The sequence below is a fragment of the Platalea leucorodia genome (assembly GCF_965183815.1).
Source record: "Platalea leucorodia genome assembly, chromosome: 5".
Lineage (NCBI taxonomy): Eukaryota > Metazoa > Chordata > Aves > Pelecaniformes > Threskiornithidae > Platalea > Platalea leucorodia.
In genome coordinates, this window is record NC_138827.1 from 94939848 (window position 1) to 95050978 (window position 111131).

At 39.6% G+C, this 111131-nt stretch overlaps 3 protein-coding genes across 17 annotated transcripts; 2 read left to right on the plus strand and 1 right to left on the minus strand.

Moving 5' to 3' along the window:
• The first annotated feature begins 8495 nt into the window (after positions 1-8495).
• R3HDM1 (R3H domain containing 1) lies at positions 8496-63074 on the plus strand. 15 transcript variants are annotated; one of them, XM_082313083.1, is made up of 27 exons: positions 8496-8613; positions 9507-9717; positions 17835-17876; positions 18326-18415; positions 23977-24091; positions 26671-26749; positions 28313-28372; positions 28454-28594; positions 31159-31267; positions 31365-31460; positions 32905-32942; positions 33025-33075; positions 33223-33449; positions 36204-36458; positions 39895-40049; positions 41447-41548; positions 45233-45493; positions 46005-46125; positions 51105-51259; positions 51839-51987; positions 54018-54121; positions 54736-54903; positions 57764-57933; positions 58139-58289; positions 59672-59754; positions 60583-60667; positions 61663-63074. In XM_082313083.1, exons 2-27 carry the CDS (start codon positions 9547-9549, stop codon positions 62028-62030), a joined length of 3546 nt encoding a protein of 1181 aa, XP_082169209.1. In that variant the 5' UTR covers positions 8496-8613; positions 9507-9546; the 3' UTR covers positions 62031-63074. The 15 variants fall into 15 exon arrangements, with proteins under 15 accessions (XP_082169209.1, XP_082169216.1, XP_082169223.1 ...); XM_082313090.1 differs by having other exon boundaries at positions 59675-59754; XM_082313097.1 differs by lacking the exon at positions 54736-54903.
• A 7049-nt stretch (positions 63075-70123) lies between these two features.
• On the plus strand, positions 70124-87077 carry UBXN4 (UBX domain protein 4). Its single transcript, XM_082314627.1, has 13 exons — positions 70124-70255; positions 77101-77203; positions 78077-78105; positions 78963-79081; positions 79677-79845; positions 80298-80400; positions 81874-81928; positions 82084-82248; positions 83040-83167; positions 84198-84300; positions 85022-85153; positions 85495-85703; positions 86446-87077. Exons 1-13 carry the CDS (start codon positions 70174-70176, stop codon positions 86582-86584), a joined length of 1536 nt encoding a protein of 511 aa, XP_082170753.1. The 5' UTR covers positions 70124-70173; the 3' UTR covers positions 86585-87077.
• Positions 87078-88650: 1573 nt separating this feature from the next.
• On the minus strand, positions 88651-108698 carry LCT (lactase; the record flags this gene model as incomplete). The annotated part of the gene is made up of 17 exons (XM_082311837.1): positions 88651-88832; positions 89590-89826; positions 90699-90922; positions 91993-92127; positions 93462-93571; positions 93964-94166; positions 94838-95036; positions 96172-96462; positions 96918-97186; positions 97524-99083; positions 100504-101149; positions 101535-102222; positions 102995-103073; positions 103723-103825; positions 104794-104877; positions 106146-106225; positions 108038-108698. 17 exons carry the CDS (start codon positions 108696-108698, stop codon positions 88651-88653), a joined length of 5751 nt encoding a protein of 1916 aa, XP_082167963.1.
• Positions 108699-111131: the final 2433 nt, after the last annotated feature.

Sequence of the window (111131 nt, forward strand, 5' to 3'; positions counted from 1 at the left end):
GCAAAGCCCCCTATCTCAGTGTGCGTAGTCGGTGACGGTCTGTGTGAGCTTAGACACCAGGCCAAGCTGGAGTGATTGGGCTGTAAGCACATTCTCTCTGCCAACTTCTCCTGTTGTAGTAGTACCTCTGATAGAGCGACAGGACAGATAAATAAGAGAGCAGATTACTTTGCGTAACGAGTGCAGCAAGATTAACTAGAGCATACCTATGAGAGCCTTTTATCGGGTTCACAATTGTGGGATTTTCCTTCTGTCTTCTGAATTTCCTTTGGAAGCAGTTTTCTCAAGAAAGTCTGCAAATGTCTTCTGGCAAGTTTGGTGCTGTTTCTGTCCAGTTAATTTTTTTAATGATTTCTACACTTGGTACGTAGTAGGACATAACTTGCATAGACAGTGGGATGCATCCAGTCCTTAATTAATTTTAGGAGAGGCAGAGTAACTGCACATTATGCTTTGGTATTCTGATTTATCTTCATACTGTTTCCTTGAAAATCTGATTACTAAATAGCTTGTTAAATTGGATCAAATAAAAAGTATCTTCTGATGCTAATGCAGTAAATAGCATTCAGTTGTTAACTGATTGATATATAACTTTAAAACCTGTGTTGATCGTATCATTGGGAAAAGTGTAGATCTTTAAGTGTATTTAAGTCAACGCAGCATGGATTCATTTGTACAGCATTTTCCAGTACATAAATGTAAACAAGATTAGGAAATTTTTTTTATTCATGCTTCAAAAATGGGCAAATTATTTCAATGCTATGTTATTAATAAGATCAGACCTGCACAATATTGTAGTTCAGTAGGGAGGCCGGGATTCTTTGCTCCATAGTTAACTGTTTAATGGGTCTCAAACTTTAGACATAAGATAACATGTAGAAAGCATGTGCACAGGGTTATGTGTGTGTTGGCTTTTTTGGAAAAAGGGAACAGCTGCCTCTGCGTAATTCCAGTTTCTATGTCTCATAATTATACAGAGCTGCTTTGAGTTTTCTGTTAAATGAATGGTAATCTTAAGATGAGCTGCTACGTTTGTATAAAAGCTGTGTGGTAGATTTTTAAAGTCTTTGAATCCCTGGGTCACAAAGGTAAGCAAAGCACTAATTGAGAGAGGGAGAGCAAAACTTTGGTTGCAGACCCTGGCTTATGGCTCTCGGAGCATCTGTGAGCGTAGCTTGGTCCTTTCACGGGCAGGAGAATTGTTGCTTCCTCTGGAATCCTCCCTTGCTCTCCAAGTCAGGATTCTTCAGGTTGTGTGGGGTTTTTGTTTTTCATTCTCCCTTCCTTCTCCCTTTATCACCTGAGGCAGTTTCTTCCAGTCCTTTTCCCATCCCTCCCCTAAGGAAAGTTTCCCAGAAGGGACTAATCTGTTCCAAATACAGGTGCCTATCAGCTTCTTTATCTTCTGTCTCAGGATTCATCTACAGGCTCTCAGTTAATAGATACTTATTTTATTTTTTCCCCCAAAAAAGTATTAATCTGTACCTCCTCATAGCTTTATTTTAATTAGGCTGATGCTGTCGAAGAGTGTCCTTAATTGATTACTGGAGAAGAGCTGGTTATAAAAGTCATCACTGCAAAAAGAGGGAGGTACAGCTGTTTCTCTGTCCCTCTTGTCGCTTACTTCACGCTGGCTAGCGCTCGTATAAGCTTCCTGTGCACCACCATAGCTCAGCAGCCCGGCAAAGACTGCCCTAGCGAAAGAGCTTTATGGTTCTCAGTCACTGACTGAATCACGCCATGGAAAAGGTCAGCAAAGACCAGAGCTGATGCAAAGGCGGAGGTGGGACCACACGTGAAGAGCGTGGGGCAGAGGCTACAGAGAGAAGCAGCAGCAGCAAGACCTCTGCTTTTTGACAACAGTGTATTCTCTGTTGATTTAGCTGCCTGAGGCATTGGTCTAACTTGCCAAAATTAATTGTGTCTGAGAACTGTGTGCAGATAGTGGTCCTCAAGAACTAAGCAGTGGCTGGATGCAGTAATTCTCTTTCAGTTATACCCATAGTTTTTGTTAATGTAAGAATGAGATAATTTTGATCGGTATCTTTCTGCTTAAGGCATAAACATATTCTCCTTTCATCCTATCAAAGAAACACATGTAACTTTTTGTGAGTGTTTTTGGTTGGTTGGGAGGGTTGCTGTTTGTTCTAATCACAGGAACCCTGAGGTTATGATGCTAATATAAATATGTTTATATTGTGTTTAAATGTTTCCTAAAATAATTGAGGTGAAAAACAGCTGGAAAAGTTCTTGTTGTGGCCAGTCTTTTATATGAGTCTTCAAAGATCTTTTATTTCAGGGAAGGTCCTGACCTTTCTCAAAAAAAAAAAAAGGTGCTTCCACATCAAAGGAAGGCTTGTATCACCAATATGCTAGGGGTAAGGCAAGAGTCTGTTCCCAGAGACTTTGCTGTACTCATCAATCAGTTCTTCCACTTAAGCTGTGGAGGGAGTTGCTCCACGAAGCTGCTATGTAAGTTATGGTATGAGGCCAGTGTTTGTTGTGTCGGTTTTTTGGTTTGTTTGTTTGGTTTGGTTTTTTTTCCTCCTCATGCAGCTACTTCTACGACAGAGTTTTTGAAATAACATGGATCCTGTGCAAAAGCTCAGGTCTCCCGGAGGAGAAACGGGTGAATTTGTAGATTCCCCTTAAGTAGACAGTACAGCTTCTGGTGTGGACAATACTAGTCTGATCTTTTTGTAGTAAAGGTAATGGTTGTTTAGTGCAGAGCATCTTTTATGCATTTTTCCCCTTCCTGATACTTCCTCTCTAGGGAAGGTTATCCTTATAATCCTGCTTCAGAGAGAATAGAAGTAAGTAAACCCAACATTGATTCTTCTCAGTTTAATGGAATACAGCACAAATAGTATAGAAAATAACCTACTGTTGTCGTTCCTCTGGGCATGTGTACGTGCATAAAGGGGTCTTTCTTTTAAGCAGAGGAATGTCACCTCTGCGACTCCGAGCTAGGAGAATTAAGAAATGTAGTGAAAGCAAACCAAGAGCACAAATGTGTAATTGCAGATATCTTTTATTAGATTAATAGGCTCTGTTTTCAGCTTTGTCCCCACTGGTTTGAGCACATTCCCAGCCTCTTCACTTAATTTGATTGCGAAGATGGTTCTCATTGTTGTGAACGGAGGATTCCTGATTGCTGGTCAGAAATCTTCTGTATTACATCCTATGTTCATCTTCCCTAGGATTGCTTTTCTGAAAGACACAAAAGACTTTGGAAGTATGAAGTGTTTTAGAAATGCTTACAGAAAATCTAGAGGTATCAGAAAGAATTTGTTTCTGTCTGTGTCTCTTCTCACACATAGCGTATGGGAAGGATATAACAAATATAACAAAGCTATACCAACTTTTCACATGTATGTAAAAAGCTGGGGCAAATACCAGACTCTCTTACTGCCTGTCTCTGTGCCTTAATATTTACTCCCCCCCCCAGCTGCTTCTTGGTCCTCTCTCTCACCTGTCTTTCCTGTGGTCGCTGGCCTTCTGGTGCTGGGATAGACAAACAGCTCAGCTGCTGCTGCTTTCTGCTTGAAATTTTAATACATTGATTGGTTTTGCTTGCTTTCTTTAAACTCTAACACAGATATACAGTACAGCAAGTATGGCTTTCACTTACTGTTTCGAATAAACTTGGTCTGGTTTCAGGGAGAGTACAGCTGGATAAAGTTCCAGTCTTTAGTACTCGGATAATAAAGTTAAAGCAACTTCTGAAGAGTAGTACAGCTTTACATGTAACTAGAACAAACGTTGAGAGCTAAGACAAGGGGCTGCATACAGTCTGGAGATTTCTGAATGACTTGCAACAAGCCTCGCTGGGAATTTAGCACTGACTGATTTTGACTGTTAGGTTAGGGGGTAAACTGCTTATAATCATAGTAAAAATGAGGTACATGGGTATTGTCCACAATACGGGATACTCTTTAGACATGTGTAAGAATTCTGTGGAAGTATCTGGTAAACAGAAGCCTGCTTAAGAAATAAATCTTCCTTTTACCTTTCCACTGACAGTGTGTCCACTTTGTGTGTTGAATGTAGATTTTTTTCACCTCCACCCTTCTAATCCAATTTCCTGCCCTGAATTTGATTGATACCACTTATTTTGACAGCTGTTCCCGGGGTCTTTTTGACAGCAATGATATCAATAATAGCTTTAATAACAAAAAAAAAAAAAAAAATCACCTTCTGTCTTTTACCTTCTTTTTAAAAGAAAAAGAATCAATTTCTTCCGTAATGGGCCAAGCAAAGCTTCCTATCTACATTGCCAACAAGAAGGAGATGGAAGCCTTGATGCCTGTTAGAGAAATTGGATTAAGTTGAGTAGATCCTGTTCCCAGAAATATCCTCGCTCATTACAAGTCAATTTAGGTGGTTTGCATATGGTGATTTTCAAGTCAGAACCTGAAACGAAGGACCTAGTGGTTTTCCATGTATCATGATTCAGGAGGCTTGTGTTATAAAACTCAGCAATGGCTTTGCTTGATGTCTTCTTTTTTATTACTTGTCCTCTGGGTTGTGCAAAAGAAAGCAATGAGAGCACAGCATTGACAGTTTTTGTGATCTTCTGACTGAAAAGCGTATGCCTACATTAGTACTAGACTTACATCTCACAGCTGATAACAGTTTTCCCTCTGAAAAGGGGCGCATTTGGAATAGTTGCCTAGACAAAGTGGTTACCACTTTTCAGAAAGAGAATTAATTGAATTTAGGATGAATGGTGGTGGTATAGTATTACTAATATGATGAAGAAAGGGAAGAGCATACATTTCAACAGTAAGTGTTTAGATAGGGACAGCAATCCCAAAGGTTACAGATGATAAATATGACATGTTATCCTCCCCTCTTACATACAAGTCCTTGTAATTCCTGTCTATTAAAGTAGGTGCCTATTGTTGTCGCCTATAAAAGATAGTGAAATTGGAAGGCTTTTTTCATGAGACCTGTTCTAGCTATTTGAATTTTTAAGTGCAAAACCAGGTAATGTTCTACCCCTAATATCCAAACAGTTGAAAGGCCTGAATAATCTTAGGGCACAGGTATCATGTCCCTCTTACAAAATCTGCTAACCTATATTGGTCTATATTGCCATCCAGTCTATGGCCAATGTTGGGATTTGGTGTAAATCAACTTAATCAGTTTGCTTACTAGAACCTATTTTCTCTACAAACAGTAAAGCGGGTCCTAAGGTCTGCCTTTTTGCTTTCTTCTCCTTTTTCCTGTCTTGCATGGGACACAAGAAATTAATGTCCAAATATATGGGGAGGTAAAAGAGGTGGGATTCATAAAGATGGATTGTGGTCTGACCCGTCCCTTGCCCCCCTCCCCCCCTTCAGTCTGCAGCACATAAAATTCCTTAAATCTTTTTTTTAATCCAATCTGTGCAAGTTTAGAAACTAGAACCAAATTATTTCAACTATGAAAATTGTCTAAATTAGAGGAAACTTCAGGGATGGAGTGTTATCCAAGTACTAGTACCTCACTATTGTGGGTCACAAACACAAGGTTGCATTACCAATTTCAATGAATCTATGGCTGTTATTACTAAAAAAAAAAAAAAAAAAAAAAAAAAAAGTCAGGTAAATAAAGATTCTTTTTTCTATTATGTGTGTTTTGCTGTTAATCTGAAGCACAGGGTTTGTTGTTTCCTCGTGGGTGTGCATATAGTGAATGCAGTTGACTCAGAATAGGTACCTTCTAGAAAACAAAAAAAATATATTGTTTCATGTGAATTGAAACCACACAGATTTTCCTCAATTCTGTCCCTTTTACTGTAGGTTACATAGCACAGAATCTGCAGGCTTTAAATCTATCTGCAAGTGAAAAAAAAGTTCATAACACATTATAAGCTGATTTGCAGTTAGGTTGTTGTAGAAAATATAAGGACTTTTTTCTTGTGCATCAGTTTTCTGGACTGGCATAGGCAAGCAAATATGTTTGCAGCATGAGTTTCACTAACTGAGTATGCCTTTTTTTTTTTATGGTGTTGCAAAGTGACAGGAGCTCTTAGTGAATTTGATAGAATTTAAAAAAACTTCAATATGTTGGTTACAGTTACTACATTTGTGATTTGTGTAGGTAGTAGCAGTTAAATTACACTTAATTTCCAAGATTATATTTGCAACTGGACACAAGTGGGTTTTTTTCTGTCTTCAGCCTGTAGTCTTTCTTAACATTTGTCTAAATACAATACAAATCATATGTCAATAAAATCAAGCAGCATCTCTGTTCAAGTCTGTCTTACAGTAAAAGTTGTTAACGTGAGCATCTTCAAAGTCTTAAATCACCATCTGGATTGTCTGGAAAAACTAACTCAACAACCCAACTACTGCATATCCTTTGTTGCATTTCTGCACCTTTTTATTTCCAATTTGTTCTTTCATCTGTAATCCTTTCCCCTCCATTAGATTCAGTGAATTGGGTCTTTTACAGGCCTGAATCACAGCCCATCTTTTATCTTTCTTTTCCACACTTCTTTGCAGCAAGATTTATTAAGTCAAAATGTCTATAGTATATCATATTTCTTATCAAACTATATGTTTCTTCATATCTAGAAAAGTAATCGTAGCTAGGCTTTAATCTCGCCTGCAAGGAAACCTGGAAGCCTGTGGGCCATTGTGCTGCTGTTTCCTGCCATCGCAGTCTTCTCAGTCGTACCGAGGGAGTAGTTCAGCACGACGAAGTGTTCTCCTCAGAGTTGTAATTATTTGTGATGAATTAAGATATATTAGCACTTAAGGAAGAAGTGTTAAATGCTACACGCTGTTTAAATGATAATTTAAAAATCATCTTACCCACATCTTTGGGGGCAAGGGAGACGTACATTATTCTTCATTCTTTATGGGCATGTATCTTCTGAAGTGTTGCCTTCTGCTGTTTTTACAGTTGTCGTTTTCCGGGAAGGGATCAAGAGATTGCAGTATCTTTATGTGGATACAAAACAATTTGAATACAAGCTGGTGATATTGTTGTGGAATGTAGAGAATATAAAGTATTCGCTTTCCTTTGTTTCATTGTAAATACTACTTCCCATCTTCAGTTCTGCAGGTTTTTCTTGAGACAGGATATGGCTTTTCTCTCATGTAAAGTTGGTGTTATATTTAGCTAGCTTTCTGTTACATTATTTTATATTAAACTCTTTGTTGAATTATTACATTGACAAAACATTAAAACTGATAAAAGGCTGGGCACTGTCACAGCCTGACCTTGTAATTTTGATATTAATTGCTTTCTGGTGACCTCATACTGCAGAATGCTTAAATGCTTTCTAATTCTTTCAGCTAAGATGCAACTTGCTGGAGACATTAAGATCTTGTATGACTTGTCTTTCCATCTGTTCTTCCTACATGTAGTGCAACTCTTCATTTTGAAAGAGAACAGTTTAGAGCAGGTTATTCACCTACATTGATTAAAATTGTATTTATAATGGAGTAAATGTCTCACTTGTTTCTTCATTTCACTTCAGACAATTCTGATGTTTTTCACTTGTTTGTTTTCCTGAAACAATTCTATTTATCGTGTTACTCACATGGAAATTAAGTAGCTCAACTGAGGTGACAGAAGGTATTCTTGATGTTTATTATCATTTATACTGGTTTTAATAAGCCTGTGACTAGTCATGAGAAAAGTGTTTGGGGAATGCAATACAGAGATCCTTTTCAGCTATTTTATTTCAGCGTGTCTTTCACAGTTTGAAAGATAGTTATTTGTGTTCGTTGCTTTAGGATATTTTTGCTGTGTTCATAGGTTACATTTTGTTTGCTATTAGATGTCTGTTGTTACCTACCGCTTCTAATGCATGCTTCCTTGTGGGTGGTGATGCTACTTACTTCTCAGAAAAGCAAGTCTGAAAAAGAGGGAAGATTGAACACTGTCAGTTTTGTAGAAATTTGTAAATCCTCATTCATGGGCAATTACTTTGTTGAATACAATAAAATTGTCTTCTGTAATTGAAGTTGCCTAGAATACAGATTATGTATTGTGCTTGTAGATTATTAACTGTGACAAAGAGAAAAATGCTGTTACGCTAGCAGGGATTTGTGAGCTTTCGTGGCCTATTACTCCTCCACACCTGCTGGGCTGCTTATTTCAAATTGTCTTTTCAGACTCTTCTGGAAGATACTTGCTTGTTTATAGAAACAGAGTTTCACTAGGAATGCCAACAAAAAGTTTATTATGGCTACTTGTTAACTCTGTAATACAGAAATATCTTGGAAGTCTAATGAAAAATGTTATCACTGCTAGGTAAAGCAAGTAGAATGAATAGATATGGCAAATGCTGATTTCTTCTGTGCTTTTTTTTCTTGAAATGACTATTTAAGTTTTTGGGTGTCATCATGTTCCCTCTCCCCTTCCACCCCAAATCAAAGTATCACGTATTTCCTTTGATTTCTAGGCATTCGAAAGGGATGTTCTTGCTGATTCAAGACAACTTAGTTCTGTCCAGGACTCTACACTGGGGATAAGGACATGGGACTCCTCCTGCCGTATTCCAGATGGTTCATTACAACTGACATCTTGGTTGACAACTGTGAAAAGGAACTTTGGATTATTTTATTTTATTTTTGTGGGAGACCACAATCCCCAAACTGTAGGACATATCAGGTACTAAATCAGATACTTACTTAGACTTTTCCATAAAGTTATTTGATTGTTATTTGTTCTCTATGAAGGACTTTAAGCATTCAGATCGTGTTCTGTTTCTTTTAAGCAACATAAAATTCTTGCGCTGTAGCTGAGTAATGACAAGAAATTGTATTTTTTATTTCTTAGGGAAAATTGGGGTGGATCTGTTATAGCTTAAATCATTAGAGTTATCTTTATATAGTATTTAAAATTATTATTATTATTATTATAAATTATAATTACTGATGATGGGTATTATTATCCTAATCACCAAAGCTGTCTCTTTCTTTCTTCTTTGTTGCTTTTGAGAGAGTGCCTAATTTTATTAAGACTAGTTTTGCTACATTTAGTAGGCAAGATAGTTCCTGCATTCAGAACTTGTCCAGTTGTTACCTGGCAACTAGGAAACTTAACAGTTTTAATGAAATTTATGAATCTTTACACACTTGGTGCATTATGATTCATCTGTTTACTTTCAACCCTTTTAAAATAAATCTATATGTAATTCTCTTTTCCTTTCAAATGAGGAAAAACTTCCCTTGTTTCTGTTGGAATCTAGTTTGATTTGGAGAATCTGAATGTTCAGGTGTTTATTTTAAAATACAGAAGGGGAAATCTGCAAGAGTTATCCTATATTGTAGCTCTTGGTTCTTGTTTATATAGATGTCTGTTATTATAAGCCTCTTGATAAAAGTGGTTAAAAAGAAAACGATCACTCTCTGCCTCTGATACAGACAGGAAAAAATATCATAACAGGAGGGGGAATCTTTTTTTGCCGCAAAATAATGCTTATTTTGGGTAGCTGTTTAGGTAGGTAATTTCTTTAATTAATTTTAAATTACTCAGTAATTCACTTTTTCTTTGTCCTACAGGTTCCATATTTCTTGTAGAATTTTAAAATAACCTTTTCTAATGAGGATGTCTGATATTCTTACTGTAAAAGATGAAACTGATGCAATGAAGGGTTCAGAAGCTGAATTTAAAGATACAGACCCAGTTGAAAACCTTATAAAATCAGGAAGTCAGGAGCAGATTCAAGCGGAAAAGGATGAAAATTGTCCTGATAGCAAAAACAATATGCTGGTAAGAAGCTTTCTACTTTATTTTTCACTAGTATATCATGTTAAATAAGTCTGCGTCTTGTTCTTCTCCCTTTCTCATGATCCTCTTACATGTTTCGTTGGTACAGATCAGGAAAAATTGATCAGTGTTAGGGAAGCAAGTAGAATGACTATTGCTTCCTCTCTCCTCCCTTTGCCCCACTTCTCTGTTTATATTCATGTAAATAGGCGAGTCAGTCATTTTTAATTGTTTGAAGTAGATGAGCGGCTTGCATGAGAACCAGGCAATTTGTCCATATTTGCGTTTTCCTGAGTGCACATGTGAAGTTGAGTCTTTTCGTTGTAGCAGAACAAGGGAAAAACTTGGCACGAAAGCTGTCTTTGCTATTGCTGAATCCTGACTATGTTTCAGAGACTGGGCTGTGTTAAGAATACACTATATAGTAATAGTGTGGTTTGATCAAAACACTAATATGTTGAGTGTTGCTTGTATAAACAAAGCACTATGGCACACAGCTCAACATGTCTGCCCTGGGTAGAGGTGACGATCTAGGGCTCCTGAGTGATGTGCAGCTTACAGGTGGCTCAGGTGTAACTTTTACAGCACAGCTGAACAGCATAAGGCTAAAGTAATCAGATGTAGGTAATCCAAATCCCCAGGTGTCAGAGGAATCAAGTCAGCAGAGCTCCTGAGGCCACTAGGTCTGGGTCCTGCCTTAGCCGCCAGCAGAAGGTCCGGCTTCCTTCTGCCTACATCAATGGCGGAGTGAGCTGCTGAGCTGTCATCCTGTCACCCCATCTTGGCTGCCAGCCAGTACTCCCCGTACCTTCCCCTTTCCTCTGCTTGACAATTTCAGTACGTGATTTATTAGGTAGGAAAGCTTAGGCAGTCCTCATGCACACACTGAAGAGCTGACACGTATAAATGAATGGCCTTTGCAAGGTGGGAGATGTACCTACAAAGAAATTGTGCCATCAAATTTCAAGTGAGAAGGAGAGAGGGGAAATAGTATAAAAATATCTTGTGTTAAAGGAGAACACATCAATAAGGATGGGTTAAGAGTTTATGGCAGCAGATTTAATACCCTCTGAGGTTTAGTTGTGCAGTTAGTGCTTATGCTCAAGAGTCCTGAAAGATGGGTCTCTTTCATGTGGGACAAACTAGCTAACTCATGGCTGAGGCTGCCCACTTGGTCATTGCAGACTGTAAGTGTCTTAGATGAGGTGAGGAGTTAAGGAAAGCAACTGATATTTTCTGGCACAACCTGGAATACGGGGCAGATTAAGAGAAAACACAGAAGCTTGTGTTAGACAAAAACTAGTTTTCTATAGGAATTTTGTGTCTGTGGCTTGATAATAAACAATTTTCTGATAAAAATCCTGATTGGGTTATGGGGTATGGCGGTATTCTCTTGTGGGTTGCAGAAACAGGACTGTAGCTTATTAGATTCTTGTTATTGAGAGTTGAGTAAAAGGTTCTTTTGGGAGTAGTTTTGTTCAAGACTAACAATTCAGTATTCCACTGAGTGAAGTAAGCTGTATCTGCTATGTTAAATTGCTTCCAAATAAATCTTGTAGACCACTGTGATAACAGTACAGTTTTACGCTTATATCTGCTGGCTTTATTAAGGCTGGCATCAGTGTAAACAGATAATTTTATGGAAAAAATAAATCCTTAAAATGAAATACTTCTCTGTAACATATGAGAAATAACTGCTACTGAAAAGCTGGTAGTTGTTATAGCTGAGCTGCTATTTTCTTTAATCAACGGAATATCCCAGTAGTGAGCCTTAAAAGTTAATTTAAGGTTTATTTATTATCATACAGTTCAGTAACTTGGAAAAATCTCATTCACATTTTCTCATTCAACAAATCTCATTCAACAGATTTTAGTGTGGACACTTCTATGAGACTCAAGTGGCAAATCTGCCTTCCTGCAGCCAAGTGTTGCTGTACAGTCAGGCTGAGCCTAGAGTAATGAATCTGTTGGTGCTGTCAATGGCTGTGGGGTTTGGCGAGGGGGTTGGTTGCTCGGTTTTGTTCTTGTACAGGAGTAATAGCTGGTGGCTGAAATAATTATCTAGCACACGCACGATGAACTGAACAACTGTGTAGCGAAGGCTGTTTGATGGAGACAGCTTTACCGTCATCTTCATGTAGTGCTGATGTGAGGGTTGTGTTCAGGAGCCTCCATCAGAATCAGAACATTGCTGTTACACGAGTAGTGTCATTAAAACCTGAGTTTGTAGGCCGAGGATGTTGGTTTCTGGAGTGGTAGGAAGACAGTCCATTACGAAGTGGAACCTTGCTAATGTAAGCCCTTTGCAACAACTGAAGTCAGTAGCAGTTAATGTCACGTGTACTGTGGTAGCTGCTCGTGCAAATATGTATGTCATATTTGAGGCTTTTTCGTTGAAAGCATGTCTCATGCTAAAATACAAAACAAAAATTTGGGCTTGCCTATAGTAAACAAAACTTCTGGGAACAGTAGAGGAGTCAGCGAGATTTTGACTAATGGATGATTAAATAGTTTGACTAGTGAAATTTCACTGGATGTACTACTTTTCATTAAGTGCAGGTTAAATATTACTGTAGTGGGAAAAAGAGCAAAGGAGTTCCTGAGAAATGTTAGAGAAGATTATCAGAAGCTAATTGGAATTTGTTGTGTTCTTTTGTTTACTGAGTGTATCAGAGGATGGGTTTGGGGGGGTGGAAGTTTTATGGGGTTTAGTTTTGGCTTTCCTAGCTAGTAGCTAATTGCTTAATAGGTTTCATAGCTATTGGCAAACTACAATAATATTCCTGAGTATAGTTATCGCTTGATTTCTAAGTTGCTATTTAACTTCTTTACAGCCAAGTAAGAAACAGGCTATGATCTTTCCTCTGTCTAAACCTATCATGGTTTGAATTCAGGTATGTCTCTGGATCCTCACAGTTCCAGAAACCGGTGATTATATTTTGAAATGTAGCTTTGGCTCTGAATTCCAGATTATTTTGAGATGATGTGCATTAGTAACCTATTTGCTGTTGCATACACTGTTGGAGATACAATGTGAATGAGAAAAATATCTTATTAGAGTACATGGCTAGCACTCCCAATTTCTTTAAGCAATGAAAGAGTAGTATAATTGATACAGAGATTATTAGGGAAGATTTTTGAATAGTCATATTTTGAAGTGACCATCAAGTAACATTTAAATAGGACTGGAAAGAAGAGGCACTCATATGAAGAGTATTTTTACAGAAGTCATGTGTGTGTCAGCACTATGATAGTTTTTGTGATCAAAAAGGTTTTGGTTCACCAGTCACTGTTGTCTCCCACCTGTTAATCTTATCCAGGTCAGGTGACAACATGCTAATTCTGAATTAGGTAGAATACAGGGTCTGAAGTTTTTTGCCTTTGTCACTGGGTGGTGGGACAGGCAATACTTCATCCACTATAAGGACTGCCGTTACAAAGTTTAACGTGTCAGGAAATATTGACAAAAACTTAAACAAACAGCCTGGATTTATCTTACGGGATAGTGCTTTTTATTCACTATTAGGAATTTTTTTTAAACCAAAAAATATTTAAAATCTCCATAACAATTCAAGTTGGCTTATGTATAATTCAGAAAAGGAGGTTTGTTCTTACTCTGCAATCCATGCGTTATGGGGGCTAGGAGGAAGAAGAATGTTAGTCTTAAATACTGTCATCTCTGCACTGAAAAATAACCATTAATAAGTAGATATAAGATCCTTAATGGGATGATGATTGCCAAGGCAGTTAAAAACTGAGAGAAAGAAAGCTTCATATCATTCTGTATCAGGAAAAGCACTTGCAAGCTGTGGAGAGTAAAACCAAAATACCACTAATAAAAAAAGCCTCATGGAAGGGTGGAGGCTGGTGCATGAATGCAGGAGTTGTATGCATCCACTGTATGATATGGGCAAGGCAAATGTTGTATTAAGGGAGTATAATTCTGTTTTGGATTTATGCTAATTAAGCAGCTACAAGTTTCTTCCCTCCATACTGGCACAAACCTTTGTTTTCTCTCTCTGTTCCACAGCTTGAGATCTCTGAAGCCTTTCTTTGCCTCTTCCCCAGCTGTTTTGGTCTTGTCAGGATTTACCTGTCTTTGTCTCCAAAATATGTGACTTAATACTTTTTAATAGATAAATGATCGGGCAGATTCTGTTTAGCTACTTTTTGAACTGTTGAAAATCCCTCTGTGTCCAATGGTGAAACTATTTTTCCATCAGTCATCCTGTACTGTGTCATGGAAAATTGCTGTCACTACTCACTAATACAGGACACCAAGTAACCATAGACCACGCTGTTCTTTCCTTCAGTATTACAAAGCTATCTGTGGTCGTTAGGACTGTAGCCCTTAACTGGATTTAAAATTGAGACCTAATTTAGAAGAAAGGTGAAAAACTGAATGTCCTTAGAACACTTATTGTTCAGGTCTGTCATGTAATTCCTGTCCTCTGAGATGTCCAAACGGTACTTCAGAAATGACCTGTTTTTATCCAACTTGTTTAGACAGCATAGTGATGATAGCGGAAGGCATGTAACAGCTCCAGATTGTTACTTTGTATTTAATATAGGTGATCTGTGGAGGTAATTAGGAAAAAATAAAATAGGCAAATACTCCTACTGAAAGCCTAGATATCTGTGATGATATGTGTTTGGTGAACTCTGTCTAAATTCTTCTTTTTATTTTGTAGTTGGAAATGAAGCATAGTAGTTGGTCCTAAAAGTTGTTGTGTGGGGTTTTTTTAAGACAAAAAAATAATAATTATTTTCATTATGCAATTATTTGGAATACTTGCTTTTAAACACTGTCTTAAAGTCATGCCCATAATGACTTTAAATGGGGCATAAATTTATTTTTAATCTTGCTTTCATTAACACAGTGTTTTCTCGAGTCACTAAGTCTTTAAGAGCTGCAAATATAAAGAAGTTGCTTAATTTGCACTCACTAAGAATGACGTATTCTAAAGTAGCTATAAATTGTTTTTCACAAATGGGGAACATAAAGATGTTCTGTAGGCGCAAATGCAGAGAAATTAGGACAGAACTAAAATTCATGGACCTGAACAGAGAGAAAATGTGCATTAACAGCTACAACATGCGTTGACTACCTATTGTCCTGGAATTCCAGTGGAAATGTAGTTATCTTCCATCGGCATGGTTTTGCCCGAGAAAGGAACTGTGCATAATCATCTTCGAGTTTTGTGAATGCCGTTACTGTTGCTATCGCAGGACTCTGGGTGGGTTTTGTATTTCCAGGTGCAGACCTTATATCATAGGCCTTTTCTCACATTAGCTGTCCCTGCAGTCCAGCCATACCAGATTTATTCCAGTGCTTCTTACCTGTCAAGTGTGTACTGCTTATTCCTCACGGTTACAGCTGGATATGGGGGCTTGTATTTCAGGTTTCGACATCCTTAAAGTCATGCAGGAAAGCGAGGAATCCATGCCTGTCAAAGGATTGTTTTACAAGGCAGTTGTTTCTAGATAACAAATCTTAATATGATGGGTGGGATGATACTTATCTCATGTGTAACTTTGAGGTTTGAGTCATTTCAGTCAAGGGAGAACCTCCCTCCGATAGTGGGCCCCAGCTCTCCCCAATGTTATTGGTGTTGGTTTTGTCCCAGAAAATTGTTAGGCGCTCATGAGATTGAGTGGCATGGTATTCAAATACCTTAGTTTACTACCCTGAATACTCTATATTGCTTTGATTAACTTATTCCCCGTAGGCTGCAAACACCTATCTTTAAAAAAAAAAAATCTTTAAATGCAGCATAATTGACAGTGTCAGTTGGGTTGGCTTTCCAACCTGGAAATAGAACTGTAATTCTGCAAACAAAATGGAAGATGCGATACAACGCATGTAAAACACTTAGAGGAATGTACCGTCAAACTTGTCCTATTGTGACTGAAATCCAAAAACCACATTAATTGTAAACAAGAATTCAGATTTGAAACTAGATCATTTCAATATCTCAATTAAATTTTGAGGCATTTGCTTCACTTTGGCATAAACAAACATACATAAGTTTTGGCTGCAATGGATTCCTGAGACTTTACTGAGGTAAGGTGAGGAGGAGATATGTGCTTTGTACAGATCTTCATTAAATTTAGTTATGATATGGGTCCTGGTTCCCAGCAACAATCTCTTCACTTTTTTTTTTTTTTTAAATATGTATGTCTTATCTAATTAGTGAGCAGTAACTTATGTGTAAAGTTTTGGTTAACTGTATTAGAAATTCTCTTTGGCTAGTTTAAAATGTCTTTTACGTCCTGTTATAACGAAGTTGATATCCCACCCCCCCGCCCCTTCCTTCTCTTCCCTCCTCCCCTGCTCCCCCCTCAACCCCCACCCCCAAATGGTGGCTCTGCGGTGTTTGCTTCCATATACACTTTTCAGTTATATACTGGCTTCAAAGCTTCCAACATTTTGCAAAAGCTAAACAATTGCCCAAGTGTAGGTTCTTTAGCATGTTGTTTTGACAGTGCACTGAGGACTCCACTAGCAGTACTGATTTGATTTTAAGTTTACACTACTTGATTTGAACCCACCTGAGATAATCGGTGATTGATGCTGGAGTAATTGATATGAGGCTGGGAAATCATTCAGTTCTTGAAAGTTTAGTAGCTTGGTATAATAAAAACTCTGCAAGGGATATGCAAAGCGCTAGCTTTCAATATGCAGTGTATGCTTTCAGCATAGCTGATTGAAAGAAAAAAAATATTTTGCAGGTTAACAGGAAAAGATAGTGTCTCTGTATTGTTCCAGGTATGAGAACATTTGAAATGTCTTTGCTGCTCAAAGTTTCAGCAAGCTTCCTTTAAAAAAATGATGATGAGTTCAGTTAGGTTTCAGTGCTGCTATTTAAAATCCTGTTATATAGTGAAATGAGCTTAAATGAGCTCCCCTTCTGCTGCTCTTCAGCTAAGCTGGCACAACATCCAAAAAAGACATTTGGGACTTGAGGAAAATTAGAAAAATAGCTGTTCTTCTGCCTCTACATGGTAGAACCCTTTACTATAGGTTAGGTGTTCTTTTTAGCAACATGTATGTCCTGCTAAGAAATTAAGGCACTTGATAGACATCTGCTCCTATGCGCCTAGGGCAAGGAGGGCTGTCTTCATGTAGTTTTCAAACGGAGTTTTTATTTAGTTTCATTCTGAAAGGATACCCCTTTCATAAAGGAGGAAATATTGCCTATTAAACAGCATTTGAAATTATATTACCAGTGTTACTTTTTCCTTACAAATATTAGGCCTGTGCTCAGTAAAACCAGTTCTGTTAAAGGCTTGTCTGTTAAACAGTTTTAGTTCTACAGTGAAACCAATACTTAAATTGTGTTATGTCACCGTAAGTGCTTTTACTCCTGTGTAACTGTCACAAAGAGTTGAGTTAGTTTTAACTATGCAGTTAACAAATTGTGAAACACTTTTGTTGATTCAAATGTACCTTCAATCATGCATACTCTAGCAAAACTCTGGTAATGCTTTTTTTTAAAAGAAGCAATAGTAATAGAAGAAGGGATCCGGGAGGAGAAAGAGCATATAAATACATAGTAAGTTACAAAATTTAAGAGAGAAGAAGATTGACCAGTAGCCCATTTTAAAGTTCATTTTCATAGCTCCTAAGGTAAAAGAAAAAAAAAAAAAGTATGTTTTAACCTGCTTATGGTAGGTCATAATATGTTCCCTTGGTAGAGGCAATGCCTTTTTTTTTTTTTTTTCTTTTTTTATATCCTTTTTCCAGGTAGGTTTCAGGAATAGGAAGAAAATTAGAAAAACCATGTCATGTTGCCAAGGAAATTAGGACATGAGAATTTAAAATGTGGGAGCTGGCTGAGAGAGTAAAGTGCTTGGATCTTACTGAACAAGAATAATGCTTGCTTCCTGTTAAATTCCAATATCCATTGTTGATAAATGAAGATGAGAAATCAAGGACAAGCACAATGAAAATGGGAGAGCATGTAATCTTTCAGCCAAAAGCACCTGCTGTTCCTTTCACAGATTTGACCATAATGTCAGTAATAACTGTTGAAGCTTTCTCTTATACTGACTTTTGCATTAATAAAATTGTACTATTAAGTTTAATATAAACCTTTTCTGTTGTGCCTATCATTCAGCGGCCAGTGCAGTCTTTTGGACAGACAGCAAAAAGGTCGAAGGTACAGTAGACTTGTGTGCTGGCATGCTAAGGAAGCCCTTCATGCTTGATGAAGCTTTGTTACTTTGTGAAAAGTGCCTTTAGTTTTATTTTTTGGTATTGAAGCTTTGTTTTATTCTGTTGGATTTTTGTCTTGCCTAGTTGTCTGCTTTTGTGGTTTGCCTTTATATTTTTGGTGGCTTTTTATTGTTATGGAGAGAAACACTTTCCCAAAGATATTATTTACTTTTCATTAGATGTGCTCTATTGTGCTGACAGTGCCTTCAAAAGCTGCAATTGCTTGGGTATTTTCTTCCTAAAGGAAATTATTTATTCTCTTGAAAATATTAAAAATGCAGTTTTCAGCCATTTTGTTTTACATAAAATGAATGGGAAAATAACGGCTTATGGTATATTTATATAATTTTTTTTTATAAGCCATAGTTTTTAATTTTACATACTTTCCTTTAGTCAAACACAAAGTTAAAGTTAGTTCGGAGCCTTGCTGTATGTGAAGAATATCCACCACCTCCCACAGCTGAAATATCACAGGACCTCCAGGTAAAAATCATGTTACTGAAGTTTCTGAAACAATTTGAAGTAACTTGTTGTTCAAAAGAAAATCTTTTGGGTACTCTTTAAATATGCAGACACCATATGATTTTAACTTCTTCTTTAATACAGCTTTAATAGAGGTGGTAATATCAGATGAAGAATTTGCTGCTTTGTTTTTCTGAACTATAATGGTTGATATCTGGGGAACACGAAGAGGGGTTTTATTAGTTGTTTTAACTTTCTAGTGTTACAGTGCACTTGAGGCAGTCTTAAACTGCGTAAGTGCTGTCTACCATCAGTAAGACAGAAAAATGGTGATTAATATGCAGCATAACTTATCAGCTTTTTATATTTAGAAGATTTAAACAGTTGTAAGTTCTGCTGTTTTAACTGAATTCCTGCATATTGGTCATAATTGCTGGTAGTTTTATTAACACATACCTGAGGTCTGTCTGAAGACTAATTTATTAAGATGGTATAACACATTTAAAGAAGTTCCTAAATGCTGGGCAAAATATGTAAAAATACTTAAGAGACTTTAAACCAAAATCTAGCTTTCCTGACATTACCTTCATACCAGTCTGTATTTTTAGAGCAAAATACTATTACTGGTTTTAGTTCTATGTATGAATGAGGGGCATCAAAATGCTTTTCTTGCTGCTCTTTTTTTCACTCCTAACAAAACTGAAATGATCTTCAGTGGCTTACTCATAAAGCATGTTGACTTACTTTGCTGTTACTTGAAAAGCTTCTAAACGGTCTTGTTGTGAAAAGTCTCAGTTTTCTTAAGAAGCGGAAGGAACCAGTAGAAGAGCAGGCTGTGAGGGGGTTTTGCTGGGGGAGTGGTAGTTCAGTTTTGGGGAGGGAGGGTGCTTGAGAACTCATAGGTATTTGTCGAGCTAATTAAAATTTTGTAAGATTGATCTAAGATTCCGCCCCCTGCCTTGGGAAAAAATCAGAAAATAGTATTTTTCCTAGTCCTTCACTAATATACCAGTATTTGAAGAGTTGACTAGAGAAATTTTGAAACTGGGCCTGCTATTTTGATGAAAATCTAAGTCTTAGATTGGTATAGGCTGCAGAGTAAGAGATTAAAAGACAACAGAAAAGTTAATGCTGTTTACAATGATTTACAACCCTGTTGTAATGTTTTGCATAAGATTAACAAAACTGACTGTGAGATCTAGTTCAGGCTTCATTGTTTAGTCTGAAGCAGTAGGGTTTAACTTTTTCAGTCACTGTATCTAATTACAGGAAGAAAGAATCCTAATTTGATGGGTTGTTCATCCACAGTGTACTTCAAACATAAGAGACCTCAGGACTTTAAAAACCTCCAGCACTATACAACACCATGTATTTAATGGTTCAAAATCAGACATTTATAATAAGCATTCTCTGCAGGTGGCATTTGTTAATGTGCCCTCTGGGAATCTGTCCTTAGCTCCGTACTGCAAGGTTCTTCTTGAAAGGAATTGTTGCAGTAGCAGAAGAGATGTAAAGGCCAGTTCTATGGAATTCATTGAATTGTGTGGTAATCCAAGTTTGTACGAAAGGAATACCATAAACCAGACTGTATATTAAGAAACAAAATTAGATCTAGGTGTGAGTTTTCTTTAGAAAGAGTAATCTAGAAAAAAATGGCTTATGAATCCCAATAACTATGCAAATGATTGAGAGAACAAATTTAATTCTTCCCTGTAGAGTGGAGAAATGCATATTGAAGAGAAGAGTTGGATGTAGGAATTTGTTACAAGTTCTGATGCTGGAATGCACATCCTATGGCGCACAGGTCTTCTAGGACCCTCTGTAACAACTAATACAGGCAATTTCTTCACACATTTTGCTTTCTTTCCCAAAGGATCTTTGGGAATGGCATGGAAAAGTTCTTCTGTAAGCACCAAGTGGCTGCTGACTGCCTCAAGCTCCACACTTTGAGGCAGGCTGTGTATGCATTAATCGTGCTTGGGACGTGTGGGAGGTCCAGTGGCTAGGTGAAGTGAGAGACTGTCTTGCACAACCGTCTCTGGCAGCACGAGAATAACCTCTGTGATTGCTTCCCCTTGCTGGAAAAGTCACTGCTCTGCTGTATCAGTGGTTACAACTGAAAAATGGCTTCCAGTTTTGTGTTCATACTTAAAACGGATTTTAAGAGTTAAGAATAAAATTCAGGATAAAGTTGCTCATAGTACTTGAAGAATCTCAACTTTTAATGGTTAGAAAGTGTTAGCCTTGATAGGATGAAAAATATACTTACTCAACTAGGAACTGGTGTGAGTTTGGGGATAACTCTGTAGTTTTGCCTGTTACTGTTTCAGTCACCTTCCGCGCTAGTGTGTCCAGCAGCTCTTAGCAAGGTAAAACTCCTAAGCACATGCAGGTGGAGAAGTCACTTAAGTTGCTGCTGCCACTGTTGGCTGCTTCTCCTCAGAAGGCTATAATGAAAGAAGTTGACAGAGCAGACAAATTGTCTCAAGCAGATCAATTTATTTTCTGATATACTTGTTTCTTTTTTCTTGAGCAATTGCAACACGCAAAAAGATACTGTTCTTTACTGAGAAACCTAGGTAAGAGATCACAAATTTTTAAGCCTTATTTGTTAAAAAGCAGGGGCAACCCTTTACTAAAAGGTGCTATGGAAGTACAAGCTTGTCAGTTTATTGCAGGAGGAAGAATGTCATTGATTTATTTGATCTTTTATCTTTGTAAATACACTAGCTCTTTATTCTCTTGCTGCCCTTTGTCTAAATATTAGGGATTAGGGTTCTGATTCTGTATGCTCTAATATAAAGCACAAACACTGGCAAAGGATGATCCATTTCAGCTTTTTAAGGAAGAGATGTTTTCATATGAATGACAGTTATTATGTGTAACAAGGAAATAAACCTTCAAAAGATTTAACTTTTTCTCCTTTAGCAAAATAAAACAACCCAAAGGAGGTGGGGGTAGGAGGAGAAGACCAGGATCTGTAATGTTAGTTTATAGTGACTTGTGTAAATTCAGGTGGTTGTTGGTTTTGGGGATTGCTGGTAAAAAGCCAGGTAAAGGCCCCAGGATGTAGGGCCTTTGAGTAATATTCTGTAATGTTTCCTGACTCTTACCTCTTTCTCAAGTGTTTTAAGCTGGAGAAATTTATCAGGTTTTGATGGTTTGGGCGGTTTTGCTTTTGTCTGGCTTTTTCTTGTTTGTTGAGGATTTGGTGACAATTTCTTCTGCTACAATGAGGACTTCAGATAGGTGATCTGAGTTACAGCGAAGAGTCTGTTAAATCAGTATGCCGGCAGAGACCCACTACAAACAGGGTGGGATTGAAAAAATTTTAGGGAATAGAGTTAAAAGATTTTTCGGCAGCTTTCCAGTCAAGTAGGTCATATTTAATTAGATGCTACAGTCTTTATAGCATGAAATCACAAGAAAGTGCCCTTTGGTACACAGTTCTGTTGTATCACACTTTGAAGTAGAATTGGTGGTAGTAGAAGAACTGGCTGTTCAGATGGCTATTCCTTTTTTAGCTCTCGTTGGGAAAAGAAGTATGAAAATGACTACTTGCTGAAATCCTTTGACTAAACTATTGCTGTATGCTTTTACTTCAGATGAATTTAGAATATGTAGTCAATCAATTTTCTAGTGAAGAAAATCAGACTATGAAAATTTCCTTGCTTTACTGATAGTTTTGTAGAGTATTATTGTAAAATGGAGAATAACGTGTTGGTGGATCCAAGTCAAAAGTAATTTCTTAATAAGATATAGATATGTTTCTTTCTTTCTTTTTCACGTAACTTATGCAGCTATGAGGTCAACAGTAGGTGTAATGCACTTTGTAGTGACAAATAAATTGCTCATTTGAATTATATTCAGATTCAGGAGGTGAGGAATGCAAAGATTTGTTTTGGACTGTTGAAGGTTTGTAGCCAAGTGAATTCTCAACACTAGGAAAGACTTACACAAGAGGGTTCATTATTAGTGATTGGTAATGGTTTTTATCAGACTTCGTTATAGATATTCTCATAAAAGCTGGGAAGTCTTCACACTTGTAATGCTGTTTTGCAGGGTGTTCATGAATTAATAAGTTTAAGTAGAACATTTAATGTGGGGGAAAAATCGTAATGAAAGGGAGAGCTGATTAAAACTATCAGCTAAACTTTTTTTCTCATTTGAAAAAGTTGTTACTCCAAAAATGCATATTGAAACTAGTTTTTAACCATAACCTCACTAGTATAGGGTTCCCATTGCCCAGCTCTGAAGGGACCAAGGTAGAGAGCACAGTTTTGGTGTGCTAGGCAGGGAGAAGCATTACTGCAGGTTATGCAAGGATGTGTTTGCGTGTGAAACAGTCTTTAGCCTTGGTGAGTCCTGACTATGTTTAACTCTGGCCAGCTTACATGAGCGAGATCAAGTCTGTGGAATGACACACGAGGAGAAGCTTAAATCAGGTGCCTGGATATGGGTAAGAATGGGTTTGAAGGAAGAGTGAGGACTTGCATGGGAAAGGATTAGGTACAGGACAGAAGAGTGATAGGCGAGAATGGATATGGGGCAGGTTCTTTGGGTTGGGAAGGATCAGATGTTCTTGGGTGGGGGGGTGACAGCATTGACTCAGTTGGCATCTGGGGGAGCAAAATTGACATTTGAGGGAGTTCAAGATAAAAGGTAGTGGGGGAGCCTCACTCTTACAGGACTTTGCCACTCATCTTCTTGGAGTCATTCAGACATGTTGTCTCCATTTCCCTCTACCTCCTCTGTTTTTGCTGTCTGAAATATGTTAGTCCTTCACTGACAATCTTGTTAAAGAGTAAAGAGGCGTGAAAAATAAATGACAATCTTCCACTATTTAGGGGAGCATTATGTCACTATAATTTCAAAGGGAAGCTCTTTTTTGCTGTATTTGGGAAACAGGTTTTATGTCACTTGTATAAAAACATGGATTTTGAGATGATTACACACAAAGCTACTCTGTCAAAATATACAGGAAGTTAAGAACCTAAGCCTTGATGACAGTAAGGTTTGCAAATTTTGCCTTGATATATTGTACTGTAAATATTTCCCTTTTTTGTGGAACTGGGAATGTTGGTCTTTATTAGATTAAAACATTTGTGGTTTTTTTTTTTTTTTTTTTTTTTCTTCTTGGTATAAACCAAATTGAGATTTGAAACAAGCTTTTATAGTCAAGAACTGAGAAAAAGGGGGGGGGGGGGGAAGCATTGTGGACGATGCATTACTTAGAAATTTAGAAGCTGTGTAAAACCTATACATCTGAAAAACTGGACTATTTTCATATGTGTATCAAGTTAGATACTTCGGATTCATTTTGAAATAGTATTCAGGGCCTAAAAGTGTGTGTAAATTCTAAAATATGTATGGTACTTTCTATGCCTTTTCTATAGTTTTTGATGTATTGATAAATAATTTCATTTTGTGGTCACATAAAGTACATGTGAGATCAGAAAGAATATGAAGGCAATTATTTTCCTTGTTACTTCTTTATTTTGCAGGTAATATAGTACAAAACAGTTCTCTTGCAGTTATTGCTTGAAATAATTTCCATGATGACTGATTTTTACTTTTGACAGGAGAAAATTCAGATCCAGTTGTCACAGTCTTTTGAAAAAGAAGAAAAGCCTGCAAAAGATGAAACGGAAAAGGAAAAATCCAGTGATAAACTGTCCAGAAAAATGTTATCAAGAGGTTTGCTACCTGTCATTGTGCTTTTATATGTACTGTTTAGATAAAGAATGTTTAGAGAAAATACAGTTTGCTTCCAGGTCATCACTGCATAAACATTGCTCTTTTTTTTAGCAAATGAAGTAAATAGATCAGACATCTTTGAGCTGGAGAAGGAATTGGTCCCAGAGGATACAGTGCTTTTGAGGCTTCATCAAACACCTGTACTCCAGGAAATGCTTTTGCTTTCTCACCTGTCTAGCTATGCAGAGCAGCATAAATGCAGTTGTGTCTCCTCAGTTGTGTCCAAGTGTTCTTTGGAAAACTGGCTTTACTAGTCAGTAGAAGTTATTATCTTATTCCCAGACTTTGTTACGGGATTTGTGAAACTTAAGTGAGAATGACAGCTACCTTCGTACTTCTTCTCATCTTTATTCAACAGAAGTCAATGTTCTTGTTTGTTTGTTTATTTTACTTTTGATAGTATTTGGAATTTTTCTATAAAGTTTTGGAGCAAGGGTGGAACTACATAAGTAAAAATGACAAGTATTATATTTTCACCGTAATATTCCTTCAGTCTGGATTGAAGATCTGTTCTTATCTGCTGAAAATCTTTGGGTTTTAACCTCAAATAGGACTGTAAAATTAATGACGTAAGCCTGTCTCTGTCCATGTTACCTAATGCCTCCTAAAGGTAGAAGACTTTATGCATTTAAGTTGGCAAATCATTGCACAGCTCTTGCTTTAAAGAAAGAATCCAGAATGTTTATCTAAACATCTTGGATCAACCAGTGTGTAGGAAATTTCTTTAAAGCTAGAATTCTTTTTGAGGCAGGTAGCACTTGTCCATCTTGTGTCCCTCAATTCCATAAGGCCTTCCTCATGTGGCGTTTCTGTGCATCTTGTCCCAGCTGGCAGCCAGGTGTTTGTGAAATAAAAAGCACTAGGATGGAGAACTTAACTGCATTTATAAATCTCGGTCTTTGAAATGGTGCCTTAAAAAATAGGGCGTTCTTTCAGAGCTAACTCGCTCAACCTTTAAAAGTACATGCCCACCTTCTAAAATTAAAGGGGGGGAGGGGGACAACACACACCAAACCCCACCCTCGTCTGCCCCTAAACAAAATACCCAACGTGTTAGGTAATGATGAGGAGTTGAGAGCAAAGTGACAAAATGCCTAAGGTAGAGGTAGCTGTTCTAAATTCACCCACTATCTCCTCTGGAGGTTAATTACTTCCCAATTTAGGATGTGCCAAAATAGAAAATGATAGAATTTAACCATCAGTCTTCTAGTAATTATAACTAAATTATTGCTCACTTGCAAATTAAGAACATTAAAGTAAATAATTACTCAATCTTAAAGTTGTGGGGGTTTTGTTTTTTTTTTTCTTCCCTTTCCCCTCCTCAGAATCAAAAGTAATCCCAAACCATAAATGCTCAAACTTGCTTGGTTTCATTTATACTCTCTTGCTAACATATGGGCAGGATTGATAGCATAACAAGCTCTGCAGATGAAGGAACCCACTATCATTCTTCTTTAGGGAACTAGAGATTCCTTGTCCTCAGGTGGACTTGGACTTTATCCAGGAAAAATGTAGGTCTTGTTTTTGAACACTTTGGTCACCCAGTTTCCCACTATGCCAAGAGGCTGCTCTGCCAGCACTGTTGCTTCTAATGAAAAAGCCTGCATAGATTCTGTCTCCACTGAATCCTACCCTTCTCCATGCAGTAGTCCCCTCATTGCTAATAGAACTAATTTGCAATGACTGCTGTCCGTACTGACCACAAAAAGACCTGGAACAGCTAGGACCTAGTTATAAGTTTGAGCTGTGCCTAACTTGAGACTAGGTTAACACATAAGTAGTGCTTGGAAGAAATCTAGTTCCAAAAATGTTGTTAAAACACCTGTAGCTTTGAATTCTAAGACCTGGAACTCTGGAAGGTGCTCATGTAAGGGAAGATTTGGTGTTAAATCATTTCTTTCAGTGACAGATTTTAGAGAACAAAATGTAAATTTGAATACTTTGTTTCACTGAAACCAGAAAGGAGGCAGAAGTTTGAGAGACTTCTTTTTGAAAATTTATAAGCCTTATGTTGTGAAAACAAAGCCCAACAGAACAAGGATTTTTAATAATACAAAGTAACATTTGTGAAGGTTAAACTGTTACATTCTGAATTACAGTATTTCTTCAGGCAACATCCAGTAATTCTGTAGATCAGCTGCTGATCCACAGAAGTGTGTACAGCAGTGCAGTGTAGTATATTGAGAAAACTCGGAAGGGTGATGGAAATTGGGTGACTCAGGGTGATATACTGCTTCAAAATATATAGCAATTTGTTAATAGATTGGCAGTGTTCCTGAAGCTTTTGCTTCTGTATTACATTTGAATTAGGGGATTGGGGGGTGATGTTGTTGAGTTTTCTGTTTTGTTTTTTAATTGTGAGCCTTTTCCCTGGAAACTGGAAGTGTTTAATTTTGGGAATAACATGCCTAATAGTTATATAGCATTGATCCATAAATAGTATGTTCAGCAATAATTTGAAAAAATAGTATTAGTGGTTTTTCAAAGTGTAATTTTGCTCTCTTCCCCCTCACACTTAGATTCCAGCCAAGAGTATACAGATTCCACTGGTATAGATCTTCACGAATTTTTAGTAAATACATTAAAAAACAATCCCAGGTAAGCATCAGTAACGTCAACTTTCTGCTTTTCTTTCTTGTTGATGCCTGAGGTGTCACACCACCTAGTTTGTTTTGGTTTGGATTTTTTTTTTCCCCCCTCTTAAATGTCTAACAGTACATGTCAGTTATTTAGGATGATATTTTGTTGCACAGGCTATCTGAAACACCAGTCCACTGTAATTTGTGTGTTATATGAACAGAGGTTCAGGACGTTGAAATGTTTTAAATGCTTTTAATGTTTAATAGGCAAATAATGAGTTCTGTGCAGTTCTCTCCCTGAGCAAACTCTAATACTTTGTCTCTAAAACTTGTACTTCCTTAGCGTCTGCTTGTTAGAGACCAAACTGCCTTCTCTTACCTTAATCTGCCTTGCACTCAATTTATAGACAAAGGAATTTTTTTTTAAGCTGTACCATATAACCATAGTTAGAGACATACATCTTCACTCTGCACATCAGAAACCAAATCTGTCCTATTTCCAGTCCATCATTTGTTAGCAACAGAGTTGACATGGTTCTGTTGCTTTGAGGTTTGCAGTATGTTGCTGTCTATCTTGTTTGCCCTTTTCCTCAGAGGGGTTTTGTGCTAGGTCTGTGGCTATACGTACAAGGCAAGGAACTAACTCGGTGCAATTGTGCTGCTGTTGCTAAAGCTATTCCACTGCTATTTGTTATGCATTCATATTATAGTTATTATTTCCAATGTGATAATTTATTGGGATTCCATTTTATTGGCAAAAAATGTAAAATGAGCTATAATAAGGGGCCAACACCATTTTGTCCTATAGAGTAAAATTAGAAAGCACAGACCTCTGCTAGACTCTTCTGTTGTTCCTATTTGAAATCATAAAGCATCCCAATGAAAATAAGAAATTGTAGGTGAAGGTCTGCTGTGGGTTTACATGTGCAATAACAGGGGAGCTGAGTTATCTGATGCGCACAAATTATGAACTGTGCGACAGTTAATTTCATTACATGTTAATGATTTTTTGGAACTGGCATAAGCATTTTTAAGACTAATGTTCGTTTCTATCACCTTGAGTTTTAGCTTTTTTGTATTTTCTTGATATCTCATCATGTTGCAGTGTGTGCCAGATTTTAACCACTTGGGTGTTGGTATGTTGTAGTAGTGCCTCCCGTTGTCTGTACTCTGTCAGTCTGTGTCTCAGTGATCCCATGATGTGTTTCACAATCCAAGGGCCAGTTCAGGCCTCTGCAAATCTTACTACCCATGCCAACCAACAAAAAACAACCTAGTCACTGCTTTTCCTTCTTCTTAAGACTGTCTTCTCAATGACTGTACTTTCCATTGAGCCTACTGGGCACTACTTGGAGGATCTTTCTGAGATGAAACAGCATGTTTCACTAGGCGGGTTCAATACAGTATAGCTTAGTGAAAAATGAATACTTTGTCCTAAAAATACTGCATTTGACACCTGGTCATCCTATTTACAGCTTGCCATCATCCCTTGATCACAGATCTTATCTGTGTATTCTTAAGATGAATACAACTGCAGTTATTGGAGTGTCTCATATGTGAGTTGATGTGTTTTTATTTTCAGGGACAGAATGATGCTGCTGAAATTAGAACAGGAAATTTTAGATTTCATTGGTAATAACGAGTAAGTACTGTACTCTTATAGGAAAAGAGAATTCAAGAGTGTTCCTGTTTATTTAATAATGCTACTATTCCTTTCTTCCAGAGTTCCAAGAAAAAAGTTTCCCCCAATGACATCTTACCATAGAATGCTGTTGCACAGGGTAGCTGCTTACTTTGGATTAGAGCACAACGTGGACCAGAGTGGGAAGTCAGTCATAGTAAATAAAACTAGCAATACAAGAATGTAAGTGTAAAAGTCTTGAAAAAACTCTTGATGCATAGATTTAACACCTGGGGTGTATTATGCAATGATGCTGTATCTGTAGAGCAGGGGTCTGTCTACTCATTGAAACCACGCATCAAGGAGAGATAGTTGCAAGATCTTTACTGTTCATGTTCCAGTGCTGTGTAATAATGTGATCCGTTTCATGCTTAAACTTTTTTGGGAAAAAAAATGATGTTATCTGTAAATTAAGAATTTTTGTTGCTTTTCTCGCAGAGATGCATTGCTAACTTTGTTTCCATGAAATATGAATTTATATCAACTATGTATCTGTTTAAAGATTTACACTGGTAAAGTGTACAAAGTACATTCTTTTTCTTTTGGAAAGCAGAACCAGCTCTTAACTTAGAACAGGGTCATTTCTGATTTGGTGAAGGGAAGGGACAGGACTTGCACAACTTGGGCTTTTGTACTGTAAAAATCTACTGGGAAAATTCAGGCATTGAAGTATTTTGTTGGAATCATGTTGCTTACAGATCTCATGTGGCCTTACAAAATAAATGTATCAGGGAAGACAGACATCTCATCAGTGGAAGTGTCAACCAGGTTAACAAGTCATGGCATGCTACTTTACTGTGAGGGCTGGAGAGTTTTTGGAGAAACCCCTAGGCAAATCCGTATTACAAAAAAAAGTAGCATTGGGGCCACAGCAACTCCAAATCCCATGTGTAGTTGATGTTTTCATTCAAAGGACCCAGCTGTTCTCTCTGTTCTCTGCACTTGCTCTATCTTCTCATTCTCTCTCAGAAAGACAAAGGACTAGTGTGTTGGTATATTTATGCCACCTAGTTTCTAGTTTTAACTTAAAGCATTTGCCTGACACCATTTTCTGTTGTGGTGTTGGTTTTTTTGGTTGTTTTTGGTTGGTTTTTTTTTTTTTTTTTAAGTACTCTATGATTTGGTCATGAAAGTAGGAGTTTACAGCACCTGCATCCTAATCCCCGTCTGTATGTACACTCTCTACAGCTTTGGGAGAAAAAAAAATCTAATTATCCAGCCTAATTTGTTGTCAGTAGAACTGAAATAATATGCCACACTTCAATTTCACTTAAGTAAACAGTTTCCTCCTCAAAAGTTCCTAGAAAAAAATGTAGAGCCTAAATATATGTTAAATAACTTATGTATTCATGTATGTGTTTTTGCTTTGGCTAAAGATACATTCTCTATCTAAATTGACTTATAAAGCCATACATTTCAAATCTATTGCCTTTGCATCTGCCAGCATTCCTAGACTCAAGCTTCAGTCTAGCACTTCAAGTGTGGAATAAGAACTATTGGAAGATTATTATTTCTTTTTTATGCATTTTTTTTCTAGACCGTATTTAACTAGCTGATGACCTCTGGAAGCCCCCTGTAGGTGTAGTTACTAATTAGCAGGCATTTCATCTAACCTGCAGACATTAAGATTCTTAATGTTTTCAGTATTCTTATTTTAAATCACTTTGGATATAAAATAAGAATTTAGAAAGAAAACCTTGGAGATCTGCTCCATGTTGAATAAAACCAAACTTACCTTTTCCTCATAGGCAGATTCCCGGCTCCATCGCCGATCAGTGATGTTACTGACATCAACAACCCAGTGCATACTGGGACGTCTCAGTGGAGTGGGAAGTTGGTGATTGCAGGGCAGTAAATTCAGGGACCTTTAAAAGAAAGAGGTAAGACAGTCTAAAGGTTCTCTGAAATGCCTGCTAATTATGTTTGGGCATCCAGTAACTATAGTTAGGCTTGGCTGTTTTATAGAAAAAGATCTCCTGACTCTATACAGAAGTCCTGGGTAATGAATAAAGAAACAGAAATAGAGAAGAGTATACATACGTTTTGTCTTTTATTAGACAAATATTTCCTGGTTGTCTGAGAACTTCTCTTACAGTAGTAGTAGTTTTATTGTCTAGGTACTTGGTATCTATTTTGAATAACAGGAGTTTACAAAATACCTGATTTTATTTCACAAAGTTAGATAAAATACCAAAACAATATATCTAGTCTGTTGCTTCCTCCTCTCAGTGTGATCTTGTGAAGCTCTTGCTTGCCTGCATTGTACTGTTCTTCTTCTCTTGCTTATTTCTACTTAATTTTGTTTTAGAAGTTTGTACGTTTCAATGCTTTCTCCTCTATCTTCTTATCTTCTGTTTTCCCTTGAAATGAACTCTTGAGGTATTACAGCTCTAGCAGAAAGCACCTACCTTCACATCCATGCATGCCCAATATCCATTGCATGGCACCAGCTGGATTCAAGAGCACTTCTGATTCCCCAAGGGCATGTGGTTTGCTTGTCACCTTAATTGGAAATTGAAGCAAAAGCTTTGATGGAGGAAGAGATTTTAAAAGCAGGTTTGTTATGCCTGAGGAACAGGACTTGTCAGGGGTACACATCATCTTATGGTTTTGATACCTTTTCCATTGCCTGGACAACCAAAATCTATCACTTCAGTTAGAATATTAAGTATATTTCAGTTTGTTCCACTGTGTATAGTATATGTTTACAAAACCGTAACTCTTTTCTTTCTAATGACTTTTCACAGACCTGACCAAAAGTTTTGTGAGCATATAAAGGATGAGAAGGGTGATGATTTCCAGAAGCGGTACATCCTTAAAAGAGATAACTCTAGTTTAGACAAAGATGACAACCAGGTAAAATACATATGAATTATTTACTTCTACTTGCTGTATTTGACTGTGTATTTATACTGTTTTCCTGTAGAAGTTGACACTGTATCACTTAATTTAGATGAGAATACGATTAAAAGATGACAGAAGAAGTAAATCCATAGAAGAACGTGAAGAAGAATATCAGAGAGCTAGAGAAAGAATATTTGCACAAGATGTATGTATCAAAGAAAATCTTATGGTGTTTTGTATGAATACTTCACACACATTACAGGCACATGTGGTTTTTGTTAAAAGTTACTTCTTTCCAGGAAATTTTCTGTTTCTGAAGGGGACTGAGCAGATAAAAGTCATTAGTGTGGCCTGAGTGAGTTTTAAATTACATTGAAGTTACCAAGAAATCTTCTGTTTTCTCTAATGACTACTGTATGAAACTCAAGCAACCTTCAAGAATTATTTTGGTGCATTTTCTAGCGTTACCTATTTCAATGCATTATTTTGCCCCTTACTGAAATTTAAGTTATAGAGTTTTGATACTGCAATCATTTCAGTTGTTGCTCAGAACAATAATTATTTTAAAAGTAAACCAAAACAAAAAAAACCCAACAACAACAACAAAAACACCACAAAATAAAACCAAAATATTGTTTTTTCTCACTTGTGTCTATGTCAAACACATCTTATGACTGGTCACAGTAAAATGATTTGAATTCCCATATGTGAAATTTCAGCTAGAAATCTAGAAGTCTAGTCTCTTTTGGCTGGAGTTATCAAGCAGGGCAACACTGTAAACTATAATTCAATCACAAGTAGTGATTATATTTGATTATATTGAGTGAAACAGAACAAATATGTCTTCAAAAATATGTTACTTCTAATAATCCACTTTTTTGACATTTATCTGTAGCTCTTACACATCCAAAACCAGATTCTTGTTCTGAAAATGAGCTCTGAGAGGCTAATTTGCTATCTTCAAATATTTTCCAAAAGTCTTTTTTTTTTTTAATTCATCTTAGTTATGAACAAAAAGAATGGACTTGTGGATATAAAATTACCTTTTCCTTTTGCTAACTCATTTACCGTGTATTGTACGCTTAGAAGCTTTGTACCAAATGTTAGAAGTCACAGGCAAGGACTACATAATTGAAGTTAATAATAGCCTTTTTGATTGTATATTCTGTCTGCTTTTTAGCATATGTGTACTTGTACCCAAAGAATTCAGTACAATTATTGCAGTAGCCAGCATCATCTTCTACTTCACACTTCCAAGCAGAAGACAAGGCAACTCAGGTGGTGGTAACAGACTTGTGAAGTCACACATCAGCTGGAAGTTACATAAGGCAGCGAAGGCCCAATGGAAGAATTGTAACTTCAGAAAAAAACTGATATAAACAAAATGGTCAGCATTGTAACTATTCTAATGCCAACTTTTATTTCCTGCAGATGGGCCTTCTTATATTGGTTTTGGGTTTTTTTTCCCCCATAACAAGGAAATTATCCACCAAAGAGGTTAAGTTTTCAGGCAGCTTAATATAAAGAGGATGCTGTAAATGTCCGTGTATAATACAAAAGACTCCAAATTGCAGCATGTTTTGTTACTGCGCTGTAGTGGGGGTTCTAGATGCCATTCATATTAATTTCTACGCTTCTTTGCCCCTCAGTCCCTGTGTTCCCAAGAGAATTATTTCACTGATAAAAGGTAAGAAAATTTGCAGTTTAATTCTGTTTCATTTTCCTATTTTCTTAATAAATATTAAGCTATCTTATTAAAATGTCAACAGAATCCAGGAGGAAGAAACTAATAGTACACAACAAAGACGACAGATACTTAGGTATTTGATGCTTTCTTTAAAAAAAAATAAAATCCCAAAGTATTCTGCATGCATTTCACCTTTTCTTTTCTTTCTTTTTTTCTTTTTTTTCTTTTCCCTTATTTTGCAATTGATGCTTGTGCTAAAAGTTTAGTTTATAACTTACAGAATCAATAAGGAAACATCAGGGAGATCAGCCAACAGCCATCAGAGCAGTACTGAGAATGAGCTGAAGTATTGTGAACCCCGTCCCTGGAGCAGCACCGACTCTGATAGCTCCATCCGCAATCTGAAGCCAGCTGTAACGAAAGCCAGCAGCTTCAGTGGGATATCAGTTCTGACAAGAGGAGATAGCTCTGGAAGCAGCAAAAGCACAGGCAGGCTGTCTAAGACAGGTATAATAAAATCTGTACAAATACATAGTTACATAGCAGTGAAGTACCTGATGGTTTGATACTTGATGCGTATTGCAAATGTGTATGTATGTAGAGGCCTCAGTCTCATAGGTGCTTCATGCATACAATTCCCTCTGGATACAGTGGGTGCTGCATACACAGAATGACTACAGAGCTAGCCCTGTAGCGCGTAACTGCCTTGGAGAGCTAGAGTTCAAGTAACAAATTAAATGAAGGCTTTTGACTTTGGAAGTAGAATTTTAAAGCGCATTATAGATGGCTTTAAGCTAAATGCATTTCATCTCATACAAAGGATTTGGAAACATTTATCAACGTAAGTACTTTATTCAAAATAAAAATGTAGAGTTCAACTCTAGTTTCAGCGTGGCAAAGCTGCATTGTGCAGTCTTGGGAAACTGTGCGCTGCTATCCTACCAGCTAGGAAAAAACAGCATTAAAGCCTATGAATTGTTAGTTATATTTGTTGTGTTATCTTTCAGTGCCATTGTTAAATTTAAACTAATATGGCTAAAAAGCTTACTTAAGTTTTAGATTGCTGAAAAATCTAACCAGTGGAACAAAGTGTACTGTTTATGATTCAGAAATGGTGGGGGGGAATACTCTTTTTATAAGATTCTGGGTTTCAAAGGTGTGTTAACTTGTAAATAATGTCAAAACAAAATCTCAGAAAATATGTATATAAACCTTCTGTGGGTCAAAAATGAAATTTAGTAAATATATTCCAAATGCCAATGTAAATTTGATCCAATGGATAATCTTGGTTGTGGAGAATTTTGAGGCTTGTAATACATGGGTAGGTTACGGATGCACTACTTCAGAATTTGAAGTAGAACTGTAAAAAAGCTGAGTATTACTGCTTGCCTGTATTACGCTTGGCTTTGCTGTTATTTGTAAAACTTGTTTCTACTGAGGATCTGTTTGAATTTTTTGCTTTCCCTTAAACCACCACTACCTTATAGTAGTTCCATATCTTAATGCAGTAAACCAGTTACAAATTCTGTTTGTTCATTGTATACTTGTATAAAAAATACATTCCAAGATACTTCTGCATATGCTGTAAAATTGTGCCACCGTATTGAGTTATTTCATTTAGCAATGTAGTAATACTATTTGGCACAGCTTGAAAACAAACTACAACTTGACAATAGTGTATATATAAAATGCCTTCTTAAAAATCTTTGCTTTCTAAATTGCAAGAACATGAACGGATTCTTAAAATTTTGCTGGAAACTTTATTTTGGCATTCTGAGAGTTAACATTCAAAGTGCAGAATGCCTGTCTTGATGGTTGTTGCTTCACTGCAGTTACAGGTTGTGGTGATTTTGCATGTGTTGAGATTGGGGGGTTTTTTTGTTCATTTTGATCAAAGATGTAATTGGTTTAATTATGATGGCTTCAGCCTAATTTCTCTACATAATCTAGAAGTGGATACACTTGTAATCAAATCTAATCAAAGTAACTCTGGTCAGGTGAAGGTTGTTGTACAGAGCTGGGATATGCTATTTTGCCCAGTTTACAATTAATAGCTTTGTATTTCACTTCATCTAGCAATAGAAAAAGGGTTAATAGTCAGCATCAGCAAATGCTTCAAGCTATGCTATGTTTTCATACACACAAGTAATGGGGTTACAATTAGAAATTTTTATGAATGACTGCAAAGTAACTTCAAACAGTAGATAAGTTTCATCACAGCCCTTTTTGAGTCTTGCTTTCTCTTCTAGATTGTATAGAGGCTGCTAATGGAGGGTTCTTAAATTTAAACAACTATATTCTCTCTCCAAGTACTGCAAGTATCATAGCAAAGACTTGATAAAAACTACGATAAACTGTATACCTAGAGATCTAGGTATACAGTGATCTAGGAACAGTTCTACAGACCCCTCCATATTGGACTTCTGGAATATTGCTTTTAGCTGCATGCGTTGGCTTTCAGAAAGCTCAGGGTCTGGTTCTCCACTGCCTTGCAATGTTTATAGTCATTCATATCTGTAAAATGATTATTGCTTTCAATCAGCTATTTCATACTGCTTTTGAACTTTGAATTATTGCATAAAACTAGGCTAAAGCTACCACATTACCATAAATTTTCCCGCTGTATTCTTGATTACAGTCTGAAAATTGTCAGAGGAGGAAAAAAATCATTTTGGGTTTTTTAGTTTTCTGCAATTTGTCCAGCAGGTGAGTCAGAGAAGATCTCTGACATCTAGTAGTAAGAAGAAAATGGCCATTGCTTGCATGCAGGCTATGTCTACAGAGCATGTGAATTTAGCTAGCATGTCCAAAGGGACATTGGGTCCACTGCATCTGTGTTACCCCATGGCCTGCACGTGTGCAATAGCTGTAGGCTGTGTGTTCATCGCTTCGGTGTATCCAATTGATATTTGTGCATGCATCGTTGTGGAATAAGTGGCCAATCACTTAAATGAATTGCGGATGAACTGAACATTAGCACGTGCATATGTACAGGCTTGTATTTTCTGTCCAGAAGATCAGAGCTAGATATGAAAGCCTCACTTTACAGTGCAAAGCAGTGCCGAATTGACCCTTGGTTCACAGAGGGAACCTTGTAATGGTATTCCAGGGGAGATGAAGGGGGAGTTCATTGAAAAGGCCACTGTTTAATAATGTACTTAACGCTGAGCTTTAAGGGTAAGCATTGACAAGTATATATTTTAAGTGAGCATGATGTTTCTGTCTCTAGGTAAAAACAATTTCTCATTACTCCTTTCCTAGGTTCAGAGTCTTCTAGTAGTGTAGGGTCATCCACGGGTTCTCTTTCTCACACCCAGCAGCCTCTTCCAGTGCCAGCTCTAAGCCAGCCTTCTCATGGCACGCCTGCCGTCTATCCAACTGTCAGCACTAGTAACTCTCTTTCCTTTGATGGTGGCATAAGTGGGCAAGTGGCACCTACTAGCACTAGCTTCTTTTTGCTTCCCTTGGAAGCGGCAGGCATACCGCCTGGCAGTATTCTGATCAACCCTCAAACAGGTTGGTACACGCTTGTGGATGTTTTTGTTACAATTGAGAACTTGGAGAAAAATGCACGAGTGTTTGCATAAGACTGAATGTCAGTATTGTCCTTTCTTTTTATTTTTTTCTGTGGTTGTGTTTGTTCAGTGCACTTAATTTAAAAAGAAAGCATGACTCCAGGATCAAAGGAATAAGTAAACTCACTTGATTTTCTCTAGTAGAGTTTTAACTTGTATGTAAAATTGCAATGAGTGACTTGCACAAAATATGAAAATCGTATGATTTATGATCCAGAATGCAGAATAACTTAAATTAATTGTTTCAGCTTTTTTCGGGGGAGGGAAAAGTCTTTCCCAGTGCTGCTATAAAACAGTTTCAGTGAGGGGAGAGAGCCTGAAGAAGGATTCATATTAACTTCAAAGAATTTATCATCCTTCATTTCGTTTGTCACAACATATTCTTGTCTCTCTATACTCATGACACTGACTTAATACAAGTGAAAGAAATAAGCATGAGATTACATGCTATTTCTAAACTTCTGTTTGTCAGTTTGAAACAGGATGAAATCAATGTTGGTGTAATTGGCCAATACTGATATTTTTAGTAAGTAATAGGAAATAGATACTTCATGATGAAGATGCAAGGAGATGTGTAACTACTTGTCTGGATTAAATGACTAGTGAGCATTCTCTGGGCAAACTTTTACTTCATTGCAGAAGTTAAGAAATCCAGAAAATTTTAATTAAGCTTTTATGCAACACATTGTAATCTTTGGAAAACAATTATATTTTAATTTTAGTTTTAAAGATTTGCTTTCCTTGTCGAAAAGGATATACTTCAGGATATATTTCCCATCATTCTGTAGATGGACTTTATTATGTTTGAATATAACTGCATTTGATGTTTTAAAATAAATTTTTCTCATTGGGGTTGTTAAAATGATCAGTTATTAAATTATTTCTCTTCTATAACTAAAAGGTTTAATATTGAAAGAGATCTATTTCTCTTTTTTCCTTAATATAAATCAATTGCTGTTGTATACAAAATTTGAGATTTTTTTTTAATTGATTCTGCATTTTGATATGCTGCCTAAGATTTCTCTTAAATGCCTTACTGTATAAACAAATAGTGTAAGCCACCCCTGCTAAAAAAAATGGTTACAAATACCTAGCTGTAGCATCTAATTTTCGTAGATAGCCATTGGATTTGGAGGAGGGCCTATTTGCCATCTTAGATCCAGGTTCCGGGCAATAGCACTATTGACTTAGTTTTACTAGTTCTAATGTGATAGTTGTGCATCTTCTACATGAATTTTCCATTGTGTGTGTTGACCATCTGAAGACAGATATGATGATTAGTGAACAAGTTTTGCTAGAAATATAAGTGGGGTTAGTGTTTGTATACACTGGAGTACTTTGTACTCTACATTAAATAAGAAGAATGTTGGCTGTCATTTTTCATATGAGTTTATAGCATGCCTGTGCTAAAATATTTAGAGTTACTGTACAGCAAAACAGATGCTGCAGGCACTGAAAAGATACCATCACCTTGAAAGTGATTTCATGTAAAACGTGATACAGTTCCTTTATTTAAAAAATAGCGGGTTTTGAGTCATCTTCATTTCAGTTATGTGCTTGTCAACATTTTGCATGTGATTAATTTCACTTTCTTCCTCCTGTGCTGTTGGTCATTTTCCCTGTTACATTGGTGGGGCTTCCACGTAGCAACAGGGAAGGGCAAAGAAACAAATGTGACTGTGACAGTTTTTCATCTGAAAGCATCTTGTACTTACGTCCCCTCACAAAAGGCAGCAGAACTGTAGATTTGACTCTGATACTCATTTAAATTAGCTTGATTTTCAAATTGTGATTCTTCCTATGTTTTATCCATTTTTTTAATGTATTTAAACCAGTCATTAATAGTCTTTCATAACAGAGGATTATGTTAATATCTAATGAGTGTCTAATAGAAGATAAACTACGCGTCCAGAACAGGGAATATCTAGGTTCAGATAAACTTTTGACTTACAATGTACTCAAATCATCATATTCTGTAATTGTTCATCTGGTTTATTGTTCCAGATGACAGTCAGAGTTCAAAAAACATAGATGAGTTTCTCAACATCTCTGACAGAGGAATCTTGTGATGTTAGGTCAACGGAGTCATTCTTCTCAGTAGTTGAAGACAGTAATTAGGAAAAGACAGTTCTTAGTCAGCCACTACAGGAAACAAGTTAAGCTCCAGTGATTACCAGAAAGTGGTAGAAGGAAATAAGGAAATCTGACTCCCTATTTATGTCAACATTCCCAATTTTTCAGCATTAAAGAGAAATCCATTATGCTAAATTGAATAATGCAAGTCTGATCATGCTTCCTGTCTCTCTCTCACATTAATTGCCTCGGTCCTCTCTTCAGTAACTTTTACACTTTTATGTTGGCCAATTGCATTTAAATATGATGGGACGAAGAAGTATGAAGGAGCAGTAGTCTACTTTGACAGGACCCCGGCTAGGGTGCAAAGGCTTTAGTCTCAGTTTATACCTTTCTGGAAAGAATCTCAGACAAGAAAATATTTATATCGGAGGAGAGAAAAATTTACATCAGTATTTGGACCTTAAGCATGAAAATAAGCCAATGCAAGACGTGTCATTCAGCAGCTAGACACAGGTCCTTGCTAGATAATCTGTTCTTCCTTTGATTTGTTTTGTTTTTTTCCCAACCCAGGCACCAAAATAAATCACTGTTTGTTTATAATTTACTTTCAAATAATTTATTTTTTAATTCTTTTTCATTAGTCCACTGCTGTAGTATTGGAGTTGCAAATTATTAAGTAGGAGAATAATACTACATTATTTCATTTGAAAGCTAAAAGCCAATTCATCTATGAATAGAGGAAGAGAGTCCTTTAACAGTAATTTCATTAGCAGTTATGGGAGTACCGTTGTAGCTACTGCTTTATATATGTTTTTTTTATAATACTTGCCTTTAAGCTCTCCTGTGTTCTGATTGGTGTTCAAACTGATTAAAGGAGATTCATTTAATTGCCTTTTAAAAGGTCCTTAGAATAGTATTTTTAGTAGGGTTTTCCTTTATTACTCCTGCCCTTTTCAATTCACTTAATTAAAAATGAGTTTTCAAGACAAGCAGGATACAGCAAATATTTATCTGTGTTCGCTAAGTAGAGACTGGGTTATCTTTGTTTACCTTAAATGTTGTTTGTTTCTTAACTGCATGCAGTTTGTCAAATGACGCCTGTTTAGTCATTGCTATTATAAATGTAGTTGTGGGGATTTGACATAAATCTGTCATGTAAAACAGCATGACTTCACTTACTTTCAAATTTTTTTATTTTGTTCATTTTGCCTACTGTAAATACATTTGTCTTTATTTTCTCCAAATGTAAATGATGCAACTGGCTGTCATTTGGTTCTGTTTGTTCTCTTTCAACTTTTCAGGTCAGCCATTCCTTAATCCAGACGGCACTCCAGTTGTGTACAATCCTCCTATGCCTCAGCAACCTGTTAGGACCCAAGTGCCTGGACCTCCGCAACAGCCACCTCTTCCCGCACCACCTCAGCAACAGCCAGCAGCTAATCACATCCTCTCACAGGTGCACATGTCAAATACATGATGCTTGTATTGGTGACTGATCCTGTCGTATTGCTGCCTGATAACAAGGGATCAGTAGGTTTGTTCTGTTGAAGCATGTGTTCAGAAGTAATAGCTACACAGATATGGGTAACTGGACTTTTTCCACCACAGTCCTCAGAACTATCAGTTCTGCTAATAACTGAACATGGTAGGCAGGCTTTTCTTAAAAATATAGAAAATATAGAAAAATTATATTTTTTTTTTTTTTCTTAAAAATATAGAAAACATACCCAGCCTACATTGCTGTGGAAAAGAGGTTCTGCTTTCATCCTTAGTCACACTGTGTGGTTACCCCTGGCCTTAACAGTAATATTGTCAGCAATTTGGGAAGAGAGTTAATCCAACTGAAATTTTTGTTTCCTTGTGTTAAGGTTATTTTTCAGCCAGATGAATTCTTGGGCTGTACCGCACAAGCAGTACTGGTGGCACAAAAGACATAGCTTAGGACTGGTAGAATATGAACACCTCTTAAGTAGCACTTTGGCTTACTCTGGTCACAAAACTGCACGCTGAACTACAAGATATATTTTATCCTTGTCTTGTACAAGAGGAATTTAGTAAAATAGGCCAGATTAAAGATGACCTCAGCCCTTGAAGAAGAAGAAAAGCAAAGAGTGTGTATGGGCAGGAGAAGGCTACCGGCTATAGTCTCCTGTGGTATTTTCAAATTGTTCTCAAATTTTATCAAAATGTTATTTATAGAACTTCATCTAAACCTTTATTCTTGTTCATGTTCCCTGTTTAAAGCTTCTGTTCAGTATACATGCATATGCCACAGTAGAGATGGTCTGTTTTGAAAAAGGCTCATTTGTACTCTTTCGCCTTATCTAGTTTACGGAAGTGTGTATGTGGTATTTGCAGTTTTCTTCACAAATTCTTTACTACCTCTCTGATGTTCAAATAACCACAATCTAGACAAAATATTTTAGTACTCTTGAATAAGTGAAAATAAGTTTTAATCTGTGGTTAGTAGTAAATTCATTTTGGGTTTAGATGCTTTGAAGCAACTTGTATTTAGAATGCATGTGTAGTTTTTATTCTACAATTTAAAAAAAAATCTCTAAAAGAAACAGTAAATGTTAAATAGAAGCAATCTGCTGACTGATAGCTAATATAATGTATCACAGATAAAGCAAATGTATTTCTGCTGGGAGGCTGGGATATTAAAAATTACTTTCGTTTTAATTCTATGCAGTCTTGAGCTTAAAAAAAGAAGTATCCATTCCCTTTCTGGTAATGGATCATAGTTGCTTTTCTGGAGCACAGTTGCTTTTTTCTATTACAAAAGACTTTGACTTTGTTTTCACATCTCTTGCCCTGATGTTAACCATGTTTATAAACCTGTTATTTCTTCAGCCTATGCGGCCTCTGCAGCCTTCTGCCCAGCCTGTTCAGTACTCTGCAGTCTCTTATCCACCCCCGCTCCTGCCAGTCTCCTCTACACAGCAATATTCTGTGGTATTATATCTTCTGTTCATCTCCTCTCTGCATGGGTTAATCTTTAGTGGATGCTGACCTTTGCTTGGTTGGTTGTAAGTGGTGTGTGATAGCAGTGTAATGACTGGCTAGCTTTTCAATCACAGTCAAATATTACCTGAGTGGGGGAAAATAGTTCCTGAGATTTTAACGTGTTTATTTCAAGTTCAGCAGAAATGCACGCAATTAAGGCTATATCTCTATATCTCTTCATTTAGATATTTAGATATACATTATTTCCCTTTGTAAAGGAACAGCTTTTTAATGCTATTGTTCTGTTAGCCAGTCAGTACCTCGTTATGTCTCTCAATTAACCTTTTTCCATCCTTTCTTGTTGTTTCTTTCTGTCTGCTTTTTCTTCTCCTGAATGCTAATACTTTATGAGGGTTCAGCTGTGCTTGTTTTCTGAGGTTTCCTTTTTCTAGCCTCTTTACCACAACTCTTAACACTCCCACTTCGCTAGTATCCCTTGTTTAATAAATTGAAGCTGGAAATGAAATACCTTAGTCTTTTGTGTTTAAAAAACAAAACAAACAAACAAACAAACCACACACAAATTGAAACTGAAACCTAGTAAAGGAGAAGAGTTATCCAAGGCAGAATCTGAACTAGAGTCCAGGTCAAAAATTGAGGCTTCCCAACTGCCCAAACTGCTCTGATACTCTAATGAATACATGTTTGTGTTGGGTTTGTGTGGCAAGGTTTTGGTAATGGGGGGGCTGCAGGGGTGGCTTCTGTGAGAAGAGACCAGGAGCTGCCCCCATGTCAGAGCCAATTTCAGGCAGAGCCAAGACTGACCCTGCACTGCCCAAAGCTGAGGCACCCATTGATGCTGCTGGTGTCTCTGTAATAATATATTTGAGAAAGGATAAAAAACACTGCACAGCAGCTGTGAGGAAGGGGAGTGAGAAACAGCCCTGCAGGCACCAAGGTCGGAAGAAGGAGGGGAGGAGGTGCTTCAGGTGCCGGAGCAGAGATTCCCCTGCAGCCCCTGGTGAAACCCAGGCTGTGCCCCTGCAGCCCATGGAGGTCCACAGTGGAGCAGATCTCCACCTGCAGCCCGGGGAGGACCCCACGCCGGAGCAGGCAGAGATGCCCTGAAGGAAGCTGCAGCCCATGGAGGGCAGGAGCAGGCTCCTGGCAGGAGCTGTGACCCCGTGGAGAGAGGAGCCCAGGCTGGAGCAGGTTTGCTGGCAGGGCTGGTGACCCCGCGGGGGACCCATGCTGGAGCAGTCTGTTCCTGCAGGACTGCGCCCCGTGGGAGGGACCCACGCTGGAGCAGGGGCAGAGTGTGAGAAGGAAGGAGCAGCAGAGGCAAAGTGTTATGAACCAATGACAACCCCCATTCCCCATCCCCCTGTGACACTCGGGGGAGGAGGTAGAAGAGTTGGGAGTGAAGTTGAGCCTGGGAAGAAGCAGGGAGCTGGGGGAAGCTGGTTTCAGTTTTGGTTTTATTTCTCACTATCTTACTCTGTTATTAATTGCCAATAAATTAAATTAATCTTCCCCAAGTTGGGTTTGTTTTGCCTGTGATGGTAACTGGTGAGTGATCTCCCTGTCCTTTTCTCGACCCATGAGCTTTTCATCTTTATTTTCTCCGCTTGTATTGCTAAGGATGGGAGGGCAATACAGCAGCTTGGTGGGCACCTGGCAGCCAGCTAAGGTTAAATCACCACAGTGTTACACAATAGCTATTTTAGTATGTGTTCAGAGTTCTTATTTTGTTATTATTTTCAACATTAATCAGAAATGTCTTCTAATAATAGATACAGATTTATCTGAATTCAAGAGCCTGCATATAATTAAAACCATATTGTAACTGTTATCTGTACTTTAGGTATACAGTTCTCAAAGGAACTGCAAGTCATGAAGAGTGGTGGGTTTTTTTAGCAGTGTTGTTTCTCATGTTATTTTAGAGTTTGAATACATGTGAACTGCAGTCAGTATAACTTACCTCCTTAGTAATGAGAATGGTTAATTAACCAATGCGAGCTTTCTAAGCGAGTTTAGCATACGACTAAATTGCTGTTAGTAGCAGCTAGTTCAGGTGTCTGTATACTATGATTCACAACCATTGTTAGGCATATGGTTGTTAAAGCAGAAAATGAAACTTCTTCCACGTTTAAAAGTTCAAAGCATTTCACATTCAGGAAATGGGTTCAAATACTACGTGTGCTGGCAGTTTCAAAAATTTAGTCCTGTTGATGGTAACTTAGGTAACATAGTGAAAAGGATTGATGGTCTTGGTTTATAATCTAAATGCAATACGTCTGTAGTTGGTACCAGGAAAGTTTGCTTTATCCGTTTATTGGTAATACTGTGTTTCAGTGGTTAGTCATGCTTGTACTGTACATATCACTGGAGGACAAACTGACCAGATCAGAATTTACTTATATTGGTAGTGTAAGAGAAATAAATGTGTGTTGCTTGGGTTTATCCTTTGGACATTTTTTGAGGTAATATTAACACATAATTAAATATCAGTATCTTCTCTCTAAACTAGGTATTATGAAAAGCAGAATGTAAAATCCAATGCAGAAAAGCATTACAGTCACCTTAATAGGCATCGTTGAGGACTGAAATGCCAAAGGCAAAATTAGATTTTTGATTTAACGAAAATAGGACTTTTTAAGCCGCAAAGGTATTCTAAATAAAGTTTTAGGTGCGAATTCATATTTCCAGTGGTAATTAAGAATATCTTTAGCCTGGGAACTACAAAATTTCATCATAAAATGTGAATGTAGCTAATCAGTAAAAGATAGAGCTTGCACTTACTCTTTCTTGATTAGCTCCTGTCTTCCTCAGGATGATGTAAGAGAAGATCAGGTGGTCTTAAAAATATTTTTAATGTTCCTCCATGTTCGCAGAGTCCACTTCTGAAGTAGGAACCAAATCTTCCTGTTTAGCAAAAAAATATAATACTAGTGATGACTTCTAATTTCCAGATGTTGATAATTTGATGCTGAATTGCTTGTAAAGAAAAGGAGCTTGGGGTTACAGTAATTGGAGTTTCAAATTTCACAGGACTCCTGCAGTTCTCAGTGCAATCAGTATCATAGTTTCAGATATTACTGTAATACAGATAGTAGGTAACCACTAGAATGCATTTCTTGCAGCTGTTACTTGATTTCAGGCTAAAAAAAAAATAATCCTTGCATGTAGTATAATACCAAGTTAGAGGAATATACCTTGTTATTCAGGATTAGGTCCTCATTAACTTAAGCTCTTAGAACCAAAAATTACTTGGCAATACTAATGCCTTCTGCTGTTTTAACTGGGGTTAGATGTTTTCACTCAAGCTTTGGATTCCAGTCAGAAGATGTTAGTGACACAAATTCTGGCTTTATTTTTGACAATTGAATTCTTAGAATAAGTAGATAGAGGCAGATGTAATCCAAAAATTGTATATGTGCAGTGAAATGAGTGAACTCTCTGAACGTGGATGTTCTTTCCTGCTGTCAGCCCTGAAGATAATGCTGTGTTTCATCTTGTTCTTTCCTGTTGTTCTTTGGCTGATGTTGCTAATGCACCGTAATTTGAGACATGCATATCTGAAACTTACTGAGATATTTGGCTATTTTAGTCTTTTTTTCTTGAATGTACATTTGTGAATGTAACTTTTCCTTTTCTTTTCTTTTTTTTTTTTTTTTTTTAAAACTGTTACAGCAAGACAACCTAGGATCACAATTTAGCCATATGAGTCTTGCCCGCCAGCCACCTGCTGATCCAGCTGAACCTCATACTGCGATGTTCCAGTCCACTGTAGTCCTCCAGCCCCCGCAGCAGTCTGGTTATATCATCGCAACGGCTCCACCACCACCACCCTCTGGCCAACCAGTTTCTGCTCCGGGCTACTCAACATCTAGCCACCCTGTCAACCAGCAAGTACTCCAGCAGCAGGGATACATGCAGCAACCTGTGCCACAGGTATAAAGGCTCTGTTTCCATCCTCCCAAAAGCTATATTTAAAAACTGATCATGCTGTTCTATTAATGAGCTTTTTGTATGGTGGGGGGCTCCCTGCTGAATTGCAGCTGCGTGCATTTATTCTGGGGTTGGGGTTTTTTCTGGCTTACGTGCTTTGAAGTGAATGACTTCAGCTTACTTGAGGAAAAATCACCCAGGTATTTACCTGTAGCTGGTAAAACTCATCTTCTGCATAGTTTTCTAGTGTCTCAGATGTTTCTTTGTAGAAATTGGGAATTGTTACGTCTACAGTGAAAGTAGAAGAAACTTGCTGTTAAAGAGCGAATTTATGTATTATAAGTACAATAAGTATAAGTTTATAAGTTTTTCAGTTGTGAAACCATTTAACACTAGTTGCACCTTTTAGTAAGTTTTGCATCTTTCTTTTATCATGTGATTCTTTTTGCATTTAGATGTCTGCCTTCTATAAACTTGCAGGTAGTGAATCTCTTTAATTGTTGTTTGATTTTAGATGCCAGCTTGTTATTGTACCCCCAATCAGTATCCGCACTCCAGTCAACAATATCGACCTGTTTCTGTCCATTACAACACACAGCAAAACCAACCATTGGCACAGCCTGGACAGCAGACAGGTTTGTTGAACTTTTTCAGCATTTCATTAGAACACCTCGTGTGCTTTTTTCCTGGTTTGCTTTTTAAACTTACTTTGCGGTATAATTTCAAATAAAGTGAAAGTTCAGATAGGGAATACAAAGTGTAGCTAACCTCAGGTGGAAAAATTTGAGTCAGTTGTTTGTGAAAGTTGAGATTTGAGCCATTACTATCAGTGGCTCATGCTGTAACTTTAATTAGAGGATTTTTTTTTTAAGTTTAGAACTGAATAATTTAAAAAACTTGTAACATAGTTACTAACTTTTTAGTAACTTACAAAGTAAGATGAATTAGTACCTTTAAATGATGTAACATTGCAGAGATGCACCTTAACTGAAAGTTCTAAACAATAGATACTAATTTTAGATGTTGTGGCATGAAAAGACTGCTATGCAGAAGATAGTGATGATACTGTTTTAATTCGTCTTTCTGTCCTATGATTAAAGGTGTCTGGGTATTGAATAGAATATATAATGAGACTTAAGTGGTTAGAATTAGTTTTTTGCTCCTCCTCTTTCTAGTAAAGGCTTTTCTACTGTTTCTGAGTTAACTTTCTATGAATGTTATCAAGCTGCATTTTTGTCTCCTTTCTCTCCTATTGTCTTTTTTCCTTAGAAATTGTAACTGTAGCTACCATTATTCTAATAATCTGTACTTAAAAATATTGTTATGACTTCTTCAATAAGATTTGGATTCCTGAAACAAATTTACTTCTGAGTAATATCTTGACTCGCAGTCAAAACTTTCAGAAGTAACTAGTGATGTCTGGAGGCAGAGATCCTTAAAAATCCAGCTTTTATACCATGTCTTAGTTGAATACGTTAGACTTGGCATCCCTTTGAGTTTCCTTCAGGAAGAAGGATTTTTTTAATCCACCTCCCCTCCCCCCCCCATGTTTTGTTCTACAGAAATAGGATGAAAGATCAGCTTTTACAAATATTAATTGGGTTTCTTCATAGCTGTTCTAGGAAGTAGCCTGTAAGAGGGATGGCTCCCTCTTCCGCAGCCCTTCTAGGAAGTGCTCCAACAGCAGCACCACTTGAAGTTGTTATTCAGGCTTCAGGTCACAAATTTAGGCGGGATTATTTCATTGCAGAATCATCAAGATGTGATGCGCACTTATGGTAGGGTTGTCAGATCATTTTAAAATACCGTTAGTACCTGCTTACTGCAAAATAGGTCACCACTTTTCACTCTTCAGAAGTGAAAGTACATTGACATTTTTTCAAAGGAAAACAAATTACTCATTTTTGCAACTTATTTTATCCACTGTTGTTAAAGATGTGTTATCCAACTGTATTACACAACCCGCTTTCCTTCCTCAGAGTTTTTAATACCTAGGCTACTTAATAGCAAAAAGTCTGAGGCTCAGCTGGGGTTACTTCCCCATTTACGGGGACACCCTATGTGAATAGCGCACAAACTCTTGAAATCGGGGAGAGCCCAGTGTACATATGTAGCTAAACAAAACAATCTGAATTTGAAAGCATGGGGTGATGGTGCATCAGCACCAAGATGCAAAGGGAGGAATCGGTTGCTCTTAGGTAAGTAAGTTTCTTTATTGTCTGTTTTTAGCTCTTTATGTTTTAACTGAATTTCACTGCCTGTAATGTGGACAGGGTGAAAAGCATCAGCAGCTAAAATCTCCCTCTGTGTCGTAGAAGAAATAAAATAAGCAAGCTGTGCAAGGCAGCTACTTTACTACTTTGATAATGTATATTGTACCTGTAACCCTGGCATTGAGATCATGTTTAAGTAGCGAAGGAGTGGTCCAGCCAATAATTCCATTCAGTCCTGTTTGGTTACTTGGTGTTTACTGGCACTAATTGTAGAGAGAAGTATTTTAGTAGCAACTGCGTAACTAGTGTTAACTCAAAATCTCCAAATTGCTACCTAGCCATTGCTGGCTCTCATTTACTGCTTTATAGGCAAATTTGAATCAGCATTCTAGAGATGGAAGGTTCCACATCATGTTTTCTCTTCTGTAAGCTGCTCATGAGATGGTGTATTTTGAAATTATCTCACTTGTAGATTTATTTTCAACCTTAAATGTTTATATTAAGTTGATACACAGCTACATCTGAAGCGGTTGACACTTAATAGCGATGGCTGTTTTTGAGACAAAAGGCAGCATGTTACTTGGCTAATATAGCAATGTGTCTGGTCAAAAATGAGAATTAACAAAACTTGTATTAAATAAAAGCCGTGGGTTTTATTCATCTTGTAAAGTGGTTACTAACTATGAAATAACTTTCCCAACACAAATTTAGATAAAAGATGACAGCTTCTGAGAACACGGCAACTGAAGCCGCTTTTGGTTTAATATTACGGAGTGGCCTGACTTTATTTATGAGCTGTTGGATTCGGGGCCGTAACACTGTCTGAGAGGTTTACATTTCTCACAGTGAACCGGTCTCTTTTTCAGCTGCTTCCTGGCTTCCTTTTTAAAGGGGTTTCAGGTGAAATATTTGGGGGGTTCAGTTTTAATAAAAATGCTTTGGCTGCCCAAAAGATGTTGGGAGAAGACAACTCTCTTTAAGAAAAAGGCATTTCTGATTGCCATGATAATGAGGGCCCAGTTACCATGAGACCTAACTCTACAGGTTGATTAAAAATCTTATGTGAACTTCAATTACTTTAGGAACATCAGCTGAAGTTCAGCTAGCTTCTGCTTCACAACGGCCAGTGATAAAACTATTACAGTTGTAATAATAGCTGTAGTTGTAATAGTTGTAATCAAGCGATACTCGCAGCTTGTGAACCAAGTGATTGTGCTTGCTTTTCTGTTCTTGAGTAAAGGCTGTTTCTCACTCTTTGTGTTATTCAGAAAATGTATTTCTATATTCTGTAAGTTAACTTTTCTTGCATTAACAGTGATTTCTTTTTCATTACGTAAATATTAAGAACATGCTTCTTTTTTATCTACTGTTTCAGAGTATTTCTGTGTAATGAGACAATCTGCTATGGCAGGTGTGGGTTTTCTGCTGAGGGCTGCAGTTCTGTCAGACCACTCTCTATGCAGAGGTGAAATTGGGAAGCTAAAAATAGAGCATTCTTTGGAACGCTGTGGGGAACCTTCTTGGCAGGCAATTTATATTGTTCCGGTTCTCTCTGCCTGCAAAATTGATCGTGCCTGTCTCTGGAAGTGTCAGAAACAGCTGAAAAATATTCACAGCTATATTGCAATTTCTGGGAAATGAGGGGTTTAGATTGCAGATGTATTGATTGGATCTGTCGTATACTGCAACTGTGCGTTCTGCTGCTCTTTAGGTGCCATAGATCATTTTGTAACAAAGCACATTTAAGCATTTTGTTTATTACAGATACAAGATGGATTTTTGTGCACAGTTCAAATTTAAGAGTTATTAAAAAGTCTCACTACTAATCCTGATTCAAGCATGCCATGTTCTCAAGTTTTGTGTAGTACTCTGAAAATATTTATAGCGTGTTGTGTGTGTTTCTAATGAATAGCTCTCTTGGTTTTAACAAATTGAACCTTCTTCCCTTTAATTTTCTGAAGCAACATTTGATTAGATTAACAGTCTTTTTTAGTCTTCATTGTTGCAATTTCTATAGAGACAGCCAGCTGAGACTGTTGATTACATACATACAGGGCACAATGAACATGGTGAATTAATGAACACTGGTGGGTTTTGTTTACAGAAAAGTGCTTTGTGTTAACTGAATAATTATTTTCAAAATAGACCATGCAATTTTTTAAACTGAGTTTAAAAATATCCAAGTGAGTTTTTGCAGCAATATTTGCTTTATTATAGCTCCATGCCAAGGTAGGGAGCGTGGGGAATGTCAAGGTCAGTAGAATGTGAATGTGTCCAAGTTAAATACAGACTCGCCTTGCCATCAGTGCATCTTGACAAGCCCAGTTTTGTTATTCTGGAGCGATAACTGGCTTTGTCTCAGAAACACTGTTAGTTACGGTTTTTTGCTGATGTGGTAAGTAGCACATACCTGTATAATAGAATATGACAAAAAGAACTTTACTTGTGTTCTGCATGTGTTTTGATCATGGTAGCAGTTACCTACCATGTGCTTTAAAAAAGAAAAAAGAAAGCAGGAATTAAGGTTGGACCTAATAAATGCACAGATTTCCTGTTTGGCACTCATGCTGGGGTTTTGGTTTTTTTTTTGTTGGGGGGGGAGAGGGGTTGGGGTTTTTTTCTTTTTAGGCTATTTTTGAAAGAGAGCAGAGGATACCAGTTTAAGCAATAATAAATTGTTGTAGAGGCACTGTAGAGGGTATGATATGAAAGATATGATAATGAAATTATATGAAAGATATGAAAATCTTTCTTTTTTTCCCCGAGATAACTTTGAATATAAACTGTCTTCCACTGTATATGAACATGGCTTTTACCTGGAAGATTGTTCTCAGTTCCCAGTTGTTTTTAGCATTACAGATTTCAGTAGAAATTGCTCTTTCTAAAAAGATTTGCACACATGCCTTACACAAATTTTCTTGACGTGTGCTTCAGGTTTGAGTCATAGTCAAGATACTCTCATCCCTAGGGCACCTGAGGCACTAGCAGAATTTAGCATAACTAGAATTTCAAAACTAAAGTACCTAGAATGGCTTTGTTCATAATAATAGACAATTAATTGGTTTTGATATTATCTAGCATGCTTTGTTCAAATGCTTTCAGCTTTCACCTATCAAATCAAGGTGTTAATGCATGTAACTCACTAGAGTGTAAATAAATATTGCAAGCATGTGAAAGCAGCATTGCAAATAGTATGTATAGTGTTTCATGCTGGATCCAAATTAATAAATCTGTTCACTTTAATGTTGGCTTCTTTTTATATGCATGATAAGTTCAACTCTTTCATGAAGTTGCCAGATTTAAAAAGCCATTGGAAAACGTTGCACATATATTTTCACATAGGCAACTGTGTACAAAACGTGTTCATTATTTCAAAATAAGATGTAAATGTATGATTTCAGGTTACCAGGTTTTGCCTAACCAGCAGCAAAACTACCAGGGTTTAGTTGGAGTTCAGCAGGCTCAGAATCAAAATCTAGTCAGTGGCCAACACAACAACGTTGGGAATCAAATTCAAGGTGTGATTGTTCCATATCCTTCAGTGCCATCGTATCAGGTGGGTAATTTATTCATAACATTCCAAGCACTCTTCTGTGTGTTGCAGTGATATTTTTTTTTTTATTATTAATATTTTTAAGTACATTGCTTTGTAAATGGTAGAAAGCTGCAAGCAGGGACAGAAATTAAAAAGCAAAATAAAAACCTCACAATTGAAGCAAGAACAGAATCTGTCACAAGTGTACAAGTTCTAGTCCTGTTGAATGCCAAGTGCTGTGTTAATTGCAATTCAGAGGATGGAAAATCTTATGAGCTTTTCCTTCCCCACCACCCTGCTTTCTGTTGTAGAGAAAGTCTCTTTTGTTAATTTATGGAGTCCCTTGGAACCAACATTTACATTTTTGGGGAAGAAGATTAAAAGTTTTTTTAATAAAGCACTGTTATTTCAGCTGCTGTTATCACTAGTCTTCTGGATGTAGAGAACTTCAGCAGATCTTTCAGTTTCTGGTTTTTTTTTTTTTTTTTTTTTTTTTTTTTTTTTTTTTTTTTTTAAATTCTTATATAAACTAGGTGATGGTCAAGAGGCAGAAAGAAACATTGTCTGCAGAAGAAAATCTTAATGTGTTCTCAATTTTAGGTTTCGGTGCCTCAAGGTTCCCAAGCACTGCCCCAGCAGACGTATCAACAGCCTGTTATAATTCCCAGTCAGTCAAATCAAGGATTGCCCACAACAGGAATGCCAGTTTACTATAGCGTCATTCCGTCAGGTCAACAGAATAATTTAAGGTGAGTTTAACTCAGTTATTTGATTTCTCAGCAACTAGGCTTTAACTGCCTTGTAACTGACGGGGTCTGCTATAGTATTGCATATATTAAAATGTATTTTAAAGGCAGACTTACAGACACTTTATTATCTATCTATTTTTGCTCTTATGCAATTAACTAAAACAACCAGTACTGCTTTAATTGGGACGTACTCGTTAGACTGGAAAACATTGTTCCCATATCACTTTCAGTAATACTTTACTACAGTTCCACATCTTCAGTTTTCTGCATTCCTTCTCTTATACACGAAACACCAGTGTGTTCAGTTGCCATGCCTTTTTGCAGTAACATTTCAGAGGACTATCCATATTCACTGGTTTTGCCAAAGATACGCCTTGAATAAGGTGTAGAGAAAAGAGAATTTGAATCCCAGAAAAAGGCTGACGTTTTTCCTTTTTTGGAGCTTTGTCGGGAAGGAGCTTAGCTTACTTTGTCTGTGTAGCTAAGGAGGCCTGCTGGCACAAAGCTGGCTCTGAAACAAGTATAGGAACTTTTTCCTATGCTCCAGGTTTGTTTGATAAATAACTTTTTTTTTTTAACTTACCTTGGTAACAGCAAATTGGTCTACCTGTACAGACCTCCCTGTGTATACATTTATGAGAGAACAGATAGACACCTAAAAGAATTCATTAGGATTAATGCTTGTTATAAATTTTTCTCTATTTTTTGAAGTTACAAATGTGCATCACTTAAAAATACCTTGCTTGCAGCTTTTAAACAAGCAGCAACAGTATGAAGCTTGCCTCAGCCTTTCGTGAATGCAGAGACTTAAATAGTATTTGTGTCATCGCTGCATGGCTTCATCTACTTAAATCTGAATTCTTGTTCTTTGTATCTGAAGGTTCTTTTTATCTTTTTTGAAGTAAGTTTTCTTGCTTGATCTTTTGCGTCATTTAGAATGTCCCTCTCTTTTGAACACTGAAACCTTTGTTTGGAATTCAGAGCAGACTAGCAACTAATGACAGCATCTTGCTTTTATCATAATAGCTGTGTTGCAGCACTTTGACAAGGAAAGGAGAACAGTGTTCTGTAGGAACTGAATAGTCGCAAACCTACAGGTCACTATTGAAAACTATAATCAGTAGACAGATGAGAAGCTGTATGAGAGTACGCATCCCATGCAGATATAAAACCATCTGGTTTAGTTTTCACTCAGTTTTGTCTGCTTTAATGGAAGGGAATCTTTAAATTAAAATTACATAATTGAACTGTGGGGCAAAGGATGGAACAAGCTTCTTGTGACGACATAGGTAAAAATGGTAAGTCCAACAGGATTACACCTACTTTTTTTCCTGTATCTGTTACTTACCTGTCTTTCCCCTGAATGCCCTGAAAAATACCTGGCATAAATAAATGTTTAAAGTTACCTTTTTCTTACATACTACAAACAAATGGAAGGTTGTTTATCTCCTGGAGTCACCTTCCATGACTAGTTATTTTTCCTTTTCCCACACCCTATGCGGTAAAGCCATGGAAAGGCAATCATCTCTTTAAGCTGTGTTACTTTACACTGAAGCAGAGGTGTGCTCCTTTGGCGTGCCGAATAAGCTGGCTTGGCCGCATGGGGCCAGCCTCCAGCTGAGGGACTGCATCTGAAATCCTCGTAGCAGGTTCTGTGGTGGTCATTTAACTGAGACCTAATTCTGGTTAATTGGGCAAGACAACAAATTGTCTTTTTATTCTTCTTCTTCTACGTGTCTTTATACTGATACAGCACTATTGACACAAAAATAATTTGTCAAAATAGGTGAATTAGTACAGCCTCTTAATGTATGCAGGGCATAAGTTTTTGCCAAGACAGACGTGAAATTTCAGTCTTCTGAAGAATGAGTAGATTTGGAGGTAGGTGGGAATATTATCGATTTTAAAATTAACAAAATCTCAGTGATTTGCAGTATGTGTAGACAGCAAATGCAGCAGTCATGATTAAATAAATGAGTGTAGCATAAATGCCTGTTAGTCATGTTCTTTCTTTATTATTATTATTACAGTTCATCAGTAGGATATCTGCAGCCTCCTGGATCAGAGCAGATACAGTTTCCTAGAACATCATCACCATGCAACTCACAGCAGCTTCAAGGACAGCAGTGTGCAGGTTGGGGGAATACAGTTTTTATTGAAAGACTTCAAAAATGTCTAGCTATTATCGTGCTGGGTGATTGGATATTTGCTATTAAGGGTTTGATTTAGAATTAGCTATTGTATTATATTTCCTTCTGTGTTCCGTTTTTGAAGTTAGATTGGATTAACTTGACATGTCAATTTGTTTATCATTGAAAGCTCTCAAGTTACTTTCTTAGAATTCAGTGACGTACATCATAATGCTTTGCGTGTCTGCTTCTGAGTTGAGAGAGACATGGGAACTATATGTTCTCAGCAGAATGACTTTCATCTTTTCCTGAATAGCTACATGGGTCTGAAAAAAATGAGATTTGCATTTACATTTGATAGAACAAGAGCAGGGTACATTTTGGAAGCAGTATACTTGGCTCTTCTACTCAAGAAGCATTCTAGATTTCACTTAATGGAGCAGGAGTAACGATTTTCTTAAGAGTTCCTGAGAAGAGGGTGAAAACTGTAAGCATTCTGGGTTTGGATAGAGAGGAGAGGTAGCTTTTTGACCTGCTGAAAAGCTAAATTAAGTACTCCGAATCTGTGTGGGGTGTTTTGTTTTTATGGTAGCCTTATTTACTGCTTTTGCTTTCATAGTTTATAGCAACCATTCAAGTCAGAAGCCATCACCTCCTACATTATTGCCACCTTCATCAAAGTCAAAGCCGCAACAGGCTGCTTCCATTGTGCACTACAGCATAGTGTCTCCACCCTCATCATGTAAAAGTTCGCCCACTGGTCTTTCCATCATGCAGCCAATAAAAGGTATATTTTATTGGGATTTTCATCTAAGCCATTCTGTTTAGAAATCCGTTGTAAATTCTCAGATTGATTTTATGGCTAACTACTAGAACAACTGCTACTTGAGTGCCATTTCTGCAAATACTTTTTTTGTAATTCTTCATCTGAATTGCTATTATTGTAACTTTAAAAATGACAAGTTGGAACTTAAGTGAAACAGTAGCCAACTTCATGGGGGCAGCCTGGAGGCAGCCTTCAGCAGTTAAGTGTCCCTCAGCAGAAGCACTTAAATCGGGTTCAGAATGTTTTGATCTACAAAATATTTGGGTAATTTTTAGAAGGTGTATAAATAGCAGTCTCCATGGCTTGTGAAAACAGCGGTGACATAGAGCTTGTCATACCCATGAAAAGTTTATAAATGTTAATATCCAAACACTTTAAAACTCTGAATTTCCAACCATAAAATTAATGGACTGATCAGGAAATCAAGAGCACTAGGGTTTGCCACCAAACCAGAGGTTATGGAACAATCCTGTGATCATAGCAGTACTGTCTGTATTTTACCAAAAGGGAATTTGATACATTAGAGGTTTGGCTGGCCAAAAAGGGGTAATCTCAAATACTGCTATCTCAGTATTTTGCAAGCAAGCAATACATTAAACAACTTAGGTCAGTGACCTAGATTCCACTATAGATGTGGTGTTTTCTTATGAACATTTATCTTTTTAAGATATTTTTAGAGCCTGTTTGTTAGTAAATAGATAACAAGCAGTTAAGCAGCAAGATAGCTGGATTAGCAGTGTATTTTAGTTTGTGGACAGGTTTGGTTTTGTTTCCATTTTGCTTCAAGTTTGGGTGGCTTTAATTCTGGAGGACTGTCATTTCAGGATGTCTGAAATCAGTCTCGCACTAGTTTGTTCTTCTGCCCTCCTAATCTATGCTGGCAGTGCTGGTTTTATGCCGTTTTGAAGGCCTGATTCAAACCTGTTAAACTGTGATCTAAAGAAGTTTGGGGAAGGGGGAAGCCCTCTATGACACAGGGAGAACAAATTTTGAGAGAATAAAGAAAAGTGTGCATTTCAGCAAGCGATATTGAGGTGATGAATCAAGGCAACCGAGATAAGGACAGTGAGGACGTACAGAGACAAGCAGCAGAGTTGTATTTCTTTTCATTTGGAAAAGTTATAGAGGACCAGAGTGCAAATCTGGGGAGCCTTTCAAGGATTTCTTCTGGGTTTCCCTTCTCATGGGTTTTGACAGGTGATAAAGTGTCCGCAAAACTGACTTATGCGTTCTATGACACTTCGTTTTGTTAGCATGCTTCTTTAGGAAAAGAATTCCATTTATTTTCATTTACTGAAATGCGTGGAACTAGAAGTAGTAGAAAGAACAAGGTTTTTCTGGATGTACAAAGTTTTCTTTTGCAGTTTAAATAGCATTTTCAGATTGTGACACTATTTTTTAGAAATGGTGCTGTAGATGGTTTTGAGAGATAAGCATGTTTTTGTTGGGTGTTCAGTTCTCACAGAAGAGAGATAAGAGAGTTGTACGCTGAGTGCTGCAGAATAAAATGCTATATTATTATAAAACAGTAAGCTGTAAATAAGTACCGTTTATAATATTTGTAAATATATGCATAAAATATTAAAATGAAAGCAATTTTCTTGTGTAAAATGTAGTCTGTATATAGATGTTTGTCTGGTACATCTCAGGTTTACATATAGGGATTACATAAGTTTATGGCTTTACCACCTGGAAACTGTTGTGTTATATATTATTCAGAATACAGTTTACAAAAGCTAATATAATTTTAATATTACGAGTTCATTATTCTGCATTGTTTGGTTTGCTTTTCGAAGGAGTCTGTTTCTTTTTATGGAGCCCAGGGGTAGTGAAAACAACAGCCAGTGTTAAAAAATGCAAGACAAATGCATTTTATAATCTGTATCGGACTGCTTCTGACTGATGCTATGACGTAGGTCATAAATTGAGACGATTGCAGACTCCCTCTTTAAAGGTGGATGATTAAATGATTAAACCATGTGTTTTAATCGTGGTTTCTGAGAAATGCTGTAAACAGTGGGTAGAGCAGAGAAGGAAATTGCAAACAGCCATTTACAAGTAAACAGGACGTTATATAAATTACCTGGGACAGAGCCAGGCCGAAGGGGGAGGACAGCTTCTCTCTCGGGCAGCCTCCCGTCACAACTCCTCATGCGGAACCTTGCGGAACAGCGCTGGCGGCTGAGCTGTTCTCCCCTGACTTCGGCACGCCTGTAGCTACCCCAGGAGCGAAGCGGGACGGGATGTGGGGATCCATTTGCAGCCTCGGCCCGGAAAAACATTCATATATAAAACTTGTAAATAAGGATGATTTTGCTTCAGACTAAAGATTGATTCCAGGTCTTTCTGATGTATGCCATCGTATCAGAGAGAACATTTTGAGTCCTTATTGCTGCATATCATGTACAACTAACTAGGTAACTTCTGTTTTTAAATAAAGCCTATTTTTTCTTAGTATCACGTTTTCTTCAACACATTGCTCTGACAGTAACTACAGTGAATGTTGAATACTTTCAACTACTATTAAATAGAACGATTTTTTCCAAAAATGTTCTCAATAATGAGTTTCAGTGGTTCCGCTTTATCTTTTCTAGTTCTGGGAAGGCCCCTCAAAGTTAACTATCACAGATTTATCTGATAGTGGGAATGTAATTGTACAGAAGAAACTGTTCTAGTTTTCTAGAATTCAGCAGCTTGCTTTAGCAAAACATTCATTATGTTATTTCTCTGTTTTGTTTTTTTAATTCGCATCTGTTCTGCTAAAATGAAAATTGAAGTGTATGATGAACTAAGTGTATCCTACCGATTTCTTGTCTTGTAGCGGTAGCACCACCACCAGGTGGAGGAGTAGTAATGATGCAGCTAAATATACCTAACAATCCTCAGCCTCGGAACCATTCACCTCCACAATGGAAACAGAATAAATATTACTGTGATCATCAAAGGGGGCAGAAGTCCACAGAACTTAGCACTTTAGACAGTGCTGCACAGGTATGACGATGTTCTTTGGTTTTGCAGGATGACTTATAATTTGCATAAATTGCGTCTTTGTGTGTTTTTTCAAAAGTTCTTTTTGGGGAATAAAAGGCTGCTCTGATAATACTTAAAATAGCTATTTTAACTTTACTTCAGTCTTTGAATGCTGCAGGTGTTCAACTAGGTACTTTTTAAAGCACTAACTTGTTGTTTATTCCAGTTGCAGCATAGTCCTCAACTAGGTAGTCCTGTCACCTCACCGGCCCAGTCACCAGCACCAGCTCAGCTGTCAAACATGAAGAACATCCGTCCCACATTAACACCTCTTTCTATTGTGTCCCAGTTTTCTAGACCTTTTGTCCCTGGACAAGGTATATATTTTTAGTTAACTCAAATGTGTGCATGTTTTCTGTTTGAATGTTTTAAAATACAAGTGCTGTGAGGATTTTCTGATGAACTGTGGCTCACTTTAGTAGTAATGCTACAGAAGCAGGATCATCAAAATTATCCACTCAAGCATCATGTAAAATTTCACCTTATCTCTGCACTGATACCGTCCCCTGTATTCTGTAGCCCACTAGCTTTCTCGTATGTGAAATTCCCCATTTCAGCACTGAAAATATTAATAAAATGTTTGCTATAATTTAGCTTCAAGTTTTAACGATAAATCAAGAACTTGACACACGCTGTCACAAAGGATATACTTTTAGAGCTACAAAGATAAATAATGTGGGAGTAGCTGATCTTAATACATGAGGTGGCCATATTATCTTTTGGGAGAAAGGTATAGAAATGCGATGTTGAGATGAATGTTCTGGCAAACTCACTTACTAGTTGATGATGCACTGAATCAAATCGCTGCCTAAGCGAGAAATCTTCATTCCTTTGTAGAAAAACTAGCGTGATGGGACTACAGGCTCTAGCCAATAGTGTTGCTACTTCAATTAGTATGTCAGAGAGTACCCACCCAAAGACAGAAAAAACCCCTTTGTAGAAGAATTTGTCCTCTGCTGCCATGTTAACAGAAAACCAGAACACAGGGAGTTTTCACTGAGATGTGATAGCTGATAACATTTAAAAACCAAATGATAAAAAAACCCCTACTTTTTCAGTGAGCAAAGACGTCCTAGTATAGTTCTCAAACTCAAAATTAATGGGTCTGTTTTACAGAAAGATTTACTTTAAAGCAAAACTTACAGAAAATTCTGTATGTCTTCCTTATCGATAAAGAAAACCTTATTGCTTTGTATTCCGATGTTGTAAAAATTCCAGGTTGCCTGTTGTAAAGTGTACCTCTCAACTTTCTTAATCTTCTGTGATTACTAAAAGCTTCTATTCTGTTGTCTTTGTGGATCCTTGGAGCAAACAGGAATGTGAAGATGTACCTGGCTCTAATCAGGGATATAACCATGAAAATTATTAAATTGGTACACTGAGAGGAGCTTTAGCCTTATTAAGCCCATTTTGAACTGAGAGGATTTAGATAAGACTGCAATGAAGAAGCACTTTTAGTGTGTTTTTCAGTGTAATCCTTAAATGCAAGAACGCCTGTACCTTTTCACCTTGTGATCAGTACATGACTGACTTATATTTATTTAATCATGCCAAATCTTATTTTGTTAGCCTAGCCAAATACACTACTCTGTGCATAGTTATTCTGCTTTCTCTTCTGTGTAAGATACACATCATAAGAGGAACTTGGAGGAAGATTTCATATAATAGAGAAACCCTTCTAATTACCTTTCTCTTTAAGGAGACGCCAGATACCCATTGCTTGGCCAACCCCTGCAATACAATCCACCATCTTTATTACGCGGACAAGTAACAAGCCAGCAGGTATTAAAGAGAACAGTCTCCTGACAACACTGAAAAAAACAGTTCAGGACTACCACTATAACCGCCAGGAATAGGGGAAGATGGTATTGTGTGAGAAGAGTAATTGAGTGGAAGGTGCTGGCTTTCCAGTAACGGTTGTATTCTGTGTTGATACTTCCCATTGTTCTTGTTTTGTTGTATTAAAAAAAAAAAAAAAAAAAAAAAAAAAAAAAGTGAGAAACATTTTCCTGAAATGTAGCTTTAGGGACAGTGCAGATTATGGATTTTTTTTTTTTTAAGCAATTTGCCAGCAGTTCCAAAAATCACAAAGAGAACATTTTGCTAAAAGGATTTTCTTTTATTTGAGTAAAAATTTAAAAACAAAACAAAACAAACATGGGTATTTCTAAACAAAGAGTAGGTTTGTTTCTTATAAGAAAAACAAGACCAAAATATTCATGTTAGCAAAGCTAAAAAGTTTTGCCATCTATTTAATTTTTGGGACAGACACACCGAGCCCCTACCTCTACATTGCTCGGTCCTACCCGAGATCAGCCAGATGTGGTGGGGCAGGGTGCGGGTGGGAGGGGGGCGTTCTGGCAAGCAGATTGAAGGTGATTTTTTTTTTTTTTCATCATTTCCTTCCTTTCTTCTGAAGGCAAGGATTGAATGTGCCTGACTGCAGGATTGCTAAACTCCAAGACTAAAATTGGACATGAAAATCTTTTCTGTACCATGGTAGCGCAGGTTATTTTCCAGACATTCCTCTGCACCGTTTTTCACTGAGCTAACCTAGAAATTTGAAGATACTGGTGCGTTGTCATTAATCATTTATGTCAATCGTTCCAGTGTCAACCTGGAAACAGACATGGAAACAGGGGAAAGAAACCAGCAAAGAAGGCGGCTTCAGCAGATCTTGGTGCAGGAGAACCAGGTATGAAATTGCCGATTGACAGTGTCCTCCAGAAAAATGAATTATGGTGATGGGCTGGGCACATAACACGAAAAGCACAGGTGAGAAAAGGGCCAGAGTGAAGGTCTTTGGACAGAAATGGACATGGCGAACACTGGAAACATAAGGATGGAGAGGAAGACTTGATTTGGAGAGAGGGGAAGAGGGAGGTTAAGTGAGAAAAGTGTAGTTTTGAAGGCTGGAGAAAAGACCAGAAAAGATCAGGACTGGACAGTACTAAAAGGAAAAGCAAGTTTGTCGGTTTACTGGACGTAGGTTCTATTATATAGTTACATTAAATATACGTACCCCTGCTTCCTTTTACTTGCATGAAATGTGAAATCAAACATAAACCACAAAGTAGTTTGTGCTTGTTTTTATTTTTTTTTTTCCTTCTAATATAAATAAGCACATGGATTTGGGGGACATATTAAAGAGATCTACAGATTAGCTCCTCGGAGTTGGTAAAGATGTCATCCAAATAAAACCTGGCATCATCTATCTTCATATCTTTACTGGAAAGAATTTTTGTTGCAAGTGTTACCTACTGTCAACTCTTTGCAAAAAGTTACAGATAAATCAGCTTTTTCTAACAATTTACTGGAGAGGATTTTTTTGAGAGCAGACAGACTAGGTTTTCAGCATGGTGGCGTGTGAAGAGTTAACAGGCCAAGCCAGTGAGATGCTATAGTGAGATCTGAAACCTGCTGCAAAATTAGGTGTTGATTCTTTTATCATTTTTCCCCTCTGTCTTTTGAGGGCCCTCTTTGTATTCTCAGCTTCTGTTTGTACGCTTGTAGCTGTAAGCCGTGCTAAATGTGAAAGCAAAAGGCTCTCTAGAATACCAGAAATGGAATGCCTGTGCATTTGGTATCAGCCAGCTGGAGAGACAAGTATGAAATAACTGATTTTCCATTGTGTTTGTTGTATCGTTAAGTACAATGACCGATTTAGATTCAATGTTTTTCTTGTTTCAGTTGTGGGAAAAGTTCTAGAGATTACTGAACTGCCAGAAGGCATAACTCGTATGGAAGCAGAAAAACTATTTGGAGAACTCTTAAAAGTTGGTGCCAAGATTCGGTGGCTAAGGGATTCGCAGTGTCTACAAACACAGCAGCAGCACCATCGTCGTTACTGTGGCAGCGGAGACAGTAGCGTGAACACTGAGCCATCCAAACCCAGTGACTTGGCGTCCACTTACACGGTTCTAGCTACGTTCCCTACGATGTCAGCTGCTCAGAACGCGCTGAAGAAACAAAGCAGTACCTCAGTGAACAAGTTCAGGCTGAGAACAAGCAAGAAGCACTACGACTTTCATGTTCTGGAAAGGGCTAGTTCTCAGTAGCAGTTACATCAGTGGACACTCAGCCTTTACTACTTCCATGTCCTCCTCTCCTTGATTGGCTTGATGTTATGGGGTTTCTGTTCTCTTCATAGAGACTCCTGGGATGTTTTGTCATATGACATTGGCCACTGAAGAATAAATAACCCAGTGATCCAGCAAGATGAAGAAAAAAAATACAGAGTTAATCCCAAACAATAGCAAGGAATCATCTTTGAGACAGGCAGCTTTCTACAAGGAATGCTGTTGAAATGCCCCCTACTTTTATAGTAGTTTTGTTTTATATTTTTGAATTCTTGTATCAGATCCAAAGTTCTATTGTACAGCAAACGTTCATAAAAATCCATATTCAGATTTGTATTTTATAATCCCTTTTCACAGCCAGCACACAGCTGTCCATTCCAAGGCAGGAACCTGAGGATTGGTGGAGGGGAAAAGAGAACCATTTTCAAGGAATTACACTCATTTTCTAGCAAACTACCCCAAATCTTCAAGTTAACCTGTTCTTTGTCCCTTGTGTTTTCCCCCTTTTTTTTTTTTTTAGGGGAAAGAAAAAAATAATTTTAGTAACTAACTCCTTAGATTTCCCATTTTCTTTTGAGATTCATTCAAGAAATGTCAAAAGAACTTACAAGTAGGTTGTACCCTGGAAGGATTCACTTCTGATCCAACAAGTTTAATAATTATTTAAAGGGGAATATGAATAGGTTACAAGAATGTTCACTGAATCACATTTTAATATTTCTTCTTTTTAGCAAAAGTGTGAAGAAACTAAAATGTATCTTCACCAGTGACAAAATGTTTGCACTTTAATTGTGTTCCCACCAGTATGGATCTCTTTCTCTTCCTTTTCACGCTAAGATAATTGTGTTTGATAAGTGCTGGAAACCTTTTTAATGGTTTAAGTTTTCATCATTTGCAGATGCTCACTGGACATTAAAGATTCATTGCACATAAATGAAACAAACTTTTTCAATTTGTGTAATTTGCAAGGCTGTACAATGTGTGCTGATGCAAGCCTTTTTCAGTTCAAGAAAATAAATGTTTACAAACACAAACTTTTTCAGTGCACTTGTTTAAACTTCTAGGAGTCTTCTGAAGCCTGGATGAACACATTAATGGTTTGGATCCCTTCAACTGTGAGAAAAGATGTTAAAAATAACACAAATACTAGAACTTCTCAAAGAACCACTATCGCTGTTCCTCTTCTTGAAGCATTTATTGATGTTACCTTGCCCTTCATCATTTTTAAATGTTTCCCTATGTAAGTAAAAATCGAGAGAAATTGATCAGAGACCATAAGGGACTGCTCCTTGTTTTTTATTTTTAGCACAGGTGCTGATTTGCTGTGTAGACAAGCAACTGCTTGTTTTCTTCTTAAGGCTATCGCTTTGTAGAAGATGCGTTTGTAACTTCTCCAAGTGGAAACTCAAGGTAAACGTTATGTTTAAAAACACATTTTACAGAGGAAAAGTTAAGAATTTAGTAGGTGCCTAAACCAGCATTGATTTTCATCTTGTATACAAAAAATCCTATCCCTGAACAACCAAACATAAACACATGATGTGGCAAGAACGGTCCTATGCATGTTCAATTCTTAAATCCTTCATGTGATGAATCAAAGTACTTGGAAGAAAACTGACCTGTCTGGGAATAATGTAGCCTAATAAATTAGGTATATGGGACTTGATTCTGCCAAATGCTGTAGCGACAGGTATTTCCGTGACTACAGGTAAACTTGCACACAGATGCTCCCCTAAAACAGAGGGGAAAATGTTCAGCTTCAAGCCCCTAGCCAAAAGACTAATCTACTTATCCCTGTCTGCTTTTCTAAAACGATGGTACTTCTCGGCATTCGAGTTCTTATGCTACTACTTGACTGAATATACTACTTGAATGAGGGGATATATTTACTCTTCATCAGGTTGGATTGCTGTAGTTTACTGCACCCAAAACCAAAGAGGGTAAGAACCCCAGCTTATGCAGATTGTAATATTCCCCCCTCTTCTGAACAGCACAGAGATAACGTGACTAACGCACAGATTCTGTCACTCTTGCCGATTGCCAGTGCGAGTTGAAGATTACGGTTTTAATCCCGTGAAGCAGTTAACAGATTAAGGGTCTGTACCCAGAGAGGCAGCTGCCTCCTGTGGCTAACACATTGCAGGAGAAGGTTTTTCATAGACGTAGAAGAGTAGTCAATAGCTGAGAGCTTCCATCTATTCTGACCAACCCAAGAACTAAATCTAACACCAAATCAAACCATTTCCAGAGGATGCTGCATGACTTGCTTCATTTAATAAACTCTCCCCATAATGACCAAAGAGAAGAAAATGTAATGAGAGAGGTAAGCATGGAGAACACAAGCAATCCAAACAGAAGGAGGGGAGGGATGCGCTGATTAGGAACAAGGCCCAGCAAATAATATTTAATTCTCATCAAGTAAGTTGTAAACTTAAGCGAAAAATGCCCTAGAAGAAAAAATTTGAACGTTTAAGAAGCCAGGTGTATTCTAATCCTGAATCTGATACTTACCTGCAATTACTACGGGCAGGTTACCCTTTCTGAGTATTTTCCTTTGTGTTAAACAAGGGCAGTTACGTTTTTTTTTTTGGACCTGGACATGCCGATACAAGCCTCACAGATACAATAACAGGAATTTGAAAGTGCCAAAGGCCTCTGATGTCTACAGTGGGCACAGAATTCAAGCATTTCTGCTTTACAGTCTTGTTCATTCCTGGTTTTGTGCTATTTCGTACTGTCCCTAGTAACTGAACTGCGTTTAAACGCATCTAACCAAGACCATTTGTACCTTCCTGGCTTTTATGCTTCTGCCCCTTTTGGTTCCTTAAAACACACAAGCCTAGGGACTGCGTACGAAAACCCTGGCAGTAGGTTTGTTCCATAGATCCGGGTCATGCTCTAGAAAGCAAACAAATGCACTTTATGACATGAAATGGACATTGTCTGTAAAACTAGCATTCCCAAGCGTTCTCAATGAATCTTCTAGTCCTCTAGTGTATTTGAGCTGCCTGTCATTTAACATTAAAGCCATTTTTAAAGCAAATAGTAGCAAAAGGAATTAAGTGGGGATTTAAATTATAGTGCAGGAATTTAATACATTTCATTTGGTTGGGAACATGTCTTATAACTTTTAAAGCTGAGGAAAAAGCACTGGAAGAACAACCAGAAAAGACGAACAAATCTGGCTATTACCTATTCCACCGAAGGCTACTATTTCTTGATTCTAATTTTTAATTAATACAGCTATATTACTGTGTAAAATGCATCCCTGAACTGTGAACAGATTCAATGTTATTTGTGATATTACAGTAAAAATGATAATTCACAATGAAGAAAAATTTAAGCCCCATACTCCGGGAACACTCAAAACCACATGGCCGTGAGGCTGGATTCGGGGAGATCGTAACAGCACACCTGAGAATCTACTCACGGCCTCCACATGGCTGCCAAACTACAGCCTCACGTGCCCCAGGTTTCACTAAGACTGGATCGGTATAAAGGGAAACATTGGTAACAGGCATCTTGCATCTTACCCGAGACTCCTCCCTGGGCAAATTTAACCTCCTATAATCTGAAATCCTTTTCTTTCACTCCCACACGTACACTTAGAAGATGACATAAAAAGAAACGTAGTGGAACATCTACAGAAAAAGAAATCTAGCACCGTGGTGTACTGAAGATGGTAGTGCTTAGGTGTTTCTACCTGCAACCACCCCTAATCCTACCAGCCTTGTGCAGAACCCACATTATGTTTCAAGATGCAGGTGGTACAGGACACTGGTAGGTAGAGGCGAGTTCAGTTTTGTCAAAGCATAAGAATTATTTAGCTCGATGAATCAAATAAGGTGATTTGATACGCAACACGCCTTTCACAGTAAGACCATTTTTGTCTTGCGTTATTCAAACAGCTCTATGCCCTTTTCCTGTCTAGTAGTGCAAGCCACTTCCCTCGCAAGGTGGAAGACATAGTTATATTCTCATGCTACGACACTCATTTGTGCCTTAAAACTTCACCTTTAACATGTTTGTTGTTTTGAGTTAATCTTGTACTAACTTGTTTGGATGTCTGAAAGGGAGTCATAATTAAAATTGCAACTAACTTATTTTATAAATACCTGTTTTTGCTCCATGACATATATTTTTCCCTAGAAAATTGGTGCAGGCTGTAATTTCCTGTATGTCGCTCTGAGGCAAAGAATGTTTATATGAAGTTTTGGAGAAAATCGATCAAACCACTTTTATGTTACAGGTCATGAAAAAGGATTGTAGCTGGAATTTTTATATATTTCCAGCTGAGAAAGGACTTATTTCAATCCCTTCAATGTTACTACAGCTCAATCTTCGTGAAGGTTGATGTGCTGCCTCTACTTCATGTCCTGCTCCTATTCACATTTAAAATGTTTTGGGTTTGGGTATTTTTGGCTATTGATGTCAACAAGTATAAACTTAAAGTGCACAACGTCAATGTGACTTCATTTTGCAAGCCTTACTTCTCAGGTGTAGACCAAAACCCTTAAAAGGGCCTAATTTCCAAAACATTCTGAAAAAGAAGTCCCTTTAAAGTTCTCTTATTCTGGAACCTGAGAGCAAAGTCACTGTTCACATCTGAAAACTGCAGATGCAAGGTCCAGTGTAAATGAAGCTGCCTCCTGGCTGACTTGAAAATGTATGCAATTATGTTCTTATCACATGTATGAGCCTCCTTTCAGTTCAGTCTCTGCCTTGTGTGTTTAGGCTTGTAGGGCTGGAGTTTGGACCTGGCTCTGTTTGACAGCCCCTTAGGAGCAAGGTTTATTTTTTTATCCTGCCTGTAACGACTTGACGTTCCGATATGTTTGCCATTTGTCAAAATTTGTCAGGTTGAAAGTGGATCTTGCTTAAGAGATGATTAAGAAGCATTAAAATTTGGTCCAGGGCACAAACACTTTAGTGTTTGCTGCTTTTTTTTTTCATTTTTCAGTCCTACTGGTAACGCACACGAGCCTAGTCGTTATATGGGATGCATGCAACTGTAATGAACTGTTTCTGCACTTCTGAAGAGAAACTTGAATGTCAGACAAGACTAGTGCTGTAAACCAAAGAGCTATATAGGAAAATCTGTATGTTGCTGATAGTTGTACGCTTTTAAAACTGGTATAAATTATAAAAATAAACTGTGCTGCTGTGGATAATGCTTAACAGTGAGGTTTATTCTTAATTCAGTTCCCATGCCCCAGTTAACGGAGAATCTGAATTAGGCTAAGGACTGATGATAACACACCGTGCTGACAGCAGTGAATTTTTTCAGACACAGGTGCAACAGACATAGAAGGCATGCTAGAAGCTGGCTTCAATCCCAACTGATCAGTTACATTTGATTTCCCAAAATTACTTGACAGCTAACTTAAAAGAAAAGCAGCAATACTGTACATCATACTTGAATTACAGAGGACCTCAGTTTGACCTTGAGAGGGGAGACACTGAAACTTTCTTTTCTGCTTCTTTCTAACATCTTAACTTTTGCACTAGTTGTAGGGTTAATTAAGGAGACTGGTATGCAGCACAGCCTTGCCCTTCATATGGTTTCCAAATCAGTTACTCTAAGAAACAGCATTATTAATTGTGCTATGATAGTCTATCACATTGATTTATACATACTAGGAAATACACCAGAGCTTGCCTCCAGGTTTACTCAAATTTGTTGCCTTTTTACTTGGCTTAAACCGATACTTTGATTTGTTAATGAACCATCGATTAGCGTGAAGCAACAGTGCAATTTAAAAAAGTAATTCACTAATAAAAATATTTTCCTTTTTAATCCAAATAGATCTGTGCTGTTTTGGGGGGAAAAAAATTAATCTCTTAAAATGTAAATGACTGTTTTCCATTGTTTCCCATACTGATTGCTGAATTTGGTTTTGTGTGTTCATTTTAACAAACTAGCTGACGTTTCCACAAGAGTAACAGAGGTAATTTCAGTCAAATTTGGCTCCATATGTTCTGAAGAGTCTTAGACTTGCAATAGCGAATGCTCTAGAGGTGGATTGAGGCTTCCTCAGACCTTACCAGATGTGATTACAAGCAATCTGGGAAGCAGGCTGGATGTGGAAGAACCCCTTCAAAATGGCGTTAAAGAAAGGCTCAGGAAGTTACCCTGATCCATGTACAATTTTCCTTGTCTCTGTGGTTCTTTTTTGTGTGTGTACACACACACACACACACGTATGCTTGAGATGGTGCAACCCACCCAATTTGATTTCTCTGTCCTGCCTTACAAATGTGTCTATAAAGCAATTTGCCTAAGTCAGCCAGGGACTTGGCAGCACACCAGGGAACTGAGTTCTGGGTCACGCTTCAGCTATCAAACTATTTTTTCTTATTTCTCAATAGAGCTTTCTACTTAATAGTTACCCCTCCTGTTTCCTCGGCCTACAAAAATTGAAGGCCTCTGCTGTCTCCCAGGGACACCCGCTCTAGGGGCTCTCAGAATAATTACAGCAGCAGAGGTACGTGCAATAGCAGCAACTCAGGGACCCTACAGTTAAAGAATTATAGTTTTTAAATTGTAATTATTTGAGAATGTAATATAAATATATCCTGATGACAGGAAAGATTGTACACTCTCACAAAAGCTATCTATCCAGTCACTAGTAAGCCCTTCCACTTTTATATTTAGACAAAATACCTTCCTTGCTTTAAGTGATGCAGAAATTTTTGAAAATCGTATTTGCAAAATAATTTCCAAAAAATATGGTGTTCAACACTTCACTCATCTTTCTCATGCTACTCAGCTTCCAGCTTAGGGTTTCAAATAAGGTGCAATAAATGCAAACTACAGCTGTTGGGAATGCCATGAGAATTAGTGCGATGCATCCAAATCCTTCACAGAGCTTAAGATACTAATACACATGACAACCTAACCCCTTCCTCTATATGCACATGCATAAAAGAGATATCTTTTTGTTCATCTCTAAAAAAAATATAGTTTAATACCATCCAACCTTTGGCATTGTTCTTAAATCTGTTTTGTACCATGAAGAAAGACAATACAAAAGAATAATACCATCTCACCAGAAACACTATAGTGTTCTGATGGTTACTTCTTTAAGAAACTTGCAGAAGCACAATAGGTGCATGCAAAGCTTACCCGGGGAGCAGGATTAGCGACAGATTTTCCACATGCTGCATCGAGAGAGGTAAAGCAATTTTTGTGTATTGTTGATAACACTGATTTGCCTCTTTTGACTACAGCTTTGTGGGTTTTCTAGTTGTCATTATCCAGTGACTTTTCTAATTAAACTCCAGGTTACATAAATTACAACAGTGAAAAGCTTTCCAGGCTGAGAGACTGTGTATTTTTTGGCCTTCAAATGTTTGACAGTATCTGCCTCAGCAATAGTTACCCAGCATACATAGTCACAGTCCTAACCGTGTTTCAGAAACGCTTCAGTGCGGCATTTTTTCCAAAATGTTACCATCAGAGCACTTGAAAGAAACTGTCCTGTCCTCGTTACTGTAAAAAGTCCATCAAAGAGACTGTCTGCCTTTTCTGGCTGCGCCCCGCTAAGGCTGTGCTGTAAATGCGGCGCCGTCCCAGTCCCCGTCCCCCACGCAGCCTGGCTCACCAGGGAGCACGGGGATCTCCTGGCCTCACCTCCTGCCGCTCACGGAGGATCTGTGCGTGCCACGCTCTCTACTTTTTGACATATTCAGCATGCATTTCTGTCAAACAGTTACCACCTCCATCATTTTCCCCTCTGTCGCGCCCTTGACCTTCCCAGGGTGGACGCTGGGGCCAGGGTTAACCGTGGCCATCCTGTCCTCACAGGCCCTGGGGCGCGGGAGGCGCGCCCTGGGTGCCTGGGCCCCTTTCCCCCCGCTGCCGCCCCGAGCCTGCCTCAGCCATTTTGCGGCGGGACACGGCTCCGCGGCGAGGCCCGGCGCTGGGAACCGGCCAGCCACCGCGGCGCCAAAATGGCGGCCGGCCGCGGCGAACCTGCCGCCACCCCGCGCCTGGCCGCCAATCAGAAGGCGACGCCGGGCCGCGGCCGCCGGCGCACGCGCGGGAGCAGCCGTTGGCGGTGCGGCGGCGGCGGCGCATGCGCCTGGGGGCGGCTCAGCGGCGCCCGGGGCCGGCGGCACCATGATGTGGTTCGGCGGCTCCATCCCGGCCGCCATCGCCGCCGCCAAGCAGCGGAGCTCGGTCTTCGTCGTGTTCGTGTCAGGTACGGCCCGACCGGGGCGGGGGGGGGAGCGGTGCGGGGCGCCGGGCCCTGGGCCCTGCCCGCCGCCGCGCTGATACGGCGCCCGAGGCCGCGCCGCCGCCGGGTCCCGAGGGGGCCGGGAGCAGCCGCCGCTCAGGCAGGCCTCTGGGCTGCCGTGCCGTCCCTGGGGACGGCCCCGGGCTCCGGCGGGGCCCGAGTCGAGCGCGGCTCCCGGCCCGCCCGCTGCCCGGTGGGGTGCCGCTGCCCGCAGCCTTCCCCGCCGAGCGGGCCCAGCCCGCGGCCCTGTCAGCCGGCGCTGCTCGTTCGCTCGCCCCCGGGCGGAGCTTCCCGGAGGCCCCGCAGCGCCGTCGCCAGCTGTTGCTTTCCCCGCCTCCCCCTCCCGCCGTGCCGTGATTTCTGCTGTGTCAGTACGAGTCCCTGCCGCCCGGCCCGGCGGAGCGTGGCCTGCTGTCGGGCTGCCCGGCCTTCCCCTTCTTGCGGTGCATCGTGGCTTTACGCACTGCTCTGGGCAGTGGAATTCATTGTTTCGATGTTTTCATTTTCCCTTCGTTATACCTTTGCATAAGCCTGCATTCAGTTCATACTGTTGTAATTTTTTTAGCTGTTTGCGTACAGTGTCTTTTTTCTTTCGAGTTACCTATAGTGTTTGTTCTGTAACTGACCGGTAATGGAAACCTATAGAAACTCACATTGTCTTTGTGTACGTTGCCTTTCTGTCTGGAAAAATGAGAAAAGGAGGACATCAGACAGGCTCTTTAACTTTCTTTTGTGGTTTTATGTATGTGTGTATGTTGTTTCCTTTGTTTTTACTATTGCCTTAAGTGCTTGTGGCTTGAAGTTTTTCAGATGCCTCTTGAAAAAACAACCACGCTAAACATGTGGCAAGTGTAGTTCCCTTAAGAATTATTGAACCGTGGGATTCACTTAGCTTCAAGAAGTTCCCTCCCAAAGGGGATGTGAACAGAAAAGTAACGTGTAGTTAAGTTCCTTTGTTGACACAACTCTCCTTATACTTGGCGAACAGCATTTTCTGCTGGACAGTAAACATTCTGCTAGAAATCAAGATCTTCTCAGCCCACAACATGGTGTGTTGGTGTTGGAGGAAGGGATGGGGTAATGCGTGCAGGCTTTAAGGAAGCATTTTAAAGCCCACGAATCACGATGGCAGGTGGGTGCTATGATGTGAAAACATTTACCATTGGATTTTTTAAATATTTTTTTCATAAACATACTTAAGTGTGTTTACCTACAGTGCCTACCTGATAGCTCTCTGCTTTCATAGTCAGTAATGAGGTGATCATAGTGTGTTGTACAAAATTAAATGGAAAGCCAGGTAGTAAACAACAAGAAACTTCCTGACAGAGGTGTTTTGCAACACTTGACATCTTCACCTGTGAAACGTAATGTGCTGTGACTTGGTTCAAGGCTGATTTCCCCCCAGCTCCCTACTCGGGGTTAAAAGTTTTCTGATAAATTTCTGGGATGTTGCAGATGCTCTGTATTGGGTTTGTGTGGCGAGGTTTTGGTAGCGGGGGGGCTACAGGGGTGGCTTCTGTGAGAAGCTGCCAGAAGCTTCCCCTGTGCCCGACAGAGCCAACGCCAGCCGGCTCCAAGACGGACCCACCGCTGGCCGAGGCCGAGCCCATCAGTAATGGTGGTAGTGCCTCTGGGACAGCATAGTTAAGAAGGGGGGAAAAGCCCTGCGCAACTGCAGCGGGAGAGAGGAGTGAGAATGTGTGAGAGGCACAGCCCTGCAGGCACCCAGGTCAGGGAAGAAGGAGGGGAGGAGGTGCTCCAGGCGCCGGAGCAGAGATTCCCCTGCAGCCCCTGGAGAAGACCATGGCGAGGCAGGCTGTGCCCCTGCAGCCCATGGAGGTCCAGGGTGCAGCAGATCTCCACCTGCAGCCCCGGGAGGACCCCACGCCGGAGCAGGGGGATGCCCGAAGGAGGCTGTGACCCCGTGGGAAGCCCACGCTGGAGCAGGCTCCTGGCAGGAGCTGCGGCCCCGTGGAGAGAGGAGCCCAGGCTGGAGCAGGTTTGCTGGCAGGGCTGGTGACCCCGCGGGGGACCCAGGCTGGAGCAGTTCCTGAAGGGCTGCGCCCCATGGGAGGGACCCACGCTGGAGCAGGGGCAGAGTGTGAGGAGTTCTCCCCTGGGCAGGAAGGAGCGGCAGAGACAGCGTGTGATGAACTGACCCCAACCCCCATCGCCCATCCCCCTGCGCGGCTTGGGGGGAGGAGGTAGAGAAATCGGGAGTGAAGTTGAGCCTGGGAAGAAGGGAGGGGTGGGGGGAAGGTGTTTTAAGATTTAGATTTTATTTCTCATGATCCTACTTCTGATTGGCAATAAATTAAACTAATTTCCCTGAGTCGAGTCTGTTTTGCCCGTGACGGTAACTGGTGAATGATCTCTCCCTGTCCTTATCTCGACCCATGAGCCTGTTGTGATATTTTCTCTCCCCTGCCCAGCTGAGGAGGGGAGCGATAGAGTGGCTTGGTGGGCACCTGGTGTCCGGTCAAAGTTAACCCACCACAAAGATTTTTTAATAGTAATTCGGTACCTATGAGTATTTTGAACTTGATACGTATGTATCAGGGGTTGTGAAGTGCACATTGTAATTTATTTCCAATATTTTTTATGAAACTAAAATAGTACGCAAAACTGTCCGTTTCTTTTAGATGTGAATATTGACTAGTTGGATGTAGAAATATGTGGATATACTGAGTAGAGATAAATTTATGATTGCAGGGATGTAACTGAGTTCTAACATTGTAGTATGCTGTAAGGATTTGATTTGTTTTGTTTGGCTTGTTCTTATTAGCCCTGAAAAAGGGGGAGTGTTACTTAGGGCGGGCATATCTCCAAAATGGAAGTGTCAGAGTTCTGCCGAGTTCTGGTCTGCCCTAGGAACAGCGGGATCAGGGCAGCTGACCTGTGATGGAGCTGACTGCGAAGCAGTTCTGTTATGCCTGCTGGGAAAGGGAACTGGGAAGCCCAAGAACATACTTTCTCACCATGTGTAGAAGCAGGTGTCTTTGAAGGATGCCGAGTGCTGAAAGAATAGTCTATTTTTATTCTAGCAGTGATTGGGTTTGTTGTTTGGGTAGATCCGTGTTTAAAACTGCACGGTCAGTGGTGATGGTGGCTTTGAGGCTTCACACTACACGCTTGCCCATAGACACTGGAGACAAGCATTTGAAAGCAGCTTTCTGAGCAGGAAAACACACTTTCAGAAGTGTTCGATGTTTCTGTTTTGTTATGTACACTTTGTCCAATAATGTATATGGTGACAAAAAAATTAATAAAGGAAAAAAATTAGTGAAAGAAATGGAAAATATAAATTAGCTGTAATTTTAGCTGTCCTCCACAGTGGCCACCCTATTAGATACAGCCTTGGCAAAAATTACTGAATTGTGGTAGGTCCATCTCTGGTTTCTGCTGCCATCTGTCTGTCCCTCTCTCCTTCTTCACTGCTCTTCTCTAAACAAGTGCTAGAAAATGAAGAACTGGATTATTCTGTCTGATTCTAGAATATTTCCCAGTCAAGCAAGGAATAATGTGGCTATTTATCTAACAATGAGGTGGTGTTTGTGACTGCAATTGCATGTTGTTCAACCAGGTTTTTTTCTTTAACGTTTTTGTTTGCAGCTATAATCCTAGCATTTTTTAGTTCAGTATTTAAAACCTTCACGGCATATTCTGGTGATGCAGTCGTGTAAGCGTAGTAAAGATCCTGTTGAATTCATGGGAAGTTGCAATAAAAGGGGTTGCTCCATACTCTCCAGGGAGCATGAGGTGAAGCCTGTCTGCCTTACAAAACTGATTTTAAATGTTAAGGTAAGATGCTAGATTAGAGGCTTCTGTACACACAAAGCAAGGAAGTTGTGTTTGGGGACCAGACGAGTTACTTTGTGGTATCAAATAATTGCTAGTAGGTTCTGCTGCTGCACAGGGAAAAAGTGTGCCTGATACTGAAACAGGTCTGGTGAATGTCTGTGGTTATCTTGTTGGCAGCTGTTCTGTAGATGATTTTCTAGCCTGCAGAGTTAAAAAAAACTCCTCTCATTATTTGAGTTGTTAATCTAAAGTTAAGTGTTCATTTGATATGAAACCCCCACAGATACCTCCTGTGTTCTGGTTGAGGAGTTTAAGGTTATTCTTTCCAAAAGTTAGACCATGTTCTGATCAGGAAGATACCAGGCCACTCAAAAAGTGCTTTTCAGAAGTGAAAAAATGAAGGGGGGCGGACGACTTCAAGCTAAAATGTTTGTGTTTCTCTTTAGTAACATTTGTAGAAATGCTCCTTTGTTCATAACTTTGTTTTTAGATTATTTTTTTACAAAGCACTGATTTGCAATCAACAAGCTATTTGTTAGTATTTTGTAGCCAAGCTGTATCAAAGCACTCTTCAAGTTAAATATGTGAGCTGATGCAAAGGAGGAGGAGGTGAACGGCTTAATGTCCTGGCTTTCTGTCGTTTCCAGAATGGGCAATCCTTACTCTTACTGAGTAGTTACAAAATGTTGGACATTGAGAAGTCAGCTGGGCTTATCTTTCTTCTTCTGAAAGGAAAACACTTTTCCCTGATGACCGTGTGCTGAGGAATAGGGAAATTACAGCCCTTTGACAGCCTGTGATGGTTTTGAATAAGTGCCTCGTACGGGAAATAAATTATTGCAGAAAAAGAGTCTCTTCCAATTATCTGAATCACTTGAGAAATGATGGATATGTTTTCCCTACGTAGATATCTAAATTTACCTGACCAATTTAAGTGATGAACAAGTGTGATGAGTGAATTGTGTACAGGTCTTTCTGCTAAGTGAAATAAAGCAATGTTTTTGTTTGAGAAACATAAGAAATCTGTGAGTCTTAGGAACTAGAATTCTGAGGTGGTTGTGATAGCTCAGTGTTTAGCAGAATTATGAATTATGTCAAGTTCTGTTCAGCTTGACCTCTTGACTTCTCTGATGCTTTTCCTGTGACCTGGCAGTTTTCATTTCAGCATATAATTACTACTACAAAGCTGTAATAAATGAACCTTAACCCCCAAACGAGAAAGGGTTATCAAAACAAAAAGATGTATGAGAATAAGCAACTATTCTGTGGATAGTCACAATATTAAACTGTGCTTCATGGCATAGAGCTTTATAAAATGTGAGTTATCAGCATTTTCATTCATAGGTCACATCTCTCGGAGACTGTACTGTGAACAGTCTCTGACCTGTTTATGTCTCTCAGCATTCTTTTTTTACACAGTTGTTTGTATGGAAAAGTTAGTGTTAGTCAAGTATTTAGATATTTTTAGTGGCCTAATTGGATGAGCACATGCCCTTTTGAAGAAGTGTGTGGTGAAGCAGCTGTCTGTCTCTGAGCATTTGGAAATGGGGGAGGAGGCCGAACAGCTGCATCCATTGACCACAGTTGGAAGCACTGCACTTAAAGAGGAAAGATTCCTACATAAAATATCCTAAATATCTACTTGCTTATGCAGAATAATAGTAATAGAGATGAATACTTTCTTATTTGCTCCAATACTTCCAGGGAAAAATCAATACATATGGTTGGAAAACACTTTTCCAAAATTGGTATATTTTTGATACGTGTCTCTCTGAGAAACATTGTGGCCAGGCAGTCATGGCCTTAAGGCAGCAGTGCTTCACCAGGGGACTCCGCGTGTAACTCCTGATCTTTAACAAGTGAAAAATAGTGCATGAAATGGCAACTGGGATGAGACAAACAAGTGGTTTGTTGTTGCCATTGAATAATGGACTACTGTGCTTCTGTACTTGGGACTCAAATTCTTCATCAGCAGTACAGTCGATTCCAAGCTGCTAGGAAGTAGTACAGATTGAAGATAAACAAATGGTTGCAGGCCTATTTACTTGTTGAAAGATGGTTAATATTCATCGGAATCTGTTTATTAACTCACATCCTCACTAAACCGATGCTTTGGAAGATAAATGTATGATTGGTTTGCTTCATCTGATTAAAATAACACTTCTGAATCTGTGGCCCCAGAGCACCTTTTCAGTTTCCCTTACTTAAGCAGCTCCTCTTCTACTGTTATTCCTGTTCCTCTGTGCTCCTCACACCTTTTCCTCCCCTCCTACTGCTACTGCTCATGTCAGGAACTGGCATACAAAACTAAGCTGCAAATAAATGTTTCTTGGTTTGTGTCTTTTTTAACACCATCAAACTGTGAAACCTTGTCTGCTGAATTATGTATTTACAAGGAGTGGAAAATACAGTTTTGCCTATTAGCAGCTGGTGTACCAATATGTAATTAAATTTATAATGAGGGGTAAGCAGTGGATAGTTTTAGCGTGTTAGCAGGTCAGTCTTAATGTCAGGGGGAAGCAATGGTTCCCTCTGTGCTGTGGGATCTCCTTGCATATTACGAGAGTGTCCTGAAGCAAGATACTAAAGCATAGGCATATACGCTGTAACATGAACATGAGGTCCTTTGGTAGTTGTGCAGTTAGATGATTGGCTTGATTGCATCTTCAGACTTGCCATCGCCTCCAGTTCCTCTGTCTCTGTTCCAGCTGTGTGGTCCTGTCCCTTCTGCTCCCTTGGACCAGCTCACCATGCAATGAAATGACTGCAGAAGCTACATGCTTGCTGGCTTGGAAGGATTTTTGGTATATTAGGTTTCTGGCATGTTAGCAAGGCGAATCAGCTGGAGTGAATTGTCTCCAGATTATTAAAAAAAAAAAAAAACTGACTTGAAAATAATCATGAGAGTGTTTCAAAGGTGATTTCGAGCACTTGCAGCAAAGCTAAAATCAGACCAGAAACAGTAATTCGTGGTGGCTTTAGCCTCACATGTGTGGTGTATCTTGCAGGTGAGGATGAACAATCTACTGAGATGGCTGCAAGGTGGGAAGATGAGAAGGTGACCGAAGCTGCCTCAGATGGTTTTGTTGCTATTAAAATCGACACCAAAAGGTTTGATCCTATTCTAATTCTGTCTCTTATGCAATCTTTCATTGATGATGATGAGAGTAAGAGGCTTTTGAAGTCCTCGCCCTGACTTGGAGGTAGTCTAAATACAAGGTTCCAGAGCAGAAGTGAATTCACTACTCCTGAAGCCACGAGAGCCTGAGAAAATTCCGAATTTCCAAATTTACTGTTGTGTTCTGCAGAATATTCATTGTGTATTTCGGGCTGTGTTTCAGTACTAGTAAAAGAATGCTTGAGGTTGTCCTTTCTCAACAGGAAGAGACACAAAAGTTATGTAAAAAAGCTGGAATGAAAATGCAAGGACTCTTGAGGCAGTTCTTGATTTGCCAAGTTACATAATGAATTTAAAAACTCTCACGAATTCAGAAAGATAAAAATCTGTAAAGCCCCAGAGAAAATGTGTTTGTCGCTATTGTAACACATAGAATAGAGAAGCATTGAAGTTCCTGGGTAAATTGCTCAGCTATTTTTGTTATGTTTAAGTGTTCCAGTCCATGTGCAGAAAGTGCATTGACATTTCCCAAAATGGTATTATTTTGAAATGCTCTATAGACATTTCATTAGACTTGCTATATTATTTGCACTCAATGGTCTAGATGTCTTTTTCCTGACTTGCTTCTTAGCATTGTTTCCCTAAATCTTATGTAGTCAACTGTGATAACCAGGGATTGTCACCACGTCAACACTTAGGCAAAATGTTAATGAGAAGATGCAATGCAAATTTGCTTTTAGTGTTCTCTCAAGTGTTTAAATAGTTCTCTGTGTGGTAGTAGGAGAGTTATTTTTATGATGAAAGACTTAATCTGAAGTTGTTGTGAAGTGATTGCTCCTCCTAAATGAATCTTTTCTTTTAAACAGTGAAGCATGCCTGCAGTTTTCTCAAATTTGTATCCTTTGAGATCAGTTTAGATGCTGCATTATGATTACAGATAATTGCTCTTTACAAGTTAATATTGTTCTTAAGACAAATATTTACAAGCAACATTATTAAAAATACTTCTTATGGCACAAAAATATGCAATAAACTTTGCAGTTAGTTAAAAGATACCCTCTATATATTCAACTTCCTGGCAGTTCTTAGAGAAAGTGAAAAAGTTGGGGGTTTTTTTAATGTTAATCCCATGTAATTCTCTAAATAGAGTATGATCCAAAGCTTTAGGTAAAGAAAATAACCCATTGGTATTACTAATCAGCATTAGAAAACAAACAAGCAATGCTTTAAATTATTAGCTGGAGTTCAGTGTTACAGAGGAGGAACAAGTAGTGGATTGGGTTCTATCAGATACACAGGCATGAAGTTAGGTAAACGTCTGCCTGCCTTAAGTAAGTTGCTGCATATAGCTCAGGAATTCTGTATGATGCTGAGAAAGGGAATTCAGTACCTTAACTTGGATTTTCTTAACGCTGTAAAGAATTCATTATTGTCTACATAAGGCGTTGTCTCACACTAAAACAAAATCTTTCAAGTCAAAGCATAATAGGTTGTCAGATATGTGTGTGTTGGAGAAAAATATTTTGGCTTGAACCATTTCAAAGAAAAGAAGAAATAGTGATCAGTTGTATGTAATGTTTTCCAGCATTTTGTTAGCATCTTCTTTTCTTCCTCCCTTGGCACTGACTACTGGCAACCAGGTGGAGAACAGAATATTGGGCTAGAAGGTTCTGTAGGAAGGACTTCTGCTTTTCCTTTTTAAGTTACTTTATACATTTTTGTCATTTGTTGCCCTTAACTGTTGCTGTGCAGATCCTGTAGTGTGTGTTCCATCAAGTTTTTTTATAGGAGATAATGGAATCCCTTTGGAAGTAATAGCTGGCAGTGTTTCTGTTGAAGAGCTTGTTACCAGGATCCATAAAGTTAAACAGGTAACGCTTGCTAACAGACTGGATCTTTCCGATGGAGCTGCGTGTGCTCACGTGCTCAAGACAGGAGATGTCCCTGGCCCTTAGCATGTGCCTTGGGGAAGTACGAGTTACTGGTTCTTTATCCTTCCAACAACAAAATGTGCAAACTTAAATTCAGTACGCAAATTGAACAGGTTGGAAAGCGCTATGCAGAAGTGCTACGTTATTTTTTTGTTTCACAGATTGGTTTAGATCATCTGTGTAACACCTACAGTATTGAAGAAATATGTCAAGAACTCTAAACTGGAATGACATACCAATTACTCTTTCAGTTCATACATTGTTTTGTAATACTGTTTTGTAATATGGTTTTATAAAATTATGCTATGGAACATAATATAAATGTAGATGGTTTTATCACTTTGATTGCAAGTGTAAGACTAAAATTAGGGAAAAATATGAAATGTTTGATTGTGTCATACTCAACAATATGTGATAATTTTAGTTTTATATTTTAAATAGGACTGATTCTCCAGAAATAGTTTAGTCTTGACCTTTGCACCTGTGGAAAATATTCGAAGTTTCATAGGCTTGGATTTTTTCCCCAATTTCTTAGATGCACACAGTAAAAGGGCAGCCTTTGGAAAATGGAAGTCAGTCATCTGCTCCCTGTCCCTCCTCTCAATCTGATGGTGCTCCAGAAAATACACAATCCAGAGCAGTAGAGTTTTGTGACTCTCCTGAGTCTGTTATGACTGAAACAATAAGACCACCTGCTGCCAATGGTTAGTATTTTTACACAAATGCTAGCTAATTTGCTTTTGAAATAGTTGTCCTTTTCTTAAGTTGTTCTATGTTGGTACATAAAAGGCAATGTATTGCGTGGACTTGTTGAGGAAAAACCTGGGTATCCCAGAATGCTTCTTGCAAGTCTAGAGGGAAGAGTAACTTGTCATTCTGCTCAGTTTTAATGAGTCAAAAAATCTATGGTTTATAATACAACAAAAATTGTGTATGCTTTCTTGAAATAGGATTCAATTTTAAAAGTTTCTTTGGGTTAGTAATCTGAAACCAAATTGTTGGGGGGGGGGGAGTCTAAATAGCAGAACGTCCTATCTCCTTGAGATATCCTAGTTGCTGCGAATTACGGCTGACAATGAGCATAATAATTTTTTATGATAAGAAATAGGCCTTTTATTTTTCTCTTATGTATTACTTTTTTGTAAATCACTTGAAGATGGAGCAAATTCAGGTCAAGCAAGCCAGGAAGCAACTAATTCTTCAGATGAGCAAGTGAGTGATGCTCAGCCTGCGAATGATCTTACACTCAAAGTAGAAAGGTAGGTCTTCTTTTGCAGACTTCTAATGTATTGTATTTGTTTCTCAGGAGGCTTTTTTTTAAAAAAAAAACAAACAGGCTTAATTACAGGATTTTTGGTGCTTATTCTGTTATCATTTGGCAAACATTTATGTGGTCTTATTTTTGTTTAGATGTCTGTGACAATACAGACATTCTCCTTACTTTGATATAACTTGAATACAGACAATGTGTTTGCTGCAAAAATTTTGGAGTTCAAACAATGAACTGAAAGCACTTGAAACTGGGGTAATAAAGCGCTAACCTACATTTTGTACAGAGATGCCATCTTATTTCTTTTTCTTCCTGTCTATTTGATGACTGTTTGTAGTCTAGGCATGTTGAAAAAGCCAGAGAAATCCTATTCTGAGACTCCTGTTTTGATCAGTGAACAGTAATGAGGTCTGATGAGCAGTGCTAGTTCTAGTGTTTTAAAATATGGTGACCAGAAGCATCTGGTTCAATACATGGTTCATTCATTAAATTGGTTGGTTTTAAATACAAGATTTTGTATATAAACTTTTTTTTAGCATCTGTAAGACTGATACTATTTGTAATATCCTATCTAAAACCAGTAAGGCATACTTAGTAAATAGGATTATTTATGCTACTAAAACATATTTTAAAATTTTTTTCCACATTTAATTTCAGTTTTCTTCCAAAGTTGTTGGACAATAAGTGCAATTTTTACTTACCACTGATAAGAAAGTGCAGTCAATATTGTAATATAAATACCAAAGTTCCTTTCCAAAATGTGCGTTCATCTTAAATGATGCTGTATTTGCATATATCTACAGCTTTTCTTTCAGGGGAAAAAAGAGGCAAAGCTCTGTGGTAATTACCACTGTCTTTTTAAAAAAGCAAAACAGCTACCATACAAACAACATTTTTCTGATTATCTGACAAAAGGCTTAAAATATGTTGTAAATTACTACGTTTTTTTAAGTCAGTCCTTATTGTAAGGCACCTTTCTGGATAGATGAGACAGATGCATGTGCGTCTATGTCAGTGCTATTTATTATTTGCTTTCCATTTTAGGAAGTGATGTGCAGAAGAAACCAGATGGCTTAAATAGCTAAGAAGAGATTGAGATTTAGTGTTTCTGTTACCACAGATCGTAAATAGTATTTTCTTATTGTATGTCTTACAAGTTGGTTCACCAGTAGGAATATGTAAGATTCTGCATTTACTGAGTGGAAAGGGACAGAAGGAATATGTTAGAGCTCCATTAAAAGTTGGAAACGAGGTGGTGAATCACCACCTCATCTTTTTATGGATGGTACACCCACATGCGAATGAATCGTTACTGTTACCCTAGGTATTAGCACTGTGTTACAGTTCATGTTCATTCTTGTGTGTTCCGTTCTTCTGTGTTTGCAAATGCTTCATTAAAATTTTAAAATATTAATAACAGATACTGCAATTCTAAGACTTTTCACTTCATTCTTAAATTTAGAATAACAAAAAAGCTTGAAGAAAGACGAGAAGAGAAAAGGAAAGAAGAGGAACAGGTAACACAAAAATGTAAAACCACTTGCAGGTTTTTTTTTTATATCCTTATTTGAATAAATGCTTAATTCCTTTTTAAAGAAATGTGCTTCAGTCTTGTCTTACTCTTGTCCAAGGCAATTTTGTGGTTCAATTTTTATGTCTCTCATTTATTCAGAAAGAAATTAAGAAAGAAATTGAGCGGAGAAGAACTGGTAAAGAAATGTTGGAGTACAAAAGACGACAGGAAGAAGAATTGACAAAGCGTATGTTAGAGGAAAGGAACAGAGAAAAGGCAGAAGAGAAAGCTGCTAGAGAGCGTATAAGACAACAGATCGCAATGGTAAATTTTTCATTTTGGAAGGTAGCTTGCTGCTGCTTTCTCTCACAAGGGCCGCCGGTGTACTAAAGAATGAATGTTCTCATTTGGTGAAACTTTGAAAGATTGTCCATTTTTCTGTTTGGTATCCTGTGGCCTTGCATTGTAACAACTTCTGTGTTTGGGATTTGTGTAGCATTTCCTGTGTATAAAATTAAGCTTCTGCTCTCATATTCATGATGATCTTTTCTATCTGAATGAACATACCAGCTTTTCTGTCATATTGCTGGAGTCCAGTGGAGGATTATCATTTAAACATAAAATTAATTGCCATTTAAGCATAGTTCTGGAACAGAAGCAAGGGGATATTTAATTGAGGAACATGCAGAAGAACAACTGATCTCAAAATGGTGGTGAGGATTATTTTGTAAGTTTGTATATATGCATGTACATATATGGATATAAACAATTTGTAACAAGTGAAATCCCTCCTCATTATTAGGTTTTGGCCTAGAACACTTGGAACTGGAATCGTGTAACTTGTCATAAAATTTTTCTCTTTATCTTCACTGGAGTGTTAAACTTGCACGGGAAGATCATCTCTTAACAACTATTTGCACAAAGTGACTCATTGAAACGTGTGTCATCTTGGCTAATGACATGAGGTCGTGCAGTTTGGCAGTGAATAATTCTTTGCTGTACTACTGTCTTTTCTCCTACCTGGGTACTGAGTACAGATGGGAGCGCTCTGTTTTAATGGATATTAAGCTACAACTTGTGGTAAAAATTAAGGTTTCTGTTTGGTCCTTTCACAGGATCGTGCTGAGAGAGCAGCTCGCTTTGCAAAATCGAAGGAAGAAGCAGAAGCTGCAAAAGCTGCAGCTCTTCAGGCTAAACAGGCTGAAATAGAGGCCAGAAAAGAAGCATCTCAAAAGGAGCGAAGGTGAGTTCCTGTAGAGAAAGAAGTGTATGGGTTTGGGGAGAGAGAGGAAAAAATTTTACATAACCTTTTAAGAGATGTAATATACATCCTAATCTATTCATCGATGCCATGTTGAACTGTTTAAATAGTGACATTAAAAGTTGGCTTTCTTTTATATTTATTTGTAGCTACTCACATGAATATTGTGTGCTCTGATAACTTTCATCCTTTTGACATTCCTGATTATGAAACACTAACTACCTTTCCTCACGTCTTATTTCAGTTAGATACGAGCCTTTTCTGTCTGATCTTTGATTTAAATACCACGTAGAATGGGGCTAGGTGGGGAAGTAGGTAAGGTGAGAACGTGATAGATAACGAGTGGATGCCGTCAGCACAGCGCTGGGGAGCGTGATGCCGACCCCGCTCTTTGGCTGTGTGCACAATTGGCTCGGATTCAGCAAGGCTCGATTGGGCTCATCAGCTGTCTGCGTCCGAGCTGTCTCCTGCTTTGCCCAGCACTGCTGTTGTAAGAAATATTCTAACCTGCAGAGACCTTGGGTGGAGCTGTGGAGCCCCCGTGAGTCTACTACTGCCCCTGGAGAGGGCGCGCGTGGGACTAACGGCCTGTGTTGGGGTTGAAACTCAAACTAATGCTGGGCCATAGCTAGTTGAATATAGAATTACTTGCCAAGCCAGCTCAAATGTCTATGCCCTCATAGTACAACTTCTTGAAAAAAGAACAAAAGTAATACAGGCTTCGCAAAAGAAATACGGTTTATATTTCATTCATCTATTCATTTTTTGCATGATTAATGTAAATACCTTGTTTGAATGGTGATGGGTCTCGGACTCTGATAAAACCCAGAGGAGATACATTGTGATACACAAGCAGATGGTTACCAACTGTGGATCCAAACTCATAACCTGTCTGTGCTGCCATAAGTACACAGTCCCTCTCTTCCCCATTTCAACACTACCAAGCCAAAGGCCCAGGAGCGTTTGTCTGTAACTGTTCCTATGCTGACTGACCCCAATACGTGTCCTGCAGTGCAATAGCCAGGATTCAGTTCCGCCTCCCAGATGGATCTTCCTTTACTAACCAGTTCCCATCTGAAGCACGACTGGAAGAAGCAAGGCAGTTTGCTGCACAGGTAAATTGGTGTTTTGTTTTAGAATCATAGAATGCTTTGGGATGGAAGGGACCTTTACAGGCCATCTAGTCCATCCCCCCTGCAATGGGCAGGGACATCTATAACTCGATCAGGGTGCTCAGAGCCCCGTCCAGCCTGGCCTTGAAGGTCTCCAGGGATGGGGCATCTCCCACCTCTCTGGGCAACCTGTGCCAGTGTTTCAGCACCCTCATCATGAACGATTTCTTCCTTATATCCAGTCTGAATCTCCCCTCTTTTAGTTTAAAACCATCACCCCTTGTCCTATCGCTACAGGCCCTGATAAAAAGTCTGTCCCCATTTTTCTTGCAGGCCCCCTTTAAGTACTGGAAGGCTGCAATAAGGTCTCCCCGCAGCCTTCTCTTCTCCAGGCTGAACAACCCCAGCTCTCTCAGCCTTTCCTCAGAGCAGAGGTGCTCCAGCCCTCGGATCATTTTTGTGTTCCCATTTTCTCAGCTACATGCTGATTACAGCTTGGCATAGCATCAACTAGTTGTTGATTGTGGTGGAATTGTCATCAGCTGCTTTTGTATTACTGCAGCGTATCATTAGTACGAGGTAGTAGGATATGAAAAATCCTTCATTTCTCTATAGGAAGGTGATAGTATAGAACTCTTGGGTCAGTATGGCGAGGTACTGGCAAGTCTGCAGTTGTTTGAAAGTGAGCAGTTATGAATAAAATGCTTTCTTTATATTTTCACAGACGGTTGGTAATGCTTATGGCAATTTTTCCCTGGCGACAATGTTTCCCAGAAGGGAGTTCACCAAAGAAGATTATGGAAAGAAACTACTGGAGCTCGAGTTAGCACCCAGTGCTTCAGTAGTGTTGCTGCCGGTAGGTGGGGGGTTTGGGTTGTTTGCTTTTCATTTCCTTGCAAGCAGCAATCCTGTAGCTGTATCGCTGCTTTTAGTTGGCCATGATAATATTTGGCTTGAATTTTGGTCTTTTCTGTGTCTAAGACAGATTGGAAAAATAATTTTTGTCAGGACTGATTTGGAGAAGGATTTTTTTTTCCTGAAGCAGATAAATAAATGGTGGTATAGATGTTTGTCTAACGTGTCACTAAAGGAATTCTCTGTGTCTACTGAGCTGCTTCTAAATTATGTATGAAATACTCTGTCTACAAGAGCACGACTTCAGTATCTGACAGGTTTGTTTTGTGTGTTCATGACCAGGCGGGAAGACCTGCTACTTCTGTTGTTCAGGCTTCAGGCGGTGATCTGTGGAAGTTCTTGGGCACAATACTTTATCCCCTCTTAGCAGTTTGGAGATTTATTAGCAACTTCTTGTTTACGAGTCCGCCTCCCTCGCAGTCTGCTGTGAGATCAGCTCATCAGCAAGACCTCTCAAATCCTTCAACATCTAGCAGCATTGAGCAAAGCAGGTAATCAATCAAACTGTTCAAGGCAGCTGTTTCTCGAGCTGCTCGCTGGCATTGTTTCCATCGTGTAGTGGGGAACTGAGCTGTATCTGTCTCTTAACTGCTGCCCGCTCCTTGGAGCTCCTGGCCACCACCCTTCCGCCTGGTTAGAAGGGCTAACCTGGTGGCTGGTGAACTGCGTGGCGGCTCTGACGAGGATTTATTGGTCTTTGCGTATGTGACTAAGCAAGATCCGTGTTGGGTGCTTCAGTTTCCAGTTACAGAGTAGAAAAAGCATTGCCTTGCAGTCATTTACAGATGGGGAATTCAGCTGTAACTACAAATGTGGGCTTCACTTGAGCCGATACTGTTTGGAAGATAAACATTTTGAAAACTAGATGTCAAATTGTTATGGTATGGTTGTACAAGAACCCCAAGCAACTGAGGCCTGCTTTTGACGGTTATGGTTTTGTATTGCCTAGAGAAGGAGAGATCTCCCCTGTGCCGGGAGAGCCGCTGGGCCCTTTCACAAGAAGCAGCCAATGTTGCGTCAATGGCAGGTGCTTTCCAGGGGAAACGAGATTCTGTCAGTTTGTCCGACTGCTAAACAACAGTTTGGGTGTTGCTTCCCAAGGAACCAGAGGGCTGAAGAAAACTTATTGGGGATAAGAGAAGGAAGGATGCATGATTTACACAAGAAGTGAATGCAATAAATGCGATGATTATCAGGGGAAACTGTCCAACCTCACTGTCATTTGTATCCTAGGCAAGCAGTCAGGAAACGAGTAGTGGAAAAGCGGGGGGAAGACTTCAAAAAAGAAGGTAAAATATATAGACTGAGGACTCAAGACGATGGAGAAGATGAAAACAATACTTGGAACGGAAATTCTACACAACAAATGTAGTTTTGAGTAACTGCAGTAATCACTATCTATCTGGCTTTCTTTTTTTTTTTTTTTCCCCGTTATTTGATTTAAGTCAACTAAAAGCTTCTGGACAAGTGGGCGTATTTTACACTGACTGAATTACTTAATTCTTATTCCTGTAGCGGAGTATGGAATAAAGTCATCTATGTCAGAAAAATCGAGCGGGTGTAGCTGAGGCCTAGAAGCAGGGAGTTAAAAAGACTGAAAATCTCCATCAGCTTTCATAATCATTACCCTACTGCCATAGAAAGGCACTTTTTAATCTATAAATATTCTGCTACATAAATTTAAGGGCCAGATATATTAATATAAAGGTCATGGTAGGCAATGACTGATTAAAGTGAGGGTTTCAGAAGCACTATAAGTAGCAAATCAGGTAACTAATTTATGTTTAACTTTTTTCTTGCTTCTGCAACTGCAAGCAAAACCTTTGTAGTTTTTAATTCCCCAAGCACTCAATAAACTATTTTCCAGAAAACATAAGTGTCTTCTTTTGTGGAGTTCCGCTGGAGTACTTGTGGCACAGGGAAGCAAGCAGGTAGGATCATATGCTGAAATTTAAAATATAGCAGAGAAACTTGTTCCTGTTTAAATGACCTTACCTGGGAGTTGTTCATATTAAAATCTGGTAAAACACATCTGAAACAGTGTTTTGGGTCCAGGCTATGGCACAGGAAGAAAAAAGATGGGTCTCTATCACATGAAATGGAAATGTTGTTAGCAGGGGCTGCAATACAAGAGCCTGGAAGGTTTTATTTTGGAGGAGGGGTCACAGCTTTCCTGCAGGGAAGGAATCGTTCTTCCTTCCCCCACACCAAGGAATGTGCATCTCCTTGCTAGAGACCGAAATATTACAGGTGTTCTGCGCCGCTTCAGGTGCCTGTTTAAAGGAGATTCAACTAAGCACGGCACTGTTCAAAGCTGAAGGCATAGTACTTCCATTATTTTTTTTAATAATTTCTTATACATAATTCAAACAATACTGTATATGAAATAAAGGAAGGGGAGGAGGGGAACAACACAGTAGCTGCAGTAGAACAGTACGTTCTCCTAGACCAGTTTCACCACAGAGACAGTGACTTGTCTTAAAAGCGCTAAGGGGCAGTAGGGTTTCTAGGGGCTGCTCTCGGATCCCGGCAGAGACCTGCATCACCCAGGGGAGATGGTGACGTGAGAGCAGGTGAAAGTTGGTGGGGTTTAACCCCAGTCGGCAACTGAGCACCACGCAGCCCCTGGCTCACCACCCCCCACTGGGAGGGGGGAGAGAATCGGGGGGGAAAAAAGTAAAACCCGTGGGTTGAGATAAAGACAGTTTGGTAGGACAGCAGAGGAACAAAAAATGGTAATACTAATGATAAAAGAACATACAAAGAGTGAGTGATGCACAATGCAGTTGCTCACCACCCGCGGACCGATGCCCAGCCCGTCCCCGAGCAGCGGTCGCTGCTCCCCAGCCAACTCCCCCAGTTTCTATACTGGGCATGAGCCATACGGTATGGCATAGCCCTTGGGCCAGTCTGGGCCAGCTGTCCTGGCTGTGCCCCCTCCCAGCTTCTTGTGCACCGGGCAGAGCATGGGAAGCTGAAAAGTCCTTGCCTGGTGTAAGCACTGCTTAGCAACAACTGAAACATCAGTGTGTTATCAACATTATTCTCATCCTAAATCCAAACCACAGCACTACACCTGCTACTAGGAGGAAAACTAACTCTATCCCAGCCCAAACCAAGACAAAACTCAAGTTCAGAATCCTTATGCAGAGCGGAACAAGCAATTTTACTTTTGTCTTTAAGAAATCAAATCAATAATGCCTGGGGGGAAAAAAGCAGTTAACATAGAAAAAAATAATTTTCCTTTGTTTGCCTACCAACTTCAAAATACAAGAAAACGGTGGAGAGCAACGTCTGTCTAAGGCAAGAGACAAAGTCGCAGTAGTACAAACACTGGGTTTCTTTTCCTGGTCCTATTGGCTTTTTTCATAAAAACAACAAACCAAGCACTTTAGCACAGGGAAACTTTACATTTTACTAAGTTCCATGTGTGATCGTTTACGGGATCTTTTGGATAATTTTCCATACATATATGCAAAAAAGAGCCAAGCTCAATGCTGCAACTACAGCAAGAGCAAAAAGCACGTACAGTGCTATTTCTGCACTTCGTGATGTTAAATCTAATCCCAAAAAGCGCACGCTGTCAGCCGGCGCTGGCGGGGTGTCTGTTGGTGGCACTGCTGTCCCTGGGAAAACAACAAGAAGGTATCAGTGCGGGGCCTGGGGTGAAGGAGTTCAGGCAGGCGCGCGCATCGCGCTCCCGCCGAGGCTTTCCGCCGTGCTATCCGCTGCGCCGGCAGCAGCCCCGATTCTTTGGGAGCAGCGACTGACGCGGCTCTAGCTCAGAGTGAGGGCACAACCAAGGCCGACGGTGCAATGGTGCAATGCTTGAGGCTCCAGGAGAGGCGAGTGTTCTCTGGCAGCCATGGTCATCCCAAAAAGCACATGAACACGGTTATTTAAAAACCCCACGCTAACAATGGTTGCTGTTCAACGTGCTCCTCCAGTTCAGAAAACGTAAATGACAAAAGAAGCAATATTTCCAAAGGCTTGCCCAAAACACCGATTCATATAAAGAATTCAAAATTGTTTATCCAAAAATGGTGTGGGAATACGGAATGTGCGTGGTTTGGAAAACATCTTGGGCAGTTTTGTTATTCAGAGAAAAGTAGCCTGGAATAACTACTTTGCTGCATTTTGGAGACGGGCATGTATCGAGGTGCTAGCGCACAAAATATAGTCATTGGTCTGGTTTTGCGTGCAGAAGTGACATAATTCCACATGAACGTCATAACCGATGACGCGTCAGTGCGCTACCGGGGCCCTTCGAAAGTATTGCAGAAAATGGTGGCGTCTTTAAAGACAGTGGATCATGGAAATCTTTTGGGATTAAATCAGGTGCACGCACACAAGCACGATGTCTGCTGCCCCCCTTACCTTCAGGCTCCGGTTCCAGACAGGGATGTGGGCCCGTTGCTGGGTCTGGAAACCCGTTGCAGTTTATGATCTGCGAGTAGAACCTGGCAGAGGCCTTGGGGCGCCGCGGCAAGCTGGGGTCTGTGAAATTCACGTGATAGAAGCCAAACCTCTCGTCAAAGCCCACCGCCCACTCGAAGTTGTCCATCAGCGTCCACGCGGTGTAGCCCCGTAAGTCGACGCCGTCGAGCACCACGGCTGTTACCAGGAGCAGAGAGAACGCCTTAGTCGTGCACCGGGCGGCAGGAGCGGCACAAGGGCACCAAGTGCAGCGAGGCGGTCGCCACATTGGCCTCACCGGTTTTGCCATCGCCCCGTTCCCCCCTCTCTCGGGTGCTGCCCTAGCTGAGTTGCTTTGAGGCAGTTCAGCTGCCGAGTGAAGCTAACGAGCAACCAGGGTGGCAGTCAGCCTGCCGGTACTGGAGACTGCTTTTCTCCGCTCCAAAAATCAAAGCTGTTGTCCAATAAGCAAAGGTTTAGGAATAGAGAAGAAAAGCCATCAACACACAACTGGTGTTTAAACAAATGCTTGTGGGGCCTCGCTGCTCAAAGGCAGTAAGCGAGCGCTTTCTGAGCAGCTGGCTGGCAGCTCCCAGCACGTCAGAAAAGCAAACTGAAAAAGCCCTGCCCCGTTGCTGCTTGTAACTGAAACCAGTTTGGGTGGGGTGGTTTTGGTTTGTTTGGTTTTTTTGTTTTGTTTTGTTTTTTTAAAGATGCAGTTTTTAGACACAGCAGCAAACTAGAAGTCAAAATAGGTATTCATAACAGTTGCCTGTCAAGTAGTGGAACCTTCGCCTGCCAGATGCAGCTGTAGAAGGGCGCTGCAGTTACCCTGCTAAACCCGGTGTTGGTTCTGCCTTCAGATCGCCTTTCCCTGCAAAGTCGTGGCTGTCCACCGCCAGTTTCTGCTAAACCCAAAGGCTCTCACAAGTGCATACAGAGGAAACCCGTGCAAGTGTGATGGCAGTAGTCTTTTAGCTCTGCACAACTAGCTTTATACACATCAGTCTCGTGGCGAGACAGTTTCTTGTTAGAGATTTGTATGAGCAGATTTAAATAATCGCTCTTACCTTTCAGTGCTTCGTTAACGTAGCTCCGATAGTAATGCGTTCGCCAAGTGTCATTGAAGCCTAAGGCTCCCCTTTCGGAGATCCCATTTTCAGTCACATAAATCGGAGGGTTGTTGTACTCTTCCTTTATCCATCTCAGGAGCTTTCGGAAACCAAAGGGTGTCACCTTGAGCCAGAAGGAACCAGAGTTCAGCCAGCTGCGGTCGGTTACTGAAGCTACGCCCCTGCGGAGGAAGGCAGACACTGGTGAAGGGACCAGCCCCGCGTGCCGGCCGCTGGGCCTGGCCCCTCATTGCTGCGGGGCCGAGAAATACGGTGCTGAGCTCCGCGGAAAGCTGAACCAGAGGTGACGTTGTGGCAAGCTGGCGAAAGCGCAGCGGGCTGAGGCGGTGCTGGTGCTCACGAGCCTCTAGAAAACGCTTCTCAAGCTTTACAGTCATATTCTGCTTAAATCAGCTATGGCTGAGGATGTGATGTTAGCTCCAAATCTTTGTCCTTTGGCACCGTTTCTACTGTTCAACGTATAATGCAGTGCTTGAGCACACAAAATTGCCATTTACACCTACGTCCAGGAATGCACGACTGAGCCTGGTGTCCTTCTGTGGGGCTAACCTGCAGGGGCTGGGATGCAGCAGCAAAGGGAAGCTATCGTAATTTCCTGTATTCTCGGTGGCAACGTTTCAGAAAACAGCCTATGTTCACCCCGTGTGTGGTCCCACCATTACCTTAATTCTCATCAGAAAAACTAGTAAGCTCCTATTGCTTACCTTTTGAAGCTGGGGAAAGAAATTGGTATCTAAATAAAAATCTTCACGTACGTCTACTTAGCCATGAAGCGATTCAGCTGTCTAGGTTTTGAACTTACATTTATCCAATGTGGTGAGGGAACTAACAACTGGTTAACAGCAAGTGTAGCAGTATCCATAAAGCAGGGTAACCTAGCAGTTCCAGCTGCAGATGGGGGCAGGAAATAGGACCAACGCTGCTTGCAGCTGATCCCAAACCACGGGGAGACTCACAAGTGCAGATTCCTTCCTTTAGCAGATCTCCTCATTTTCTTTGTTCTGTTTTAACCATTCACGTTTATCATCAGGGCTGTAAAAAGAGGGCTGTTGCTGGACTTCTGTGAAAATAACAGCACCACAGGTACTGTTTGGGGATATTTTCCCTAGTATCGGTTATAACAGCTTAAAATACCTCATGGCTTTGTTTGCTCTCGGTTTACATTGCTCAGTTTGCCCAGGCTCCAGGTGCACATATTTTACTTGACCAATAATTAACATTCATCTCTTACCTGTCAGAGTCATACGACATAACACCAGCAGGATAGTTTACTTTGTACGTTAAAACTGTAGTATAATGATTTAGACCAAAGTAGTCGTATGTGCCTTTAATTCTTTGCTTTTCACTTTCAGTAAATTCTGGAAGTCTGCAATAGACAACAGAGAAAAGCATAAACCCCTCAAAACGTAAGTCTTCTCAGGATTCCCCCTTCTTTTGCTTCTATCCCTCCCCAGTCCTGTTGTATAAACTAAGCTTTTGCTAGAATATGCAATTCATGCTGCCTGCTCAAACGTTCTCCAGGAGAGGAGCAGACCTTTCGCTGACCAGAAAAGAGACACCTGATGGCTAGAGGTCCTGCTCACGGTCAAACAAGAAGTTTGACCATCATCCTGCTTTATAAGACAAGAAACAGCGTTTGCCCAGTCAGGAATGTGTTGGGAGGAACCCGTAACCATCATTTTGGTTGCGATGTGCTTACCGCAGCCCCTTTGGGATCTGCAGCCCTACACACAACAAGAAACGGAGTCAGGGACATCCAGTGTACCCTGGAGCGAGGTTTCAGCTCTCTTTTAGCCAGAAGAGGGAGAAAATTCTCCTGGGAATTAGGTCCCTCGGCAACCCCTGCTGAAAATGCAGCCGGTGCTCCTGGCGATTTGGCGATGCTTGAGAGTTTGCAGCCTTAGCCTGAGGACAGGACTTCTTCCCCAGATTGAGATGCTCGGGCACATTATCTCATAGAGCAACACACAGTGACTTTGCTGTCTTATTAATGGCAGCAATTGCCGGAGAAGAAATAACGTGTCAAAAAAGGTGCTCAAGAACGCAAGTGTTTTAGGCAGATAGATAGAAAAGCATAACTCGAATCTTGAAGAGAGCTGCCTCTGCCTCAGAGCACACACCCGCTCTCCCACCGTCTCCCTCATTTCCAAACAAGTGGTCTTTCACATTTTCAGAGAGGGATGATCAGGAATAGCCCCAGATCTAACATACCCCATCAAATTGCTATTAAAGTGAAGAGGGAAAAAAAGTTCTTTCCTTCTATGTGCCTAAAAAGGGAGAGAAAAGGAAAAACATTCATGATGGAGCACTGCTAGCACAATAGGATTAAGAATAATTAATGGGAATGGAAGACAGGAAACATAATTCAGAGGCACCAAGGAGTTCCCAGCGCAGGAGTTCAGGGCATCATTTTAAGAACAGTTAAAACACAATTACCATGGTCGGGTAAAGCACTGTGTCTAATGCAGATCATTTACTGCATCACTCTGAGCTGCCAACTTACTACCCCAAAGATACGTTATATTAGTAAATTTAGTTTGCAAGAGGGGTAAAGACAGGGAACAGGCAAAGCGTACACGAGAGTTTTTCTGTGAGGATACAGAAAGATTTTTACAGTAACATTGAAATTTAGCACTTCTTTCAGAAAAACAGGTTTCGGCACAGCAGCTATAAGAAAAGCAGACATGCCTGGGCTCTTACCGGGACTGGGTCAGACCCTGAGCCAGACTGCGTTCCCGAATCCTCGTTTTCATCACTTCGTTATAATCGCCATTTTTGAAAATGGGATGAGCAAACCAACCTAGAAAAAACTAAGCCAGGAAAGAAGGGAGAAGGATAAATGATGTACCAAGACAAGGGATTTAACCGTTTCTCCTTCATGTGCTGCTTTGTAGCTAGTACCTGAATTTATAATGAACAGGCACGTAGCGATACGCAGGGATGCCCATTTAATGGTAGCAAATTTAATAAGCTTTTGGCACCGCAATCGTATTTTGTCTCATTTCTGTTGCATACTTGATCAGCCATCAGAAGAGGGTGACACATTTCCTTGCAGTGATGCCTCTGGCTCACCCTTTTCTCTCATGCTGGCGCAGTGCAATGCTGACCTGGGTTTTGGGCACCTCCAGCACCCAAGGTGAGGGGTGCCACCATGAACAAACCCAGGAGCAGCAGGGAGAGCTGTGACTGGGTGTCTCTGTACCTGCAAGAATTGTCTGGCAGAATCGATGTCCTCCTGGTTGTACGGGTTCCTTGGTTCTGCCCAGTCAGAGTTGATGGTGATAGAGATCAATCCTCCTTGTTTTGCCCGGTAGGTCTCATTGTAGAGGTGCCAGGCTTCTGCGTGGGCCTTTATTAAGTTGTGTGCCACCACGTAGGGAGCTCGCCCTGGCCGAACGGAGATGCCTGCAGGGACAAGAACAGCACAGGCAGTGGAGCAGCAGTTCCCAGCTTTCTCATCGGCTGCTTCCCAGGTTAACACAACACCCAGAATGGCCCACTAGTAAATGAATAAACTTGCAGCACCTGGTGCCCTCAGGCCCAGCCCTGGGCTGCGGTCGCAGCTTTGGCAGAGGCAGCTGAAGGCACAGCTGCAGCGGGCAGGTTGTGTGGGACCCCACACCGCCCCTTCCTCAGCTCTCTGCCCGTGCGGGGCTGCCAGCCCCAGCAACAGGCTGCTGCTGCCAGTATGGAGAGCAGAAAGCTGTGTGCTCAGGCCAGCTCCCATCCCTCCCCTTCCCTGGCTTCTGCCCTACAGCTGAGGTTGGCCCTCCTCCAGCCCCAACCCTTCTCTGGTCTGGGAATGGGGTCTGCTCCAGACAGCAATTGTAACCCGGAGGTTGCAGAGGAGGGGTGGATTGGAGGAGTGGAAGGAGGAGGATGGGCCTTGGAGAGGACAAGCAAAGTGAAAGAAGGAGCTGTTTGCCACCCCACGGCAGTCCAAACCCCATTTAACCCCACCACGCCGTCTTCCTTGCTCTACCTTTGCAAGCCCTTGCATCTACTCCGCTGCAGCGTAAAACAGAGTTGTGCCTACAGTGCTGCAGAGGCTCCGAGGTTACGCCCAGCAGTCTCACCTGGAGCCGCTGTGCCAAGGCCATAGCCCAAATATGCAGTGTTGTAGGGTTCATTGAGGGTTATCCAAAATTTCACTTTATCTCCCAGTCTCTGGAAAAGGACCTCAGCATATTCCTTAAATCTCTGAACTATAGTATCATTCTCCCACCCTCCGACGTTCTGCAGTGCCTGTGGGAGGTCCCAATGATAGAGAGTTACCTGTGGGGAAAGACAGCAAGAGAAAGGACTCAACCAGTCACTCTTACTTTTGGAAATAAGGAGAGTAACCCAGCCGCATTTATGAGGATAAATAAACTGTGCTTCGATCTGCAGCTACCTGTTCCTAACAGCATTTGAGTTTGTAGCGATCACTCGTGCACTCAGATAAAATACCTTTTTGCCAGTGTTTCAGTTTCTTTAGGACACGGGGAAATGACTCCAGCTCTAGGGACTGCCTGATGGTGAAGACGAAGCTTTTACCAAAAACCGCCACAACCTTGTGATAGCAAGAACTCATCAGTGAAAAATCGCTGTGCCTACACTGGCTGCCAGATGAAATACAGTCCGACAGAACGCCTGTTCGGGCTGGTACATCCGTTGGACCAATCTAGAGCAATGCCCTGAAGGCACAGGTTTACTCAGGCATGATCTGATGCTTGTGTAGATATTCCTGGGTTGCGCCCTCTATGGCGTGCATACACGTGTACGCAGCATTTGGTGCAGCCCCGTGCACAGTCCCTGCGTGTATCAGCATGGTTTGGGGAGGACAGGGACAGCCAGCAGTGGGGAAGCAGCAGGTAGAAGCAGAAAAAAAGCTACATGTGTCCAAGTCTATGGGGACAGGTCAGATATATTCACTCAACAATGTGGAAAGAGCTGACTGATGCAGTGGTGAGGTCACTGTCCATTACAGGTGACAAACCATGCTGATCAGTGGAGCCTCCTGGAAAAGAATAACGTTACACCCATCTCTAAGAAAGGCAAGAAGGAGGATCCTGGGAACTACAGGTTGGTCAGCTTCACCTCAGTCTCTGGAAAGATCACTGCGTAGGTCCTCGTGGAGTCCACTTCCAAGCACATGAGGGACGAGAATGTAATTGGAAACAGCCAGCAATAAGGTTACTATGATCTTTCTGGGCAGTAATTTCTAACGTATCACTATATTCCCAGTTCATTTGCTTATGCAAGAACCATGTTTCCTTGCAGAACACAATGAAAAACAATTTCTCTGTGAAGGAGGGCGTGGATGGAAATGCACACATGTGCTCTGAGCATCAGACTTGGGTTCTGCTATTTTTTTAGTTACCTGAAAGTTACCATTTTTAGTTACCTGAAAGTTACTGTTTTTAGTTACCTGAGGCATAATGTTAGCTGCCAGAAGAGCATCAATAAGCCTTTCATAGTAGTTCAGTCCCATTTCATTGATGTATCTGGTGGTCCCATCTGGGAGAATGCGGGGCCAGGAGATTGAAAAGCGATAGTGAGACACCTTGAGGCTTTTCAGCATTTCCACATCCTCCTCAATCTTGTGGTAGCTGTCACAAGCTACATCTCCAGTGTCATCATTGCTGATTTTCAAGGGAGTGTGAGCAAATCGGTCCCAAATGCTAAGTCCTTTCCCATCTGCTCTCCATCCTCCCTCAATCTGTAATTGAAGATGGAGGGGGGATTGTTAATAAACCCCAAATTTGAGTCTTGGCCAAGCAAAGAATTCAGCCTCCTAGTCTTTGCGGCACCACACAATATTTTGACTTATCAGCTTAAGACTAGAAATAGCAATGTTTTTGCTGTACCAAACTAGTAAGACCTCTTGGGCCTCGAGGAGAGATGTATTAGCAAAGTACGATGTCACAGAACAGGCATTGTTTCAGTTCATGCTGCTCCACGTGGGCTGGCTCTTGTGAAGCCCACGCTGTTGTCTCAGTATCTGTGGTATAACCATGCTCTTAAATGTCTCCAAGTTCCTCCCTTTTACAGCAGTTGTTACACTAACCTTCAATTACAGTAAAACCTAATGTTACAAAAGCTGTAGGTGTCTCATCCTAAATGAATTAACTGTCTGCAGATAGATACTTTAAGAGTCCGTCTCGGTTTCCTAACCTGATATGCCGAAGTTGCTACACTCCACCAAAAGTTCTCTGGAAACTCTCCGTATAAAAATTCGTCTTCTTTTGGCAATGGGATACCATTATTGCGGATGATTTCTGCATAGTACACAGCAGAGCGCTTTGGAGTTCTTGGCCTGTTGGGATTGTCAAAATCAACCTGGTGCAATCCAAATCTTGGATCATAACCACTCAACCATTCAAAGTCATCCATGAAAGACCAAGCGTTGTATCCTCTCAGATTAACACCATCCAACTTGTAAGCTGCAAGACCAGAAACAAATGGAAGAGCATCGGTGGTATAATCACACATTAAATGAGCCACAAGGAATTCACATGCAAGCACATACGCACTTCTAGCTTCTTAAAGCTGGCGCTGGTCAATCAAGATCATTAAGAGGACTCTTCATAGTTGGAGGATACAAAGTACAAATGGCCATGCAAAGGAGATCGTAAAAAGAAACACTATGTTTATATTGTGTTCAGAATATTTAAAGACTGATATCAATCACTTTTAAAAACTACTCTCAGAGGAATAAAGTGACCGGAAATCTAGAGAGGAGACACACAACACCAACAGAACAAAAGCAAACACTGGTACCTTTTAAAGCTTCATCAATGTATGTTTTGTAGTAAAATATCCTGGTACTGTCATCAACATCTGATTTGGTCTTTATCCCCACCCCGTTCTCCATTATGTATATTGGGGGATTTCCATATTCTTCTTTGATCCAGTTCAGTAGCCTCCTCAGCCCCCAGGCCACAGCCCGATGCTCAGTAACAGCTGAGGAAGGCCAGGAGCTGTCAACCTCTGTTAAAACTTCCTGGTCGTACTCATAAGAGAAGGGCTTCAACCGGGTCGTTGCATGGGTTACAATTTTGGACGTGTAGGTGTTGAAGCAGAAAACATCTGCCGTGCCCCTGATGTATTCGCGCTCCTCTGCTGTGAAAACGGGTAAGCGAGATGATGGCAGGTTTTGGAGCTCACTCCTGTTCCCAACTTTCCACTTCATGACATCAGGGTAGTCCCCGTTTTTGAAAATCGGGTGTGTAAACCACCCCACCAAAAACTGCAGGTACCTGTCTGCAGCTTCTATGTCCCTGGGATTGCTTGGTGTCTTCGGCTCGACCCAGTCAATGTTGGGACACAGTGCAATGACCCCTCCCTGACTCGCTCTGTATTTGTCGTCATATGTGTGGTAGACCTTGGCGTGAGCTTTCAGTAAGATGTGAGCAACCCTGTAGGGAGCACTGCCAGGGTCATTGACATTGGGTGGAAACGCCCCAATGCCATAGCCAACCCAGGCAATGACTTGGGGTTCATTGAACGTAATCCAGAACTTCACCCTGTCCCCAAAGGTCCGGAAACAGAAGTCCGCAAAACTATCAAACAGGTCAATCAGCGCGCTGCTCTCCCAGCCACCAATGTCCTGGAGAGCTTGTGGTAGGTCCCAGTGGTAGAGAGTGACGATTGGAGTGATGTTGTTTGCAAGCAGGCCGTCAATGAGACGGTTATAGTAGTCAACTCCATGGCTGTTTATTGAGTTGTTCCTTCCGTTGGGGAAAATTCGAGGCCAGGACAGGGAGAAACGATAGTTCTTTACCCCTAAGGCTCTCAGCAGGTAAATATCTTCCTCCACCTTGTTGTAGCTATCACAAGCTATATCTCCAGTATCATTATTCTTTATATTCCCTGGGACATGGGTGAAGTTATCCCAAATGCTGGGTCCTTTGCCATCAGCATCCCAACCTCCCTCTACCTGGTAGGCAGAAGAAGACACACCCCACGTAAAGTCCTCTGGGAATGTCCCATAAAAGTACATGTCTCTTTCAAAGTTTGTTTGAGATGAAAACTTCTGCCAGACAACCTTTGCCTTGGAGGGAACCTCTGATGCTGGTAAATTCGGCAGCTTTGCTGGCATGGGTTGGTCAAACACCACTGGTGTAGAAAATCTGTTTAAGGCTTTGGATGGGAAACCATTTTGTTCAATAACACTGGAATAGAAATAAGCAGATGCCTTGGGAGTCCTTGGTCTGTTGCTATCTTCAAAATTCACATGATGTAGCCCAAATTTTTGGCTGTACCCCTCTGGGCCTTCAAAGCCATCAACCAGGGATCGAGCAATATATGACCGAACATCAACTGTGTCTAGTTTTACCGCTGTCACAGAAACAGTACAAGACACTGTTATTCATTTGAATGTTTTCTGAACACAGCACAGCACAACATAAGCACCACAACTGAGGATAACAATGTGACAAGCCAAATATCTATGAATGGTCTTTTAGGCAAAAAAACCAAAAAAACCCCCAAAAAACCAACAAAAAAAATAGAGTATCTGGCAAGAAAAGCAGTTAGCACTGTAATAGGAGCTGGTCAAATGCTTAGTGGTAAAAATGCTTGAGAAAAGAAATACTAGTCAAGAGATATTGGAGTATAGGACACTTGTGCGACTGGTATCCCTTCCCCTGTGTTCTTGTTTTCAAGCACAATTCATCAGTTTAGGTATATGGTGCTCTTTTAGATTTAACACTATAGTTAAACTGAAATATTACATGTATTTAGTGCTTGCCTATCTTCCCTGAGCACAAGAGACTTTCTTTTAGCAGAACAGCGTATCCTATACCAGCAGAGGCAAGTCCAGCATCCTTCCTCGCATTGCCTATAAAAAAGCACTAAATCTCTCTCCTTCCAGAGAAGTTCACTTCCCATATGCAGTCCATCTTTACTTCTGCTGAGGCACAACAGCAATGCTAAATTGTGTTTTCCATAGCTCTTGAACACTTCTATCAGTATGTTGAGAACTAGGTCAAGAAGATCAAATGCTGTATACTGATGATCAGCATATTTAATAAAGTTTTCCTGACAGTATTGATTTGTGTATCTGAACAGAGTATCAGTCAAATCTCTATTTGAAATCTCAGATCTCTCTATCTGTCCAGAACTTCAGTGACTAATATTATTTTACGTCAATTGATAAGCAGTTTGCAAAGATACAGGCATACCTTGAACTTTACTCAAAATTATTAAGATATTTATATCTCCCTAACAGTTCTAGCCTGAAATGGTGCAGGATGCTGTCAGTTAGATCTGCTTAATCAGTAAAGACATGGTTCAGTCCTGGCCTATGAGATTTTTGTAGGGAAAAGCCTGCCGGCAGGCAAATCATCTGCAGGGGAGCTGAAGTACATAAACGCTGTTCTCACAGAGGGACTGACATTAGAGTCGAGGCTATGTGAATCCATATATGTAAAAAGCCTATTCCCATATCCAAACAGAATGGAGAGATCCATATCTCGACATCAGATAGGCTGAAGTATATGAGGTCACAGTGCATACACAATAGGCAGCTGACCTCATATCACTATGCAAGTGGTGATATGAGGTCACAGTGCATACACAATAGGCAGCTGACCTCATATCACTATGCAAGTGGTGATATGAGGTCACAGTGCATACACAATAGGCAGCTGACCTCATATCACTATGCAAGTGGTGACGTTTTAAAGTTAACCACCACGGAAGTGATAGAACAACTAGTTGCCATTATTAAAAAAAAATAAATTAAATTTCTCCATACCTTTTAGAGCCTCATTGATGTACTGGCGGAAATAATCCACTCTCAGAGTGTCATTAATAAGATCCCCTGCATCTTCTGTTGGCATACCATTTCCTGCTATATAAATTGGGATCTTTGTCCCTGTATATTCCTGGGACACGAACTTCAGCAGCCTTCTTAACCCCCAAGGGACCACATAGATCCAAGAAGAGGCAGCCTTTGGCCAAGAAGGATCTACATGCAAGGAGAAGTTCCCGATGCCCTCGTAGCTTGGTGTGCAGGTCTTATTAGTTACAGCACTGACCAGGCGGGAAGTGTAATGGGAAAGACCAAAAAAGTCTGCAGTCCCTTTCACCCAGGACTTCTCCTCTTCTGTAAACAGAGGCAGCTCTGCAACTGTTGTGGAGCACTGCTGGTTTACCTCCTGGATCTGAGCCTTCAGGATATCTGGGTAATCACCATTAACAAATATAGGGTGAGCAAACCAGCCAAGCATGAACTGCAGGTACCTCTCAGATGCCCTCACGTCCTCAGAGTTGGTTGGAGTCTTGGGTTCAGCCCAATCCGAGTTCAGCACCAGCCCCACCTTTCCCAGTTGCTGAGAGCGGTATTTGTCATTATACAGGTGCCAGACCTTGGCATGAGCCTTGAGAATTGTGTGGGCCACCTGGGGGCAGAAAGCAGAGGAATATGTGACACACTGCTTTGCACAAGAACGCTTAAGCATTGAGATTATTGCCATGCAAGAATGTCGTCCCCATCCAAAAGAAGAAACCTTGACAAAACAAATAATGATAGCCAGAGAGTGCAGTAGGTTTTGGATTAAGCAGAAGAATCTGGCTATCCATCAACACCAGCTTTCAGAATAGAAAAATAAAATAAAGACATCTGGCACCCATTAACTACCCCATTTTTTTGCAAGTATCATAAATCCAACAAGCAAACAGTTGCCTCAGAGGCCACATTAAGCTTGAACATAAAGTACAGAACCATCAGAGGAAAACAACACAACAATGGCAGCTGCAGGACCCTAGTTATTCCCGTGTTCCTACCTTGTAAGATGCTACTCCTGGGTCAGTGATTCCTGGAGGATGCTCTCCGGTGCCATAGCCAGCGTAGCTGATAACCCAAGGCTCATGGAAAGTAATCCAGAACTTGACCCGATCCCCAAAAGTGGCAAAGCAGAAGTCTGCGTAGTTTACAAAAGCATCTATGATACTCTCATTCTGCCAGCCACCGAGAACCTGAAGAGTTTGTGGGAGGTCCCAGTGGAACAGAGTCACCATGGGCTCGATGTTAGAGTCTAGCAGCTGGTTAATTAACTGGTTGTAATAATCAACACCCTTGGAGTTGATGGTCTCATTGGTGCCAGCAGGGAAAATTCTAGGCCAGGATACAGAAAATTTGTACAGTTGGGGATGAAGACCCCGAAGCAGGTAAACGTCATAGCTGGTTTTATAGTAGCTGTCACATGCCACGTCTGCTGTTTGGTTCATGTAGACATGACCTGCATGCCCAAACTGATCCCAGATGCTCTCTCCTTTCCCATCCTCTGCCCAAGCTCCTTCAACATTAAAGGCACCTGTGGATGTGCCCCAGAGGAAACCACTTGGAAAAACATCTTGCAGAAAAGAATCCCTCTCCGCTTCAGACTGTTTAGCAAACATTTCCCAAACTGTTTGATAGGAGGAGCGAGGGGCAAGAACAGCATCCGGATTCTCCTGTAGAGTATTTGTTTTGCTGGAAATAGAATAAAAAGAAGTTACAATCTCCAAGGTGGATGCCAGCGCCACAGAACTTGCAAACACAGAGGATAAAAGAATTGTTTGCTTCCCATTCAGCTGACATAAGCCACTTAGGGTAAAGTTCCTTTGCCATCTGATCAATCCAACCTACTGTCTAGCAGATGAAGGTGGAGAGCAATGAGCTAAGTGCAGAGCAGCTCAAGAGCTATAATCTAATGCATTTTTTTGCAGGTAAGTTCTTGTAATTCATTACAGCTAGGTCAAAGGTGCAAACAAAATCCTTGCAGTGTGTAGCAATTTCACATGTTACAACTGCTCTCATGAGTGTCCATAGGATAAGCTAAAACTAACCAATACTGCTTCTGTAATCCTTAGCATCTCCCTGCACAATGACATCTCCTACATTTCTGTAGGCCCAATTGCCTTCTCTCCTATGAAAGCCTCTGTTTTCTTTCTTTCTTTATTTTTAATTATTTTGCTCTTGAAAAGAACAGAAGGCTTGGAAAATGTACCTGTTGCTATTGGCTTGAAGGTGCAATCTGGGTAACCAAGGATGAGAGAGAGGAAGAGGATTACATTGCCTGTGACAGTAGGATAGAGGGTTGCCTGTAATAGCAAGAGACTGGGCTCAGCAGAAAGGTATTCCTTTCCAGTCCTTTCAGCAACAGGAGGCTTTACCACTAAAACTGTCTTGTGTCTGCCTGCACATAGGTTTCTAGAGGACACCATTTTATTATAGTATTTGATTTAAGGGACAAAAACTGTACCTTAAAAAATGAGATGATGCGAAGTCCAAGAACTCATTAACGTCATACCCAATCGTACGTGTCTTTTCTTTATTAATAGCTGAAAATGAACAAATGGTAAGTGATGGACTTAAGCCACAACTTAGATGCCGTGGACTGCATGACACTACTTGCACACAAAATTACACCTTTAGAAACAAGACGCTTTTCATAACTAATAGCTATTTTTCTCAGATCAAATATGTTGGGTTTTTATTAGAGATTTACAATTTAATCTTAAAAAATTATCACAGAATCAAAGAATCATTTGGGTTGGAAAAGACCTTTAAGATCATTGAGTCCAACCGTTAACCTCACACTGCCAAGTCCACCACTAAACCATGTACCTAAGCACCACATCTACACATCTCTTAAGCACCTCCAGGGATGGGGACACTTCCCTGGGCAGCCTGTGCCAGTGCTTGACAAACCTTTCGGTGAAGAAATTTTTCCTAATATCCAATCTACACCTCCACTGGCGCAACTTGAGGCTGATGAAAATGATGAAAAGCTTTGGGGAGGATTTCCTGCTTCCCCTCCCTTAACGCTCACCATCCACCCTTAATTTTCCAACAAGACTATGAAAGAAACCATAAAGTTATTTCATCTAATAGCAGCAGTCTGGACTGGACAATTTTGAATTTCCTCTATAATTTGCCATGCAGAGCTTGCCTAAAAAACTCTCCTCCTTCTTGAAAAATGTCACTCACCTGTGACAATGGCAGCTACTGGTATGAAAGGATTCTCTTCCATGGAACCACAATCAAGGAACTTTAGACTAAAAACCAAGATCTCTATGTCCTTCCAGACATTCTGCAAAACCAGAAGTCAGAGACTTGTATGAAAAGAAGCATCAGCCAGCTAGTATAACCATGCTCTTGGCATTTGTTGCTTTTAACATGGAATAGGAAATACCTAGAAGACTGAGAATCAGTGATAAAGTTTTTCAAAGTTAAATTCATAAATCAACAGAGTAAGCATTAAATACCACTCACTATTTTTCTCTGATACAAAAAAAGCCCAATGCAAATCAAAGCATAAACCCCAGACACCTTCAGTGTTTGACCTGTCATTGAAAAGGCACAAGGAACTATGTCCTTTTTTGAAAGCTTACTTGGTAAGAATCTGTTGCCATAAATGGCCCACTCCAGATTTTTAGCATGCTGGGACCCTAAAGAGAAAGAGTCACATGGGGAGCTCCTTATTCTGCTATTCTGTTGCTGGATGACTCTTGTCTTACGGATTTTAAGAATGCAATTCAGTACCAGAGGTTTAATATCAGGTACCAGCCTATAGCATCACTGACATTGTTGCTGCCATGTGATCTAATCCTTTTACAGGCTCATCCTCATTGACATTTCTAGCACTGCCTCTACTGATGAGAAGTTGCAAAGTTTGGTAGTACAATTGCAGAACACATGCTAGAATAAAACAGTGTCTTTTAGTGTATAGGTATTGGCCTAACAGCTTATCAAACACTAAGGACGTGAGAGAGAATGTTTTTCAGTCCTGGACAAAAGAATTACGCCATTCCAGTCATTAATGCATCAATAATGCGCACTGACCAAGACGATCCTTTCCAGCACTTTCGAACACCTGTTTTAAAGTCAGAATAACAGAGAAGCAAGTAAGCAGTATGCAGCTGTTTCCTAGTGTAGCTGTTGTCTGAGCTGTCGCAGCAAATCAGAACTGTTTAGACACGTGTCAAGAAACATGAATTTCCCCTTCTATTTATGGGCTGTTGTCTGCTGCTATGCTTTGAACACTGTGCATAATGTTACCTGGAATTCACTCAATTTCTTGTAGAAATCTGTTTCATTTCCACAACAGTACTGAAGGCTGAGAGACAGAAAGTCTACCAAATCCTGGAAACAAGAAAAGGAAAAGAATAATTCTGAGGTAAAATGCATTTTTTTGCAGGCATTATGTTAAAAATATATAAAATTGTAAAATATTTCATAAAGATACATTGCTGGAATAAGAAGCCATACAGCTATATGGGACCCCTGGACGATACAATGAGTACAAACTGGATACTGTATGGGAAAATGCATTTTGTGTCTCTCCTTCTAAACAAAGTAAAATCTAAACAGCTGAAGGAAATTTTAGGAGTATTTTACGAATTTAATATTAATGATTTACAGTTGATTCTTTAATTAGTAAGACTGAAGAAGTCTATGATTAATCAGACCGAAACCTTTGCAGCTATGTGGTTCAGGTAGGCCTTATCAATAATCCCTTGGGGATAGTCCACTTCAGAAATCTTTAGTCATTCTAAACTACAAGCATTATCCCCCTTGAAGTCATCAAGTCCAAAGGAATTGATAGTATTCTTTTATTAAACCAGCTGATGAAGTTGGAAAAAATCTGATAAGCCTTCAGCTTGCTTTTCAGTCCAAAGTTTTCTAGTTTTGTCAGCTCATCTAATACATCATCTTTCCTCTCCCTACAAACCACACCTTGCTTATACCCTTGGAATGCCATGCCTACAACATTGCTTACCCTGGCGCTAAATTTTGAAGGATTGTGAATACAAGCCAAAACCCTTCACTATCATCTGTTCACTACATCCTACATCAACATCCTCTAGGTGGAGACAACTACTAACAGAGGGTTTGGTCTTTACAGAAAGGATATCATCTTTGTAGAGATTACGTTCTCCTCATGTTGTGCCATCCCTGTGCAGCTAGATCACTTTTAGCACAGTTCTGTCTGTGTTTTAACATAATACGCAGATTTTTTAAAATATAGTGGCTATTTAAAATAAAGTATCTTGCTTATTTGGTGGTGCATTAAGTAGACTTGCAATGAAAATAACACTGGGTACGCTTTTTGCAGGCGCCTTGTCTTTTAAGCATGCATATTGCTAAAATTGCCAAATTATGAGAGCAAATATTTCTCCATATATCTTAATCAGTGCTTACTAGCCAAGAGAGGATGCTGAAGTCACTTTCAAGATCAGTGAGCTTCACAGGATCAGACTAATCAAACAAGTAAAATTTACCAAATTGGCCAATTTGTCAACTTTCTAAAATTTTAACTTGCAACAAGTCACTTGATCCCATACATAAAAATCAAGTTAAATAAAACAAAATTTATATAATTTTGGAAATCATTTCTATTAAGGTGTTACCTGAAGATAAACTGAAAGCAACTCTGATGAAGCACTATCCAAGACATGACCCATTCCTAAAACAATGGACAGCTTTCCACCTTGAAAAAAAAAGAGACAGTCTATTAGTAGTATGTTAAGGACAAATAAAAAACTTCAGTTCGCTGCAGTTATTTTAAGATCAGTTGGAAATTTTTGAAGATGTGGATCATCAGCCAGTGCCCTAGGTAGCTGATTTCAGAATACCCACTATGATTTCAACAGAGTTGAAGAAGGTAGAAATTCAAAGGCAGAGTCAAGGAGTCTTTGTCAATAAATCTTGTCTTATGACTGCTTATAAACATTTTAGCACTGCTGCTTGCAGGAAGATGGACCTGAATACAGCTGTCCTGTGGGTGCCCTTCCACTCCATGAATAATTGCAAGTAATATCTTTAATTTTCATGCCTTTGTGGTGGTTCTACAGTGGTTATATTTTTAAATCCATTCTGTGCTGGATGCTGCTGAGATGCTGGGATGCCGGGAACTTGGGGGAACAGGTTACGCGGGAGGGAAGCTGGGAAACTTCTAAGGGCTATCACCAGACAGTGTGAACTGTACTGCAAAGTATTCCTGACAAATGCAGGAATTAAAAATAAATAAATTAATTAAAAATTTGCAAAACATGACTCAGCCAGCTCTACTGGTTGTCTGCCTGGGACAGAGAAACTCCAAGCCCAAAGATGGCAGACCCAAGAGCACAGCTGCTGAGAAAATCCCAGGTACCCGTCATAGACGAGGCAAAATTCTCTTACTCTGTGTAACACAGGTAGAGTTAAGACCTAATTACTTTAAAACCCCAGTGTCTGCAATGAGGAAAGTCAAACAAAGGATATTGCAGACTTGCTCACACTATTATTATCTTACAGGAGACTTCTTGTGCCTTGTTTCTTCATGTTTGAGGTACATTTCAGGAATTTTTTAGCCTTTCCTCTGTGGGTCAGGAAGAGGTACACAAAAGTACATTATTATCTACAAAATAGCTTGATTATTATGACTTTGTCATTGTACACAGAAAAAAATAGAATAAGACTGGATTTGAGTAATTTTAAAGTAATTTGTAACTGATTGATAGAATTAATTTTCATTTTACACTAGCAAGTAAATATTTTGTTTCGTGTTGCTTTATTTAACTTTTTAAAGTTAACTTTATTAACTTTAAGTTAACTTTATTTAACTTCATTTAACTTTTTAAAGTTAAATAAAATCATTTCCCTTTGATTAAATGAGAAATGTCATTTGAAACCATGATCAGCTTTCTTTAAGTGGATTTTGTCAATACACGTGCAAAGATTTCCACCTTTTAGGTGGAAAGTTGGTAGTTGAATTTGACCTGATTCTTCAGCTAGATCTGGACCTCCAAATCAAAGATTCTTCCTAAGTCTTAATCCCACTTTTATTATACAACACATTTAAGGTTTGGTATATGAACAGTATGAGACCACGGTTCATCGGGGGCATCTGCTGGTCTTTAAATTAAGTGCACATGGACAACAGCCCTTAGAGAAAAAGCGTATGAAAGTATTATAATGTTTGGTTTTGAAGTACTAGATTCTGCTGCTCAAATTAACTGGAGGCTATTTAATACTTCCCTGATGCTTAAAAGGTGAAATATAAGTATGCATACATACACATATATATTATCCCCAACTATTTTGGCTATCATTTCAAATAAAATGCAATTACCATTAAGTTATAAAAAAACTATCAAAATAAAGGATTTGAAGGAACCTGCTACTCAAGGATTTCTGTGTAATTCTGAGAGCACTGACAGCACATTCACACAGAGATTGCACGTAGCAGTTGCCATTTTATCCAACAGAAAAATATTTGTGAAAAAGTCATATAAAAAAAAACCCTCTCCCCATTCCTTACCCGCCGGCGAGTATTTCTCATGGTAGATGGTGTAAGCTCTTTCATGAGCGATAGCTAGGGCCTGGGCTCGGTGCTGGGGGTCATCGTAAGGCAGGCTTTTAAGGACCTCTGGCAGGTCGCTGAACGTGAGCCACACATCGACCAGGTCCCCAAAAACACGGAAGCTGAACTCTGCGTATTCCACAAAAAGGTCAGCAAAAGCGTTGGCTTTCCTACCGATGGCCTGCGCGGCCACAGCACCAGGGACACGCTGGTGATGCAGAACTACCACCGGCCTGAGGTCTGCAGCAAGCAGGGTCTTGAGCAGCTCCTGGTAGCACTGCACTTGAGCTTCATCTGGCTTCTCAGCATCCCCCTTCGGAAGAATGCGTGCCCACGGCAGGAAGACTTTGTAATGCGTCACCCCGATCTCATGAAGGTGGGAGAAGTACTGGGGCAGCTCTGGAGCCACAAGATGTTGGCACAGGTAATCGTGGGCTTCAGCCACGGCAGGGCCCTGATCTTCCTTGGGTAGGACTTGGTTCTGCAGGTGCAATCTATTTACTAACTCGCTGGGTAGAGGTCCAGCAATGGCGATAAAATTCTGAGCAAATTCCCCATCTATCTCAAGGCTCAGAGAGACTAATAGAAAGAAGACAACTGTCTTACAAATCAGCTCCATTCCTAGACCTGCTTCAGAAACAATTATTCCACACTGCTTATATTACAGTAGAATTAATATTTAACTGAAACTATCTAGTAGACAGATAAATGTTACCAGAACTAGCTGACACTAGAATGATAACAAATCAGGACTTTCAGCCAACAGATAAATGAACAAATGGATGAATAAAAAAAACACTGTCAAACAATTAGTTGGAGAAAGGTCATGTGGAAACATTTTCTGAGATGCCCAGGTTTCCCTTTATGCTTGAATATCAATTGACATTTGCTGATACTGCCTCCATTTCAGAGGAAGAGAAAACAAGCAGACAATGCTTTTTATCTCCTCTCGCACCTTTTTTTGCTTAAGAGGAATCCCAGCACAGCTCTGGATGCACAAAATAACAAGAGCAGAGTTATTGCTGGGCCTGGGTGCCACCACGGCTCAGGGTGCGCAGGACAGCAAGAGGCACGTTTGTGCTCTAATTCTTGGATGCATAAAGGAAATCTGAGATGTGGCATCTTACCCACTTGGAGAAGTGGCTATTACATGAATTCAGGCAACAGCACCAACATGCGTCCTTATGCCTGATAACATCAAGGAATTTGAACATCATTTTATTGCTTTCCAAAGTACTCCTTCCTTCAGCCTTGAAAACACATGCTGTCTCAGCAGGGTGGAGACATACAGATCACCCACCTGAACCGATGTATGGAAGAGAGAACTTGACTTTTCTACATTCAAATACAGCAAACCTGAAGAGCTGAGAACATTCGATGCCTAAATACAGAACACGTTTAAATCAACTAAACACAGAAGTCTACATAACTATATTGAAAAGTTAGTTCCATCTCCCAGTTTATTTCCTTTAATAACCAGCTTTTTGTCTCAAGCATACCTGGAATCATCTGGGCGACTTACTGCTCCGTCAAGCAATATTATCTTTAAGCTACAGTAGAAAAGGTCTCTCAACATTTGCTGTTACTCAAATAGCCAATCTTATAGTTTGTACAGGGATCGTAATTTGTGTACTTTGACCCTGTTTGATTCCCAGGTGACTATTTTTTTTTTTCAGGAAGCCTTGAAAGGCTTGCTGAAACATTGTGCTTACTGTTTTGAAAGGCTGCGTATTTGCTTCCCCCCCACACCTCGATATTTGAATAACAAGTTTGACTAGGAACTTTACAGCACCACCTGCTGCTTATTTTTCAGTCAAGCAGTGTTAACTCTGAAAGAGAACACCCCTCCTGGCCTATGAAGCACATAGAACTGGGGAAGAAAGAAGAAAAAACACTTTCTCCCCTGTGAAGAATATTTATTACCAAACAAAGACTAGGGGGAGGGAAGGGGAAAGCACATAATGGAATACAAACATATTCCTGTCCTTATTTTGAAAGTAAATGAGCAGTACGGAATAACATGAAACTGTTGTTGCAGCTGGGTGTCAATTTTTAATGAAATGTAGCATTTGCCAAAATGCAGGTTATGAAAGAAATTAGTGGACAGAAGTTACTGCAGTTAGAGTTAGGGAGTTAGTGCCTAGTGATGTGGTAGTGGTGTTGGTGACAAATATTTATGATTCTTTCCCTTCCTTAAATATAACTGTTATCTTTAATGATATGCTTCGTTAGACCAAGGCATATCTCTCCAAAGCTGGGAGAGACTAACAGGAAAAAGACAACTGTCTTACAAACCAGCTCCATTTCTGGACCTGCTTCAGAAACAGTTATTTCACACTATTTATACTTAAAATAAATAGCTTTGGTATCTTTCATGCTATTGCAAATGTTTCTTAGGTGCTGGTATCAGGTTGACAAGACAAATATTCAGGTATTTTTGGTTGTTAATAGATTATTTAATAATCCCATAGCATACAGCAAATAATTGAGAACAACAGAAATTTAAGTAAAATTTTCTTATAGAAAAATCTACAAACAAGTTTACAAATATAGTCTTAAAAATCCCTCACAAATCATGGCAGTTTTCAATTCACTTACAAGTCAAGACATTCATCAAGATGGGGGTTTCTGACCTCCTGACTTAAAGCCTTGCTTTGGGCTTGGCTATTTTCAATTTTCTATTTTACATATGCAACAGGAGCACATACATCTTTAGTCCATCTAAAAAGAAAGAGAAGCAATCAGAGTTTCTCATTATCCATTACTGGAAGTTAAAAAACCTTCTTAAAAAAACCAGCATCTGTCATCCAGGAAACGTATTCTTAAGACATTAAACATTTAGATCACTATTTTTTCAGCCTCAAGCATAGGCATAGAAAATAGCAATCCCACATACGAGTGACAACAAATCCACCCCCAGACATCTCCAGACATTTAATGATCTTTTATTTATGTTAATAAGAAAAACAGTAAAAACCTATAGCATAAAAAGTCTACTAAATACAATAGAAGAACAATGCAAAATTCCTCTCATCTAAAACAGAAACATCTA

Excerpts from the sequence above, each read along its gene's own strand:
- UBXN4 (XM_082314627.1), top strand. The coding sequence starts at position 70,174 with ATGATGTGGTTCGGCGGCTCCATCCCGGCCGCCATCGCCGCCGCCAAG. Across the intron at positions 84,301-85,021 it reads CAAGGCAGTTTGCTGCACAG|ACGGTTGGTAATGCTTATGG; the intron begins GTAAATTGGTGT and ends ATATTTTCACAG. Across the intron at positions 85,154-85,494 it reads CTTCAGTAGTGTTGCTGCCG|GCGGGAAGACCTGCTACTTC; the intron begins GTAGGTGGGGGG and ends GTTCATGACCAG.
- R3HDM1 (XM_082313083.1), top strand. The coding sequence starts at position 9,547 with ATGAGGATGTCTGATATTCTTACTGTAAAAGATGAAACTGATGCAATG. Across the intron at positions 24,092-26,670 it reads CAGAAAAATGTTATCAAGAG|ATTCCAGCCAAGAGTATACA; the intron begins GTTTGCTACCTG and ends CCTCACACTTAG. Across the intron at positions 54,122-54,735 it reads TCAAGGACAGCAGTGTGCAG|TTTATAGCAACCATTCAAGT; the intron begins GTTGGGGGAATA and ends TTGCTTTCATAG.